The 144,179-nt window shown below is 32.2% G+C and overlaps 2 protein-coding genes across 3 annotated transcripts; one reads left to right on the top strand and one right to left on the bottom strand.

The window, feature by feature from the left end:
• Positions 1-244: 244 nt before the first annotated feature.
• LOC143042589 (uncharacterized) lies at positions 245-23,350 on the top strand. Of its 2 annotated transcripts, none has more exons than XM_076214987.1 (3): positions 245-360; positions 6,742-6,843; positions 19,377-23,350. In XM_076214987.1, the coding sequence occupies exons 2-3, from the start codon at positions 6,769-6,771 to the stop codon at positions 23,004-23,006; spliced, it is 3,705 nt and encodes a 1,234-aa protein (XP_076071102.1). In that variant the 5' UTR covers positions 245-360; positions 6,742-6,768; the 3' UTR covers positions 23,007-23,350. The 2 variants fall into 2 exon arrangements, with proteins under 2 accessions (XP_076071102.1, XP_076071103.1); XM_076214988.1 differs by lacking the exon at positions 245-360 and adding an exon at positions 1,963-1,985.
• A 15,303-nt stretch (positions 23,351-38,653) lies between these two features.
• LOC143042591 (cyclic nucleotide-gated channel alpha-3-like) lies at positions 38,654-104,836 on the bottom strand. Its single transcript, XM_076214989.1, has 5 exons — positions 104,402-104,836; positions 79,467-79,703; positions 51,021-51,166; positions 46,066-46,277; positions 38,654-40,585 (listed from the first exon to the last, which is right to left on the bottom strand). The coding sequence occupies exons 2-5, from the start codon at positions 79,677-79,679 to the stop codon at positions 39,201-39,203; spliced, it is 1,956 nt and encodes a 651-aa protein (XP_076071104.1). The 5' UTR covers positions 79,680-79,703; positions 104,402-104,836; the 3' UTR covers positions 38,654-39,200.
• Between the last annotated feature and the right edge of the window lie 39,343 nt (positions 104,837-144,179).

Here is a 144,179-nt window from a genome sequence, read left to right on the forward strand (position 1 = left end):
TTTCTGTGTTGTCCGACATTGCGTTAGTTTTCGCGGGACCTCATACATTCAAGATTTGAATTCGGTTCCTTACCTGGAAGAAGAAGAAGAAGAAGATAAGTGTTACACAGACCCTTATACTACAAATAAAAAAATCACCATTTTCAACCAAATAAGCTAATAAAACGGCAAGCTTTTTAGAAAAGCTATTTCTTGTTAAATTGCTATATAAAATTCGCGGATAATCAAGTCTTTTCCGTCCCGAATCAAAAACTAATGTGTCTCCGGAAACTTCCTTTGTGTTGTTTTGATTGATTTTGGTTTCATAAACGCCCAATTTTAAAGCTCCCAAACCACACTAACACTGTATCAGAAACTTTGGTAAGTCAAATATTCGTTTACAGTCTAAATTTAGAGCTGTATTGCACAATTCAATCTAGTACGAATAATTATCACTATCCTTGTTGGGACGCCTTCCTACATACGTAGCAAGGCGTCCCAGAAAAAAAAGGAATAAAAATAGCCTTGCAAGACGTCATAATCATAATTGGACAAATTTCAATTGGATATAAAAATTGCACTGGTGAATCCAGAACTCTTTATAACAGTTATAAGGGGATCCATAGACCGAATCCTTCAGTCCCTATAAATTATGCATATATTTCCTTATTTATCATCTGATCATGTTCATATTTGCTTTTTATTGCTTTTGCCTTTTACTTTTGTTGCAATATAGAGACAGAAAGCAGTGTCCATTTAAAACAGGAGATTCCAGTGATATTGTTTACCTTAAATTAGTGGAGAATAAAGGCTTTTTCCCCTGGAGAAGAATCCCAATTTGAAAATAAAATGGCTTAAATCTATTCCCAAAAAGACAACTTTTTTCCCAAACAGTGCAGTCTCAGTAGTAATTGTGCATGAATACAAACTGAAAACACTCATTTAAACAATTTTCTTGCCTAAAATGACTATATATGTACACATTTGAGGGTCTATTTATGTATCACCACTCACAAAATGGAGTCTTATTATTTTAAAGCAGGTTTTGACTCTTGAAAATGGGTCTGTAAATTAAAGTTTCAGTCAAATTCATTGTTTATTTTAAATTTCCCAATTTGATGAAAATGACGCATATTTTCCCAATAAAAAAGGGTAGAGGTAGTTTTGAAAAAAGCCAACAATATCACTGGATTCATGTACATAGAACATAGTGACACAGGTGCGGATCCAGCCATTTTTAAAAGGGGGTTCCTAATCCAGAGTAAAGGGGGGTTCCAGCTATATGCTCGCATTCAAATGCATTGATCGGCCAAAAAAAAGGGGGGTTCCAACCCCCGGAACCCCCCCCCCATCCTGGATCCGCCAATGTGACACTGAGAGGGAAAAATGGTGAGATTTGAAAGAGAACTGCTTGTTCCCTTGCGGCGCTACAATGTTCGGTTTCTACTATAATACAAAGGGTCATATGTATCTTATGTTTTTATCTTGTTCTATTTGTACCTGGGAATACAATAAAAGTATCAGTTAATATTCAAAGATATTTAATTTAATGATATCTAGTTGCACAATCATATTAGTCCTCTTGTCAGAAAAAAACTGAAATCTAAAAGCAATAATAAAAAAATATTTTTTTCATATCAAAGAGGAAAAGAAAGTTGTTATATCAACTAAAATTTAAACGTGGATGCTAAAGGGTTATTAACGTGCAAAGTTTTTGGCCTATTTATTTCACCTGTTTTCCTGTTTTAACGTTTTATTTCCCGTTTTTCTGGTGTTTAGTTCAATGTTCGTGCTTCATATCTTCCCTTATTCACTTGCCATGTTTCGTGGCAGTACTCTTTATTTCTCATGCTTGTCCTAAATTTGATTCGAAGGTAAACTAGGCTTAAATTCAAATTCGGCCCAAATATTGTATATGTATGGTATTCAATAAACATGATAAAGTTCATGAATCAGTATGAATGATATTTGTTTTTAATTCAGATGCAACTAACAGACGCTGAAAGGTGAAGGCAGGGTCTTTATTTCTATTAATAAGACTGCATGAACCGAATACGGCTGAGTAAAAATTTCTAGTACTTTTTTCATTCAACATGTTCAAATTTATGATTTTATTTCTCATGCTTTGTTTTTTCCAGATTTTTATTTTCCGTGCAATGTTTTTTCTATTTTTATTTCACGTATTTCCTTTTTCAGGAACCCCCTTTACCACCCTCTAAAAATGTTCTTTCTTATCATGTTTATGAAATTCAGTGTTTCTCATTAAAAATTATAAATTTAGCATAGTTAAGCTTGGACATCATGGACATAGTATAATAGTCCCAGAGATGAGCAATTTTAATTTATAAATTGAAACAATGCATATACATGGAAATATATACATTAATCAAGTAGATCTAACCAAAAGTATGTTAATGCCAGTGTTCTCCTGCCAGGCCGTTTAGCCGTTTTAGCGTCGCGGTGCCACGACAATATATTTTTTCCCTGTGATGCTATAATAATATCCGCGACGCAATAATTATTTTGAGAATGCTATTTTTTTGTTTCTATATCACATATATATCCATGTCTTAAATTTTGAACTTCCATCTAATTACCGCTTATGATCATAAAAATTGTATCACCTTTAATTGTAATCATTCAAGTCCGACAAAAGAGGCAATTAAGAGTGATTAAATAGGTGTTAATTGCCCTTTGGGCATGTTGGGTGATAACTGTTTGGATACAATTACCCCAAGCTGACACTTGTGACATGACTAATACCGCGTGGTCTGCAATCCCAAATTTCAACATTGAAAAAATGAAATAGAAAATCATTAAATTATTTTCGAAAACTACGTTTTGCATCACGGAAGTCAAAGATACAAATGATTTTTCTTTAAAAAAGAGGTTTGGTTGTTTATTTTTACAACTTTCAAAAAAAATACTTTCTTTCTTTTCCAAAACTACTTGTTATTAATCGAGAGCGAAAATTTTGATTGACCTAAATAAATTTTAATACTTCTGTAGAAAATTCCTGGACAGATGCACAGTAGACAGGAAAAATAATACCAAAAGAGAAAACTACTCATTAACAGACTATTTGTTGGATAACTTTGTTGAAAATATATATCATTTTGATATAAAGAAATAACTAATACCGGACATGTCGGAAGTGATAAAAAATTGTTTTTATGAAATAACATGCAACCAACTTTAAAATCAATGCATGTTTTTGATTTGTCCACTAGTACTCTTTAGTATCCAAGTTGCGCCAATTTTATTAATTATAATTTGAAATATTCAGTTTGAGTTATTTCCCATTGAATAGAAAATTAATAAGTATATACATGTGTGTTTCATTTCAACACATTTTTTGTATATATAAATAGCATTGGCAGATCCAGGGGGGGGGGGGTTCCGGGGGTTGGAAACCCCCTTTTTTTTGGCCGATCAATGCATTTGAATGGGAGCATACAGCTGGAACCCCCCTTTACTCTAGGTTGGGAACCTCCCCCCCTTTTAAAATGGCTGGATCCGCCCCTGAATAGGGTTCTTTCAAATGCTGAATCTAACCTAATAATTTTATTTAATTAGATAATAATCTATTTTTATTAAAGGATATCTACATGTATTTCATTATATAACATTGTGTACAGTGTAGATAAAGTTGTTGGCATTGATAGATAAGTTGCAGATCTATATTAGTTTGTGACAAATGTCAGAATAAAAATTTTTGGGAACTATTAATTATACCCCCACTTTAAAAAAGTGGGGATATACTGTGAAATTTCTGTCTGTACGTCTGTCCATCAGTCCGTTTGTCCTTCCGTCCCATTAATATTTTTCATCCGACGCATTTTCTCAGGAACTACAATACAAGTCAGCTATACTGTGTGATGTGTTTTCAGATTCATCACTCAACAGCTTCCTGTTTACCGAACTCTTGTATCATTTTACACATGATAGCCAAGTCGAAAATTTTCGTCACATTTTTCTCAGGAACTACAATACATGGATTTCTGAAACTTGGTTTCAGGCTTTATATAAGTCAGCTATACCTAGTGATGCGTTTTCAGGTTCATCACTCAACATCTTCCTGTTTTCTGAAAACTTGTTTCATTTTACACATGATAGCCAAGTCGAAGTTTCACTTGTTATATATATTTGATTATAGTTTGGAAATAGATGATAACAGCATATCTTATTTGAGAGAACTTTTATTTATTTAGTGGTTAAATCATCATGATCGTAGCTAATTTTAAAGAACTATTTTGCTGATTTCTTATATTTTTTCTGGTTCATTGAAATAAGTTTGAGTTATTTCCCTTTAAACCAAAAACGGATTATTTAATCAGTTTTTCATCAAAACTTGAATTCTTTGGGTTCCTAAGTGCATGAAGTGTTAATGAGAAGATTTGGAGGACAGTATAGATAAATTATGAAATTGATTGTTCGTTATAAGACATACTGAAGATAATTACAGATAATTTTTATAGATTTTTAATAGATATTGTATTGATGATAAACATGATAAATGACATTTTGAACTATTTTTTCCTTTTTGGGGATTTTTTTAAAAATTAATGTAGAATCATAATAATCTGATGTAGGGTTATTAAAATGCTGAATCTAAACCTGTATCTATTTCGTTGTTAATTAGATAATATATATACCACATTGAGGTCAGTCAGGGGTACTTCTTGTACACGTTATTTTTATTTACTTGAAGAAGTAAAATAAAATATACACATATAAGTAAATAAATAATGTTTAAATAATCTCCCCTTAATTTTCTCAAAAATTTACTTGTATAAGTAAATTTTTCTTACAATCCCACAAAAGTCCTCAAGCTTTAATGATTTTTCCCAGGTTTGCTCAATTTTTTTTTAGAGTTCAATGTTTCATCTCATTAATTTAACAAAGAAACTGATTTGGCAAAGATCTTAAGTATTTGTGCAAGGCCTTCAAAAATTGATCCTTGGGGGCTTGTAAATGAGCAGTGTTCTGAAGATAACAGACAAATGGGATTTTCATTGTCCATGAAATTACTCTTCAATGAATAGCATGATTAGTAACAACATCTGCAAAGGGCAGATAATTTGATATCATAAGAATTCACTAAAAGAAGATAGGATGACTTTTTTACTTCTACAAGTAAAAAAATCTGAATGTCTAAGGGACATAACTCAGGCAATATTTTTTTACCTATACAAGTAAATAAAATTCGCTTGTATAAGTATCCTACAAATTTACTTATAAATATAAGTAAATTAATATTACTTCTTCAAGTAATTAAAATTAACTTGTACAATTAGTACCCCTGACTGGAGGTCCAAAGGGTGTTAAATTAAAAGTTTGTTCAATTATAAAAAAAAAATGAATTCTTGGGGTTCTTTGATCATTTGATATGCTGATTCTAACAATGTTTTAGTGGATAAATTATATCTTGTTTTATTGTTTATGATTAGAAACATTCAGGATGAGTTATTTCATTCACTATGAACATGATGAATAGAATTTAATTAAGATTTAAGTATATATTTCATTAGATTACATTCAATGACATTGTGTAAATAAAGTTGTTGACATTGATAGATAAATTGCAGATCTACATGTATATTATTAGTTTGAAATAAAAAATATTGGGAACTATTAATCCATTATAATATGGAAATACATGATATAGATCATGTAGACATGGTAGATATAAGATCATATTTATTTAGTGGTTAAATCATATCTAATTTTAGAGAACTATTTTGCTGTTTTTTTTCTGGTTCATGGAAATAAGTTTGAGTTATTTCACTTTGAACAGATATATATGGTTTAATTAATAAATATTTCATCAAAAATTAAATTCCTGGGGTTCTTTGATATGCTGATTCTAACAATGTACTTAAAGTTTGTTTATTGGACCAGTGGTCAATTTAAAATTTTTCAGTTCTTTGACCACAATCATTTTGTGTCACGAACCTAAGCTGTATCAAGTATTCAATTACAATCCAAATTCAGAGCTGCTTTAAACTGCTTTAAATGTGTGTCTATACTTGTTTTTATATGACCGCAATTTTTGGGGTTCATATAATGCTAATGATGTCCTCGTCTGAAGACACATTTGGTTTCCGGACAATAACTATAGTTTAAGTGAATAGATCTCTATGAAACTTTTGAAGAAGGTTCAATATCACAAAGAAAGATTGGGATTGATTTTGGGGATGATGATGGTCCCAACCCTTTAGCTATCAGGGGTCCACAAGGGATACAAAAACAAACATTTTTCAAGTTTCAAGATAATAACTTGTTTATCATGTTTATAAGTATTTAAATTGCTCTGAAATTGTACAACCATGTTTAATACCTCAACATGCTCAAGTAGCATGTTGGGATTCATTTTGGAGGTTTTGGTGCCAACAGTTTATGAATTAATGGTCAAAAACAAACATTTAATATGTAGTTTCCAGACAATATATGTAACTTACGTGTAAGTGTCAGGATCTCTCTTGACATTGTACCACAAGGTTCCATATCACAAAGGCATGAAAGGGAAGGCTGGGATTCAGTCTGGGGGTAATTGCCCCAAACATACAGGAATTATTATTAATTAAGTTTAATGTGGTAGGAACAGTCTTAAATAAAACTTTTTTCTGATTTCATCAAAAAATAATTTAACATAACTACTGTATAATGTACATAATGTACAATGTATTTGTTCACACGGTCATGACTGTTTTGTATATAACATATATAACTTTGAATAAGATTTTTTATTTTTTTTGTTAGGTATGCAACATTGATGCGTGAAACAGAATGCCTAGACTGAAGAGGAAATCATGGAGTCAAAAAAATTTGGAAAAAAAACTACAGATGAGACGTCGAAGTCAAGTATGTATTTATTCACAAATTGTCTTTTAAAAACCAAATGGTGAAAACGAGACTAGTCATTTAAGTTTTACCGGCTATTTCTTCCTTACATGTATGTCTCCAACGTCTTAAAGTTGGTTTCAGTTCTCCCACTTAAGTTTGCCTCAACCAAATGTTATGAAACTTATACATAATGCTTATTACCACACAATACATCAGATTACCTTTTGGTGGATGTATGCATATGGGCAGGAATTTGCTAATATTTAACCTTAGTGTGACATAGTAAGACAAACAAAAAGTGTTTTAAGACCACAGTCCTGTTTTCAACTTTATTTGGCCTTTTTTATTTTTTTTATTCATACGTGTGAGCGAAAAGTCATAACAAATTAAAAAAAAAGTTACAAATTGAACTCCTCATGTTTCTATAATGAACATTAGTCAATACATGTGTGTCAGTGTTGACTGGTGATTAAACAGGGATAAATAAACAAGATTTTGAAATCACTTTCTTCTACCATGTCCACACTGCTGTATAATGGTCAAATGGGAGATCACTAGTATGTCTACATACACAGTGATTATCACCTGTTTTTGTCACAGCAAGACACTACTATCTGACTGACTGACAGAGCTGTCACCACATGACTCACTAACAGGGACCTTATCTGACTGGCTAACACAGACATCATAATCTGGTTGGCTATCACAGACATCATAATCTGACTGGCTCACACAGAAATCATAATGTGACTGGCTGACAGGGATATCACAAGCTGACTGACTGATATGGACATCACCAACTGACTGACTGATATGAACTTCACCATATGCCAGGCTGACTAGGACATCACATCTGTTGGCTGACAGGGACATGACCCTCTGACTGGCTTACAAAAAAAAATCACAAACTGACTGACTTATAGAAACATCTTAACTGATTGACTGATATGTACATCACCATCTGCCTGTCTTGCAGGGACATCACCATCAGACTGGCTGACAAGGATACGACCCTCTGACTGGCTGACCGGGACATCACCAACTGACTGACAATGATGGCAACGCGGTTAAAATATCAAGTTGTGATTGGTTTAACGCTGTAGGGGGTTAGTTAATTTCATAGGGGGTTCATAACGCGTTAATAGTGATGTCATCTATTAATGTTGTTGTGTTTCATTTTTTATTTTTCAACATAACTTAGCAGAAAAAGTTCAGCATGCGATAAATTCATTATACCATTACTTTCTGACCCCCAACATACCATAGAGGGTCTCACCCCCTATGAATTTTACTAACCCTCTATGGATTCGTAGGTGGTCAGTAGCAAACCATATTGCTTATGTAATAGGAACAGTTTAACTGATTGACTGATATGTACATCACCAACTGACTGGCTGACAAGGACATCAACATGTATTGGCTTAACGGGACATTACCATTTGATTGGCTAACCGGAACATCACCATCTGACTGGCTGACAGGGACATCACGCTTTGCCTGTCCTACAGGGACATCACCATCTGCCTAGCTGACACGGACATCACCATCTGCCTATCTGACAGGGACATCATCCTCTTTCTGGCTGACAGGGACATCACCCTTTGCCTGCCTGAGAGGGACATCACCCTCTGACTGGCTTACAAAAAACATTGCAAACTGACTGACTTATAGGAACATCTTAACTGATTGACTGATATGTACATCACTATCTGCCTGGCTTGCACAGCCATCACCATCAGACTGGTTGAAAGGGACATCACACTCTGCCTGGCTGACCAGGACATCACCCTCTGCCTGGCTGACCAGGACATCACCCTCTGCCTGGCTGACCAGGACATCACCCTCTGCCTGGCTGACCAGGACATCACCCTCTACCTGACTGAGAGGGACATCACCATCTATTGGCTGAACGGGAGATTACCCTCTGACTGGCTGACCGGGACATCGCTATTTAACTGTCTGACATGCATATGGAAATCACCATCTGACTGTCTGACAGGGACATCACCATTTGACTAACTGACAGGGACATCACCATCTATTGGATGAACGGGACATTACCATCTGACTGGCTGACCGGGACATCACCATCTGACTGTCTGACAGGGACATCACCATATGACTGTTTGTCAGGAACATCACCATCTGACTCATTTGTGACTGGCTGACAGGGACATCACACTCTGACTGGATGACAGTGACATCACCCTCTACCTGGCTGACAGGGTCATCACCCTCTGCTTTGCTGACAGGGACATCATCTAACATCACCATCTGACAGGGACATAACCCTCTGCCTGCCTGAAAGGAACATCACCATCTGACCTGCTGACAGGGACATCTCCATCTGACTGTTAGGCAGTGACATCACCATCTGACTGGCTTACAGGGACATCACCATCTGTCTAGCTGACAAGGACAACACCATCTGACTGACTGACTAGGACATCACCAATTGCTTATCTGACAGGGACATCACCATCTGACTGGCTGACAAGGACATCACCCTCTGTCTGGCTTTTAGGGACACCATTCTCTGTCAGGCCGAGAGGGACATCACAATCTGACTTACTTACAGGGACATGACGCTCTGACTGACTTACAAAAAAATATCACAAACTGACTGACTTGTAGGAACATCTTAACTGATTGACTGTTTTAATGTACATCACCATCTGCCTGGCTTGCACGGACATCACCATCAGACTGGCTGACAGGGACATGACCCTCTGACTGGCTGACCGAGACATCACTAACTGACTGACTATTATCACACCGCGGTTAAAATATCACGTTGTGATTGGTTTAACTCTGTCATATGTTTACCCCTATGAGACCGTAGCAGAGATGGGTCCGATTACTTTCAATGTAATTGATTAAATTACAATTACTTTGTCATTTGAACGATTAAATTAAATTAATGATTACATCATTTCTGAAAGTATCTGATTAAATTAATGATTACATTGGCAAAGTAATCATGATTACATCTGATTACAATGAATTCAAAAACAAAACATTTTGAATGATGTGAATGAATAAACGTTAACTAAAATTTCACTACATATATATACATTACACTTTATCACCAATGCTCTCTGAATTATTAACCGGATTTTTGTGACAAAAATGTCGGTTATTGATTTGGGGATTTACGGCGGGCGGGCGGGAATCAAATGTTGTCCGTGCATTAACTCATGAACCGTTCAACCAAAGCTTTTAAAATTTTAATATGTTGTTACTGACAACTAAATGAAGGTCAAGTTCATTAATGGCGATTTTGACTTTTACCGTTCAGGAGTTATGGTTCTTGAAAGATTGAAAAATGGAGTTTCCAGTCGTGTCTGTGCATTTACGCATGAACTGTTCTACCTAAGCTTCCCAAATTTTAATATGTTGTTACTGATGACAAAATGGAGGTCAAGTTCAATAATGACGATTTTGACTTTTACCGTTCAGGAGTTATGGTTCTTGAAAGATTGAAAAATGGTGTTTCCAGTCGTGTCCGTGCATTTTCTCATGAACCATTCAACCAAAGCTTTTGAAATTTTTATATGTTGTTACTGATGGCAAATTAGAGGTCAATTTTAATAATGACGATTTCGACTTTTACAGTTCAGGAGTTATGGTTCTTGAAAGATTGTGAAATGGCGTTTCCATTCATGTTGTTGCATTTACTCATGAACCATTCAATCTAAGCTTTTCAAATTTTAAGATGTTAATGCTGATGACAAAATGGAGGTCAAATTTGATATTGACGATTTTCACTTTCACCATTCATCAGTAATGGTTCTTGTGATATTGCCAGAACACAAATAAATATTAATAAATCCGGTTTGCTGTCGTTGTGACAGCCTCTTGTTTTGAATTAAATTCAATATAACTAAAATTTCACTACATATATATACATTACACTTTATCACCATGATCTCTGAATTATTTTGAATTAAATTTAATAAAGATATATCATAATCAAGAGTTTTTTGTTTGTCTTCTGACCTCTTTCATAATTTATATGTATTCCAAGTTGCAGTTTATGGAGGTTTAAATATGGATGAAATAAAGTTACCAGTTAAAACTAGGTTAAATTTTAACAGAAATGTTTAATCAAATTGTAAAAAATATGTAAGTACTAAAAATCATTGCGTTTTACATGTCCAGTTCAAATACATTTTAAAGAATTTTAAACAACATATTAGTCCAACTTTTAATTTAGTTTGTGCTAATTAGATAAATTTTCACGTCTGATTCGAATTTATTCATTCACATCATTTCGCCATTGTACTTTTTTTCGCTTTCGATCTTTTATATCTGGGCGTCACTGGTGAGTCTTGTGTGGACGAGGCGCGTTTTTGGCGTATTAAATTTTAAACCTGATGCTTTTTGTTATTCATTAATCATGTGTTTCTTTGTCTAATACGTTTTTCTATTTATTTGTATTGTAGTCCTGTAATATTATGTTGTCATTTCTATGTTATATTTAACATTGCCATTAAAGTGCGAGGTTTGGCATGCCACAAAACCAGGTTCAACCCACCATTTTTTCCTTTAAAAATGTCCTGTACCAAGTCAGGAATATGGCCATTGTTATATTATAGTTCGTTTCTGTGTGTGTTACAGTTTAACGTTGCGTCGTTTTTTTTCTCTTATTTTTGAGTGTAAATTGACATTGCGATAAGACGTGTCACGGTACTTGTCTATCCCAAATTCATGTATTTGGTTTTGATGTTATATTTGTTATTTTCGTGGGATTTTGTCTGATGCTTGGTCCGTTTCTGTGTGTGTTAGTTACATTGTAGTGTTGTGTCGTTGTTCTCCTTTTATATTTATGCGTTTCCGTCAGTTTTAGTTAGTTACCCCGATTTTGTTTTTTGTCCAGGGATTTATGAGTTTGAACAGCGGTATACTACTGTTGCCTTTATTCATCTTGTATCATATATATTTCCCTACAGCTATACTCAATTGGTAATTGCAATAAAAACAAACCTTAATTAGTCTCCTACCTGTCAATTCAAAGTTAGCAAAAATCACAAAAATTAACAAAAGATTATAATTCAGGGTTAAAGAAAAGTATTACTTGAATATATAACAGCTATTATTAAATAATAATATGAAGATCATTATAAAACGATGAATATATATGCATGTACAATATCTTTTACCAAGATAAAAGGTATATAATTGAATTATATGTCTCTGCTTAGGCTAATGATGACTTTTCAATACTGTAACAGTTTATTTTTTACTGAAGTAGACATACTTAAAGTAACCAAACCATTTTAGTATGTTAAAAATTTATCAAATTTTTTATATGAATAACAAAGAGGTTCATTTAATGACCAAAAACACAATTTTAGAATTTTTTCATTGTAATCAGAATGTAATCAAAAAGCAATCATGATTACAGGGTATTTTGAAGAGTAATTGATTAAATTAAATTACATGTAATCAGATTTTTGGCTGATTAATGATTACACTGATTACTTGAAGAATTGTAATCAATTACAGCTGATTAACGATTACAATTACAATTACCCCAAGTCTGGACCGTAGGGGGTTAGTAAATTCCATAGGGGATTCATGACGCGTTAATAGTGACGTGATCTATTAATGTTTTTCAGTGTTGTGTTTCATTGTTTATTTTTCAACATAACGTAGCAGAAAAAGCGTGTGATCAATTCGTTACGGTTAATTACTGACCTCCAAAGGACAAAAGAGGGTGAATAAAATCCATAGGGGATTCGACCTCTGACCTCACCCACTTTGAATTTTACTAACCCTATATAGATCCATAGGGGGTCAGTAGAAAACCATATGACTTATAATAGGAACATCTTAACTGATTGACTGATATGTACATCACCAACTAACTGGCTGACAAGGACATCATCATCTATTGGCTGAAAGGGACATCACCATCTAACTGGCTGACAAGGACATCACCATCTGACTGTCTGACAGGGACATCACAATCTGACTGCCTGGCAGGGACATCACCATCTGTCTGGCTGACAAGGACATCACCATCTGACTGGCTGTCAGGGACATCACCATCTGCCTGGCTGACTAGGACATCACCAACTGTCTGGCTGACAAGGACATCACCCTCTACCTGGCTGAGAGGGACATCACCAGCTAACTGGCTGACAGGGACATCACCATCTGATTGGCTGACTGGGACATTACCATCTGTCTGACTGACAAGGACATCACCCTCTGCCTGGCTGAGAGGCACATCACAATCTGTCTGGCTGACAGGGACATCACCTCTGCCTGTTTTGCAGGGACATTACCACTTGACTGGCTGGCAGGGATATCACAATTTGTCTGGCTGACAAGGACATCACCATCTGACTGGCTGACAGGGACATCACCATCTGCCTAGCTGACAGGGACATCACCATATATCTGGTTGACAGGGACATAACCATCTGTCTGGCTGACAAGGACATCACCATCTGACTGACTGGCAGGGACATCACTATCTGACTGGCTGACAGGGACAACACCATCTGACTAGCTGGCAGGGACATCACCATCTGATTGGTAGACAGTGACATTACCGTCTGCCTGGCTGACAGTGACATTACCCTCTGCCTGGCTGACAGGGACATCACCATATGTTAGCTGACAGGAACATCACCTGATAACAACATAGAAAACTGAAGAATAAGCAACACGAACCCCACCAAATACTCGGGGTGATTTCAGGTGCTCCGGAAGGATAACAGATCATGTTCTACACGTGACACCCGTCGTGTTGCTCATTTTATAACAAATCCGGTAAATAGTATAATTAGGGTCCCGCCAAAGGCGGTCCCCTATAGTGATCAGTCTGTCCGTCCGTCCATCCGTCCGTCCGTCCGTCCGTAACACTTTGTGTCCGCTCCATATCTAGAGAACCATTATGATTTCATACTTTATACTTTACATGTTTATTAACCACCACCAGAGGGCGTGTCATGATGTATGTACAACTTCCTAGGTCAAAGGTCAAGGTAAAAAAACTTTGGTTTCAGTTGACAACCCTGTGTCCTGTGGTGAAGATCGTGTCCGCTCTATATCTTGAGAACCGTTATGATTTCAAAGTTTATACTTGACATGTATATGAACCAACACCAGAGGGTGTGTCATAATTTATGAACGACTGCCTAGGGCAAAGTTCAAGGTCAAAAACTTTGGTTTCAGTTGACAACCCCATGTCCTATGGTAAAGATTGTGTCCGCTCTATATCTTGAGAACCGTTATCATTTCAAAGTTTATACTTGACATGTATATAAACCAACACCAAAGGGTGTGTCATAATTTATGTGCAACTTCCTAGGTCAAAGGTCAAGGTCAAAAACTTTGGTTTCAGTTGACAACCCCATGTCCTATGGTAAAGATCGTGTCCGCTCTATATCTTGAGAACCTTTATCATTTCAAAGTTTATACTTGACATGTTTATAAACCAACACCAAAGGGTGTGTCATAATTTATTTACAACTTCATAGGTCAAAGGTCAAGGTCAAAAACTTTGATTTCAGTTGACAAACCCATGTCCTATGGTAAAGATACAATTTTTTAATGCACATTATTCACAGCGGGGCTCACAGAGATGGCTCCCATCTCAATGATATCTAGTTTGGAAGGTCACATTTATGAAAGGGAAGGTGATTGTGTTTACGACGTAAGAAATATATCCGATGTCATCTGTGAAACGGTTATTCCATAACGGTCAACCAACTCGTGATGGCGTCCGTAAAATGTACGAAGGGATGAACTTTTGGTTTTATAGCTTGTTGGTGAGCAGCAACCCTCGATCAAGAAAATCAGGATAGGAAATACAAGCACGACAATATCGTATCATTTGGGAGATATATACCCCGTATGCAGGTGCTGCTGGAATGGTACTACTTAGAAATTGAAAGTTCACAATTGGAAAGCTGAATTCATCTCTTTTGTCGTTAAGTGTTGTTTTCAACCGACCCTCATTATCAATTTCTAGATGTAAGTCAAGATATGAGACCGACTTAACTGTATCTGGTGTATGCTTTATCTCTAGTTCGATGGGATAGATGCGTTCAACCTAATCACCACGTTTTAAATTATTTAATGAGGGAACATCATCTATATAGCGGAATGTAAAGTTAAAGGATATTGTTAACTTCTTATCTTTCATCCTAAGAAGTTCCTGTATGAAATGTCGACGGTCCTCCGAACGTAACAAATATGTTTTCCATCAAGATATCAAGCATCTTGATAATGTCAGTTTCAGAGAATTTTTTGTTTGAATCAGAGTGATCCTTTACAAAGTAGGATTTATCCCTCCCTTAGACACGATACTTGTATCTACGTTGGCGTTTCTTTTTTATGAACCAAAGCAATACCAACTCTTTAAATTTGTCTTTTAGTTTGGAATGTGGAATACTTGTGTAAAGCGTAGAAAAGTCAAATGTGTTAATACTATTTCCAGATGAAAGAGTGTTAGATTGTATGTACTATAAAAGATCTTTGGATTTTTTTTGTATCCACAACTGATTCACGCCACCTCTAGAATAGGCAGTTTCACATTAACTATGATTATTACTATGAAGCCCGGCTTTGATTGCTGATAAAATATATGTTAATAATTTAGAAAGAGGTTTCGTGGAGCACTTGGAAGACCCAGCAATATACCATTGTTTGTAAGGACACTTATGTAGTTAAGGTATTCAATACAATAATGAAAGATTCAGTTCTTCATCTTTGGTTAAAAAAACAAAGGAACAAAGAACAGACCTATGGTTTTCCAGGATTTCCGTTTTGGTAAATGTCGTGAGGGTATATGTTGAGTTTCCAAGTGAATTGTCAATACCACGCCTGGTAAACCATCTAATCTCAACCAAATGGTTGAGACGGAAAAAAGTATTCTGGCACTTCCTGTTGAGCTTTTCTGGTTCAAATTATCCAAAATAAACATAGGGTAGGTCGACTTTTCGTCAATTTACTGAAAATTAATGCGTTTTTTTGTAAAATAGGAGAATGTCATGCCATAGATAATTGAATTAGGGTTTCTCTCGTGTATAACATGGACCAATCTGATTTAAAATGACATCGGAATGACTTTTCTCAAGCAGGTAAATGTGGCCAGTGCAGTCAGCTATTGACAAAATGACAGCGATATCTTTGATAAACTCATACATATCAGTGAATTAGTATTTTTCTAAAACCTTATAAACATAAAATTACAGTTTGTTCTTTTTCTTTACTTATATAATTGCATTAAGCGAAATATGATATAAAGTATGTAATGTTGAGATTTTCTGGTATCGGTTGAGATATTCTGGAACAATGTTGAGATCTTCTGGTGAATGAAACTTTCAACTATAGCTTAGTATCAATTACATATACAACCGTCAAAACGTTCCAACTGTCATTTAAATCTTGTCTGTAGTTATGACAGCAGCTTCTGAAGAGACCTTTGGTTGTAATAGAGTCTAAATAATAAACAACTGTGTGTTTTTTTAAAGTATTAAAGTTCTAGCGCTGGAGATCAATAGTCTAGCGTTTGAGATGCAGTTTTGCACAGAAGCTATAAAGTCAATAATGGTGTAATTGACATCTCCAAAGGCTAGAATTTATTCCTAAATTGCGTATCTTGACATCTCAATAGCTAGCTTTTAGATATCTACATCGCTACACTTACATTTGCAGTGCTGGTGTTAATATCAACATACAACTGTATCACTTTATCTACAGAACTTGGTTTTAAAAATCGTTATCACGGGACAATTTGCATCCCCTGCGCTATATTTACATAATCAGTGCTTAACTGTGAATCTTCAACACTCGACCTTTATTCTGACAGCCTCATATCGTGGTATGTGGTTCCTTGTTTATAAAGAATACATAGACGTGCCACAGGAATGGGTCTCTTTTTCATTGTCAAATTATATATCAACGGGTAGCAATTTCACCAAAGTAAATGTCAGTGGGTCAGTTATTTTCTATAACGTCTTTTCTATGTTTATAATCAATATGAACAGGAGTAAAACTGCAAAGATTGTAGTATTGGTGTTTGAATGAGTCATTAACGCCCATTGTCTGACTACATGCATATGCAAGACGAGTACATGAAAATGTTGCACGAATATAAACCCTCCTATGTACTAGATTGACACGCCGTGTGTGCTTTTGAAATGAAATTGATATACACGTCCACTTGTATTTGTGTACTTCTGGTCAGTTGCATTTTTCAACTGTTTTTTTTTTATTCGTTCTTATGTTGTACTGTTATATTCCAATGTCCCAGGTTAGGGGAGGGTTGAGATTCCGCTATAACATGTTTAACCCCGCCACATTATGTATGTATGTGCCTGTCCTATGTTAAGACCATGTATTTCAGTGGTTGTCGTTTGTTTATGTGTTACATATTTGTTTTATTTCCTTTGTTTTTTAAAAATAAGGCCGTAAGTTTTCTCGCTACAATTTTTTTACATTGTCATTTTAGGGCTTTTTATAGCTGACTATGCAGTATGGGATTTGCCGTACGGTGACCTATAGTTGTTAATTTCTGTGTCATTTTGTTCGCTTGTGGAGAGTTGTCTCATTGGCAATCATACCACATCTTCTTTTATATCTATATTTATAGTATACACAAGGTATTGTCCCGCAGTTAATATTTGTCCCTTTTTAACACATTATTCTAAATCTAAGTCTAGATGTGTTTACTTCTCACTTCAGCTGTGATCACACCGTACCGGATAGCACGAACGGACGCCTAACGGATAAAAGAAAAGAGTTTCCGTTGACAAAATTGATATCCGTTGGGAGTCCGTTGATAAAGATACGTTGTACGGATTAAAAACGGAAACGGGACGGACACATACTGTAAAAAATGGACGCCTACCGGATGTACAACGGACACTTCATCCGTTGAACGTCCCTTAATTCAAAGTTTTGAACATGCTCAAAATTTTCCACCGGACAGAAGGGACATTGATGGATAAAACGTATGCTGAACGGACATAAAACGAAAACTAAGGGATGTCTAACGGACATGAACGGATTGAAAAAAGTTATCCGTTTGGCGTCCGTTTGCGCTATCCAATAAGGTGTGACTGGTGCTTAAAACTCCGGTCACACCTCACCAGATAGCGCGAACGGACGCCGAACCGATAACTTCTTTTTTTTGAATTCGTTCATGTCCGTAAGCCGCATGTTGTTATCCGTTAGACGTCGGTCGATATCTGTTTCATTTCGATCAGTGTCGGACTGTCCGCTTTATCAGTCGACGTCCGTTCTGTCCGATGGAAAAAAATGAGCATGTTCAAAACTTTGAACGGACGTTCAACGGATGAAAGGTCCGGTAAGCGTCCGTTTTTTACAATACTCGTCCGTTATGTGTCCGTTTTGTATCCGTTATTTGTCTTATACTAAGGTATATAGGATTTTGAATTACCAATAAGGATATATATAAAATCGATGTCAATTAATAAACATAACTTGCAGCAATTTTTACCCCCCCCCCTCCCCCCCCTCGTAATAGAGAAGAAAATTGTCATTTTATTTGTTTCTATTAACAAATTTTTGTTACTATAGTAAACAATTCAGTAAGCATTTATCGCCTTCTCTAACAAAGAGGTTCAATGCTTTGTTCTATTTCAACCGGGTTTCCGCCTGATACTGCGATCTACACGATTGCACTACGATCGTCAAAAGCATTTTTTTTTAGAGATCGTGGTGCGATCTTGGCCTAGTGTGACAGGGTCCGGGGTATAATATTAATGTTGCTGAATATTACCAAAGGAAGTGCCAGAATACTTTTTACCGTCTCAACATTTGGTTGAGATTCGATGGTTTACCAGGTGTGAATACCTAATTCGTTTATCGTTTGAAAGAGAGGCAAACGATACATAAGTCCCTTAAACTGACAATGCCATGGCTAAAAAGGGAAAACAGACCAACAGACAAACAATTACCGTACAGTATACATATTACATAGAAAGCTGAAGACTTACCCCACAAAAAAAAAACTGCTCCTGCTCCAAATGTGCTTACTGTTATTTTTGAGGATTATGTAATTATATTAAATTTGTTTGTTTTGTTTATTAGAATATCCATGAGAAACCAAACTAAATCATAATCAAATTCAAGATTTCTATTATGATAGGGGCCTCAGTGGCTGAGTCTTCTAAGTAGTCGAACAACTATATCACTAGCTAATCGACACTGAGATCTGAATTCGAATTTTACACTTGAAAGGTGCTCTCCCCTGAAATCTAAATTGACTAGAATCGTTAGTTTTCTTAAGGAGAGTCTTGGGTGCTCTCCTGTACCCTCCAGCTTCCTCAGTTTCCAATAAAAACTGACCTCCATTAAATACAAGTAGCATAATATATAGTGTTACAAGTGATGTTTAACACCAATCCATCTGTCATTTGTCTATTCTGAAATTTGACTGTGCTTTAACTTGACTAGACAATATGATCATTCTAAATGTTTTGAGTAATAGGATATTATAGTATATTTTCATAGATAAAATATATAAAGATATGACTGTGAACATGTGATGTCTTTTTATTTTTTAGGCAAATTTAGCATTACTGTCAAAACAGACCACTGAAATAGAAACCCAAACTCAAATATGTGACAGAAATGAAATGGTAACATCTCATACTAATAACCTGCCAACACCGATTCATAGCAATGATAACAGTCAAAGTGAATACCAGCCATCACTGATTTATTGCAACGATAACAGTCAACGTGAATACCAGCCAACACTAATTTATAGTAATGATAATAGTCAAAGTGAATATAAGCCAACACCGGTTCATAGCAATGCTTACAGCCCCAGTGAAAATAAGCCAACACTGATTGAAAGCAATCATAACAGTGAAAGTGAATACCAGCCAACACTGATTCATAGCAATGATAACAGTCAAAGTGAATACCAGCCAACACTGATTTATAGCAGTGATAACAGTCAAAGTGAATATGAGCCAAAGCCGATTCATAGCAATGATAACAGTCAGAGTGAATACAAGCCAACACCAATTCATAGCAATGATAACAGTCAAAGTGAATACACGCCAACACTGATCCTTAGCAATGATAACAGTCAAAGTGAATACAAGCCAACACTGATTCTTAGCAATGATAACAGTCAAAGTGAATACCAGCGAACACTGATTCATAGCAATGATAACAGTCAAAGTGAATACCAGCCAACGCCGATTCATAGCAATAATAACAGTCAAAATGAATACCAGCCAACACTGATTCATAGCAGTGATAACAGTCAAAGTGAATACCAGCCAACACTGATTCTTAGCAATGATAACAGTCAAAGTGAATCCTCACAAACACCTATATATTTAGAAGAACCTTTAATCTGTGGCATATGTTGTAAAGAGTTTAATCAAATGAGACTATTACGGGTACATATGAGAACACACAATGAAGAACAACCTTATAAATATAATATTCGTTCTAAAGGTTTTAAGGGAAAGAAAGAATTCCAGTTACATATGAAAACACACACTGAAGAACAACCCTATAAATGTGATATGTGTTCCAAAGCTTATGGTCGTAGAAGCTCCTTAACTAGACATAAGCTCATACATCATAGTCATCTACAGAGCCAAATAGCCAAAAGTGACGAAAAAATTGCACACACTAAAAAACAACCTTATAAATGTGATATTTGTTCCAAAGCTTATGGTCGTAGAAGCTCCTTAACTAGACATAAGCTCATACATCATAGTCATCTACAGAGCCAAATAGCCAAAAGTGACGAAAAAATTGCACACACTGAAGAACAACCTTATAAATGTGATATTTGTTCCAAAGCTTATGGTCGTAGAAGCCCTTTAACTAGACATAAGCACATACATCATGGTCATCTACAGAGCAAAATAGCAAAAAGTGACGAAAAAATTGCAACATTAAAAGACAAATTAAGGGAATTTTTCAGAAAAAATACAGGAAAAAAACCTGATGCAACTGGTGAAGTTAACACGATGGTTAATGTCAGACATGTTTTTAAAAATGGCCAGGACTCCACAGGAACTAAAACTGCAAATGAACAAAATATAGCTGTTGTGAATGATAAAAGCTTTAGTCAAGTTAAACAGTCATTAGTATACGTACATAAGAGGAAAGAGACTTCAGATAACTTACCTTTTAGATGTATGATATGTGGTAAAGGGTTTAAGGGAGAGATAAGGTTACAAGTGCATATGAGGATACACACTGGAGAAACACCTTATAAATGTGATATTTGTTCTAAAGGGTTTACCCAAAGGTGCACCTTAGCTAACCATAAGAAAATACATACTGTTCATTGTAAGGTATGCGATTTTGCCAATTGTCAGTGTCATTTACAGAAATACTCAACGAAAGGTGAATTTGATGCAAGAACCGAAACCTGTAACATATGTTGTAAAGAGTTTAAGGGTAAAAAAGTATTCTTGATACATATGAGAACACACACAGGAGAACAACCTTATAAATGTGATATTTGTTCTAAAGGGTTTATTGGAGAGACAAAATTACAGTTACATATGAGAACACACACAGGAGAAAAACCTTATAAATGTGATATTTGTTCTAAAGCTTTTGGTCGTAGAACTTCCTTAACTAGACATAAGAACATACATCATGGTCATCGAGCATGTCGTCAGACCCAAATACTAAAAAGTAATAAAAGAATTAGTGCAGCATCAAAAAACAAATTACGGGAATATTTCAGAAAAAATAACGGAAAAAAACTTGATAAATGTGGTGAATTTATGAATATCAGAAATGTTTTTGACAATGATCAGGATCTTACAGGAACTAAAATAGCAAATGAAGAAAACATATGTGTTGTGAATGATAAAAGCTTTAGTCAAAATAAACAGTCATTACTACATAAGAGGAAAAAATCTTATGATAACTTACCTGTTAAAATATGTAAGATATGTTCTAAAGGGTTTATTGGAGAGATAAGATTACAAATACATATGAGAACACATACTGGAGATACACCTTATAAATGTGATATTTGTTCTAAAGGGTTTATACAAAGGTGCACCTTAGCTAACCATAAGAAAATACATGATATTCATTGTAAAGTATGCGATTTTGCAAATTGTCAATGTCATTTACAGAAATTCTCACCGAAAGATGAATTTGCTGCATCAAAAAACATTCTAAGAAAGTTTTTAACAAAACAAACAGAGATTAACCCTGATAAACATGGTGTAAATAACACAATTGCTAATGTCAGTAATCATCTAAGCAATGAGCAGGAACCCACAAGAACTGGAACTGAAAATGAACAATTTATATGTGGTGTATGTGGTGAAATCTTTAGTGGTGATATACCATTAGTACTACACATGAGAAAACACGCGTGTGAAGTAACTAACACCATGGTCACTGACAAACATGATATTAGCATTGATCATGATCACACAATAACAATTACTGATCAAGATAACCATGATCAAACACTATTAAATACTGATCAAGATAATCATGATCCCACAATATTAAATACTGATCAAGAGCTCATAATATATAATAATGATCACCATGATCACACAATATTAAATACTGATCAAGATAACACAATATTGAATACTGATCCAGAGTTCACAATATCATATAATGATCAAGATCACCATGATCACACAATATTAGATACTGATCAAGATGACACAATATTGAATACTGATCAAGAGTTCACAATATCATATAATGATCAAGATCACACAATATTAGATACTGATCAAGAGTTCATAATATCATATAATGATCAAGATCACCATGATCACACAATATTAAATACTGATCAAGATAACACAATATTGAATACTGATCAAGAGTTCACAATATCATATAATGATCAAGATCACACAATATTAAATACTGATCAAGAGTTCATAATATCATATAATGGTCAAGATCACCATAATCACACAATATTAGATACTGATCAAGATCACACAATATTGAATACTGATCAAGAGTTCACAATATCATATAATGATCAAGATCACACAATATTAAATACTGATCAAGAGTTCACAAAATCAAAGAATGATCAACATCACCATGATCACACGATATCAAATATTAAAATTGAACAATTTGTATGTGGTGTTTGTGGTAAAAGCTTTAGTGAAGAGAATAAATTAAGACTACACACTACAATTACACACACATCATAATTATCTGTGATCACGTGATGCACCTGTTAGACCATGTAATGAACCTATTAGATCATGTGATAAACCTTTTAAATCATGTGATGAACCTTTTAGACCATGTGATGAACCTTTTAAATCATGTGATGAAACTTTAAGATGTAATATATGATGTAAATAAAAGGTTAAATGGGAAGTACAACTTACAGCTACGACAATTCCAGAATTTAACTTGACAAAAATGACAGATTACTAATCAAATGTACAATTTAACTGGTATTTATTTGAAATACACTAAAATAATTAAAGCATTTTTTTTTACCTTTCGAAATTGTAAATTTATCAATTAAAAAATCTTGCATTTACAATAGTATTTTTCTCTATGATCTCACCTGCAATAAAAGTCAAATTATGCCAGACAAAGATATTACACAAAAACTAAAACTCAAGCAAACAATTTATATACGGTGTTTGTTGTAAAATCTTTAGTGACGATAAATAGTTACCACGTGACATGCGACAACATACGTGTTAGTTAATCATTTTTCAAGTGATTTTTATAGTTCCTTCTTATGTTGTAATGTTACACCACTTTCCCAGGTTAGGGAGGGTTGGGATACCGCTAACTTGTTTAACCCCGCCACATTTTGTATGTATGTGCCTGTCCTAGGAGCCTGTAATTCAGTGGTTGTCGTTTGTTGATGGGTTACATGTTTGTTTTTCGTTCATTTTTTGTGCATAAATTAGGCCGTTCGTTTTCGCGGTTGAATTGTTTTACATTTGTCATTTTGGGGTCTTTTATATGCCACTATGCGGTATGGGCTTTGCTTATTGTTGAAGGCCGTACAGTGACCTATAAATGTTAATTTCTGTGTCATTTTGTTTCTTGGTGAGAGTTGTCTCATTGGCAATCATACCACATCTCTTTTTTGTGCCACACTTACGATAATAAAAGGGCATTATGTTTTCTGGTCTGTACGTCCGTCTGTCACGCTCCAGGCTAAAGTTTTTGGTCAAGGTAGTTTTTAATGAAGTTGAAATCAAATCAACTTGAAGCATAGTAAATATGTTACCTAGGTTATGATCTTTCTTATTTTAATGTCAAATTAGAGTTTTTATCCCAATTTCACGGTCTACTGAACATAGAAAGGATAGTTCGTTTGGGGCACCCGTGTACTATGGACAAATTCTTGTTTTGTATTGTTAGAATTTTTTCAAATGTGACATATGTTTCAAGATACAACTTGCATGACAAATGAGAATACATACTGGAGAAAAACTTGGAACATGTGACATACGTTTTAAAAAGTTTAATGAAAGGGGATGCTTCCATACAGATACATAGGAGTACCTACTTTATGAGACTTGTGCCTTGATGTATTTTTGAGAACAAACACTGGTGATAAAACCCATAAACGTGATAGAAGAGTTTAGCTATTGTGAGAGCTTCAATGGGCATATGAGAACACAAACTGGTGATTAAACCCATAAATGTCATAAAGAGTTTAGCTATTGTGAGAGCTTCAATGGGCATATGAGAACACATACTGGTGATTAAACCCATAAATGTCATAAAGAGTTTAGCTATTGTGAGAGCTTCAATGGGCATATGAGAACACATACTGGTGATTAAACCCATAAATGTCATAAAGAGTTTTGCTATTGTGAGAGCTTCAATGGGCATATGAGAACACATACTGGTGATAAACCCATAAACGTGATGTACGTAATAACGAGTTAAGATTATTTGAATATTTGAAATAATTTAACAAGGTACTAAATTAGTATAACTCATAACTGTTTTGTCCGATTTTAATAATTAAAATAGAAATTAAAAACAAAAATGTTAATTTTGTTGCCTTAGGAAGAACAAATACTACATGTATTTTCTCAATTACATTTTGACACTCATATCCGGATTATATACTGGATAAAATATGTTTAAAGGGTAAAAATATAAAAAAAAATGCTCAATGAAGTAAAGACATTATTAGTCTGAAATATAACCCGCGACTATACTACCTTGTCTTAACGTATTGACGTTGCAATAATGACGAAGAATATAATAATCTCATTCAGCGTATTGTTTTTATGATATTTCATGATGAGAGAATTAATTGTTTGACAAAAATGTGAAGCATTTACAACCATGATTTGAAGGATTAGTACGATAAGGACCTTATTTGACACACAACATTAAACGATGTACTACGGCTTCATAGCGTTTGTGGTAAAATTTGTTGATTATAATATGCAAGGCTATTCTGAAAGAATTAATCTACAAAGCGAGAACACTTTCCACTTTCATCAGCTAAGAGACAGGTAGCTTTTTTCGAAAAGCTATTAATTGTTGTTACAAAGTTCTAGCTTGTCTGAGTACTACCTGCGACGTGAGTACTTATATTAAATTCCAGCAGTAGACTGGTAAACAATTATTTATTTCCTATAAACTATTCTTTTACAGGTATTCACAATGAAACTACTTAAAATTACTCTTAAAAACTACTTAAGATATTTAATGTATCTATAATTTGCAACGACAAAAAAGAAAAATACATATGGATTTGACCGAAAGTAAAATCTTAAATATTTCCCACCTTCAGTACATATATTTCAGGTATATGAATATTTATACTAGATACCTAACGATCTTTACAATATGTGCAATTCAAAATAATGTTCACACAGTCAATAATATTTTCTGTTGCAGGTTATCACAAATTATAAATTATATCCATATGCATAATTGATTTCTGTCTTCAGTTGAATTGGTAAGTTCTAGGTTTTTAAAATGATTAAATGTCAGTTGTTCCACTTATTACAATTTACAAAAAGAGCGAGTGGGGATTTGCTTTAACAAATCAATCATGAATCAATCATCTTTAAATATGACTCTTTACTAGATTATGATCAGTACACGTCTCCTACATGGTAATGCATAGGAACAATAACTAATTTTTTCTTCTTTTTTATTAACTTTTTTTATAATATATAATATAACTATGATAACTCCACAACTCACGAATTAGTTGATTCACAATAATTACATTATATCCGCTTCTAAATAAACATGTGAACACTAGATCAAAAATCCAACATATAATATTGTTCCATTTGTTTATTAACTGGTTCGTCATATTTCTTGCCGATATATCTATCCCATTCTAATGCAACAACGTTTGTAACGTTCATTTTGATTGGATAACGTCACTTTCTTACATGGCATCCTATGGGACGTACGCGCAAGCGCAGGCGGCATATGACAGATTTTAAATATATGTTTTAACGTTTTCTGTCAGTTTCATTAGAATGGAGATAACAATATTGTATTTTAAGCTCCGACGGCATCAATTGGGGATTTGATGGTTACAAATACCCGTTTACTGTCTCCGCTAACCGTCGCCAGTAAGCTTAATTTGCGACAATCAAATCCCCAATTGATGCCGTCGGAGCTTAAAATACAACAAGTTATCTCCTACGTGTATCGCTATTTTACAAAATTTTCATTTTATCTTACAGACTAATAATTTCCTTTCCCAGCACAATAGAGTAAAGTGCTATAAAAACTTATCGATAGAAACTAAGAGCGCACGCGCCGTTGTCAATGAAATTAACAATGATGTCGTAGGTAAAATAGCGATAAGTTAACCGGAAGATACCAAGTCCTCGTAAATAAAATTTTGTTTTCACGTCATACAAGTAATACATGTTGGTCTTGACATATATATTGCAGTTACTGACTTTTTTATTGTCTTGGTCACCAGTTATAGTGTTAATTGTATTTGTCTTTGTTTATTTCTAACCTTACCGTTTAGTCCATCTTTTTTGGTAATATCCTTTTTTCTAGGCTTGATATTCATACTTCCCGTCATTGTTGTATTGCGATATTTTCAATTTTTGTATTGCAAATGTGCTTTGTGTATAGAGAGTTTCTATATGCTATTCTTTGTTGCTGTTGATATTATATTTTTTATAGAGATTTAGATTATAACGCAATGTTGACTACTGAACCTCAAATTTTGACGTTTTTGCCTATCATGCATGTTTGGTATGCTCACACATCATTGTCTACGTTAAAAAATGCTTATGCCAAGTCAGGAATATGACACTTTCGTTTGATGTGTTTTTAAACTTTTGATTTCGCCATTTATATGATTTAATAATTTTAAAGGAATTTTTGTTTTGAATTTTCCAAGGAGTTCTATACTTTTCTTATTTTACTTTATGCTATTTCATCTACTACAGCTAATTAATTATGTTGTATTTACAATTTTGTGGAGTTTCACCTAAGGTTTTAGTGACCCAAATGGATATCATTCATGAAAATAAGATGTAATCACTTACCATCCTGAAAGGTGTTCTCTACTCCACGAATCGGATTGTGCAATGTATTAAACCTTGGTTTCTGGCTTGCTGTTTTGAATTCAAAGCCCTGATATCATTTTCATTGGTCTGAACTTGGTGCAATATGTTATTTGTGGTGTTCATGATTTTGCTCGTATCCTGAATTTGAGTGATAATTTTTAAATGGGACAATACGTCTAATCTGTTTTCTAGCTGGTTAGTTACATATTTAGACAATGCTAATTCCTTTTGAATTGTAGTGTAATCCTTTTTAAGATGATCAAAATCCTGCTTCAAGTTGAAGTATTTATTTTCAACTTTTGTAAGTTCTTTTTTCAAGATGTCAGTCACATTTAAAATAAAGTGGTCAAACTAGTTAGTTAATTCTGTGTGCATTTGCGTAACGGATTCCTCAAGACGTTGACAAAGCTGTCTTTCTTCAACCAGAATATTAAGAACATGAGAATACTGTTGTAATAGTGTTGTATAATGATTTTCGGATAAACCATTTGATGGCGTTGCTGTTGTGCCAACCAGTAAGAAAGACCCACAAAACCGAATATAAATCAAAATAAGCAAACATGTTGGTCCACCCATATTGTGAAAGATAAAAGATTTTATGTCAACGTAATGTTATAGATACAACATTGTCTTAAGGATGTACACCTCTGAGGAGCCAAAAATTTCTAGAATTAAACTTTTTTCTAAACCTGATTTTGTGTATTTGGTTTTGATGTTATATTTGTTATTCTCGTGGGATTTTATCTGTTGCTTGGTCCGTTTCTGTGTGTGTTACATTGTAGTGTTGTGTCGTTGTTCTCCCCTTATATTTAATGCGTTTCCCTCAGTTTTAGTTTGTTACCCCGATTTTGTTTTTTGTCCATGGATTTATGAGTTTGAACATCGGTATACTACTATTGCCTTTATTTGGGGTTTATATGACTGTAAAACAATAATTGTTGAAGAAAAATTCATATGGTGGTGCAATTTTGTTTTTGCTATGGCCTTTTAAAAGTACCCAATTTTGATGATTTTCCTATTTTTCACCAATTTTAACCTATTTTGGGGCTATTTTCATGAAAAAAATCACAATTCCGCAATTAAACTTTTTGTCATACTTTCAATAAAGATGAAGGGGACCAATCCGAATAAATTTGAATTAAAAAAAACTATAGGTAGGTGTTATCATAATTTGGTGCTTTTTTGTGTCAAAGTTACCATGTTGTCAATTTTGTCATTTTGTGATTTTTCTCAGTTTTAATTACAAATTGCATTTTTTTTCAACTTCTTTGTTATAAATGATTGAAAAAATACATATCTAAAATATTAAAAAAGAAAAAAGGAATGTGGGATGTACATGTTTCTTGTAAAATCATTTTTTGTATCTCTCACCCATTTTTCTCAAGATTTTGGCTAAAAAGACTTACTTGATAGGTAATGAAATTTAAAAATTTAAATACTCAAAAACTACTCATTGGAAATACCCAAGTTTTTCACAGAGTTAAGTTTGATTATGCTCTATATCAAATTCATTGCTTTTTTCCACTTGTGACCCATGTTTTGGAAATAATTACAGAACGAGATTTCAATGAGACTAAATGAGACAGAAACGTCAGAAGAATGCATCCTTAATTCTAGTGCAGTGTTATAAATGTTTGTTTGAAAAAGCCGATAGCATGGTTTTGATAGATAACTTATTTGCTGTGTGTTGAAACGTTAATCATTTTTAGTATTTACAAAAATATCAATTAGGATGTTAATTCTTCATGAATAATAGTCCCATTTACTAAACAATGTAGACAATCTTTCGGCGTGTGATAAAATCCCAGACATTTGATTAAGTCTACATTGCATGATATGAAGCAATTTGTACACCTTTATTCACAAATACACGATTTAGGAAAACATTAGATGTATTTGTATGAGCTCTTGAAACCGAGAGAAAATCGTGGCTGGTCAAGCTCAAGAAACAGATAGAAATTCGTGGCTGGCTAAGCTCTAGAAACAGAGTGATAATCGTGACTGGCCAAGCTCTAGAAACAGAGAGAGAATCGTGGCAGGCCAAGCTCTAGAAACAAACAGAAAATCATGTCTTGCCAAGCTCTAGGAAAAGAGAGAAAATCGTGGTTTGTCAAGCTCTAGAAAAAAAGAGAGAAAATCGTGTCTTGCCAAGCTTTAGAAAAAGAGACAAAATGTTGGCTTGCCAGACTTCTGAAATAGAGAGAAATGTGAGGTTCTCCAAGTTCTATAAATAGAGAGAAACTTCCATTTTTTCGTAGCGAGTAAAACGAATGGTTCAGAGTATAGATTTCCTGTGAGTTAAATAATGCACCAACATCTACATAAAATTTTATAAATATATATCCTATGATTTTGTAAGGGAAAAGTATATAATGGCAAGTTGATAAAGCGACGAGTGAGAAAGCTATTTGTACAATTTTGTATATTTTTTGGTGTGTTTATTGTTTAGGTGTAACGACGATTATAAAGGTATACTTTTTTTATTAATTGTTGTTGATTCCACATTCCTCAAACTGTGTTTTTCTCCTGATCAAAAAGACATCAACTTTGGTTGAATATTTAAAAGTCATCATCGCTATACGTTTTAGTAAAATTATAGAAAATATAACGTTTTGGTAAACATGTTAAAGGCATTTACTTGTTTCTGAGTGTATAATTATTCTATTACAATTATTGTCATGCATTGTATCTGAAAGAGTAAAACAGATTAAACATGGTACAGAAATGAAAATCTGAAATAAATCTTTAAAAACACATTATATGGGTCTGAAACTTTTTACCGCATACGATAATAGAAAATAATGAGTTACTGGACAACATATTTCCATATCAAAAGTATAAGAGAGCAGCCATTCCTGCTCAATACTTACTTCCTTATTGATAAACAATGTAATCAATAGAAACAAGCTTATGAAGTGTTTTCATGATTTTTTTTAGTATGGCTTTGAACCTTCCTGGTGATGGTGAATTGAAAAAAAAAGCGCGTCGAAAGCATGAAATGTATAGTGTTGTTTTCATTTTTGTTATAACGGTGCATACATTATGGAACAGATGTTAACACATGCTCGAATGTAGTATTTTTAAGGGGATTCTCCTTTGGTTTCATGCCTTTGATGATAGCGCTTTTTAAACATATATCTAAGCAACAATCTAAAGACAGAGAATCCCTTTAGACACGATGAGACATGATATTAATTTTCATTTCATTTCAAAATAATGTTTAATGTGAAAATATTATAAAATATTTACATTTTGAATTTTGTTTATTCATTTGAGAAAGACGCTGCTTTGATAATAGTTATCAAAGGTACCAGGATTATAATTTAGTACGCCAGACGCGCGTTTCGTCTACATAAGACTCATCAGTGACGCTCATATCAAAATATTTATAAAACCAAACAAGTACAAAGTTGAAGAGCATTGAGGATCTAAAATTCAAAAAAGTTGTGCCAAATACGGCTAAGGTAATCTATTCCTGGGATAAGAAAATCCTTAGTTTTTCGAAAATTTCAAAGTTTTGTAAACAGGAAATTTATAAAAATGACCACATTATTGATATAAACGATACATTAAAATGTAATAAAATTTTCGATACTTCCTTAACAATTTTCATTCATTGTTCGAACACTGTTATGTATATCTATGAAAGTTACCCTAATTTAGCAGTCATGGTATAAGAACCGTAACTCAATACTAAATGGAATGTAACAGCTACTGTCTCTTTCAAATATGTTTTCTTTGCGATACCATACAACATGACTAAAATACATGCCTGAGGATATATCTGTTATAATTCTATCTTTATAGAGGACTGCTAAATAATTCACTAGTTATTCAAAATTTGTTTGTCTGCATGACAAAACAAATATTTGATTGTAATTTTGCTTTTAACATGCCTTTTTGAACTACGAGTGGTTTTACATATGAAATTCGGCTCTTGTTAATGTGTGTTTGCGCTTATTACCGATAGCTAGGCTGATTGTCTTTTACTTTCAAAATGATTGCTTTGATTTTTTTAAATACCTGTATGTTGTTTTATTTCACTTCTGTTTCATATCATTGAACTGACATATTGTTGAATCACACTACGTCCAAAATTATGAATCTGCAATCCAGTGGTTGTCGTTAGAAGTTTTTTTGTCATTAATGTTGACGCTGACTGATCATGTAGTACAAATCGATTTTGAACTGTTTCACAGTTAATATTCCGGGACATGTTATGCTTACCATGCGGTATGCGTTTAGTTCATAATCAAGTATGGTGACCTATAAACATTATTTTTTCACATCTTTACCATTAGTTGTAGGATTGACCATTATCACTTCTCTCTTTATTGATCTTGTCATCGCTTAGTACCGGTCAGCTAATGTGCCTTTTCACTTTTAAAAATGATTGCTATAATTATTCTAATATTTTATTCTAATTCTAAAAATCATATTGAACTGAAATATGTATGACTGTGATATAAGCATAAACTAGGAGTGCTTAGATGTTATTCGCAAACTGTTATTAGTCCAACATATTTGTGTAGGTGGATTCTAAGGTTTCAATGTTGAATTTGTATTCTTGTCTAATAGACCTTCGTTTTCATTTGGCATTCGTAATTTGCTCCTCTGCCCCCAGTCGAACCATATTACAAGATAAAACTATTTTATTAAATATTAATGTGACTGTGTCGACTTGACCATACATGTAATACCAATACTTTAAGATATTTCTAAGGTAGTATGACAACTTTCTCCCAGAAGTACTTCAAGTAGAGACTAACAGACTTTTAAAAAAAATGTCTACAACCCAACAGAGAAAAAGACCGAGGAAGTTACTTTTTTCCAAAAGACACCATCACTCCATAGAAATAAACTCATCATAGATACCAGGATTAAAAATTTTACGCGCGTCTCGTCTACAAAAGACTCATCAGTGACGCTCGAATCAAACATTTTGATGAAGTATCACAAATACAAACATGTTAACGGAAGACACATTTGAAAAAAGACAAAGACAAACGCCGTGTTTATCAACACAACATGTGCTCTCGAACAAACCATGTTAAACCTGGATTGGAACACTTACCGTGTTATACACACGAAAATCATCTCATACGGATTTTTTTTTCATAATAAAAGGTGTTTGAATGTTGTCCTCAATTTCTATGATGTCTTTTGTATACTGCTATTTGTTTTGATCGTTAAACCATGCATTGACATTTTCAATTTGTTTTTGACAATGAGTTTAAATATCTGTCGGGTGCCTTCTGTCTCTTGTTTTGATATAATATATAGAGCCGCTTCGCCTAGTCCAAGCATTTTCGTTTAAATTCTAAACAAGATCATTGTTATTACTTTTTGTAGAATCTTTCAGCCGTTTGTTGCAATATAATGGCAACTTTAAGGGGGTAGACCTTGGTTCAGGGAGATAACTCTTTAAATCAGTTATGCGTTTGTAAAAATCAAGTTTCGTCAATGAATTTTAAGCATTTAACTGAAACAGATTAGAAATAATCTATGTATCCAAGAAGCTTAGAACATATTTATGAAAATGGCTGACACAAACGTACTGATGATTTTAAGAGTTATTTCCCTTAACCTAGGTCTACCTCCTTAAAAACCTGATTAAGTGCAGGGTTATTTTTGTTTAAGAAAAGTAGGTTATAGTGGTTCTGTATCATGTGTATATCTTACAACAAATATGTATTTTATAGCATATCATATATGTCATAAGCAAAAATAAACATTGATGTGAAACAATTTTATTATCATATATTTACAATTTAACAAAACAATAGTAATAACAATATCATACAGTGTTGTTTTTTATGAATATACAAACTAACACATAATTATGAGTCTTTAATACAAAGATGGTCACGTGTCAATCACGTGGTTATATCTACTAGAAGCTTGTAACTCTAAAGTAGCTGAGTTTTGAAATAAATGTATATAGTTTGGGAGACTATGGTTGAATTTTGATTTGGTACATATTTGTTCTGTCCCTGTCCTTTCTTAAATCTCTTTAAAGAAGATAATTTTCTAAACTTGTTTTTTCTAGCAATTTAATTATGTTATAGTCTTGGTGATGGTTATTTTTTTCAACTTTCAATTTATTTTATTAATATTAGAGTAACAAGCTTCGGAGATAGTCACATGATTTTTACTAAGTTTACATTCATTTTTATTATGTACTATTTGCATTTATAGTCACATGAGTTTTCATAACTATTTACACGTCTGCATCATTAATAAAAATTTGATTATCATATAATAACATTTACAATATTACATGGTTATATAATAAGTGTCTCTTGCGACTTGTTTAAAGTGTGTGTTACGACACACGTCTAAAAGTTAGATGCCAAAAATGCAATTTGTGCAGGTCCCAGTATGATCAAACTGAAGCTAGATATGTATGCATGGAAGTATCATTAACATAAATAAATACATGTGTACACAGTTGGTAAATTATGATAAAAGATATTGTAATTTCCCAAAAAATGGTTTCATGAAGCAAGTTTGTACCATCTAAAGTTTCAATGCAATAGCCGTTGTTTCAACGTTTACACGTAAAACAGAAGAGTTTTAAAGTTCTAATATAACTTACACACTTTAAAAAGCGTCTGCAAACTTCAATTGAGACAAAATGTAAAAGAAAGTGTTTTTGATTTTTTCATTCCATTGCAGTTACTCTTTACTGCTGGAATCAAAATCAAGATCCTGACATCCAACAAAATGTTTGTTACCTAAGGAAAATGGGTTTTAGTAAAATTTTATTAAGACCTCCTTTTAAATTCTTAGAATATGTCAAAGATCATGTTGAAATGACTACAAAAAAGTATAAAAAATAGTTTAACTAAAGAAATCGCATATAGATGCGAATTTAGACTGAGTGCACCCTATGGCTTATAGGTAAAATTCTGATCATATCTAGTCAAAAATATGGTCCTTTCAGTCCTTATCCTCAAATGCGTTTACTAATCGATCACGAATGTGTCCAAAGCTTGTGTTTTTGCTTAAGTCATGTCAAATTGAATACAAAAAACCTGACATTTGAATCAGAAATTATAAACAAAACAAATACTATCGTCCTAAATCGCACCAAGGTGCATCAAATCCCCCATCCAAAAAATAAAAGCACTAATATCACAGACCATATGCGTGCATAAATAATGTATATTTCTTCAATTTAAATGCATACATATATGCATATAAATCCGGCAGTAGGCTATTTGAAGAAATAAAAGCAGCTGTACACAAAATAAACAGGTTTTGTATCAGTAAATTCTATCTTCTATACAATGCAAAGGACTGTTTAGAAGTTTCTTTAGTTTATAACCTTGATAATGTGAGTTCCAATCAAAAGAAGTATTTCTGAATTTTATTTTCACTTTACGAAATATGACAGTATCTATGTCTAATGGGATTAAGATACTAGGAACATATATTATATTATAATGAGTATTTGTAACAATGTGTTTTTATGAACTTCTGTTAAAAAGAACAGATGTAATCAGCACTTCTGTGTTGGCATGAATTATCATTGATATGGTCATAAACTGTTTTCAAAACTTTTACTTTTTTAAATACTGAGGCTATTCTACACAAGGAATAGACTACCTTAGTCGTTTTTGACAAAACGTTTAGAAATATTTGGTCCTCACTGCTCTTTAACTTTCCTCCTTATTTGTTTTTTTTTAACTTTATTTTATTCGAGCGTCATTGATGAGTCTTTTGTAGACAAAATGCACGTCTGGAGCAAATACAAAATTCCAATCAATGGTATCTTTGATAAGTTTATGTTTAAATAATAAGTAAATGATTTTAGTCTCAAACGGTCATTTTGATCTAAACATCATCAAAAAAGTGTACAAAAACAAGTAGACAATCGTTCTTAGTATTTCAGCGAACCTTTAGACTTATCCACTTGGAATATTTCAGCACCGATCACACAATTTGCCTGCATTCAATTCAGCACGGTTGAGTAGCATGTCATACAATTCCGTATGTGTCTGTGTATTATGTAAATAACTATTACTGAACAGTCTGAGAATAAAATGAACACATATCATGAAACTGCAAGCGAATTGTCTTAACAGCACTGCATTTACCGCAGAAGAAACGTTTGAAAAATGGATAAAGACTGAACATAACGAAATTATTTATTATTTAAGCTTTAAACAGCTGTTCAGATCAAAAATCAGTTTACTTTTTATGTTTATAAGTATTATATTGTTTTTATTTTTACTTTTCTCAATGAACGTCAATGAAGTAGTGTACCTCATTATTTTCGCTTTAATCCATAACTTGTAAACAAACTTAACAATATATTGTCGTTATTAGAAACAATATTAACAATATCAGAACAATTTCTTTATATAATTCAAAAATACAATAATGGCCCCTGTTTCATTTTCAAAGATGAAAAGCTATCAATCAAACCATATTACTGACCGATGAAATATTATCTGTAAACTAATTTTCTATTTGTCAGTCTCAGAAAACAAGTTTTAATTTATGACCTTTTCTAAACAATTAATCTCGTTCCGAGTTTCTATTTCCGGTCCTTGCTGTTTAATCAGCAGTGAGAAATCTTATTACACAAATTTTCCATTATATACTACATGTAATACAAAAGAAAATTGTTTTATAATCGACTAAAAAATAGAACAGAAAATTCTTGACTACGCATTTTGAGTTTTGTACCACTTTGATTTCAAGAACCTCAGTATTTTTATGAAAACTTTTATAGAAATATTAGTTGGATGTTTTATCACGAATGTATTTCCCTACCATCATGCTACAAATTGTGATTTCAACGCAAAAACGTTTTAAGAGATGTAATTACTGCAACAAAGAAGAAGAGCTGAATCAGGGAAACATTACAGGATGAGTTATTTTGCATCTGAAGATTTTTTTATAACTCACAAAGAAACAAGGTGTTTTTTACAGGACGAATCGGAGAATTTTGAATTTTTAAAGCTCTACTGGAAACTTTAAGTATGACTGTAGAGAACAAAATGTTAATATAAGCTGTGTCTATTACATAATTTGAAATTTTAAGTAGGATACAAATATATCAAGAAGATTACATTTGTAGGTATGATATCCAAATGAGACTACTCTTCCCCAATTACCAAATGACATTTGATAAGAAATTGCAAGATCAGAAAATTTTACTATAAAGACAAGCCCTAAGGTATAAACAGATGATCAAGACCTCAAATTAAAAGCTTGACGTCATGCGCACTTGTGTTCAATTGAAGTTGCGTCATAAATTATCTCTACAGACTTTAAAAACGTGACAACTAATAAGTTGCGATAGCACTTTACAGTATTTATCTAAAAATCATTTTCTGAAAACTGATATTTCTGAGAAATAAATGCATTATTTGTTCAATGACATAAAAAAGAAATATTGAATTCTAAATGGAATCATTCTACAGCTATTTTTATGTCGTTCGTCATAAATATTTCACAGCGGTTTAAACGTTACAGTATGTAAAGAGATTCTATATTTTGTGAGCATTTTGGTTTCTATTACTGTAGATATTTCTGAATAGACATACATGTATATAATATTTTCTTACTTATTCTAACAAACTCGTGTACTTACATTCTAAGAAACGTGTAAATTATTCATTATAAATGAAAAGGGTGTACTTGAAAAAAAATTACATCTGGATTCACCAACAAACATGTAAAAGTATTCTTCACATAGTATTAAACGACACTGACATGTAGATATATGACGTAGGCTTTATAGATATTTAGATATAATGACTCTTTTAGTTCCATGTTTGACTCATAATCAAATCAATCTTTTTTCATCGTTGGAAAACTACGCATATTACTAAAACTGTCAAAATTCATCAACCATTTCCGCTACAATATAACATAAAATTCAATAAATGTTGTCATGTTTTATCTTTCAGGATTTGTTTATTAATTGGTAATTTCCCGCTTGCTTTCCATTTGACCGAAAACATTTCTCTTCAGACTTAACTATAAACCAAACAAAATATGGAACTGAAAATATTTTTGCTAAGGTATAGATTCAAGCATCTTTTGGGAGTGTGGGGTAAGAGGAGAGGTTTTGTTTTGCTTTTAACACATTTTTGTTCCCATGAATATAAATTTGGTATTGTTCAATGATATAATGGAATAACATTTTCCTTTAAAACTCAGCGTTCAGTGCTTTTTTTTCTTTTTTTTAAATATAGAATAATATTCCTCTTCTCTTCTCTGAAAATTCTCATTTGCTTAAATACATGTACTGTTTCGCTTCTCACATAGAATCATAATTATTCAAGCAATTCAGAATCAATAATTTAGTAACACCCCTTAATTGAATTAGAATTAAAGATTAAGATGACCAAGATCTCTTCTATATGAATTATCATGTTAGTTTGAACAGATATATTCTTTTCTTATTAGGCTTTTGATATTAAAATGTTACATGTTTCCTGCAATAAAACAGTGAAACTAACATTTTCACTAGAAAATGCTTTTCATTTGGGAACTTTAATAAGATATATTAAGCAACATTCTGTCATTGTCTCAAATAAACGTTTACAAAAATAGACATACTAATCTTTATAATAAGTAAGTGACATGGATTATTGAAATAAATTTAATGGTGTGAGATGTAGGATTAAGATTATATCTGACTATCCTATTGCAAGGTCATATGGGAGAAACTAAAATAGTTGTGACGTCACTCAATCCACAAACTTTAGCAGTATCACGTGTCTGTGAGGTTACAAAAGTATTTTTTGAAAACAGCAAACAGGTTCAAACGGTTATAAAGGGTAATATTGTCATTCACAATGGTTTAAATTGGTCTCAGGTAGTTAATTCATGGTAATGTTTTCATATTTTTTACATCATATTTTCTAAATTATTATACATAAACAGCTTGGTTAATGGTTTCCATAGCATGTGTAACATATAATAGATATACAGTTTAAAAAGCTAAAAATAAAACTTACTAAACGAATCATAACTTAACTTATATTATTCATTAGATACATAAATGTCATTTGCTATGAAGAATTATTCATTCATTTAAAATTTCTTAATTTTCCGTTTAAGGTACTTGCGTTTCATCCCTTTTTAACCTTAAATATTGTTCTATTCACACTTTACAAGTTATTTTAATCTTTACTTTTTTTTTTAAATGTACTACATTTTGTTTAATATACCATGCAGCTGAGCAATAGCAAAATAGTATGATTATAAAGCATTTTATGAAAGCATCATTACTCATCTGTACATGGATCACATAAAAAACGCATAACATAAAACCAATGTAATGTAATAATTTAATGCAATGTTATGTCATATAATGTAACACCAAAATGACTATAATAACAATATCACAAAAACGTTAAACCCTGATATTAACCATATCATATCCCAGAGATAAATTAAAGCCAATCATTGGTCAATTTAGTACTAGCTTGAAATATTCGGGCTTATCCTGCAATTTGATTGGTTAACTCAAGAGGGGATATGAGATCTATCTCTTGTGAATAAAAAAGAATGTTATGAATTGTAATCGATGATTGTAATCACTACTGAAGTATACCAATATTGTTATTGGGGCTTCAAATGGGATACGGGTTCATAGCTCTTGTGGAGTTCCCGAATATGAATATTTTGAAATCTACTGCACTAGGATATGAACAAAGTTTATCACGTTTTATATGGTTTAGTGACATATTAAATGTATCCTCGGTTAAAACATGACCGTTTGATCAGTTGATTGTTATTGTAAAAATTACATAGTGTCTTGCAGTCATATTATTATTTTTTACCATAGCACGCACACATATTTTAGTTTATCTACCTTTATTCCTATCAACTATCAAACGCAGAAAAGTTTGAGATAGTGTCTTCATCTTTTCGTAACACTTTCTCTATTTTTGTGATTCGTTGCTTTAGTTTTTGTTGTGTTGTATTAAAGTCGGCAAGCAGACGTGCAAAACGAGTTTGAAGTGTATCTAGACTGCCGTCAATGCGTTGTAGCTTTTGGTCCGTTGTTTCTTCTTGAGCTTCCATTTGCTGCATAAGTTCTTCGTCCAAAAGGTTGTCTTTTCTTAATATTTTCTTTCCTTTGTCTATCAATATTTGTTTTGCATCAGGATATTGGGTTAATACTTCCCAAAGATCATCTTTTGATAAACAAAATAAATCACTATACCCAATACTCCGGATATTTGCGGTTCGTCTGTTACCGTGCTTGTTCCCTGCAATATTTAAAATGCTTATTTCACCAAACACGCTACCTTCTCTTAAGGTAGCGAAAATCTGTTTCCCGTCATCGGAAACAACACCTAGTTGTCCTCTTTTGACAATGTACATTTCTTTGCCTATATCCCCTTTTCGACAAATATAATCACCAGGACTAAACACTTGCAGTTTTAATTTTAGCACTAATTCTACTAAAAGTCCTGGTTCACAGTCTTGAAATAGCGCTACCCGTTTCAACGTATCTAAATGCACATGGATTGCAATTTCCGCTTTTAGTTTGTCCGGAAGTGACATAAGCACTTCCTCTTCGTTTAATGATTTCTTATTGGTCCATAAATAGTCAAACCATTTAATGACACGTTGTTCTAATTCTTTCGTAACTTTTCGAAATTCCATGTATTGCTTAACCCCGTCCATCTTTGATTGAAACTCTGCACGCGCTGCGTTCATGTTAGTAATCATGCTACCAACATTACCAACAATTGTAGCGAATATTAAAACACCAATAAGAAAATCCACAACAACGAACAAAAATTCGATGTCTCTTTCTGGCGTCGGGGTTTCCCCGATTGTTGTCAAGGTCAAAGTTGACCAATAAAAACTATATATGTACTTTCTAGTCAATCGTGCATTTGTCGGGTTTGTAGTATTTGGATACACCCAACCATCACTTCCAAATCCTATTGCATTGCTCATAGCAAAGTATATACATGCGTTCCAATGAATGATTATCAATATGTACAAAACAAGATTCAGAATACGCACCATATTTGTAAAGCTTGTACGAGTTGCTGTGCGATCAAAAAATTCTAAAAGTCTACTGAATCTTAAAATTCTGTTAAACCGCAACTCTGGTACACTTGTACCAGTTATTAGATAGAAAAAGTCGGTAGGTACAATGCTGAGTAAATCTGTTTTGAAGTTTGTTGAACTTAAGTAATTTTTTCGAAGTTTTGTAAAATCTCTGACGAGAAGACCCTCTTCAAGATAACCTAAAATAGACCAAAAACAAAATTATTAAACCACTGTACTGGACTAGACCCTCTTCAAGATAACCTAAAATAGACCAAAATAAAATTATTAAAACACTGTACTGGACTACAAATACCATTAAAAAAGTCATCATCTTATTAAAGATATACATAATTAAATTGTAGCCTTTGTATGTTCGTTTTCAAGGTTTGTTGTTGCTGCTACGTATACCTGCTTATCAGATATTAAATGTGTAATTCATCCCGAATAAAATACAAACCCTATGTTGTCCACTCTTTGTTAGTTTTAGTTTATACATATTTAGTTAACGTGAATTGGGAAACAATTTATTGCAACTTATATTTAATCCCTTTCCACTTTGCTGGTGCGAGTTCTGTCTTGTAGCGGCATTAGTCTGCTCTTTTTCGAAATCTACAAGGGTGTCTTATACGCGCAAAAGATATGTCTCTTTCTTAAAACGGGTCAGCTATTTTTCGTTTCTTCCGACTTACCATCATCATTTCTCTAAAACATACTCGCAACTGGTGTCCAGGGAGAACCGAAAATTTAGTCTATAAAATTTTCTCAAAGGAACGGGGATCGAACCAGGAACCTTTGTGTTTGTAGTCCGAGGCGCTAACCACTACATCACGGCCCTTTGGTTACAGGGATCTCACTGTGTTAGTCTTTCTGTTCTAAAGATCTTTTACTATTATTTGTCTGTTTGTCAATTTTTTTTTAGCCTTAGCGTTGTCAGTTTATTTTCGATTTATGAGTCTGACTGACCCTCTGCTATCTTTCGCCCCTCTTTTGGAATCTTACACTCAAATTTGAAAAAATTGTGCATGCTTTCATAGGATACACACATTTCATTTGTTGACGAAATATTTATCAGGGCCATTGTTTGGGGCCAGGTGAAGGACGCCTCCGGTTGCAGAAATTTCTCGCTGCATTGAAGACCTATTGGTGACCTTCTGCTTTTGTCTGGTCGGGTTGTTGTCTCTTTGACACATTCCCCATTTCCATTCTCAATTTTATCAGAACAGAAAAACGAACGGAGTTTTGCCATAATGAGCAACATAGTACTACAATCATGACCCAAAGTTGTTACACACAAATAACAAAACTTAGTGAGTCTTGCGTGAAAGAGGCTGTTGATATGGAGCAAACGAGACTTAGTTATCTGACTACAAGTTCAAAAGGAATTGCCGAATTCTTTTCATAAAATTTCAATTCACAAACTATCCCGTAAGAGAAAAAAGGAAATTTTATTTATAATACATGTAACAGTAACCTTCAGAATAATTTAGCAATGACTTTATTTGATTGTTTGTGTTCATGCTAAATGATAAAATTGTTGACTTTTCCTTAAAAGGTCTTTATAGGAAAATATTATTTACTGTCCAAAAAAATATGTTCCAAATTGTCCACTGTTTCATTAATGTCGTTTTGTTGGAATACGTTTTGTCCAAATGTTATATGAATAGAAAAAGATTATGTGCATATTTAATAAGACAATATGGTTCAACGACTGCACGGGGTAACATACAAATAAACAGATAATTGTCTTTATAGTGTGTTAAGCCCTAGATCACCAAGGGTATACAAAACATCATGTCCAAATGCAAAAATACTACCAAAGATTAGAGTTTAATGTATTCTTAAAAAAAAAAAAAAACTAAATATAAAGATCTTATAAAAGGCAACCCCTGGTTAAATCCTGTCTTAAGTATGACATTAAGACTTGTATCTTTAGCTAGATTTTAAATTTTATACATCAGAAATTCGAGAAAAGGTTTAGTACTTATTGGATTGACGTGGTTGTTTGGTACAGTCATGTCTGTGGAGCGGTCGTAATGGTCAATATCCTTCCTTTTAGTTTTCTTCATATGTTTGAATTGAAGTATGACAGCAGAAAAGTGCCAATCCTTTTGTCAGCTTTGTATAGGAAAAGATAAATGTACCGATCCCAACCAGACTGAATAAACATAAATGTCACAGAGGACAGAAATATTATTAGTTATCTTGGTGTAATCAGGGGTGTACAGAATTTTACACCGTTGTTGAAAATTCATACACCCTGAGGCGTAGCCGAATGGGTGTATGAATTTTCAACAACGGTGTAAAATTCCGTACACCCCTGATTACACCAAGATAACGAATTTATTTCTTATGAACATTTCCTTTACTCATTTTGAAACCAGGATGTAAAATTGAAAAAAAGGTAATGAAAAATTTACAGTGTAACATTTTTTCAATGTCCATGTTGCTGCGCATTGTAAAATACTTTTTACTTAATTTTTTGAAAAAATCAGAAAAATTTGGTGTTCTTTGAGTTTTCCGGAAAAAAAACTTTTTAAAATATTTTTTAAATTTTTTTTTTTTTTTTTTTTTTGTTGAAATTCTAACATTTTATTTTGATTATTTTTTCTTTTTTTTTTTTTTTTTGATTTTTTTGATTTTTTTTTTTTATCTTGGCAAAAAAAAAATAAAAAATTCTGAAATTTTTGGCAATTTTTTTTTTTATCCCGGAGTGAACCAGGGTGGGGTGTTATTTACACCAGGGTAATTAACCAATCAGATTGCAGTATTTTTGCTGCATAAGAAATAAACAGATTTGCACGCCGTACATTTCTTTTAACATATATTTTATCTATTCAATTATGTGTAAAACTAATTCACGTCACATGCGTGAGAAAGAAAAATATAAGGCTGTATAAGAACGACAGTGAGTCTTATTTCCTTTATTTTGTGGAAAATTGTTTCATATTAAAAGCTTTTTTATCCATTGGAGAGAAGCAATAAATCTTCGGTCGTCAATAGATCTGTTGAATCTAGCAAACAATATCTAAAAGCCATTAAACCTTAAAAGATTCTGAATTATAGTTTTAAAAGGATCTCATTATCTTAAAATGTTACTTTTCGGATGTAACATCAGAAATTTATTAACTGAGCTGATAATTTATACGTAACTAACACGTGAACACGTGTCGTCTGCAAAGTGCTCATACCTGTATGACGTCAAGAGATAACGGGAGCTAGAAAAGAAAAGGGTGGCTGATTGCTTCAAATGGCTTTTTATTTAAATTTTAATGTATTCTAAGAAATAACAAGAATGAATTGACAATACGGTATCCTCATTACTGATAAATATTCGACAATTCTCATTCAACATTATATATAGGTCTATAGTTTTTTTGGTTCCACAGTAAAGGTAAACATTGTCTTCTCCTGCAGACGGCATTTTTCCTCTATCAAATACAAACATTAAACTAGATTTTGAATGCAGAAACTTATTGTCGCTAATAGGAAACCATTGTTTATCTTGCACCCGGATGCTTACTTCCGAATGACGGAGCAATCAATCAGGGTTGACATTAAGCCATTTTTTCTCGTCTCGCAGTTGACATTTGTCTCTATTAAATATACATATTTGATTATTTATTGAATACACACAAAGTTTTGTCACAATTTTCCAGCACAAATATATGTTCTCGGATGTCATTACTTCCGAATGGTGGTGTATATGCTCGTGCAATCAGTCAGGGTTGACAAAAAGACATTTTTTCTTTCTCGCAGACGACATTTTTCTCTATCAAATGTAAATATTTGACTATGTTTTGAATACCATAAAAGTTGTTACAATTAGCGTGCACAAATCTATTCTCCCGGATGTCATTACTTCAGAATGGCGGTTAATTTGCCCTCGAAATGTCATTTAGTTACTTGTCTATATTTATGACTTTGTTTGAGCAGTTAATTGACTTGTTTAGAATGATATTCGAAATAAAAGAACATTTCGGATATATTGGATTAAATAACCAAACACAAAAACAATTATCTGATTTCGTGTCAAAGACGCATTCAAAAGTTATGTCTTTTTGTAATTAAATCAAATAAATTTAACACTGATTTTATAACTGGAAATATACATGGCATTAGTACATCAAACAGCTTGTTTGACTATTCCACAACGTAATTGAAAGTATAAAACACCCATACAATTATATTGCATTTACGTTTCATTATAATACGTTATTTTGATTGGCACAGTTATCTTGCGTCATTCTAAAATTAACCTCTATTTCAAAGTGAAATCTAACATCCATGATGACACGTGCTTCCCCAATAAACTGGACAAGTAAAAAAAAAAAAAAATGATAGAAACCGTATTTCATGATCCTAGCAAAATCAGTGCAATTATATATATTAGATGCTTCTTTTAGTAATCTTATAAGGTTTTAAAAGCGTTGACCGTGCGCACATATAGCATCCGCGCTTCATACAAAAAAAAAAAAAAAATCACAAAAATACTGAACTTCGAGAAAAAGCAAAACGGAGAGTCCCTAATCAAATGGCAAAATCAAATGATAAAACACAACAAACCAATGGACAACAACTGTCATATTACTGACTTGGTACAGGCATTTTCAAATGTAGAAAACGGCGGATTGAACCTGGTTTTATAGCGCTAAACCTCTCATTTGTATGACAGTGGCGTCATATTCTATTATATTTACAACGATGCGTAAATATAGTTCGGTCCTCTCTATTTGACACCCCAATTAATTTACCAAAATAAGTATGCATACTAGTGTAGTGACTAATATAATAAGGTTCGATATGGTTTTCTATTTCTCTATTCTATCAACTTGATAGTTTGTACGTACGATTCCATTAACAATAATGAAAGTAGGAAAGTATTAAGAATATATATAGGGTTTAATTATAAGATCATTCAAGATGTCTGGACAATAAAACAGTTGTAGAGAGAAAACTGTACCGAAATAAACAAAAAGATTTGGAAACAGAAAAAAAGATTAGCTAATCTATGACGTAAGCAAATGAATTAGAAAAGGCATATTGAGTGCAAACGACCACACATCAAACTCTCCGAGACTGCACATCAAGATCAACGTAGTTATCAGATCTTTCTTCTAGGTTTCAGACTTTTAAATCTGATGGCCTCGAGCATCACTGAACAGACATTAATTATTAAGGTAATCATGTAATAAGATGTGGTATGATTGCCGCCGAGACACCATTATACTAGAGACCAAATTACATAGAAATTATAAACTATACAGGTCAACGCATGGCCTTCAACAATAAGACAAACCAATAATACCAAGCTATAAAACGTTCAAACATGACAATTAAATTAAATTCGAAACAATTCAAACGAGAATAATAAGATCTTGATCAATGTAGAAAAAATATAAATACAAAACGAATATGATAAAAAAACAACAAAAGGCTACCACTGAATTACATTCTCCTGAATTGGAAAGGACTCCCACATAATGTGACGGTTTAAAATGCTTGTGGGAACTTTAACTTTCCCCTAACACGAGATACTGGTGTAATTGTTCAGCTTAACATACGAACTAACTGTAAAAATCAGTTGATATTAAGCAGTGAGTATGTTATATATTAAAATTGCAAACACCTGGACACCGGCCCCTTTTAAGAATGGTAGGTTACTACATATAATAAATACCTGTTTTGAGGGAGACAATCATATCTAATATGTACAAGAAATCACTACAGTAATCCAGAGTGAACCATAAAGCTTGATACTCCTGTTGCATCTCTATAAACGTTGCTCGAGCGATGATGAAAATAATATTGTAAAGGACGGCAATAGATATAACAAATAACCAACGATAGTAGTAAGACTGCGACGGATCCACAACAAACCCTTTCCAATATCTGAAAAGAAAAACATAAAAAATATTTGTTTTTTTTTTTAGTCACGGACGTTCCGGACCTAACCGATCCGGCCCCAAGTCGATCTGGACCAAAGTCGATCCGTCCCAAGGCGATCCAGACCACATAAAAAGGGAAAATAAAATGAAATTGAATAAGATTAATTTAATTCTTTTCTTTTTTTTGTGTGTGTATACATTGTGTATGTGTGGTTTGGTAGCAGCTACTTATAATTCTGCAATTATGCATTGCACACAACTGTTGCTAACTTAGTTGCTTTAAACAAAAATAAAATCTTATTACAATATAACACTAGTGCAATTGTCCCCATCCTGCTTCAAAGAGAGAACGAGAGTGCCATACGATAGCCTTTATTTCAACAAATGTATCAATATTAAATGTACAAAATGATAAAATACATCAAGAAAGCCACACGTCTTTGATCATAAATACGTTTTATATATCAAAGCCAGGTTTCTTTAAAATCTTCTGACCTTATTTGAGTTGAGAATTCAATTTAATTAAATGTAACGCAATCCATTATTTTCTGTTTCAATATTGAAATTGAAAAACAATGTTTGCCGTTCAGCTCAAATGATGGAGCAAGCTATTAATGATATTATTTATCACACTTATGGAAATTTCCTGCCTTCCTCATGATAAACGATATTCATTAAAGCTCGGTGGAATTAAAATGGATTTATTTTAAAAAAAAGTTCGCGTCAAAGTATGGGACCATATAACCTTGATTAAATCAGTTACTTATATTTTATTCAAATCTAGACAAGTACTATATTGAGAAAAACCAACAGGAAATCGTTTTGGGGGGTTCCTCTTGTACATACGGGTAATTTTGTTTTTCAAGGTTCCGCCATAACTTGCAATGACGTGTGGACTTTGTTCTATTTCATGACCCCTTTGTGACCTAAAGTCGGGTTTCGGAGTGTGCATGTACTGATTGTACGCAATGAATTAATACACCATGTCGAATTAAAAGAAAATATCTTAGTTAATATATCTGCATCTGGACTTTTCTTGTTATCGGCAGTAAAATGGTCTGACAAATGTATATTTTTTCTCAATGCCTTAAGCTATCGCCGAAACAAATCTATGTATAAGAACTCACCAGTTCTATACGGACCTTTTTCGTTTTTTTCATTGTGGATACTTTTAATAAGTTCATAAATCTTTCAAAGTCGGAAAAGCTTTCTTAGTTCCATTCATTCAGAAGTAACAGTTGTCCCTTATATATTTCGTTGTAGCATTTTTTCCTACATCCACCATTTTGTACCTTTGAAAATGTCTGTCAGAAATATGACAGCTGTTTCCATTATAAGTATGATGTGATTGAGCTTTTGATTTTGCCGTTTGATAAGGACTTTTCGTTTTAAATTTTCCTTGGGGTTCGGTATGTTTTCTATTCTACTTTTATCTTTATGTATACTTGTTTTTGAGTTGTTATATATATCATTCGGAAAAGTTTTGCTTTCATTCATTGATTCCGTCTCTAATGCCATCGTTGTTTCTTTTTGTTCCATGTGAAGATGGCTTCTTGGTATAAAAGACATTCATCAAAGAACTCGAGATGGGAAAACGATATTTTACAGGTTTCATCTACAGGAGATTTCCATTGATACTTTCTTAGAAGGTATAATTAGACACGTGATGAGGTCACCTTGAAATTACATATATCACATGGTAATGCCATGGCAATCACATGATCTTAATGTTTGTCGTGTGTCAGTGAATTGAAAATGCTTGATAAAAAAATCATTTTTTTCCAATCACTGGTAGATATTCATTAAAATATTGAAGAACGCTACCTGACGATTTCAAATTCATAATATTAAATCTTGTGATCGTTTTTACAATAATTAGAATCAGCCAATATCTAGATGCAACAGTCGATCCCAAATTATCAAATACATTTGTTTCGTATCGAACTGGTGAGTTCTTACAGTACAATTTGTTTGGGCGATAGCTTAAGGCATTGAGAAAAAATATACATTTGTCAGACCATTTTACTGCCGATAACAAGAAAAGTCCAGATGCAGATATATTAATTAAGATATTTTCTTTTCCCCAGATTACTACGACGGCAGAATGATAACTCATTCTTGATCAAGATAAAGAAATGGATTATTATGAAATAGAAATGTCTACCAGTATTTATTTTGATGCATTTTTCGTTGAGGAAAAGCATTCATATATATAAACATATCCCATAATTCATTGCGAGATTGACGGAGAAATTGACAAATGTTAGTGTACAGACTTCCAATTAATTTCAGTCAGACATATACGAATTGTTTATTTTTTTATTATTGATTTGTGTTTCCGTGCAAGGACAGTTTCTATTAAGTGGATACTGTCCGTTCGGAAAAAATAACTCACTTGATTTAGTTACCGAATTACAATTCTGTTAAATGGACAATCGACATTGAGCATGTAAGTTTCCTAAAATTAATCAGAGACTGTAAACAACATTCTCTGATGACGTTGAAAAATGAAGGACAAAATAAATTGTGTCTATATTGGCATAAAAAACGTCATTAAAATAAGCTAATCAAATATAGAAAAACACCGATATGCTGCAATAAGATAGTAATTCGAAGAGTTTCAATCATTTCGTATAACTAGCTACTCGATGGTTACTTGTTTGTTTCTTTCTAAATTAGCAATATGATCCAACTCTTTCCTAAGGAAAATCTACATGTATACTCAGAAAATACAGTTAAGCGGTCTTTTTTAATTTTTATTTTATGTGTGCAAGGATATTTAAACCAGATTTTGATTTAAAAAAAAAAATAAAACACAGAAGAAATGCGTGATTTTCAAAGAAAGTAAACACGACTGTCGTCCTGAATATGATTAACATGTATTTATTTATTGTTGTCCAGTGGCAAATATTTCATGCATTTGCGATTTGTTACTAGACGTCAAATGTAAGGCAACAAAACTACGGGGCGCCGAATGGGACTCTTGTGGTTTTGTCAGTACAAAATTCAATTCTGTGTCATGACAAAATCATTTGTGTCTTACAAAACTATGTGATACAGACTTGTTTTATGAGAACTTCAATTTTGTGATGACTTTTTGTCATCACAAAATTCATTTTTTTAGTCAATTTTGTCAAAAAGGAATGCAAATATAAATTCATTTGCAAAATTGACTTTTGTTACCCGATATGGAAATTAAAACACAAAAGTCAATTGTGTGAGACAAAATTCAATTTTGTTAGACAAAATTGACTTTGGTGAGACAAACTTGAATTTTGTGAATTGACTTTTGTGAGACAAAATTGACAAAATTGAGTTTTGTGTCACAAACTTCAATTTTGTCTCACAAAAGTCAATTTTGTCTCACAAAAGTCAATTTTGTGACGACAAAATTTTTAGACTTACTTTTGTGACGACAAAATTGACTTACTTTTGTGACGACAAAATTGACTTACTTTTGTGACGACAAAATTTTTAGACTTACTTTTGTGACGACAAAATTGACTTACTTTTGTGACGACAAAATTTTTAGACTTACTTTTGTGACGACAAAATTGACTTACTTTTGTGACGACAAAATTTTTAGACTTACTTTTGTGACGACAAAATTGACTTACTTTTGTGACGACAAAATTGACTTTTGTGACGACTTTTGTGAGACAAAAGTCGATATTGTATGCAAATTAGTTCACAGAATCCAAACTAAAGTAATTTGCCTACAAAATTGACTTTTTCGCCCAATTTTCAAATTAGGTAACAAAAGTAAAGTCTGTGTTACAAAAATGAATTTTGTCATGACAAAAGTATCTGTTGTCCACTGAAAGATAATTTTGTATGAAAAAATTTTAAATTTGTAGTATGCTACAAATTTTGTTAAACTGAACTCATTTTTGTTGAACAAAACTCACTTTTGTCCGTACAAAATTAAATTTCGAGTACAAAACCACAAGAGTCCCATTCGGCGCCCCGTAACAACGTCCTGAATTAAAATCCTACAACGTACTAGGAAGTTGCAATTTATCGAAGAAATAAAAAAAAAACGTGTGGTTAATTGCCTATTTGTTGGCTCTTACTGGACAAGTTAAGATTTTGCCGTGGTGACCTTTGTCTATATTTATAGTCAGCAATAATCTACTAGACTTTTATAGGAACGTTGTAATTGTTACATGACTGTAATGGCTAAGTATTTACCATACAGTACATCCTTGTGTCTGCTATTCTGACAGTATGGTATTTATTTATTTGTTATGTGATGGCTCTGTACAACACTTGGAAGGTTTTATACATAACAACGATGTGTTTCATTGCTATTTTATAGTTTACATTTAATGTGGTTTAAAGCATGTCTGAAAAGAGCATTAATTGCCACAATAGGCATGTTGATATCAAATTATTGGTTCTTAAGATGCCTTATTTACACATTTATTATTCATTCTTCTGAAGTGTGACATAATTTATACATTCAAACAGCTTTATATAAAGACTGAACTTTTGGATGTATGAGAAGTTGAAAGCCGGTTAGTTAACTTTAGACTCACTGATATACTAGTAATCTAACTTATAATAAAAGGTAACGCAAAACGGAAGCCCGTTAAATGTTAAATTCATTTAACACCTATTGATTAAAGCACCTCCTTTTCTAATTTCACCTTTTGTGTGTGTTTATTTTGTAGGGGGGAGGGGGATGTCGTGGGGGGAAGTCGTTTTTGCTGTTGTTAAGCACCAACAATCAATTAATCATATTTACCTGATATCTGAGATTTTTCTCGTCCGCCGATCTCCTGGCGTCAGTTTTGCCTCTGTACCACCCATTGCGACTCTTTCCAAAAAGGAATCTGGTCGCTGTGGTAACGTTCGTGCCTTCCATCTTCCTGATGCCCATGCCTTTATCACCTTAAAGTTAATATTGAAAAGTTATAGATATATAAAGAAAAATGATTATACATATTTAAAGAATGTTATTGTCTTTTCTGGTTTAATCATATGCTGTTGCAGTTATGGTACGAGTAGCAAAATGCTAGCAATGGCACAGGCTGCTTTCTTTTTCAGTTTCGGACTGCCTGAAAAGAGCTCGATCTTCGCTAGACTATGTAGATATAATTATATTTAAATATAAATTACCTCAAACCGATACAAAGATGGGGAAATGTGATATGACAACTGTCCACCAAAATGACGTGGAGGTAAGCAATCATAGGTCACCGTACAACCTCCAACAATGAGCAAACCCAGTACCGTATAACCGGTCAACTTTAAATGTCTCCCCGACAATACAGAATGTGAAAAATTGCAATCAAGAAAGCCAACTACCTGGTTTTTGACACAACGAAACACATCAGTGATCAGGATTTAGTCGTTATATACTTAATTTAGTATACTTTATTGGGGGACGAGGACCTCTGGATATAAGAGTTATCAGATGTCAATGGCATGAAACAATTATTTTGTAGTGTAAAATATTCTCTCTGGTTGCAAGTGCTCTTTTATGAGTTTCATTAGATGCATATTATTTAACTATAGGACGTGTTCATTTTCAATTCTTTGATGATTCGCTCTTTTAATTCCAATATAATTTTAGTTACTTAAAAAAAAAATGACATGGTTTCGTATAATGATGCAACCGATGGATAATTAATGTCACTGTCTGAATGACATTACAAGACAAGAGACATCTTTTATTCTTTCTGACGACTATTCTAAAGCTCCTTGAATTCCCCTGACATTTTCTGTTATCTTAATAATCCAGAAAACTATTAAATAACAATATTTTACACGATTTTAAAATCCAACGTAATTATTGTAATTCATGATACAGAGAATTCTAAATTGATTTTTTCCAACTTTTAGATGATACAATAATTCCATGAACAATTTTTTATTTCTTCAAAGTAACGATTTTTTTAAAAATTAAATTGAATCTTATGTTTCGTGTCCATAATGGCATTTGATGTAATCAGGTGATTTGCTTGGATTAACTTCCTGTTTCTAAATGTCGAAACTAATGCTTTAGATGTTTAATAATAATAATAATAATAATAATAATAATAATATAATAATAAAAATAATAATAATAATAATAATAATAATAATAATAATAATAATAATAATAATAATAATTATAATAATTATAATAATTATAATATCGAGTCTTCACAGTTAAATAAAAAGACTAGCTGAAAACTGTTTCCCCTGTTTCCCCTTAAATTTTAATGAGATCTCTTCTGGTGTTGGGAGGCAGTTATGTTTCATATTCATACACACAGAAGCTATAACAAAGATATTATACTTTAATAGAACCACTCAGTCTCTGAAAACAGCATAATTAAATCCTTTATAAATAGCAAAAAAGGTGGTGGTGGTGGCGGCACTCTTTCTGTCTTAAAAACTGTATCTCTTTATTAGACAATATATTTCTAAACGAATTACAATCCATCGAACGATGTAGAACATTTAATCAAAACATCAAACACATATGACATGCTTGTCCAAACAGAAAATTCTATTGTTTGACAAGATATCACAGTCAACGTTCACAAATTGTACAATTAATCAGTTTCAAAGCTTCAATTTTGCCAAAATCAATACAATTACAATACTATCAAACAAATCTCAAGTGTAATTTCTAAGATTGATGTAAGGAAAAAATAATCGTGACACCCATATTGATTCAAGATCCTATTGGATGTGACAGCTTTATCTGAACAAATAAGACACTTTGATAAAATAACATGTTAGGTCAGTAATACCAGCTATGTTACTTGTCTTCAAGCGAGTATTCCCAATGGATAAAAATAATAATTAAATATTATATAAAGATGCAACATAAGTTACGTAGCGTTTCAAAATATCATTGAAAGTTTATTATCAGATTTCTGATAAAATTTGTTTTGATAAAACAACATCTTAGGTCAGTTAGACGAGATATTTTACTCGTCTTCAAGAGAGGATCCCCTATGGATATAAAGGAAAATTATATATTATATACATGTATGTATATATAGTGTAAAGTTTCGCAACGTTTAAAAGGATCATTGAATGTTTATTTTATTTGTCTTCAAGTGAGTATTCCCTTTGGATATAAAGGATACTTAGATATATGTACACATGTATATAGTATAAAGATGTATCAAAATTCACGATGTGTTTAAATATACCATTGAAAGTTTCAGTTAGGTCGACCGTATAGCTAGAGAGCACTTTATTGATAAGAAAGCTGAATTTGCCTTTATGTTAGCTATTTACGAACATTTAATTTGTTGCTCAGGTTGGTGCTAAAAAATTATTCGATGCCAAGAAGTAACATCAACGGTTAGAACGTAACCTAGACAATGTTCTATGATAAAATTTATATTTCAATTTCAGCCTTTGAAATTTAAAGATTATTGTCGATGTGTATTTCATTAGTCAATACCATGCAATCAATGAGACATTTTTTCAAGATTCTCTTCCATTTTTTATGCTTTTTGGGGGTTTATCTTACAACTAATATAATTGATTCTTACTTCCGTAACGTCCAGTAGCAAATATTTCATGCATACTAAGCATGAAATTGCGACATTTACACTCTGGCATAAAATGAAAATTGACATTGACACATTCAAACTAACGCCATGTTATAGATGTCATTATTGCATGATATTTATAAAACACTCCCACTCAAACACTATGAAATCTACACTCTTTCAAACAAAACAACCAAAACGCATCGTGACTTTTTGTTCTTGCTTTCTGACATATTTAAATTCCTGCAGTAAAATAAATTGCAGAACTTGTTTCCGTTGTTTTCCATGTTAATCCATCTATTAATGCAGTTGTTTTATCTAGACCTGATTAAAGTCCAACAGAGCAGAAAGAACGCGTAAAGGCAGACTTTCTTTTGAGAATATCAATAAAATGCTTTAAAAGAAGGTTTATTCTCTAAAAAATTTTACAGTGTTTATCGCATATATATGTCAATTTTTAAAGGATAATAATGGTACAGTTTCAATTCAACATTTACTAAGGCTTTCACTGTTTTACGTATAGCCAGGTACAATGTGACTTGTATACATAAGTGTTTCAATACAATTAATTGAAAATAACACACACAAGAGTCATTTTGGGAATTTGATAGTTGTAGGAAATTTATCCTGCATTTCATTGCAGTAAAACAATCTGTGTCACAGACATATACCATGGGTGTTTCAAATCACCATTGTTTATTAGATGGTGTTTTTATAGAATTCTTTGGAAATTTGAGGTAACATGGTTACTAAAGCTTGCACACAGTTAGAATACGGGTGAAAATTTGATTGGTCAACTTTTTCGATAATTTTTAACAGGATGGAACTTGACTCATGACAAGTATTTCTATATTTCAAACTAAGATAAATTGACACTTTGTATTTATAAGAGCAAATTTAACAAACTTAAGACTAATAGGGGAAATCGGTGGTGATATTATACCAAAAAATACAAAATAGTTGAGAGTAAAATAAACATTAAATAATAATACTATATCAAAACGATTCATAACGATAAATAGCGCTAATGTGGTATTTCTTATATACCCATTTTTGTTCGTGAAATGTGTTTTTTCCATTTTTTATTTTGATCAGTATCAATCTAAATTGACAAATTGATAGCGTTCCATCAATCTGTACACAATGATAATATCAACTGCAAAGAAATTTAACAAATATTGCACTGTGAAAATATTAAATATTTTTTTTTATCTTCTTCAATACGTTTCTTTGATGTTTTATATATGCATGAATACGGAAGCGTATTAGCGCCACACATTTTTTTATATTTTTCTTCCTATGTTTGCGTTGTAACGCAAACCTTTGCGATATAACGCAAACCTTTGCGTTATAATGCAAACCTTTGCGTTACAACGCAAACCTTTGCGATATAACGCAAACCTTTGCGATATAACGCAAATATCTTGATTTCAATTATTCATTAAGTTTTGTATATATGTCCGTCTGTCATTCATTTCGGATGTGATTAACTAGTAGATAAAAAAAAAAAGAAACATACATACAAGGTCAAATCATTATAATAAATATGCATAGGAATAATGGAATACTTGAAGTGCAATTATACATAAATTAAGACTGATTTGTGCATCAGAAAAGTATATAATTTAACAAGAAAATAGATATAGTTTAGTATATAGTCATATTTAAATTGAAAGATCAAAAATAATGTCATACAATTGTGAAACCTCCAGGTCAAATAGACAAAATGATCTTTCTGCTTTAAAATGAATTATTTATAAGGAAACATTTTTTTTAAATCTCAGAATATGATCAAGATTCTTTGATAGAAAGTCATTGAATATTCATTTCAATATAATGAAGTATTTTTAAGATGCTTGGGTAGCAATTTGAATAGAGAGAACATAATTTTGTTAATACAACATCTTCATTCTATACATTTATTGTCAAAGGGTAGCTTGTTTGAATCTAACCTACTTTACACAGTTCTTAAACCAGAGCTTACTTTGGAAGTATATTTATATTCGGTTATAGCTATATTAGCAGGGTTGATTTTTTTCTTAGGTATATTAACATCAATTCACTCAATTTTCTTTGTAATATATATACTAGTAGTAACATGGATATCGTTTTGGGGGGCCTTTATATATTGTTGTTCAGTGTGAGCCAATGCTCCGTGTTGAAGACCGTACTTTGGCCTATGATGGTTTACTTTTACGAATAGTGACTTAGATGGAGATTTTTCTTATTGGCACTCATACCACATCTTCTTATATTATTCTGCTCATTATTAGTCAATGATATGATATAATTTTTCAAGCATTTTACTTTGCAATGACTACAAAGGTGATAAATTTTAATATATACAGCCTCCTCCATTAATAACTACTGTTTCCTTTGAATCTTAAATAAGAAATAAGATAAAACAAATGTTTGCGTTACAACGCAAAGGGTTTGCGTTGTATCGCAAAGGTTTGCGTTGTAACGCAAAGATTTGCGTTTTAACGCAAAGGTTTGCGTTATATCGCAAAGGTTTGCGTTGTAACGCAAAGGTTTGCGTTAAACGCAAACATAGGAAGAAAAATAAAAAAGAAAGTGTGTGGCGCTAATACGCTTCCGTACATGAAACTGAAAATGGTATTTTTTTAAAGACAGTCGAGAGGTGGTCCAATCAATTTCTGATCATCGGTTGGAACACGGCTTTTAAGTTTTATACGACCATTTTATAGCTGTAACAGATTGTGGGCTACTAAACAAACATGATTTAACAGTTACATTGATTAAGGCAGTTTTGTACTGGAACACATGTACTACATCATAAACTATAATATATAAATAATATTAATATCGAAATATTGATATAGATGGTACATTTTAGCTATAGAAAAGCTTTAACGGGTAACACTTTAAATTTCTTTAAAAATGTCATTAAATGGTCTGGCTGTTTCTGTATTGGCACTGGTATAGATTCCAGTTTTGCTGTATTGGCCTCGAGACCCTTAGGGTCGAGGGCTAATACAGCTGACCGAGAATCTATACCAGTACCAATACAGAAACAGCCAGTTCATGACACTTTTAATAATGATTATAAGAAAATTAAAAACCGTAATCAATACAGGGCCAATACGGTTTTTTCCCTCTTTTTTCTGTATTGGCCCTTTTTTTCTTTAAAAAAACCCGTGATCAATACAGGGCCAATACGGTTTTTTCCCGCTTTTTTCTGTATTGGGCCTGTTTTTCTTTTAAAAAAAACCGTCATCAATACAGGGCCAATACGGTTTTTTCCCCGCTTTTTTCTGTATTGGCCTTGTTTTTTCCGTATTGGCCCTGTTCGAGGAGCAATAATAAATCTTGATTTATATTGACAGTGGAACGTTTTCAGTATTGCACATGCTGATTTATCCATATTAGGGCGGACTTGCTCATAATCTTTTATCATTTAATAAATTTTTTTTTACACCACTGGATCGATGAAATAATCATATTTTGGAATTCTTGGAATTCTTGGTTCTTAAAACTCTACCACTTCAATTTTTTTTTTTTTTTTTTTTTTTTTTTGTCTTTTAAATGTTTTGATCCGAGTTAAGCTGTAACAGTTGAGTCTTTTGCAGACTGATCGCGCGTCCTGGTTCAAAATTGATACCACTGCTGGTGGAAGTTTCCGCTCCGGCACCCCCTCACCCATTCACCAACACCCCCAAATGTATCCCCTTGCCAGTAGTCAGCACTCCTGTGTAAATATGAATTATCATTCATTTCGTCATATACATGTATATAAATGACTGTTGACAAAATTTAAATGTTCAAAATGCATATAAGATTCAATTTATATACCATATAAATAGATTAACTTATCTGTATTTGGAAAAACCTTTCGGAATTGTTGGCCCTTACTGCTCTTCTACTTCGTACTTAAGTTGGTACCTAACACTACAGGGAGATAACTCTGTAAAATCAGCTTAACGTTTTAATTACGTTGTGTAGTTAAGGGAATATTAAGCTTCTCAATGATCAAACTAGAAGTTTGTCAAACTGCTATATAACCAGTGTATTTTTTTCTGAAAAAACAGTTGGTTCGAATTATTTGAAATTTTTATATTTTTGTCAAAGGGACAGAGTATATACTTTGTCAAAATTTTATGAAATTTAAACGAGCCAAATTAATTTTAGTGAAAGTGTTGGGTTCCACCTTAAGTTGGCGTTTTATGTTATTTTTGGAATCGAGCGTCAATGATGTGTTTTTTGAAGACGAAACGCGATTTTGGCATACATATATGAAAAGTCCTCCAAATACATGTACATGTTATTTTCAATCTCTCAACCTGAAGTGAATAATTGATCAACATGCTTCCTCAATTTATATTTATCAAGTTGAATGTAAACTGAACCTTCACATTAAGAATGACATTATTTTCGTTTATCGTTCAAATATTATGCATGTTGTGCATTGATTTGCGATAAGGAAGTCAGTCTGTTTTTAACTTTTCTTTGTAGTTATTTTTATTGGACTAAACATAAACTGAAAATGTCGCAATTAAGACTTTGCATGCCAAATGATTGTCTTTAAAATCAACAGAGTGCATTTTATTTGGTCTTAAAATAACTTACAGTGCATTTTATTTGGTCTTAAAATGATTTACAGTGCATTCTATTTGGTCTAACTCTAGATGGGAAGTTCCCGAGCAGAAAAAATCAACCATAATCAGTATACATTTTCAAGGATGTTAAACTGACGACGGCTGACCTACAGGTCCTGTATAAAATGAAATAACAATAAAATACCTAGTATTCATATTCTTGTTAGTTTAAATGGCTATACCATAAATGAATCAGATTTTGATACAGATTCGTGTACATATACAATATGTACATTAATTTTAAAATACGCCAAACACATTTTCAAAAAATAGTAAATTAATAGCTGTGAGTATTCAACTTTATATTGAGACTTAATTTATCCGAATGTTGAGAATAGTTCCGACATTATTCAAACATCAACTGCATTTAATGTTCTTCAACTCTGTACTACTAAGTTAATTTGACCTTTTTAACATTTTTGATTCTAGCGTCACTGACTGATGATTCTTTCGAAGATGAAACGCGCGTCTGGCGTACACAATCTCAATTCTGGTATCTATGACGAGTTTATTTTCTAACAAGTTTTTGAGTCATGGAAGTAACGAGAAAATTAATTACTGTGCACGAGATTTCAAGAGGTTAATAAGAATCTGATATATGCAAATGCAGACACGCAATTTTGTAATTACTTTACTGTAAAGTATAAAATAACTAATATTTATGCAAATAACTTCTACTTAAGGAACCACAAAATTAAAAGTACAGAAAGGTTCAATTGTGAATAAATTGAAGTCTGAAATTTCTCGAGATAACTAAAATTTTACCACATTTTCATATTCATTTTCTACAAATTTGATCGCAGACATTGATTCTTATGATTTAATTTGAAGTCTGCGTCGCATTTGAAAACCAATAGTTTGTAACTGATAAATATTAGCACGCAATTTTCATGTTTGTCATACTTATTTGAAATGAAATTAAACGTCGTCTTTGGAAGCCAAATGAAGAATTCTAGAAGTCGTAAACATTCCGAATTTAAGAATCTGAATTTATAATACTAGTAAGAAGAGATTCCAGAATGTTATTTTCCGATATTTAAATTCGTTTCATTGGATTATATTCGTTATACATTTATAAACAACACAGTTTATATTACAAATTTTCATATACTTTACAAAGAATTTAATTCGCTACATTTAAATGCCCAATTATGTAAATGACTTGCTTCTAATACCTTAACCATCGAATTTTCTACTCTGTATAGTTTTGCGACAAAGAACAAAAACGCTGCATTATCCTAATGTGGCCTACTCTTAGGGCTATAGAACTCATATTGAAGTTTTACTAAGAAAGAAACATTAAATGCATTTTCTAACGAACAAAAACGTTGGTTCTTCGTCATACTGACAAACAACCCATCGAAACCAGATGCATACAAGAAGGTTCGGACGGGGTTTACATAATTGCTCGTAATGACCAATCAGGAAACTAAAAAAAAAACAGCACAATACACCATATCGTATCATGAGTCTTCTTATTGTGAAAACTCTTTGCTGACGTCACAATTTAATGTGCATGTTCGTTTAATACGTTTAGTTATGTGTTACGGATTTGGTTACCTCTCTGAGTTTATTCATTTGTTTATGTGTTCCTTATACCCCCTTCAAATTTCTGTACTTTCAGTATTAACGCTTTTAATCAGTTTAAAGTAAAGAACACACCGCCAATAAACCAGTAGATTTTTTAACAATTAAAATTTTTATTCAGGAATAATGCACTTTTGATCAGATTATCAGATCCTGGAAAATATTAACATAAATGTTCCAACTAATACGGGTTTTTCCATAATTGCATACGTAACACTTTCATGTTATTCATTTGTGTGAATTATGGAAACAAAATATTTGCATTAAAAGAAACACGAGAACAGAAATAGAAAAGTAATCTGTATTGAATAGAAACATTGCTGATATCAGATATGAAAGCATTTTTTTCTTTCTTCGTCATATTTTTTTGTTATTCTTGGAAAGATATTTTTGTCTTAATGTTTGCACAATTCATTTCAATTCGAAATAATGGTCTCTTCGCCAATTTTCGTCCGTGTATTTTTATCGTGGGCGAATTTCTATAGCCACTGCGGTACGGTACTGTTTCGAACTCACAATGGTAGTGTTTCGAGCCAATACCGGTAGTGTCTTGGAACTGTATAAGTTGTGTCTCGAACCCATAGCGGTAGACAGTAGTGTTTTAAACTTACTGAAGCGGTAGTATCTCGAACCAATTCCGGTAATGGTGCTAGGCTAACTTGAATGGAAATTATAAGTCGACCAATTGTTTAGACCTCTTGGATACTAATTCAATCCCTCTTTCAAATTGATGTAAACGTCACATTTCAAACATTGAATCAGAGACTGTCGGTGTCGAAGTGAACTTGACGATTGTTGCTGAAGGATTGATTGATTTTTTTTTTTTATTAAATTAGAATGGCAACTGTTTCATTCACATTAAGAACATTGCTTATATAACAACAAGTCAAATAGTTATACATGTAGGTTATCCAAAGTTCTTTTCTCTTTCTCTATATGCTTGATAGCTAAAAAAGAAGACTTATGGGAAGCAATTAAAACAAACTAAAATTGAGCCCGATAAATCAATGTAAACAGCATGGCATGGCAAAAAAGGGCGACAGTACACCAATGACATAACAACAATGTGTTGTACTGTTGTTATTGTTGGCCTTGGAGTCAAACATCCGTCTACACATTTAACTCAGTAAAGAATGGGCAACACATACCAAACCCGAACTCAGATGCTCCAATATGGAGCAAAGTTTACAACCATACAACACCTTTTTTATATATGTGTATACAGTTAATATCAATATATCTTTGACAAGAATAGAATTATGAATACAATTTCCGGACACACAAGATATTCAATTACTTAAACAAGTATCGTATGGACATAATCATCTAAATTGGAACTTGCTTGAGCATCAAACAAGTTTAAAAGAACGATAAAGATTCAACTAGCTAACGGTTTTACTTTTACGTGTGAAGAAATACTGGACCACAGTTTGTTTTACTTATTGAAAGTGTAAATTAATCTTTATTGCTGATAATCCTTCCGTGTAACCGGATTGTTTACATAATCAATGATACAAAGCTAGTTTGTTTAATCAGTTTCGTAATACCTGTTTTAGTATGTTGTTCTCCAATTGCAGGTATTGAAATGAAACCGATCGTACAATTGTAATTTGTTGCCTAATAAACCATTAGAAAATTTGCACCTATTTACACGCCATTTTATCTATGATCATGTGATTCAATATTGAACTTCCGGATGATTTATCGGTTATCTATTGCTATGTTGGTGTTAATTATCGCATTAATGACACCACGAGTCATTGAACCACTATAGGGTTACCCTTTGTGTCAGGGGAGCTGTAACGTAGATATAGGATTAGCATGTTTGTCACAGGTGGAATTCCAATAGAATTGTTTAACAATGATTGGCGACAGCTGGTAGCGAATCAATTTGTAGATTACATTGTTTGTTATTTGTTTAATATTTCCCTTTTTAATGCTATTTAAGATGTGAATAACAAATATCTTTACGTTGCTATTTTCATTGTCGTAAATGCAGATACATTTCGATTACGACATAATGTGGTGAAATGAAAAAAATAAATATATAAAAAAAGTTAACTTTGTACTCTAAATGATACAAATCTTGTTTCACTGTAATCAATAGAAATAAACACGATTTCGTTTGATTTTGATTTTGTGTTTGTAAAACACATAAGAAACTAAAGTAAAAGTAATGGCAGAAGAAACCAAAGTGAGACAGAAGAAACAAAAGTCAAATTTTAAGAAACCCAAGTGAAACACACCAGATACCAAAGTGTAACATAGTATAAAACCAAAGTGAAATAAAAAAGTAACAAAAGTAAAACACATGTGATACCAAAGTGAAACACGTGAGAAACCGAATTGAAACACATTAGAAATCCAAGTGAAACACACAAAAAACCAAAGTGAAACACATGACAAATCAAACGGAAACACATACGATCAAAGTGAAACACACAAGAAACCAAAGTGAAACCAATAAGAAACCAAAGTGAAATACATACATGTAAGTGACCAAAGTGAAATACACGAGAAATCAAAGTGAAACACATACGATACCAAAGTAAAACACAAAAGAAACAAAAGTGAAACACATAAAAAATCAATTAAGGTGAAACACACAAGACATAAAAGGGAAACGCATTAGAAACCAAAGTGAAACACATTAGAAACCAAAGTGAAACACAACAGAAACTAAAGTAAAACACGAGAAACCAAAGTGATACAGATAAGAAACCAAAGTGAAGCACAAATGATATCAAAGTAAAACACATACATGAAAGAAACCAAAGTGAAACACATACGAAACCAAAGTAAGGGAAACACATAAGAAATCAAAGTGAAACACATACGATACTACAGTAAAACACACAAGAAACCAAAGTGAAACACATAATAAACCATAGTGAAACACATGAGAAATCAAAGTGAAACACAAACGATATCAAATTGAAACACCAACGATATCAAATTGAAACACATGAGAAATCAAAGTGAAACACATAAGAAACGAAAGTGTAACACATAAGAAATTAAAGTGAAACACATAAGAAACTAAACTGAAACCCATAAGATACTGCAGTGAATTTCATTCACGTTTTGGAGTTGCATGTTGGCAAATCATGTTCAAAGATGGTATGCATTGGCCTGTTCTGACATCATATTAATATTTGTCCCTGTACTTTAAACTCAAATTTAACCACCGGTTATGACTTAATGTGCATTTTCAAATTATGCTAATGTTAACTTTTCTTATGTAAGCGCACCACGACTGTTGATCGGTGTAATGTAATGATAGATGACACAATTTACCATAGGCAATCGGATTGTTTGATTAATCGTTACAAAGTTGGTAAATATATTTCAAGGATATTCAGGACGAAAACTAACTAACCAATACATCAAAAATAGATACTACATTAGGGTGGAGAATGACAAATGTGTAATGTCGCTTCAAAGGAGGACATGCTAGATATGGACATAAATTGATCACTGTGTGTACCATCAACGAACAATAATTATTAATCAGCTGTTGTAAGGGTCATTATACGTGAAGAGATATTAGTGCACTCCATACAAGCGGTATCATATTGATTTTCCTCGTACAACCGGAAGTACAATCGTATCCATACACTCCGCGCAACCTTCTGGACACGTGACCATATTTCTATATCCCAAGCAAACCTATAAGCATATCAGAAAATTCAGCAGCAACCTATGGGAACGGGTAACCCACATTGATGATTTTTCATGATTTCGATTAAAACAGAACCATGCTGCCAATGAATGGAATGGATAAACATGATTGTAATGAAGTAAAGTACAACTAGAAAAGTGCAAGAAGTTTGCGTTCTTACTAGGTTTTTTGTATTATAAATTAAAGTTGTGCAATAACTGCCGGATTTTCTAACTCGTGACTTTTTCTTGAAATCTAATAAGCCTTATTCCGGGAACCAATCCGGTTCAACTCGTTATTTCGAATATTTGTTCTGATCTTTGATGAACTGTTTTTTATCTATTTACTTCAAAAATCGATTTAGAGTTTGACATTATAAACTATGTCTTTTATTATTATTAATTGAGCTTTTGGATAGCTGTGTCATTAATGTGTTCTTCTGATGTATTTAAAGGACGCGGAAGTAAAACGACTTTGTGAAATTCAATATAGTTTGAAATAAATATCATAACGGCATTTAAGATTTACGGCCTGTTAGCTTTTAAAATGCGGAAAACAGACAAAGAAATCCCTTTGGAATAACAAGTTACAGTTTTGATGAAGTTTCAATACTTAATATTTATTAGATAGAATCACAAAGAATTTTTCAATATGTTGCATTTTTTTACGCACTGACTCTTTGAAACAAGTAATTGAATTCTAACAAATTTTAAGAATGAATTGCGCCAGAAAACTCAGAAAAAAATCTCTTTTATTGGAAAATAACATTGTAATCTTCGCAATTTCGTAACAAGTTTTGACATTTATTGGTTGCCTGGGACAAGTTATTCTCAGTCGAAATTGTTCTTTGAAAACGGTCTTTATAAATGAGATAATATAAACATAATGAAATTTGACAGATATAGAAACCAAAAATAAAAAAAAAAAAAAAACATGACAATACTGATAAATGTCACTAAACTCAATTGAACATGCAGATTTTACATCGTTAAAACGCATTGGAGGACTTAAATAAAATTACGGATATATACAATTTCAGATTTTGCTTTTTTCGAATAAATCGTTTCATATCTGTATCTGTCGCCTCTTTTTTTATTAATGAATTCATTTTGTTCTTAGAAGTTGAAAATTGAAGAAAAAATGTGTTGAGAATTATTATATAAGGATTAAACAAATGCGTTCATAAACTTTACAAGAAATTATTCGGACTTTTATTCAATTAGTGAGTAAATCGATCGAGTTCATACATGAATAAACTCTAAACAAAAATGTTTGTAATCCCATACCCGTAGCCAGGGGGGGTTCGGGGGGTTCGGACGAACCCCCCCTTGAAAACAAATAAGCACTGTTAAAGTCAATGTTCTGTTCAAATTGTGACTGTTAAAGTCGAGTTTGTGAGTCCAACGAACCCCCCCCTTGGAAATTCCTGGCTACGGGCCTGAATCCGATACTAACCTACATAAAACATATAATACATTATAATTAAAAAATCAAGGCTTTCGACTGAATTGCGATTAAGAAGTATTTCTTGTTAAAACCCTTAAAACTGAATAACCATGCGGACATTTTTTTCCAATTGACGGATTTTCTTCCTACAAACAACATAATTGAATAACACTAATTGCAATTACATCTTAAATCGTTGTAAAGGTATGCTGACATATTGATCTAACGAGTAAGCAGCAAATTGTAATTGACGGATACGTTACACACAAATGAGTTTCGTTGTAATGACACAATTAAATAGAATAACAGAGGCTCTGGATAGTCAAGGTCCTTCGTTTCTATTTTCTTTAAAGTGTTTTTCATATGTCTGTGTTTTTTTTAAATCAAATTTGAGCACCCATTATTTTTTTTATGTATCTCAATTCTTTATTTTTGGACTAATTTTTCTGCAGTATTAGTACGTTAGTTTCTTTTCTATAAACCCCACCCGGGCCCTAATATTAGGGTGAAATACTAATCAAGAATCGTAATTCAAACAATATGATTTTGATTTAAGAAGATTAAGAAAAAAACCACTTAATTAACGTAAACTTATTTTCTAACGATTTTCAATGAAGGTAGATATAAATTACAACTCGGTTTCGGGCTAGAAACGATACGTTTTGTTAAGGAAACATTTTTAATGTCTTTAAGCAAACTCATAAAGAATGTCACTTTAAACATTGTTAAGAACTGACAAATGTCCACCAGAGGGAAGTCTTAATATGAAAGGAAGTTAAATTATTGAAGGTCTTCATTTTTTCAATTACAAGCAGAGTGCACTGTAAATGTAAAAGCTAAAAACACATTGTATGAGTTGTCATTTGATATCTTACAGACTTTTGATTGTCTATAGTATGTAAAATGTGTAACTTACACTCAGGATTATAACTTGAAATAATCTGGTCCTTGGTTTTTTAGTTTATAAAAGAACAAATCATTATACTTATTAATAATCTAGTAATCAACTTTGGTTTCTTATTCATATTTTACATATATTGATTGCTAACTAAAGACTATAATTTTAAATTACTGTTCAAAGCAAACTTCGATTTTTATAAATGCAATTTACTGTCGATATGTCTGCAGATGGAATGCAGATAGGCAAAATTACTAGAATACGACGAATTTAAAAATTCCATTGAAATGTCAATATTGATTATTTTTTTCTTATCTATTTTGGACATTATTCTCTATATTGACGAGTGTCAATACATTTAAAGGCACACACAATTCTTACGGTAGCAAAAAAAAGGGGGTATTTGACACTAGAGGAACGCCACCCCATCCTTCATATATATAGAGCTTGATTTCGTGTGGAGTAGTCAAATACGGACAATCAAACTCGTTCAATCTTCATCTTGCAAATGAATAGAACATTCTATTGTTAATTTTAATTTCTTGTCTGATTATGAATTTGCAATGGTATTTGTAATCGCACAGTAGAATTTTATCACAAATATTAAAATCTTATCTCAAGTATGAATTTTCATGGCGAAAGGTTCAATATCAGTCTTAATTAAATGGGAAAAAAATCGTAGTGTGATGCACATTTCCTAATAATAGTGTTTGACTCTTTTAATTAAGGAATGACTGCAATATTTTTTCTGTCTATGAAGAAATAACATAAAAAATTTGGAGCACACTGAATAACGCGCGTAGCGGGTTATTTAACAGTGTGCACCAAATTTTTTATGTTATTTCGAATAGACAGAAAAAAATATTACAGCCATTTCTTATAATTTAATTCTATATTCCATTTTAAACCGTAGAAAACCATGAAAAAACGTTGATGACGTCACGGTCACATGACTTACTTATGTCTATGGGCTGATAACATAATAACGTCATCCAATAAGAAGATGCGTTACATCCAAAATTAAATAATTTGATTTTAAAACTATTAGTTCGGTAAAAATATAAAACTTCAAATCATAGTTAGTCCTGATACAATGCAGTACGGTTGAAATTATATGGTTCTGAATCACTAGTTTGAAGTATAAATGAACTTATTTTGTAAAACGGGAGCAAATATCTTATAATATCGTAGTAACACTTTACAAAACTATGGTTTAAATATTCACCCCTATCTGCTCAGGATTTATAGTAGCAATAAAACACAAAATTGTTGGATATCACTTTATTTCAGATGAAAGGAAATAAGGGAAGGTTCAATGATTCATTGTATACTCTAGATAAATTTAGAATGCCTACACTTGGGGAAACTAAATCAAGACTAAAAGTGATAAACCAACAATTGAATTATCTGATAAGGATATTTGTTTCTATATTTAGATCGCACTTGGTGCCCGTTTCGATAAAAAAATACATCTGACAACATTATAAAATTGTGAAAGGAAATGGGGAATGTGTCAAAGCGACAACAGCCCGACCATAGAGCAGACAACAGCCGAAGGCCACCAATGGGTCTTCAATGTAGCGAGAAACTCTCGCACAAATAAGTCTACAAAAATCATGATGTAAAAGCAGTATGGATAAAGCATTGAAAGTTCATTGTCTGCTTAATGATTTCGGTGTATGAAACATGATTTATGTCGTCTCTGATTGGTTGACATGTGTTTCTGACAAACTTTTTTTTTAGATCACGTGTAGTGGCGATTTGCTGATATATTTAACCTGTCATGCATAGTATTTGCTTTCATGTCGTCATATATCTCAAAGCAGAATATTAACTTTGTTGAACTACATGTACAATGTGTAAAACGAAATTAAAATTAATGGTAATCAGGGCTTCACAAATGTTTAGACACCTGTTTATCTGTTTATCCTATTAAGATGTATTTAACTTATTATTGTCATCTGTTTCTTTTCTAATTACCATACCCCTCATCTCTTTTTCATATTTTCAAAGACTATATAATTTTTATGTCTGCAAGCGCATTTTCAAACTTTTAACTGATGTTGATTTAGTGTTATCATCTTAATTTGCTTGCATTTAATTCAAACATCCAATAACTTAATATCATACAAAACATACATTGTACAATAAGCTCGACTGAGTGGTATCCGGAATGATTCAGACCATCCTAGCAATTTGCTTACCCTACTTGAAAGATTAGACGCCATCGTCTAGAGGGCAGCGAAATATAAGCACTGCATTATTCAGTCAGTCTGGTTTGTATATTGCGGTTGTCTGAAGAGTTCCGAAATTAACACACTTTAACGTCCTTGACACTTACGAACGAAATGTATACTCTACAGTTCTTAAATCCTGACCTTTCAGATGAAATATGGATAAAACATCAATTTTATACTTAAATCCATTTATCAATGGGATTGAGAGTTTACTTGATTTGATAAGTTAAAACGATAGTTTTCATTCCGATAGCTTTTGTCTGATGCTTTTAGAAATCAGATATATATCATTTGTAATATTCATCCGACCTTTTATATTTTCGACGTTTAATCAGAGATTGGTTCAATTAATTATTAAGCAAAAATCCCTTTGAGGGTCAATATTTTAGTACAATTTCTCATTTGTACAGCTTCTTGATTAATACGGCATATAACAATATCCATTCTACCTGTTAATGAATATATCAATGATTAATGACGAGCAAGCACGTTTTTGCGCATGAATCTTCTTAATCCGAAACGAAATAGTGCTTCAGACTTTCTTTTGAAATTATGGAAATCATCCCAGTGGGAATCAATGATATAATTAATGACCAGATTGAATGTCGTTCTCCGATATATATGTAAATTAAAAAGAACAAAAAATAGCTAGATATATCTGATCTTTCTAAAGAGCTTTTAAAAGATTTTATCGTATATAATCTAAAATCAGTAGGTGCTGCGTTACAGTTGGCAAAACAAAGTTGTGTAAGCTTTGTTGAATTATTCAGATCGAATTAATTTCACTATTGGTAGATGGACTTACGTAATTAATATGACTTATTTAATCAGAAAGATAAAAAGAAAAGGAAATTGATATTATCGAAAAATGTAGAACGGCTCTAAACACTAGCTACACCACAGTTGGTTTTAAGGAGGTTCGCTACTCAGTTTCAAAATAACAAGCAAGTCACAACACTAGAATATACTGATAGGGGATTAATAAAGGAACAAAAATAAAAAAAAATTTAAAGGTCAATATGCTTGTTTGCGAGATATGAGCCATTAAAATTTTGGCGGGACAATTTTCTCCTTTGATTATTCATTGCTTTATCATTAACAAGTTCAAGTTCTCAAAAAGTGTTCTTATAATTAAACATGTAGAAGATTCATAAAAAGAAAAATGAGGGTCAATGCGTAATTTTTTTAATGCATTCAAATGGATAAAACCAGAGGATTCCGAAATCTGACAAAATTTCCAAATCATGACAAGCGATCATCCTTTAGTAAATAAAATATTCGACACTGCAAAACAAATCGTAGAAATCAGGACAACAAAGAAAACAAAAATTTAAAAGTATGTGTTGAAAACAAACTAATCATCGTGCAGGGACCCCGAATTTGCCAACAGTTTATAGTGCTTGGGAAAAATGGTGTTTAATCTGCTGTTCAGTGTTTACAGATTATTGTTTGTTTAAACGTTTTTTTCCCTTTATGATACATATCTGATCTCACTGGCTTCCAGAAATTCAGAAGTACAAAAACAGGTAAATGGGCCCTCCTATTTTATTTTCATATATATTTATTTCATAAGTTAATGAAAACTTTCATCATGGGTTCCACATGCAGTGATTTCAATTCCTTAAGCTTTCAATTGTTACTAACATAAACAAAATACAGCTTTTGATTACTTATTGGCAAAGTTACAGCTATACACAGGAACTCTTTTGTTTACAATATGTAATACGTTCTTTAATATTCTTTCTGAACGATCCCGAATTAGTGTTTTCTACATCTCATTGCCCCTTTGTTATCTTTTTTCGTTGTTTGTTTCTCTTATAAATTGAACAAGAGACACACATTACATCCTTACAATCGAATAATGTAATGAACTATCAATGGTATTTTGTACTAATGAAACGAAATACTGCAAGGATCAGATACCGTTGTTCTATCCTTTCATTGTAGACTATGCTATATTGTTGGTTAATTGACTATCTGTGTATACTGTATTTTTATGTATTTCAGATATTTAATGAATTATCAATGGCATTTTTAATCCAGTTGTACTAATGAAACGATATACTGCAAGGATCATATACCGTTGTTCTATCCTTTCATCGTAGACTATGCCATATTTTGGCTAATTTACTATCTGTGTATACTGTATTTTTTATGTATTTCAGATATGTAAGGAACTTTCGGTGGTATTTTTAATCCAGTTGTACTAATGAAACGAAATACTACAAGGATCAGATACCGTTGTTCTATCCTTTCATCGAAGACTATGCCATATCGTTGTTTAATTGACTATCTGTATATACTGTATTTTTATGTATTTCAGATATGTAATGAACTTCCGGTGGTATTTTTAATCCAGTTGTACTAATGAAACGAAATACTACAAGGATCAGATACCGTTGTTCTATCCTTTCATCGAAGACTATGCCATATTGTTGGCTAATTGACTATCTGTGTATACTGTATTTTTATGTATTTCAGATATTTAATGAACTATCAATGGCATTTTTAATCCAGTTGTACTAATGAAACGATATACTGCAATGATCAGATACCGTTGTTCTATCCTTTCATCGTAGACTATGCCATATTTTGGCTAATTTACTATCTGTGTATACTGTATTTTTATGTATTTCAGATATTTAATGAACTATCAATGGCATTTTTAATCCTGTTGTACTATTGAAACGAAATACTGCAAGGATCAATTACCGTTGTTCTATCCTTTCATCGTAGACTTTGCCATATTGTTTGCTAATTGACTATCTGAATATACTGTATTTTTTTTATGTATTTCAGATATGTAAGGAACTTTCGGTGGTATTTTTAATCCAGTTGTACTAATGAAACGAAATACTACAAGGATCAGATACCGTTGTTCTATCCTTTCATCGAAGACTATGCCATATTGTTGGCTAATTGACTATCTGTATATACTGTATTTTTATGTATTTCAATACAATTAATTGATTTCTGGGGGAAATCTGAGAAAATTAATCGAGAGGATGACAGAACTTTGATATTACTTGAATTATCATCTTTGAGAGAAATCCTACTAATGGCCAGGTGTCACGTATCAAATGGATAAAAATAAGTCATTACTTATAATAACATAATGCACTAAAGGACCAAATATATCATATATTGCCATGGAAATGTATTGTATCGTGATATCGATTGTATTAAATAAATACATTGTAGAAATATTTCACCAACTACATGTAATAACGAAAAAGAAAGCGGGAGAGAAAGAGAGAGAGAGTGAGATTTTTTGCATTACTTCGTATTATCTACAACTTCAGGTGTGTGCATGACTGTGTGTGCGTGTATTGTTATTACATGTAATAGAACACACTCATTTTTGTAATCTATCATACGATTGGTTGTTCTTGTGCATGTTTAAAACCGGAAGTCTTATCTATGACTAAAAGTCAGTTTGATAACGGAAACAATATCCGGACACCTATTTTGTCGTTTTTCTCCCAAAATAACTCAATCTGAATAATCATAAGAATGGATGACAAATGCGACTATGCATGTTACCTAAAGAACACAGAGGCATGATGATTAATTTATTGTGGAAGGAAGAGAAGCGACACACAAAATGAGGTCTTCTCGTTTAATAGTATAGATACGTCTGTTTTGTTTTCTTCGTACACGGTTTCTCGTTTGGGTATTGGTCTATGGACGTCATTTTTTTGCCCTCTCTAATAATCAGTTGGTCTGACATACCTGCCAACTGTCACACTATTTGCGGGGGATTTCACCCATTTAGGCTCCCAAACGGCAATTTTGAAAGAGCAATTTTTGTCCATAATTTAAAACAAAACAATCAATTTTACTATGGGTATAGCATTGTCAAAGTATGAAGAAGCTTATAAACAACATTAAACTAAGTTTGAAGGCCCCTTTAAAGGTTTTGTAGGACTATGACAGCCACCTTGCACGTAATACCTCGATGGGCATTTTAAATGTTGGGAGGTATGCTGAGAGATTCTGGAATTTTAACTGTTTAAGTACTGAGTAAAAACGATTGTCAATAAGTGGATCCTAAAATGGGCTTCGAGAGTTAAAACAATTGTTTAACCTACGTTTTATAATAAATTGACGAAAACTGTTTTGGACCATTTTTCCAAGAACCCAATTGTTAGACTCCGCTCTGAGCCCCTTTTGATACATATCTGATTCTCATATTTTGGTTTTTTTATTTTTCGTTAATTTGTAAACAAAGTAAGGTGTTTTTCTTTTTTCTTATGTACTTCTTCGTTCAATACTCTTCATAAGTTTGCTTAACTTCTATTTTTTTAAGTAAATAAATATTATAAAGGCCTATAAAGTAATTGAAATGCCATTTTTGTAATACCATGTCTATTTATAATATGTATAGAGGAATCGAAGGAAATATATATATTTACATATTCAAAAATAGATTTAAATACTCATGAAAATCTTTTAATATCTCGTTATGGGTTCGAACGTAGACATTAGTTTTTACAAATATTCTTGGTATATTTTATTTGGCTTTTTCAACCCAATTAATTCAGTACACAGTTCTATTTAAAAAGAAAATGCCATAATTATGTTGACCAAGGAATGTAAATTAATTATACTGTTCCCGTCATGCATTAAAATCAATGCTACGGTAGGGGCCATATTGTTAAATTCACATCCGGTCGGAAATGCAACATTATCCCCGATGTGGCACAATCTCTTGTTTCTTAAAGAATTCTTACAACAACTATTTGAGCGTCTAAAGTCGAAGCAACATTTCCGACTTTACCAAATTTATAAGTAAAAGTTAAAATGTCTAGGGAATCGTCGCAGCTGAACCATTTTGCAGAACCAAACTATTGGATATGCATGAAATAATTGCTAGACGATTGTGACGTTCAGTGGCAAGTATCATCCATATCCTATAAAATAAGCATGAACTATTTGCCACTGGACGTCAAGCTAACAACAATCTCTTGATTGGTGCATATTTATATGTGATACAGGTAAGATGTTTAACAAGCAATGATGAAATACAACCAATCATAATCAAGCAATAATTGGACATGACAACTATAAAATCATCGATCATCGTAACAAAGAGCAGAAGGCAAACGTTCACGTGATTTGATCAAACCAATTTCACTTTACGATCACATGGACAAACAACTTGATATTAATATAACCAAATAAAGTCAACAAAGAATAACTGGATTAGTGTTATCATTGCAATTATCATAAAAACGTATTCAAGCAAATTTGTAATTAAAACCACATACAGCAAACACTCGTGACCGGACAAAACAAGACGGTTGTGAAGGGGCCTTCTCAAGATATACTTTCTAACAGAATGAGCAATTAATTTTCAAAGTTTCTGCACAACTCCTTGTGGATGCTAGCCCTCCCAGTGCGTTTAATGAAATTATCGAGAGATAGATTAAAACACAAAGAGATAAAATAATACAAACATGTATATATAATTAGTTTCACGATGACAGTAAATTATTGAATACAGTGAAAAATTTTAAAAAAGGCAAATATTTGAAAGAGATTTTCTACAATTCCTTCAATACTTCTGATTTCCTTGATCATTTCAAAAATGAAATTATTTTTCTTGTGTCATTTTTGTTTCAATTTATTTAGTTCGCTGTCTCTGTTTTTGTGTACGTTTGTATTTCTACGTATATAATATGTAGATTTTTTTTAGGGAAGCGGGTATTTGGATGCTTAGAGAAGACGTAGGTAAGAATAGGGATAGAGATGTTGACTAGAATGCAACATATTATATAAATTGTTTAATGTTTGTTTTCATATTGACTTAGAGGGTCTAAGATACAATTGTCCGCGATAATTTATGTGACTTATAATTTAGTATAAAAAACGAGTGACATTCTAATATATAAATCAATAATTCATTAGTCTTTTTTCATTTTATTACATTAGTCTTTATATTATTAAGTTTTGTAATTTCAAAGATTTAAATAATTCCCATCAATCTTGTAAATGTTGGAAGAATATTTTGTTTCCGCCTCTTACAGCATTTACTTCTTAATTTTGATATTCTAGTTAATACATAAAATTGAGAATGGAAATGGGGAATGTGTCAAAGAGAATAACCCGACCATAGAACAGACAACAGCAGAAGGTCACCAACAGGTCTTCAGTGCAAGTAATTCCCGTACCCGGAGGCGTCCTTCAGCTTGCCCTCTAAACAATTATATATATATTATACTATATTCACTTTTTGCATACAAAAAAAAATCCATTCGAAGAAAAAGCATTCTGAGACTTTCCCTTTACTCCCAATGATTGTATCGACTTTCAATAAACTCCGTCACTGAAACAATTACAACAAGTCGAGTACACCGCAGGGACATGCTAACCGGAGTATTAGTAATGTCATGTTTGAACAATGCGAAAATAATATCTCCCTGCGTACTACTTATAAGATTGATGTCCGTTTGTAAATAGACCATTTATTGAAACATCAAATGTTTACTGCGTTCGTTAATGGCAACACAAATCAAAGCTCATTCTCATGACAGCGAAGATTTAAATATACACATGGGAAACATTGCTATAAAAGTTGTTGACGTTTTGTGTTTTACGTAACCTGGCATTTTGGTATCTAAGCTTTTTTTTCATTTACTCTTCCTTTTTTTATGACGAATATTAACAAAAAGAACATGACTTGTTGTTAAATTATTATTCCGATCGTTGTCGTCGGACCGTTTCCTACACACATGTACAGACGTACGAAATTGAATGACAAAGCGAGTTTTAAATAGGACAAACAATGATACAATTCTAAAGCCACTCATATGACAAAATTGCATGAGAAATTTGAATTTTCACAATTCGTATACTCAATGATTTGTTGTGAAACATTTTACCAATTTAAGTGTTTAACAAGAAAAAATCTGTTTAACCATTCAATTTATCACAATAAAAAATGGAACTGTTTAAAAATAAATCACAATCAGTTTAGATTCAAAGTATATTGAATTTCATATTGATTTTGTTTTTTTTAAATGATTTTAAACTTTTATTAAGATAATCGCGATCAAATTATCAGCTGTGTGCAGCGTAGTTGTTTAAGAATATATATCCTAGAGTAATTGATAAGCAACGTACAAGGCCTAGACTTCCATGTAACATACTTCATAATAAGCCTCGTTCTGACTTCTTCATAATTAACACAGTTTGACAAAATTGTGTCAAAATTGTAGTGCATTCAACTTTTGAAATGATGCAAAGTTATTTCTTATTAACTATTAAAAAAATGAAATGTCGGCAAAATTTATTAAATGTTGGCATTGTATTTGAATATAAATATAATTATTTTTTTGCCTCTTACTGGTAACAATTTCCCTTTTCTAAAGATTCGATTAAGTATCCTTACACATCTTGGAAGAGAGATAATTAAAAGCGGGGGGAAAAAATCATACATTTATGCATTTTCTTAGAGCCAAATATTTCCGGATTATGATTCATGTCTTCACCGATATTTTATTCACTTTATTAGAAATTCACCGAACCTTGATGATCTTTCAAGTGCATTTAGTTTTGGGCCGATACAATTTAGCTGTAAACAGATGTAACCTGAATAAGTTTTCTTCTTTTTAATGTTATAGCCTATATGTTTGGTCAGGAATAAACTATCAAAAAAAATAACCCCAGAAAAAGTTCAAATCAGACGGAGTATGTTCAGATTAAGGTTTACCTTTTCACCCTATTTTTGATAAAACGTATAACTATATGAACAAATATAGTAATTTGTCCATAAAAGATAATTATCATTGTTCTATAATGGTATATTCAGAAGAACTTTTAGTTATTACTTTTTATTAGACCATGTATGACTTGTATTTTTTTCCTTTAAAAATGTCCTGTACCAAGTCAGGAATATGTCCATTGTTATATTATTGTTCGTTTCTGTGTGTGTTACATTTTAACGTTGCATCGTTTGTTTTCTCTTATTTTTGAGTGTAAATTCACATTGCGATAAGACGTGTCACGGTACTTGTCTATCAAAAATTCATGTATTTGGTTTTGATGTTATATTTGTTATTCTCGTGGGATTTTGTCTGATGCTTGGTCCGTTTCTGTGTGTGTTACATTTTAGTGTTGTGTCGTTGTTCTCCTCTTATATCATATGCGTTTCCCTCGGTTTTAGTTTGTTACCCCGATTTTGTTTTTTGTCCATGGATTTATGAGTTTTGAACAGCGGTATACTACTGTTGCCTTTATTTGTATAATTTGCATAACAGTCTTTTAAGAATCAAAGATTTTTATTTTAAGAATCATATCGGACAATCCTGCTTCGACGAAATCTTGTAAATATTTTCAGCATATTGTCCTTGAATTTTTAGATAATAGAACTAACTTTCTTTCAAAGGTCAATAACAACATCCCGCAAGCAAATTGAAACAATATTTGAACAAAAACTGTTCTCTAATAAAGCATATGTGTTTGCGAAGTTTGCCCTGTGGGATAGGTTAAGAGAGTTTAATAGTTATAAAGTCTTTGTAAATGTTTCTGCTGCTTTTCCCAGCGTTCATTATTAAGGTTTTAGCGCATATTGCTTTGTTTGTGGATAATAGAATAGGTTAATATTAAATTAGTTTCTGACTTTTGTTTAAACACTTGAGGATTTCCATACCAAATAAAATTCCTTAAGCAAATGAAAATGTGTTATGCAGGATTATAGTGAAGTGTATTCTTGGAAATATTTATCTATAATTTACTACTTGCTTGCAAGTGACCTCGAAAGAGAAAATCCCAGCTTAGCATAGAACTGGTTTCACTTTACAAAACATTATCTATTCAATAGGATCTGACCTGGTTAATAAATGCAATTGCTTTAATGTTATTAAAGTTATATCTATCAAAGAACAACCCAATAACCAAAACCAAAAAAAAAAAAACATCTTTCAAGATTTAAACCATAAATTCCAGAAACCAAACAGACTACATGCAGTGAATTATAAAAAGGATCTTGATTGGGTTGACAGAATAGAAAAAAAAAACAACAAGACCTGCAGAACGAAGGCTAAACATTGAAGGCTATGATGAATAGAAGAAGAAAAAAAGGCTAATAAATTTAAAAAAAAGGATAATAATGGTGTGCTGAAATATTGAAAAATGGAGAATAATGGACGAAAAAACTAAGAACAGAAAACAATACTTCAAAATTATATATATATAAAAAGAGAACAATGACCTAAAACGTAATGAATTCAGGAATGGAGTACACCACTACCCCCATTCCAGAACCTCAAATATGAGGCACTATAGACTTTCAACAATGAGCAAAACCCACACTGTAGAAATAGGTATAAAAGTCATGGCAAGATAAACTGTGAAACAATTCAAAATGAGTATTTCTTTTTTCGACAATCTAATACCAAGACATAACTTCAAAATACGACGATTGACAATAAGTTATATCATAACTGTACACTATAACCCCAAACTCCGTACAGTGATCGTGTCTGTTCCGGAACTATTTCCCTTTATTCCATCAGTGTAGAGTAGTATGCGGATCGGAGCTGGAACTGCCGGGGAGTTTGTGCTATAATAGGACATCAAACCGACGTTCCTGACTATAAAATTTGACATAAACAAATATAATGACACAGTAAAGAAAAGAAAAAATGACGTCAGTATGTCAAGTGTCGCGAAATCTCTAGTCCTGCGTCGCGAAATCGATAGTCAAATCGCGAAATCTATAGTCAAGTGTCGCAAAATCTCGTGGTCAAGTGTTATAAAATAAAAAGCAAATTGGAATGTTGTGTGAGAAATGAATTGTGTGATGGTTTGTTAATTTTCCGAATTTTATTTCTTTTCCAAAAAGACAATTTAATGCCAACATTTGGTACTTGTACACAAATGTATGTAACACTGTTGATGTATATTATATTTTGCCGACATTTCAATGAAGATTTCATGCACCAAGTCAATGTTGTTGGAATATCTACCATTAAAATAATACAAGTTTGTAATTCTCTGTATGAAGTCAACCATCATTTGACAAGATTTTATGTGCAGCAGATCTTAAGTGAACAGGTAAATTAGCATAAGTCAAATTAGCATAAAGTGAACAGCTAAATTAGCATAAAGTCAACTTTCTTCTATATACAAAGGTAATCCGTTAACATATTCTTATAATTGCATGGTAGACTTCAACAAAGAATCGAAAGCTTTGTATTTTAGTGCACTAGGTTTTAATATTATTAACTGCTTAAGGAGGGTCGGCATAGGGTTTACAGAAAAAGGTACAAATAATCAAAAGCCAAATACTACAAAAATATTGGACAAAAAATAAAGATTACAGTAAAATATGCCTTCAATATAAAGGAAAGAGAATAAAAGGGTTTTGAAACATAATAAAGAGAAAACAATGGTCAATAATACATAAAGATTACAAAAAGAGACCCCAATAATCAAAGAAAACAGAAATGAAGGACCCCAAAGCAACCCCTCTATACGTACAATGTCACGGTTGCATTGTATTTCATGTTTTCTTATATTTCAGCAGTCGTATTTAATTCACATGTTTTTTTTTTTAGCAAACGGAAGTCAAAAAGGACACGTGACTACACTAGTACAACACTTTATTATACCATTTAATACATGAATGATCTTAAGGACACGAAACCAAGTGCACTTCAGAATTCATGGATTTAATACGCACAAATATAAACCCAAATGCCTCTTTATATGACGCGTACATCTAAATAAACAAAGTCAGATTGGCTTGTAACTTAAATACAGTTCTGAATACCAATATGACTATATGTTGTTCTTTAAACATTCATTGCTCGTGCACTATGCAGTTTACATTCAATTTACATAAAACAAATGAAATAAACTATAAGTTGTATACAAAGCCAACATTTGTAACAATTTGAAACCATGTGCCACATACGTAAAGGCATTATGCGACTTCTGGTGCGGAGAGAATTACGGTTCAGGTAAGGCCACAAACCATATATTATAAACCAAACGGAAAAATTAATCATTTAACTAGTGTCTGAGGTATTCAGTTTATAAACAACTATCATTTGGGAAATCCTTCATAAATAGGGACAGTTGGTAGATCTTCAATTTATATATTTAATGCTCATGACTAATAAACTGTAACCCTGTTTAAATTAACCGGACAGACTCGCACTTGAAAGCCCGTATAAAGTTTGTAAATCAAAGTATGTGCTGTTCGATGTAGTTAGAGCAACACAACACAAACGACTTACCTGAAGGGTCTGAACAAATCTCCCTAAAGCCGTAGGTCTCTCGTCTGGCGTTTGAGGATCAATCCGAATGATTTCCGAACATGCGTCATCTTCTGTTCGTATTGATAACTGAGGACTTATACCTCCGTTTTCTATCACATCTAAATCCGTTTCTACTACTGCCTTTGGTATCTGAATTGTCAGGTTTTCATTCGGTTTACTCGATGATGTCATTCTAAATATTCACAAAATACATATCTGAAAAAAATGGAAGGTAAGCTTAAAAATGTTATAAATAACATCTGTTAATATCATATGCATGAGTATAGTTGATCGTGTTATATATTGACCTATTGCACAGTTTGTTTGAAATGAAATCCCTTATGTTACTTAAAAAATGTACAAAAAGTACGCAACTATGACTTCGAGGTCAACGTTGTATATTGATTGATTGATAGTTATAAGTTTTAAATCCATTACAAAATGAAATGCATATTCTGGATGAAACAAATCAAAAACAGGAGTTATGCAAAGTTGGTTGACCGGAAGTAAGTAACTAGAAAATGCCAGTTGAATGATCAAGTAGGGGAGCTTACTTGTAATCGAATAAAGAATTTTCAGTGGTATTATAAGCGCATATACATGTATCATATATTTTATCCAGGGAATTTGGTTACATGCAAACTAACAGCATAACATGAGAACATGACATGCTTCTTTATCAGAGATTAGACAATAACATATTTTAGCAAACAATAAAATACCCTTTATCTACTGTAACACTTCAGACAAAATCCTTGCATTAATATTAATCCACTTAAAAGTATTGTAGTTAAAGTTCAAAATAAATGGTGGATGTGTCAACTTGTATTTCTCTTAATGCACAATACAAATGTTCAGGGCAAATTCTATTTTCGTGATTGAATGTATTTTCGATTTTGGTTTCAGGCAGTATATCCTTTTCAATGAATAATATATTAGGTGTTTTAGTCAACAAAACTTTATCAAAGTGGATTTTATTTGCACTTCTATTTCTATATTCTCCTGACAAAAATAGTTCTGAGGTTTTTCAAATTCCGCCTGTCAAAGTAAACATTTGACCTGTTCACACCATGAAACTTTTTATTGACACAATATCAGACAATTTAGTTCCAGAAATATTTGAATATATTGATTGATATTTGCCATATATCTTTTTTTATTGTATACTCGCAGACATAACCCCGCGTACGTTTATCTATGGTCCATAGACACAGTTTAACGACTGGTTTACAGTATCCTATTAACGTATTAAGCAATAAAAGCATTTGAAATTGAAACATATCAGAACAAATCAGTTACTAAACAAATAATTGCCAACACACATGACTTATAATGTTAGTTCCACGACTTTTACAATATTACGTAATAAAATAAAAAGTTTCATTTTCATATTTAATTGCCATTTTCAATATAATGTTATTTCAGCCTACAAGTTGTTTTAAAATTGACAGATACAAAAGAGGTGAATTGCAAATGTCAAGAAATACATTTTTTAACTTTTCACTTCCATTTGATATTCTGTCGAAACATGTTTATTAACAACTGTCCTTAAAAACCTCTTTAATCTTTTAAAAGTACATGCAATTTCTATATTAGAAAAGGTCTATTGATCGTGTCAAATACCGATTATGGTATTGACAACAGTATAATATTGAGTTTTGTAAAACAACTTATACTATGTGAAGCAATATACACAGCTACTTTTGCATAGGTACTATTTCTGTACTAAAACAAATACAGTACTGGAAATTTACTTTTAATATTTAGTACTATTTCTTTACTTTAAAACAATTGTAATATTTAGGTACTTGTATTTTACAGTACTTGATTTGTACTAAATATTTTGGTCCAGAAAAAATACAATATTCCATGTTTGAAAATCATTACTTTAAGAGATTTGAAATAGAAAAACTTTCAAAATGCTGAAAATATAACAGTAGTAACCAAAAATCTGTAGTACCTAAGTTTCAAGTACAAATAAAGTACTTTACAGGTACCTAAATATTACAATAATTTAATAGTAACAAAATAGTACTGTAGATTAAAAGTAGATTTCCAGTACTACAATTTGTTAGTACAGAAATAGTACCTATGCAAAAGTAGCTGTGTATATATTGTTAAAAATGTGATAACAAAACTACCGAACTTCAAGTAACATTCAAAAAGAGTAAGTCCATGAAATCTGACATAACCAACCGCTTGACTCAACCAACTAACAGAACAGCTGAAAATGTAATAACAAAGGTCCAAGGAAACCCGAATGCCGATATGGCTAACAAAAGTATCAACGAACGTAACAAACTCTTAAGGAAAACCAAATGACGATATGACTGAAAAAAGTATTAACAAACGTACCAAATCCCAAGGAAAACTTAATGACAATATGACTGAAAAAAGTATTAACAAACGTACCAAGCCCAAAGGAAAATCAAATGACGATATGACTGAAAAAAGTATTAACAAACGTACCAAACTTAAAGGAAAACCAAATGACGGTATGGCTGAAAAAAGTATTAACAAACTACCAAACCCCAAGGAAAACTAAATGATGGTATGACTGAAAAAAGTATTAACAAACGTACCAAATCCCAAGGAAAACTTAATGGCGATATGACTGAAAAAAGTATTAACAAACGTACTAAATTCCAAGGAAAACCAAATGATGGTATGACTGAAAAAAGTATTAACAAACGTACCAAATCCCAAGGAAAACTTAATGACGATATGACTGAAAAAAGTATTAACAAACGTACCAAATCCCAAGGAAAACTTAATGACGATATGACTGAAAAAAGTATTAACAAACGTACCAAATCCCAAGGAAAACTTAATGACGATATGATTGAAAAAGTATTAACAAACGTACCAAATCCCAAGGAAAACTAAATGACGGTTTGACTGAAAAAAGTATTAACAAACGTACCAAACCCCAAGGAAAACTTAATGACGATATGACTGAAAAAAAAAGTATTAACAAACGTACCAAACTTCAAGAAAAACCAAATGACGATATGACTGAAAAAAAGTATTAACAAACGTACCAAACTTCAAGAAAAACCAAATGACGATATGACTGAAAAAAAGTATTAACAAACGTACCAAACTTCAAGAAAAACCAAATGACGATATGACTGAAAAAAAAAGTATTAACAAACATACCACACTTTAAGGAAAACCAAATGACGATATGACTGAAAAAAGTATTAACAAACGTTCCAAACTTAAAGGAAAACCAAATGACAGTATGACTGAAAAAAGTATTAACAAACGTACCAAACTCCAAGAAAAACCAAATGATGGTATGACTGAAAAAAGAATTATCAAACGTACCAAATTTAAAGGAAAACCAAATGACGGTATGACTGAAAAAAGAATTAACAAACGTACCAAATTTAAAGGAAAACCAAATGACGATATGACTGAAAAAAGTATTAACAAACATACCAAACTTAAAGGAAAACCAAATGACGATATGACTGAAAAAAGTATTAACAAACGTTCCAAACTTAAAGGAAAACCAAATGACAGTATGACTGAAAAAAGTATTAACAAACGTACCAAACCCCAAGGAAAATCAAATGACGATATGACTGAAAAAAGTATTAACAAACGTTCCAAACTTAAAGGAAAACCAAATGACAGTATGACTGAAAAAAGTATTAACAAACGTACCAAACCCCAAGGAAAACCAAATGACGATATGACTGAAAAAAGTATTAACAAACGTTCCAAACTTAAAGGAAAACCAAATGACAGTATGACTGAAAAAAGTATTAACAAACGTACCAAACCCCAAGGAAAATCAAATGACGATATGACTGAAAAAAGTATTAACAAACATACCAAACTTAAAGGAAAACCAAATGACAGTATGACTGAAAAAAGTATTAACAAACGTACCAAACCCCAAGGAAAATCAAATGACGATATGACTGAAAAAAGTATTAACAAACGTACCAATCTCCAAGGAAAACCAAATGACGATATGACTGAAGTATAAACAAACGTACCAAACACCAAGGAAAAACAAATGACGATATGACTGAAAAAAGTATTAACAAACTTACCAAACTTCAAGGAAAACCAAATGACGATATGACTGAAAAAAGTATTAACAAACGTACCAATCTCCAAGGAAAACCAAATGACGATATGACTGAAAAAAGTATTAACAAACGTACCAAACCCCAAGGAAAACCAAATGACGATATGACTGAAAAAAGTATAAACAAACTTACCAAACTTCAAGGAAAACCAAATGACGATATGACTGAAAAAAGTATTAACAAACGTACCAATCTCCAAGGAAAACCAAATGACGATATGACTGAAAAAAGTATTAACAAACGTACCAAACCCCAAGGAAAACCAAATGACGATATGACTGAAAAAACTTTAAGTATTAACAAACGTTCCGAACTCCAAGTTAAACTGAAAAAAAGTAAAGTCCATAAATAAAAATAAAAAATCCTTATCAAAATATGGAACGACTATTAGTTTTGAGAAGGGGGGGCTAAAACCCTCTAAATAAAATTATTTAACCACACAACTCTTGCATGCGCATGTAAAGAACCTCGTTATTAATGAAGTACGGTAAATTTCTCCGGACAATTTCGGTTTCCTCCAAAAAAAAAACAACAGACGGCAATAGAATAGCAAAAAAGTACTGAAAGTGGCGTTAAACACCAATAAATTAATCAATCAACTAACATTTTATTATAGTTCAACATACCTGTCAACTTGTATGATTTATGGAGGATGTCTTAAAAGAAACGAGTTGACAATACTCATGAAATTTTGCATTCTATAAACAGATTTCCCCCCAAAAAAGCCAGACATTTATGGTGGTACATAACACTACTCTTAGACTAGATGTTTTGCATATTGGTATCTCTTTCTTATTTTGCGCATACTTATATGATCACGAATTACGCAGTAGTAATAGTTAATGCAATTAAAAATCATGTTGTATTCCCTGGAGTTCAAAGGTTTTTGTTAGACACACTTGCATATACAAAACAAAACATTTTAGAACCGTTTTGTTTTGATTTAAGTCATGTATGTGGATTTTCATTGCCGACGCTGTCCTTGTAATAGCATCCGGTTCCGTTTCCGGTCTGTCTGCACTGTTTCATAAATCGTATAAAAACATATATCGTAGATATTTCAAGATTAGAATCCTGTTTCTATCTTTGTGTCAGTAAATCAAATTATTCAGACCAATAGATAATAAAATGAAACAACGGAAGTTGTATTCACTTGACTCATCGAAGCACTGAATTGAGCGATTCGTCTTCGTGCTACAGATTGGGTATAGTTTTTTAATATGGAATTGCCATCAAATATTTTGAAAACATTTTTAACAAAACAACAAAATCGGATTTATTTGTCATGAATGAATAAATAATTTGGATAAAACAGTCATTGATCTTTAGAAGAAATCCTAATATCCTGTTACAGTTATACAATTTTTAATTTGGTAACATTTAAAATTTTTATGGAGTTCGTGTTGCTTAGTCTTTAGTTTTCTATGTTGTGTCTTGTGTACTATTTATCTGTTTGTCTCTTTCTTGTTTAGCCATTTGTTTCTTTCTTTTTTAGCCATGGCTTTGTCAGTATATTTTCGATCTATGAGTTGTAAGATACTCATAATTTCCCTCTGGTCTCTTTCGCCCCTCTGTTACCTACATACGTTAGTTGGGTAAATGTCAAAATCGTGTGCTTATCTTCTAAAAAAACAAGTCACCATTGTATTAAATTATGCTATGATTAATGACCGGTTGAGAAAAAAAATTGAAACAAATTATGGCTAAGTGAATCGTGATGTTGATTCCCCTGAGCCCTTTCACAGTGACAAAACATTTTCTGATTTTTCCCGATTAAATAATATTTGACTGCCACTTTCTTTTCAGAATTTAAAACTAATAATTTAAATTTCAAATGTGTAGCAATAGTTTCTATTATGAAACATACATTCCAACCTTTTTTTACATAATTTGATATAATTTCTACATCGTCATAGAAGACACTATATGTTATAAACCCGACTACTATAAATAGAGCGGATACTTAGATATCAGTTTGATACAAATGATACCAGTAATTCAGATTTTAATCAACGTTTATGTTTCAAATTTGACACCTTCTGATATGATCGTTACAATATTGACAAAAATCAATCATCATAGAATATCTCATCAATCTTGATATTAGACAAAATTGAATGCCAACGGATACAATCAAAACAATACAATGGAATGATAAATGTTAGAAGTAGTTGTTTACTGGTGTTCAAATTTCAAAAATCGGTTAGGAAGATACAAATAAATGTAACACACAAAATTGGGGGAATCGACTTAACTCCAAAAGAAGCGAAAAACTGGGGGAATCAACGGATTAAGTGTTCTTTTTATGCATTATTTGTCATACGAGTCCAAATACAATTGTTGCAGATAACAGAGTAACAATCAAATATCATCATTCGGTGAAGAACTTATTTTGGATCCTCAATGCTCTTCAATTTGTACTTTATAACTATTTTGATATGAGCGTCACTGGTGAGTCTTATGTAAATGAAACGCGCGTCTGGCGTACTAAATGTTAATCCTAGTACCTTTGATAACTATTGTGTGTAATTACACCTTATGTAAGAATCCTGGGTTTTGATCGGTTGATAGCCAGTGTATTTTGCACCAATTTACTGTTATCAATTGAATATCGTTCAATTTGTAACACCGCAGGGGTATATGCAAAAAGGATATGCCTTTTTTTACCCTGCCTGCCGTGGTATTTGCCAAAAATACTTTATCCGACTGGACTCTTGTAACGTCACGATCATCAGTGCGTTTTTGAACGTTAACATTTGGTGTAATTAAACAGATATAGCATTTTCTTGAGGGATATTTGCAAAAAATACCAGTCTTGAGAATGAATTTCCCTCGCCTTACGGCTCGTGCAATTTAACATTCTCTCGACATGTATTTTTTCGCGAATACCCCTCCTTAACAAGGTATATCTGTTTAAAATACAATTATGACCAAATCACAAAATACAAAACTCCGAGGTAAAATTCAAAATGGTGAAAATAAAAATGTCAAACATATCAAACGAATGGATAACAACTGTCATATTCCTGATTTGGTACAGGCATTTTCTTATGTAGAGAATGGTGGATTAACCCTAGTTGTACATATCGAGCTAAACATCTTACCTTTCACAAAAACTACACCATGACCGAAAAAAAGCTACTACTGTTTATTGGTATCGTTTGCATGAATCTTATTGAAGTATATCCACTTTCTCCTTTTGCTTAAATTAATATGATTATGAATTAAGCAATAGTAATTATAAATGCATAACAAAATAATATTTGACTGTCATTTTTCAGACTTTAAAACGAATAACTCTATTATTGTGGGAAAATGTATTTTCTAAAAGTTGAAATTATAATGAAACTGAACGTTTTAACCTGTTTAAAAAATTTTATCTAATTTTATCTAATATCCTAATCTTCATCAAAAATACTTTAATCTGACCGATTACTTAGATTTCAGTAACATAATATATACATTTCTTCAGTAATCCAGATTTTAATTAACATTTATGTTTCAAAATTGACACCTTCTGATATGATCGCTACACTATTGATAAAAAGCAATAACCATAGAAAATCTTATCCATAATGATATCAGACAAAATTAAATGCCACCGGATACAATCAAAACAATACAATGAGATGAAAAATATTGGCAGTAGTATTTATATAACTGGTGTTCAAATTTCATAAATCGGTTAAGAAGATATAAATAAAGGGACTACACAGAATCTTGGGGAATCAAATTCACTCTGAAAGAAGCGAATATCATGGGTTATCAATAGGTTAATCGTTCCTGTTATGCATCATTTGTCACACTAGTTCAAATTTAATTATTGTGGATCACAGAGTTCAAATCAAATATCATCACTTGGAGAAGAACCTATTACAGTATGTGTGAATTACAATTATGGCCATATCACAAAAAAAAAAAAAACAGAGCTCCGAGATAAATTCAAAACGGAAAGTACCTTATCAAATGGCGAAATCAAAAGCTCAAAACGGATGAATAATAACTGTCATTTTCATGACTTGGTACAAGTATGTTCTTATGTTGTAATGATGGATTTACCAGGCTCAAAGACCTGGTTTTATAGCGAGCTAAACCTCTCATTTTTCACAAAGACATCCCCATGACTAAAAAAAGCTTCTTTTGTTTATTGATATCATTTGCATGATATCTTATTGAAGTATATTCCCTTTCTCATAAGGATTATGAATTACACAATAGTTATAATTGATGCATAATATATAAGTCAGCAAAAATAACAATACAAAAGTTCGAAGTCCAATGTATCCAAAAATATAATAAATAGGAAAAACATTTAAATTATCCAATGTAAAACATTTATTTGCAAAGTAAGTGCATAAGATTTAAGAATTTGACCAAATTGGTAAGTTTTATTCAACATAGAGGAAACATTTGTTTGGCGGAAAATGATAAAGTTTGGAATTATCTTGAAACTGTACTTTTCGACCTGTTTCACCAAATTGTATCACCAAAGATACGCTTACTCAACGGTTACTTAGATATTAGTTATATGATGTATACTTTTCAGTAATCCAGATTTTTACTGACATTTGGGTTTCAAAATTGACTCCACCTGATATGACTTACAATACTAACGAAAAGCAATCATAACAGAAAATCATCTCAATCTTGATAACAAACTAAAATCTATGAATCAAATCAATAAAATGGAAAATGGAAATGGGTGAATAAAACAACATCCTGCACAAAGAACATAAGACAGTCAAAGGTCACTACTAGGTCTCCAACACATCAAGTAAACACCAAATCTGGAGGCGGGCTTCAGTTGGTCCCTGAAACCAAGTGTGCTAATTCAGTTAAAATGGACCTTATACTAAGCTCCTAAGACATATAAATCAACTAAAATTAAAAATCATGCACGACTTTGGACAGGCGCAAAATTGCGGCGAGTTTAAACATGTTTAGTGAGATCTCAACGTTTTACCTACACCTCCAGCAAAAGTGTAGAAAAAATAACTGGGTCATTCCACAAATAATTAATTATAATAAACCTTTCCTGCTATCCTAACACCATCCAGTGCTTGGTTGTTAAGGGTATTAATCAAACACCATCAGCCACATGAGAACAAGTATTTAATATGCTTGAGGTCAAAGATATCACCATGCCATAAAGAAGCACACAGCATTACACAAAAAAACTAATAAGCAATGAACTAACAAATTAATGCAATCAAATTACCGAGACATTAGAAAAAAATCGGGGGGAGATATTGACAATGAAAATTCGAAATTGTTTTCGAATATTTTTATTTTGACTTTCTTGACCTTCGAACTGTATAATGAACTTTCAACCGTGCATTTATATTGTATTGATAGTTTCTCCGAAGCTAACAATTCTTTGCCTTTAATGAATCTCGTTACAAATGATGTATTGATGTAGTAATCCTTTTAAGTTATAAATCCCAAGAGATAAGTAATTGCTATAAACACGTTGTAAATAATATTTCTTTCATAACATGCATTTAAGCCGCAAACATCACCAATGAATTTGTATCCAAGGTTAAATTATGGAACAACTGATTCTATCACAAAATAACTATAGTCTATTAGTCTTAATATCTGTGGATTTAAGTGAATGTATTGCATTTTAAATACATTTGTTATATGCCATTAAACATGCATAAATATTCATATTGGTATTGTTTTACAAATCTTCTTCGAAATAAAAGGAGATCATAAAACTGCCCCAAAGTCATTATTAAGTTTTTTAGCGCTAGTGAACCAGCATAGTCATTTATTTAAGCTTCAGGTTAACAATTTCAATAATAGCAAAATGTCGTCATGGACAAAAACGGAAATGATTTTGTTTATAATAAAATGCAAGATTTGCTGGAAAGATCTATAAGGATAACTTTATATCTTTTTAGAACTTCTACTGGCTGCTAATACATAATTTGTACACACCGTGACGTAGTTTTGTTATAGCATCCAGAAATATATGTGATGAAGGATGATGACTGTTAGCCTCTGCCACTACATTCGTCAGATACCATGATATAGGGTTGTTGCATGGATATTTGGGAATATTGTCCCGAGTAGAACTTTATATTGCACGAGCATGCAATGACCCTTTTATTGTATAGCAGTATAATATTTGAAGTAAAACATTGATTTAAACTTAGATTTTGACGTTGATGACCTCATGAATTTGAAGATTTATTGCACTAGTGCAATATTGAAATTTATTGTACGCTAAATTTTGCTTACTTTCTGTGGGAAATATTATATTGCTATACAATAATAAGATATATTTACCCGAGTGCTAAGACAAAATTAGCAATACTGTTATTCCACTATGACACACTTTTAATGTCAAATGATTTCCTTGTTATATAACTGTTTAATACATGAATTTAAATAACCGCTTCTTTTTTCAATTTCATATATCAGGAGAAGATCATAAATGATCTTTTTATAAACATTCATGATCATGAATTTAATTTGCTTTCTTCAAGTCCTGCATGGCGTTAGTGAACTGTCGTAGGATTAATATTTCTGTTTTTCAATTTTTGTTTATGGTATTTATGTCTAAGTTTTAAATGGTTATGAATATAATTTGCTAGTTTTGAATTTGGCGCACGTCATTAACTAATCGTAGCATGCTTAATTTTTTTTTAATCTTCATAATCATAATAAAATTCATGATTTAAAGTCTTATAAAATGTTTACGAATTTAATTTGCAACTTATGAGTCCTATGTATGGCGTTAATCAGTTGTTGCAGGTTATTCTGTTTTAAGTTTGGTTATCATGATAATTAAAACATACTGCTTCAAATGACATTTGAAAGGTGTGCATAGAACCGTCATCTTTGTGTTTTTATTTCTCATTTACAAGTTATTATTAACTTAAACATCGTAATACTAAATTACGTAAACCAACGTGCTTTCAATTGTAGAAATAAAGATTGCAGCTTCTTAATCTTTTAATATCGTTCTTAAACATGTACATACGATTGATCAAAGTCTGTGTTGTCTCATGTGTTTATTGAATATTTTGTGATTTTATTATTTAATGTTTATTGTAGATTTTAAATAGTTTGATAGCACATTAACACAATCAATAAGAAAATGTAATCTTCACACTGAACAATTAATGATACAATTTATTTAATACCAAGTATCACCCAGTGCAACATCAAGGTAATACTAGTCTAGGCAAATGACTAAGCACGGTGATAGTAACTGATTTTTCATCAAATTTGAATTCATAATCTTGTTCATATCATATATTTACTTATATTGTGATCAACTTGAAAAAGTTTATATACCTGATACATTACATTATTACGTTTTAGTTATCTTTACAAAAAAAAGAAGATCATAAAAATTGCTCCAGTGCCATTATTAAGTTTATTAACACCAGGGATCCAGTATAGTCATTTAGGCACATGGCTAAGCATGATGAAAATAAATGATTTTTCATCAAAATAAAAAATTAAAGTTCATATCATATATCTTGACTTAATATAGTGAACAACTTTATATAATTCATTTTTTGTCGAAATTGTATATATATTATTATATATATCTGAAACATTATTATGATCAAGCGTTTTATTCAGGGTCATCAGTCATGATAACCTATTATCTATTGGGATTTAATATGTATAAATAGGAGATTAATCGACTGTTCTGATTTAACCTGCATCACTATTGATCGAACCAAAAGTTTATGTATCGATGTACACATAACGAATTTTACACAGTTTAAAATTAAATTCAACGAGTGTCTTCAAAACCATAGTGTGAGTACAGAATGCAATAAATATCAACTGAGAAAATATCCAAGATAAAGATGGTCCATCACGTCGGCTAAATGCTGAACTATGCTTCATTTTTTATAATCAACGCACTTTACGAACAGAAATACATGAATGGGCTATGGAATCTTTTTAAAGAACCACCATGCATCCATGGTGTTTCCTTCACTTCTATAAATTGACCAAGAGGCGGACATCAGTGATTAAGTTTGGCGGGGGGGGTTTTACAATTTTGGTAACTTGCATTAACCTTGGACATAAAATTATTAGAGATTGTTCCTTTTATAATAAATAAACTCGTGATTTTTGATCGGTAAATACGAGACATATGTTGTCAAATATCCAATGGTATAGCAATTCATTTTCACTGAATAAATCAATATTTGTCAACATCTGGTAGACTAGGGACTTGATTAGTCAAATTAATCATCTAGGAAAATTCATTACTCTGTTGTTTGTCTAAGAATTAACGTGAATTATAATGACCGCCCACTGAGATATTTGTAAGTCTTTAGTGATTACTATTGGGTATTAACTTCAGTAGCTGTGTTTAAATTTACAAACAAAACCATAAAAAATGGAAGGATTGTCGGTTGATATTTTACTGTTGTTTCCTTGCATGGTATGGGTGAGGCAATGAGGTCATGAATGGAACAACTGTAAAATTAGTATAGTGTAAATCAAATGTTAAGCCTCGGTCACACCTTACCGGATAGCTCGAACGGACGCCTAACGGATAACTTTTTTTCAATCCGTTAGACGTCCGTCCATATCCGTTGCATGTCCGTTAAGCGTCCGTTTTATCCGTTGCATGTCCGTTAAGCGTCCGTTTTATCCGTCGACGTCCGTTCTGTCCGGTGGAAAATTTTGAGCATGTTCAAAACTTTGAACGGACGTCTAACGGATAAAATGTCCGTTGAACGTCCGTTAGACGTCCGTTAGGCGTCCGTTTTGTACGGTACTCGTCCGTTTCGTTTCCGTTTTGTATCCGTTACGTGTCCGTTATACATCCGTTGGAGGTCTGGCAGATAAATTTACCAACGGACTTCTAACGGACGTCTAACGGATAAAACGGATGAGAAACGGACTTCTAACGGACGTATAACGGACATAACGGATGATGAACGGATCTGAAACGGATAAAATTGATGCCAATTGAAAATTTGTCGTCAGAAATGCCAAAAATATTTCTTAAGGTTCATGAATTCTTATTATTCATAATCGATCTTAGAGTAAGGGCACATCTTCACAATCAATCAGCTGTTAAACTTATTCAGGTCAGACACTACCCTTTAGCGGCATTTTGAAGAACAAACAAAAACCAGTTACACAGAACTTTGACAAATAGATTTGCTTTCATTATATTGCATGTTTTTTCAGTTTTGTTTGGTAGGATTTGCATGATTTTTTATGTGATAGTCGGTTAAAAAGTTCATCAGAGCTCATGTTTTGTCTGTAATTATGTATATATATGCCGACTCGAAATAAAATCAACTTACTTAATTACTTAACTAGAACATTTTCAATATTAATGCGATTGACATGTATTATTATTGTCGCCTTTAATTTTTTCGTATATCTTGTTTATCCGTTTTATCCGGTACGCTTCCGTTAGGTGTCCGTTTTATGCGGTACTCGTCCGTTGGATGTACGTTCGACATCCGTTCTGTCCGTTACGTCTCCGTTTCTCGTCCGTTGCATATCCGTTGCATGTCCGTTATGCATTCGTTAGGCGTCCGTTTTAGTTGGTCAGTACATCAACGGACGCCCAACGGATAACAATTTTGTCAACGGACAACTTTTATTTTCATCCGTTAGGCGTCCGTTCGTCTTATCCGGTAAGGTGTGACCGAGGCTTAAATATAAACATACGTTATTTTGTGACCTGAAAAAGTCAAGTTGAACAATAATTAGATATTTAAACATTGACAGGTAAAAGGCAAGCGCAGTGCCATTATGGTGTGTAAGCGAAAAAAAATCAGAACGCTGATGTAAGACGATCCTCTGATTGGGTGGGAAGAACAATGTGAAACTTTTATTGATTGGTTACTGAGATCAGCTTGACCAAATTTTTCTTTCAATGCCACTGATTATAGATATTTTTATATTTTCGACTTCGAGTTTTATTACAAAGTTAACCGGTTGCCGTTTGTCATTGAAAATGGAATATTATACTAGGGCTTTTCTACCTCAGGAATAGATTACCTTAGCTGTATTTGGCAAAACTTTTAGGAAATTGTGGTCCTCAATGCTCCTTAACTTCGTACTTTATTTGGCCTTTTTAACATTTGTTTAATTCGAGCGTCAGTGATGAGTCTTTTGTAGACGAAAGGGTCGTCTGGCATATATATAAAATTTCAATCCTAGTATGTTTGATGAATTTATTATGAATAATTGTTCATAACACAAAAAGTAAACGATAAAAAAGGCAACCAGAGGTCAACATGTGATGTATTGCACGTCACCATATTGTATCTGATTGTATTTAATGACCTCTCTTGCCTACCACATTGTATTATATATGTATTCATCTGAATGTTTATGGCATGAGAAAGGCATATTTAGATTCAGTCAGGAATTGCAATAACAAAAGCACCGAACTCCAAATTGAATGTAAATACAAATAGTTGGGGTCGAAAAAATTGACGATCGACAATCAAAAGGTTTCCTTTTCTTCCCCCTTTTATGTATCCAATGACTTTTGTTAATTTGACCTAACATCCGTTTGACAGAAAGCATAGCTAAAAGTTTTGAAATTATGTTGTACAATACCAGTGTTAAAGTACTGCTGTTTGTTTGTATACTTCAGAGAGATATGATCGATAATATAGTCAATATAAGCACTGAAACGTTAAAACTATACATTGTGACTGAAATTTTCAATTTATCCCTGTTGTTTTTATTATATGGAATTTTCTAGGAAAAGTAGCTCACAAGGATTTGATTGATTTATAACGGTTCTATTTATAAGATGCAATTGAAAGGCGTTATTAGTTCAAGTGCACCCGGGGAAGTTTTTTAGCTAGCAATCTTGAAAATGATTTAATATATGAGCTTATATACATATGAAAGTATAAATCATAAGAGTTGTTGGTACAGCAACTCAACAATTATTTTAGTATAACCAAACAATGTAAGATGTAAGGATGAGGAATGTTCAAAAAAGAAAATATAGAATGATATTAACCTTAATACAAATAAAAACAACATTACAAATTGTATGCGTTCGAAGCGTATTGATGGTCATAAGTTACGTTCGTCGTCGTTGAAATTCGAATGTTGGAAAGTCAAAGATATATATACATACCGCGATTGTCGTTTGTGAAATGGGGTTCATAATCCCTGCGAATTATGTATTGTCGTAGTGGACGATGTACAGATTTACACATTATGACTGCAAAACAGTGTGATAAAAGAATGGTGCACAATTGTTTGCTTGATTGGTTGAATATTGATTGGACATTTATAAATATCCATTGACAAAATGAAACAATTATATTCTTCAAGTTATACAAAGGGATACTACCTTCTCAATTTATTTTTTACAGGAAACACACTTTTGAAATACTTTGTTTGATCGTTTCAGGTACGAACTATTAATAAACGGTTCCTGAGGGATATATTTTCATTTTCAGATTAAACGAATGAATTATCAAATATTTCACGAAAGTATTAAATATTAATAACAATAATTAGTTGATAATTTGAAATTAGAAGTCAATTGCGACCAAATGATCACTTTGAGTATTGACATTTGAATTCAATGCATAAAGCACGAATTATTTTCTATATATAGAAATATCAGGAACATTAAATGTTAAACCATTGTATAATACTAATGGAGTGATAAATCACATTGTGTCCTCGAATACTTATTTTTACAGTATCAATCTCCTCTATTACATTCTGAGCTATGCATTATTTACTATTGGCTATTCTGTTTTAGTCTTTTACACGGTGGTTGACCGTTATGGCATATCTGTTTCACAGATGACGACGGATATATTGCAATTGACGTATTCACAATCTCATCATCTTTTTCTCGAATTTGACTTAACGAGCACCGGGAATCATGTTGTGTTTTGTATAGTACATGTATTTGTCTTTAATCGTTTTTTGTTCAAGTATCCGATTTCATCAGGTAAAGTTTACCTTCGATGAATTTTGATTATCATTTTATGCCCTTTTTTTATCAGAGAGGTCTCAAAGGGTTTACGTAGTTATACATCTTATAATCAGATTTCATATGAGCGTTCCAGTTAAAAGTCACAGAAAAGCGCTTCGTATGCTAAAACAAATGTGTGTTCCATTCTGGTAATAAATCGATATCACTGTTGGTGGACTAAGAGGGTTCTTTTCAAGTCTGTAGTCGTAACTCAGACATGATTTATAATACAATGTTGCAATTGAATTTAAACAGCATTCATTTGATAAATCGATAAGCTATGTTAAAAGAATTAAGGTTTCGAACTCCCTCAGGCAAAGTTGGCCTTAGGTGGATTTGGACATTCTGATCACATGGTTCGTAATGTAATAAGGTAGTTACATATCCTTGACTTTCATTGTGTTTTTGGTATGAGTGTTCTTGATAAAGTTTAGACTAGAAAATCACTTTGGACGCAAGCAACTTTTATAGTTTGTTTTTTATTTTAGTTTTAACTAAATCATAAAGAACTAAAGACGTCAATGAAACACAGCTTATGGTAATTTTGCCGATACTACACGTATCACCTGCACTACAAATAAATATGTTCAATTCTGATGACATTAAGATATTGACGAAAGTTCATAATATAGTACAGTATAATACCTTTCAACCTGTGACGTCATTGGGTCCATTATTCGATATAATCCATTTGGTTGTGAGTTATGCTTTTCAAAAATGAATGTCTATGTTTTATGCAGATGTAAAATTCAATATTTATCAAAGTAAAAGTTTTATCATATTTAATAAAACGCATTGAAGTACAGTACATTAAATGAATTTGCTCGCTGAAAATAATTCAACTGATTTGTTTATATAAACGTAAATATTATTTAAAATTTAGTCTAAAGAACTCTTTGATTTTGATTGATAAAATTAAAAACCATTTTATAAAATTATAGTATATTATTTCATTGCTTTTAGTTAATGCATCTACGGAAGAATATCCTTTGTCGCTGTTCAGTTTGTAAACAAGATTAAATCGAACCACTAGTACTAAGTAGATTTTATTTCATCTTTTTTTGTTATTGATTTCAAATGAATTACAGATAAGGAAGAGAAAAAGTCTCAATAGAAAAAAAATGTAATTCTATATTTTCCATCCAGAGACATTTTCAAAAAATAATATGTCTAAGCATATTAAACCTCGCTCAGGTTTCACATGTTCAGGTCTCAGAGGTGAAAAACCAAATTGGCATATGTTGAAAAATTCACATCACAATGAAAATGTGTTCTAAGTTTGTGTGACCAGAAAACTACCTTGAACCCTGCAAAAACCAAAACTTAAACTTGAAACGGGACAAAAGAAAACGAACTGACGAACAAATGAATGGACGGACGTACAGACATAGTCCCATCTATCAAAAAACCAAAATTCCGAATGAAGTTGGCACATGTTTTCGTTTGATAATCTTAATAAATTGAGAATGGAAATGGGGAATGTGCCAAAGAGACAACAACCCGACCATAGAGCAGACTTACATATTAAAGCCTTTTGCATGATTCTAATTTTTTGCACATATTTTGGATACTATAATGAAAAAAAGCTTAGTTTCTTTTCGTCCATTGGTAGAATTCATATATTTTGTGAATTACATTTGATTAGCTATTGATTGCATGTGTAATTAGGTTTAATCGTCTTCTTTGTTCGTGATAAATTTTGTTGGAGTCGGAGTTACACAGCAGGGAACCAGAGTACATGTATAAATCAATCAATCTTACGCGACTAACTAAAACAACATCTGTTTTTTAAGCACATGTCACATTCTGAACATGCAAAACAACAGGAGCATATATCGATTCTTAATCAAAACTTATTTAGTACATACATATATATCTTGATTATTCAATTCACACACTCGATGTTCATTCATATCTGAAATAAACATGACAATTGGAAATAGATGTAATAAGTTTTTAGGCGCCGACTATTCGTTTGTTGTGGCGGAAAGATGAGCTTTCTATCGACAGAAAATGTTTCCAACTTATATATGCAAAAAGTCAATAATACACAAGAACAAAAAATTATTTTCGAAAGAGACAATTTTTTCATTTTCTTTCGGCACCATTTTTTTTAAAAGATAACAATTAATCGATTTATAGAATTAATCCGCCCTATAAAAAAGAACCCAACCCAACTTCAAAATAAGTTATGGTCGGTGCATTAAGCGTTTGGAACGATAGTAACGTGTTCAGACACTAGCATCATATTGCTAAAATTTGCATGGAATTTCAATTCAATTTATATTGCACGATTTGCAATTTGTAGTTGTGACAGATCTTATAAAAAAGAACCTTATTTGAGATTTTTTTTTTCTTTACTTTCGCAACGTTGACGTAAATTATTGCTGTATTATTGTATTAAAATCAATTGTCAAGCTTTTAATAAAATTGTAACGACAAATTCTTGCCGACTTATTAACTTATTTAAAGTGAAAAGATGTGATAACAACTCGCAGAATTGATAAAACCATCCATAGATTTGTCAATATTGAGTTTGAATTGGATTTATCTGACAGTTTTTGAATTACATCTAGATGATATTTCTTGCACTTGAGAATATATCTACTTAAAAATAAAAAAATATTTTTTCTTTTTTCTTTTATTTTGCCTTTCAAGTGCACTTGTGGGAACCAATTTCAATTTGCAGTTTTGTTTGTACATTTGTTACAAGGCAAAGGTCTCATTGTAACACTGTGATGAAGAATGGTAAAAACAGAGCGAAAGTATGGTCTGAATTGTTTTACATTGTCATTTCGGGACCTTTTATAGCTGACTATGCGGTATGGGCGTTGATCATTGTTGAAGGCCGTACGGTGGCCTGTAGCTGTTAATTTGTGTGTCATTTTGGTTCTTGTTGACAGTTGTCTCATTTGCAATCATACCACATCTTCTTTTTTTTTGTTTAAAGTTAACACAACAGTAATCTTAGCAATTCATTTTCAATTCTATTTTCCAATGGTCAAAGGCTAATCCATGAAACTAAAATATAAAGACGATGGACTGAATGTTCACAATGCCTTACATCTTTAAGTCATAATAAAATATGTGCCCCTTTCGGTAGCAGATCTGTTAGTGTTGCCTAGGATAGCAGGCGACAAATTCCGTTACAAACTACATCGAACTTTGTCTCATATTTATCTGATTCTCTATATTTTATTGATGTGTTACCGTGTTTGCTCTACCTCTAATGTGTTAAATGGTAAAATCTAAGGCATACAATATAAAAAAGAAGATGTGGTATGATTGCCAATGATACAACTATCCACAAAAGACCAAAATGACACAGACATTAACAACTATAGGTCACCTTCAACAGTGAGCAAAACACATATCGCACAGTGAGCTATAAAAGGCCCCGATAAGATAATGTAAAACAATTCAAACGAGAAAACTAACGGTCGCCTTCTTTTGTGGATTGGGCGACCTTGCGACCCGACTTTACAGTTGAAAGGAGCTATGTCTTAACTCTGCCAAAACAGAGTTTCTAATGAAATGATGAATTTGTTTAAGTGATCTTTTGACCTAAGAAGTCACAGTTCACCCTACTGGATTCACTATTTTCAGAACAGTGTTTTAAGAAAATTAATAAAGTGTTCAGAATCGCCTCACAGTAGTAATGCATTGGTAAAAAATAAACAATATGTTTCTTTCTAGTAAAGAACTGAATTATCCCCTAGCTATAGCATTAACGTGCATTTTATAGATCAGTAAAACCAAATCAAAAGATTAAAGAAAGTTTGTAAAGGTTAACAATTTAAAAAAAAACTTAGCACAAAAAAGCCAATTCACTTCCAAGGACAAGGAAGTATTAATGTTGCAACATATAGATTTGTAAACATGACTGGAAGAAGAAAGTTTTAATCTTTAAAGCATGCAAAAAATATGACAAACAAATGAAGTAAAGGTATTCAAAGTAACTGATGTGTATGCGGTATGAATACGGACCAGACCCGGATACAAAAGATAACATAGGGGCAAAGCCGTCTACTTAAAATGATATCGAACCACCTGAGAAATTAATCTACCATGAAAATATATCGATACTTTGACTGGATAGAAATTATCCTAATCCCTAGGGCAGCCAAACATTAAAATTCCATCACATTCTTACATTCAATAAAAACATCAATGATTATCAAATTGTAATCTTCCTTTTATTCCACAAAAACTTCAATAATATTGTTTGAGTATTTCCGTCTTGCAAGATGATATATTAATATGTAAGCAAATCTTTAAAATTCTTGAAGAAAATAACGGGTTTATTTCTGACCAAATTTACGCTACAATATGTCACAATATCAAAACCAAATGCACATATTTTTGTACGTACACACGTACGTCCTAATTTCCTCATATATAGTTTGAGACAAATAAAAAGTTCTCTTTTACAGTGTTAACACAGTGCACATAAAATACAACCACAGGAATGAGAAATAATCTTAATTTAACGCCTCACTCCAAATTGACAACATTTCCAATTCGTCTAAAACGATAGCACCGAGTCAAAGATTGACAATATTCCGCTTGTTTGAGGCCGATATAAAGGGACAGGCGTTTGAATTTAAATCATCTCATTATAAAAACCGCCTATCTAACTAATAATATAAAATATACAGATAAAAACGACATGTCCTTGGATTTTATATGTAAGCTCGGGAACATGCACCACATATCACCCCTTTTCGTTACCTGTTGTATATGAAGCAGTAGAAAGTTCTTTTCCTGTCGTACAAAAAACCATAGATATACTAGCTATGATAAAACAAAAGGACATTATTTTCCTTAACATATCTCAACTCTAATAGCATGGGAACGAACCTAACTATAGGACTTCATTTTTCTTCACAAATTTCAACTCTATTAGCCTTGGAACGAACTTAATTTGGACCTCTGAAACGGCCATTTTACGCCACTGCTCTTCGGAGACAAAACGGCTAGACAATACTGAGTACTAAGAAAACTGTTGAAACGTCCTTCAACTATCGACACCCGATATTTGTCTATTGTTAGTTCAGATCATTTCTATAATGGTAAAACGAACTGTTCGTTAGGATAAAAAGATCCTGTAATGTAATCAAAGCTATATGCATAATCATTACAAACATAAAGTAACTATTATATTAACAGAGTTGGACATATTGTGAATCGAACTCACATCACCCAGAAACTCTCGCGTGACTATGGAACTTTAATAATAGTCTAGGTCTGACTTCCGGAGAAAGAATAAAACAGAGTTCCTGCTTGCTTTAGCAAAGTTCAAATATTGTCATTGCAGGTCATGACTATATCGATATACATATAGAACGACAATAGATAGCGAACAATATTAATAATAAACTAAATGCACTTTTGTCATTAAACTAATTGATTTTATTCAATATTGTTGCATTTAGATTATACAAATGTTTAATCAATTTTGTCTATGGCGATGTTGATAATAAATAAAAGGAGATGTGGAGTAGACGCGCCAAAGAGACAGAAACTCAACGCCACAACCCAAGAGACACATTGAGGGCAAACACACAGTGTATGATAATTGACAATTGTTTATACAATATTTCAAGCTATATATCTCGTCTTCAGGCCTTTCAATGATGCCGTAAAAGTGACTGTTCCGCTATGCTCCATTATTTTCAATAACGACCAAATCCAAAAACTGAGACCACGTTATCCAATTGTTACGAAATGTCAAACAATTGGCTGTGAGAAGAAACACGAGTAGTCTTAACATAGTAAATGGTATATATGAACGACAACCGATAGGGACACAATTAAAAATATTTTGGTTTGCCCAAACCCTACCCAAAGGTTGAGACAGTGGGTAGGTAGGTAGGCATTTTCTTCTTTTTTTTTCAAAAAGAGAAATTGAAGTATCGGGTGTTTATTAGTCTTCATGCCTATCTGATTAAAAAAAACTTCTTCAAATCAGGACAATAAAAGAATTTGAGTAGGCAGCTTTTTTCTGGGTAGGTAGCGTTTGGGCAAACAAACCTATTCTTTTTTATGGCCTAGAATAGAAGGGATGAAATTATTGAGAAATGGGAAGATAAAAATTGCAAAGTTGAAATCCTCACTTTTGTCATAGATTCGAGTTTGAAGTCATCAATCGGTGTCAATATCGAGTAAACGACCAATACACTTCGGGAAGTATAATTAATCTCAAGGTCAGTTGGATGATATGTGAAATGTAAACAATCATTGAAATGTTACTTAGTAAAAGTTTGTATATGTTGTTTATCTTATTGTCATTGAAAACGACAAACGTTTCGCTGAAGTTTTTCGTCCAGTTGGTTGTATTGATAATTGTTTACAAGCTATACATGTATGTACACCGCGTGTAAAGATATCTTTGAAAATTTATAATCTAAACTCAAATTTTTGTTGATGAAGACGTGAAGCTCTGTCGTTGTATCAAAGACAACCTTGTAGAATCACACTTGATTGCGTGCGTTTGACTTTTGCCATATTTCAACGGTTCTCTTAAACACTGTGTGCATTAACTATCCCACTTGTACATGTATACTAATAAAAAAACAGCTTCTCTTGGTTGTGCTAATATAACAACAAGCAATTCGTCAATACAATTTTGATATAAAAAAAAAGTCTTGACGAATAAAGCTACCAAACAATAGTCAAGAAGATTCTACACATGCATACTTGTCCAAAATAGGAAAATAATTTATTTTAGGTTCTTCTTTCTGATGAAATTTCGTATGCATGCTTTACATTGGTCTCTTTATTCGTGTTTTGAAATAAAGTAATCTGATACATTTACGATTAAACGATTTACACCTTATTCAATCTCTGAAAGATTAAGCACAAAAAGGTTACATTTTTTTATATTGAAAAAAAATCCACACAATTTCCACATAATTATTCATCAATTGCAGATGAATTGTTTGCGACATCTGGTAAATAATTTTGCTAGAGTCGTCTTTTTTTGACTTTGAGATTAATAACATAGCAAAAAGTTCTGTGCTATTGTGTTGGGTATAGATATACCAAGGCGGATGATTCATTCAGGAGAGGGTTTTACGACCTTTATATCCTTATGAGTGAAATGTATCTTTTTTAGCACAAGATCGTTAAAAAAATTTCGCCTCACAAATTTTATTCGCTTTCCGAATTTTTGATCCCACTTTTAAAAAATCCTAGATCAGCCCCTGGAGATTTGCTACATATTTAGACACCAAATTTCTTCATTTCATCACATGTCATCAGACTGACGATTAATTAAATATGCGAAAAGATAACTAACAATCAGTTCGATCTATCGATCAATCAATCGATAACTTTATTTAATCGATCAAAATCTCAATCCATCAGATAGTCGGGCAGTCTAGTCTGATGCAATCAAATGTTTCGGACAGAGAAAATCTAATGCCTTTCATAATAACCAATATTCCATTACTTTTGATCTTTTTACTAAAGGTAATTAAGAGATCATGGTATGATAATGGCTCAAGAAATCCAAGACGACATTTATTCAAAAGTAAATGATATGGCATGCCTCGAATATAGATTAAAAGTATATATTTAAAATCTACAGAAGCAAACCTGTCGTGGCGGAACATAAGAAAGAAGTTCCCATCAAATCAAATTTCAAACCCTGCTGATTTTCTGAATAGTTTGTTTACGTTACCATTTTAAGAAGATAACGTACTGTCATAAATAAAAGACCTGTTGTATGTGCATTCGACAATTTTATGTACGCAATGTCAATTTCAACAATACGAGTAATTAAAATCATTACGCTCTAATACCTTAAACATACTTAATATCATGATTTAAGGCGAAGGCATAAAATCATGAATGACTATTTTATGACTATAAGCTTAATTTCTTTCGTTTACTTTTTATTTTCTCTACTTTAACCGCATAATCCTTTAATTTAAATACAAAGTGATGGTCTATAGCGTTTAAAACACATTCAAAAATAATATAAATGGGGACATACTATTTTAAGTATTCGTAAATTTAATCCCTTAAAAATGCAATGAACTGTCCATGATAACTTTTATGAAATTAGATACTAGTATGGGTTTTACACTCTACGTTAGGGACGACATCAAAAGATTTATGTAAGATAAAAAAAAATTAATTCAAATAGTTTGGGGTGGAGGGGTTGAACGGCTGCAAGATTTGGTTATCCGACATTGATTTTTACATATATCCATATGGATAAATCAATTTTTCCCAAATTAAGTTAAGGGGGGGGGGGGGTCAGTGAAAAAAAACTATGTGAATTAAGTTTGTTATTCTTCATTGAACTTTTGATGTCGTCCCTTAAATGTTCATTCTTAATAAATATAAGTTATTTTATATAATTTTAATTATCATATCGGTTGTGTTAGTTGGTTTATCAAAAAGAAACGGGTTCTCGTTTTCAAAATACGATCTCCTAACTTTGTTCGTGAAAGATTTCTATAAAAAAAAGTCAGCGAATGCATACGTGTAATCTCATTTTTTTTAAACCTCAACCTGTTGGTATATTTCGTTTTCTATATATAAAAAAACACACGGGTACGGCGTTGACAAGTACAGTCACACACCAATATCATTTAACAGATTTTCTTTTTCTTTAAAACTGTTAGTATATTAATTCAAAGCAATATATTAGATTCAGACTTTGCTATTTTTCAGTATACCGTAATGAAAATGTCATTGTTTTATATAATTCAAATAAATTCAGATTGTATTTCAATCAGCATATTTTACGTTTGATATGATTTTTCACAATGCTAAAATATAAAAATATAGATCATAACTTGTAAGAAATGAAATACAAAAGAACTACTCACCTAATAAAGAAAATCACAAACTATTTCAATGATATTTTACATCCTCTTAAATTGATTTTTCACTATTCCTTTTCTGTCTTTTTCCGTTTACTTTATATATATGTATATATATATTTCGTAATTCTCCCCAAAACAAGACAATTCTTTATATCAGCTTGAGTTGTAATTAATTAAATTTTCTAGAAATAAAGCCCTTTTAATTCCATATTACACATTAACATCACACGGGACTTGACACCATTCAAGTGTAAAATGATTTTTTTCTAAGGTTTATTAATTTTTTTCCTCTTGAATACCTGTTGTGTATATATAAAATCTGATCTAACGGACTAAACGCAAAACCACGTGATTTCGGATAAATCATTATGGTTGTCATCTGAATATATTGTTGATTTCATAGTATCCATAGCAACCTGATGGAAATGAAGAAAACACTCCGATAGAAAAATGGAAATTCCGTGTCATTTGTATTTACACACTGTATTGTCTATTTCACATAGGATGAGCTTGGTTTTAAATCAAATATCAGACAGTAATGTATCATAAATTAAGCATAAAATTACCAATAATTCATAAATATATTTGTATATAAATTTATACTCTTAAGATAGACGTATCGATCACAAGGTGGTAATTTAAAATCGTTTTAAAAATCTGATAAATAAACGAAGTTACATTTCATATTGTAATTTTCAACTAGAAATCGACAACCGTATAATTTCAGAAATCTACATCAGATTTTTTTCTCTTTATTACAATAGTTCAAAATACAATACTAGGTGTGAATATAAGAAACGGCTGTTGATATAATAAGTTTCACTATAAGAATCGATACAATGAATAGGTAGTTATTATAACTTAGATTGAAAAAAAAAATGTTGTTTGTTTTGTCAGGACGTGGTTAAGTGTTTCACACGTCTCACAATCTAACTGAGTTTATTGTACTCAAAGATTACAATTTCATAGTGCTGTGACTTGTTCTAGATGCTGACTCTGACAATGTTAAACAAATAGTTGACATTTATCGCTGTTCTATATCTTAAAAAATTAACTGAGATATTTTTTTTTTTTTTGGTAAATTGTATTTGGGTTATTAAAAGTACTTTTGAAAAGTATTGAACAGGGTTTTTTTTTTTGTTGTTGTATAGGCGAATTATGGGAGGGGGAGGGTGCCCGCGCTCCTTTTTGGAGGATAATATGTGTTGATTATATAGCTAATCAAACTTTTCATCTACCAACTGGTTATTTTTTTAAATGTCGTAGCCAGTCTCCTTAATGACAAACAAAAAAATAAATAAGATAACGTAGAGTTCCTTTCCGATACGCTGTTATACTGTTTACAAAAGTTTTGAATTTTTGAAATACTAAGGCTTTTCTACCTCAGGAATAGACTGCCTTAGCTGTATTTAGCAAAACTTTTAGGAATTTGGTCCTAAATGGTCCTCAACTTCGTACTTTATTTGGCCTTCTTAACGTTTTTAACATTTCACCAGTCTGAATGAGTACAATGATTGTTGTGTTCCTTTGTTTGATGGAGTTGTATTACTGAAACATAATGCGGCGAATTCTCTCATCATCGACCGTTTAATAGAGAAGGAGTTATTTCCCTTACAAAGCCGCCAAACGATCGCCAAGTTGTTCTGAACATTGAATTGGTTTATATGCAATAAATACTTCATTCCTCACTTCGACAGAGTAAGGATCTTTTACCTGACTTGCATATGCAAAATTTGGTCAATCAACCAGTGCATCCTCAAATTGGCGGCCAAGGACGATACCTCTGAAATCAAATTGCGTCGTCACTCATATCAATAACTTTTATAACATGTCATAGTTACACTATATTGTATAACAATGATATAATTGGAATATTTCTCTATGAACATACAGTATGTTTAATCCCGTCATGATAGCCTACAGTCAACAGTATACAAATAAAGACGTATTGCTTCACATTGAGACGCATAACCATTTTAAAATTCTAATACCATAAGGGATTGCCAAAGAACAGTCAAAACAGACGAAAGTCAACTTCGCCTCAGAGTGTGATAGATAGCGCTGCACTCTTAGTTTGTATGTACTATAATACAAAGTGTATATATATACATGTATCTGACAATAATTGATCAAATCATATAATGAAACATTGAGGAGGGTCTAGATAAGGATCCTTCATTTTTACATTCTTTAATTATTGAGGCTATTTTTCTCTAGTCTTTTTACTTTGGCTCATTTTTCGCTGTTCCTTATATTTAAGAACCGTCTTAGTTTCTAATCTTATTTTTTTTGGTCCATTTTCTTATGTCTTTACACATTATTCCTCTTCTGCAAATCCCCATCCACACCCTCAAGGAGATAGTACATGTCGTAGCAATATTTACTGTTCAAATGATAACCAAAAGAAGACTACTTGTGCTACGTGCTAATTGCCTCCCTAATTTCCTTATGTGATAAAATTTTATCTACACCTCATTATAGAAGAATAAAATGGAATACACAGCTATAAATAGAATAAATATACTATTGAAAGTCTATTATCAAATTAATGATCAAAATAAGTAGATTTTACGCTGAGTAATTTCTTTTGGCCATTATTCCGTTACCATGTGTACAAGCATTACACGTGAAGTTGAATTTCCCAATTGAAGAATATCAATATATAAGGTGAAACAACACAAATATGGGTCAAACTGTATCCCTGTCTATACAACCCTTTTAAAGAAAAGTATGCAAGACGTTAATTATTTTTCTTTGAAATACTTTTTTTTTGCAAGGATGACTGTCATAAGTAATAATCTTTTTGTCAGAATATACTTGTAATATGTTTATCGCGAGTAAGTTCTAATTGAAAACAGAAGCAGGGTTTTGATTGATATGCTAGGTTTCTGACCAATACATTCGGTATAAAAACAATGTAAATAGTTTGTGAAGTCTGCATTATCGTAACGGTATTCCTTTTTACCTAAAATTCAAATACCTCGGGGACGAGTAGTCTAAGAATTCGTCTGTTTTATCACTTATATAAAAGCAAAGGAAATGGGGTATCCATAATCCAGTATACAAAATCAGCTCATACACATACACAAAACACACAAAGTGCAAAGGAACAACGCTTTTATTGCTGTTCAGGAATCCGACACGTCACAGACCTGTGCGCACGCGTCAGTTTCCAATCTTAATTTACCAGGATTGTCAGTGTCCCTGCTAAAAGTCTTCGTTTCTTCTCGGGCACTCCGGTGTTTTTCCATCAGTAAAAATCTGTCAGCCAAGAGACATGTATTGTCGAAATGTGCATCTGGTGCAAGAAAATTGGTATCGTTAATTTTATTATAGCCTATAGTGCTGGAAGTTGGTTTATCACCAACAATCAATCAATCGATCTTGAAAAGCTCGGCTGCACTGGCATCTTTATATATATTTTTTTCTGACATCTATTTATATATTTTCAAAAATCAAAGTTATTCTGATATTGTTAGCACCACATGTATAAAGTGTTCTTTATTGTATAATGCTTCTCTGTTGAATTAGCTTATCCAGTTGTTGGATCGACATTGATTTATGTTGGCATGATTTCACATAAAGATTCTAGATTATAAGTCATACATTTTTAAATATTATAAAATATCAAAGCGGTGGAATACTTAATTGATATCCAAGCTGCTGACATCTTTCATAAATAACTCGAATATATATTGCCTTTGAGCTTCGTGTACCTCTATATGGTAATATGTATATTTATAACATTTCATAGTAGCTAGATTCAGAAAAAGAAGTTCGGTTTAAAATTAATCAGTAATTTTATGGACATCGCTCCGTACGTATTAAACTTTTAGAATTATTTCAATCTCCATCTGTTTTTTATCATTCATCAATAGTATAAATAACACAGCGGGACAAATTGTGGTAATACTTAGACATCAACTCATTTAACCAATAATTGAACACAATCTGTCGCCTCACAGTCAATAATGCTAATATCACCTTATAACATGGCTATGACTTGTTTGTTTGACAGTTTACCCACTTAATTGAGATGTAAATGTCAAAAGTACCATTGGTCGGAAGCAAATTATTTCCGGCTCTATTTCTCAATTTAATCAAATAAGTGTGATTACCGGTAACATTAGATGAACGCGAGACAAAGCGCAAATGTTTTAAGTGACACCCTAAAGTGCTGATTTTAGGAATATTATCGCAACATACCATCGCTTCAATTTTAATCATTCAAGGGATCAAATTTAGTTGGACTTATTGATTTTATCATTTTGATTTGAACGAGTAAGTCAACCAAACAATCTATATTGCGTATGATTAAGTAAATGTATTTCGGATTACTGATTATATAATAGTCAATGACAGCATGCACAACAAATATCATGATGCAGTTTATATTCGGATCTCATTACAATACAATCATTTTCTCATCAGCAAGCTAAATATTTAAGTAACATAATTAAGCTTTTAGTACAGATAATTTTGCATAATGAATGATATTGTTTCATATCTGCCATTACGCTTTATATGTTAGGCGACTTGTTGCTGCATTCAAACATAAGCGTGGGTCTTAATGTTTGTTCGGAAATAAATTCGGTAAATATCAACATTTTATTTCAATGGACATTATTAGCTAACACATGTTACAATCGGAGTGGTCAAACGTGTAGTTTTTATCCAAATCATTGCTTAAAATTTGCGCTTGTCAATGAAGTATCCAATTATAGTATGCTTTTTCTCAATACTTCGTACTTTATTCCGCCTTTTCAAATATTTGGATCCGATCGTAACTAACGAACTTTTTTTTAGACGCAACGCGCATCTGGCGTTCTAAACTTTAATCCTGGTTTCTATGATGAGTTTATTTATATGTAAAGACTGAGCATTCGGTTTGTAAGAACCCGCTTGATTCTCGTCTTTATTAATATAAATGATAACATTAACGGTACGTATTTGTCTGAACAAGATGATTATTTCGACAAATAATAAAAGTTGGTGACGCTTGTCTATTGATAAGATACTAGGTTTTATACGTTATAATTTACTTCAATTTGTTGTTCATTTTTCTAACTACATTTTTTTTTTTGTAATTCCATTCAATATGAATTATGTATGAATAACAGAACTAAACCATTACAAACACGAAATAAACCATGGCAACTACTTAACCAAACCATGACAATGAATTTTCGTAATCTAATATATTTAAATGTTTGCAAAAGTTACGATCTTTATTTTTAGAATATCAAAAACTACATGCACGTTATAACACATATATTGAGTTGATGCACGTAGAAAAAGAATATTAATCGAACTTGCGTTGACAAGCGCTAACTTATATGCGTCATATTAGTACCTATATTTTATACAACATATGCAATTACATATTACAAATACACACAATTGGTATAGATATTGCAATGTATACCAGTTAAATAATATACAATAACTTAAGAATACTTCCATGTTTAGATGTTGGCATTGTTCGTATTCATGAAATACTGAACTAAATCATTTCCCACTGCGCGAAATCATGACAAAATCATTACACGCTTCTCGGTATGACTGCGTTACCAACTATGAGTGTAACAGACGGAAAAAATAACCAATTATCCACACACACACAAACAAAACAATCAAAAAATGGATTTACAAATTGAAAAAAAAAATTATATAAACATACTTAATATGACACAAACTGAAAGTACAACAGTAATTGAACCAATTTTATAATCATGATAATGCAGTCAAATCAGTATTCAATCCACGGAAACGTTGGTCTGTTTTCGTACTGGTAAATATAGAGACAATAGACATATTAGGCTAACCCAAGGGAATAAGCTATCTGGAATTGTCAAGAATTTGATGATGTATATAATTAAGTTAAGGTGGCCATGTTATATATATTGTGTATTGGAGGATGAAATATATTAAAGCTATATGCAGATGTAAATTTAATTAATTTACTGGATACTTTTTAATCAATAGCGTGGGATGTAGAAAAATCATATTCAGTTAAAGGTTATACATAATGAACGCTAACAAATGAATGAACACTAAAGAATGATCGAACGCTTACACGTGGATGAACACTAATGCATAATTGAATAGTAACGTATACATGCACTTAAAAAAACCATGAACACTTAAGCATGCTGCATGAATATTAACGCATGCAGGAGCATTTATGCACATATGAACACTAAAGCATGCTGCATGAATATCAACGCATGCAGTAGCATTAATGCACATATGAACACTAAGCATGATTGTATTTACATTAACGAATGTACATGTAGGAACACTGAGCATGGTTAAATATTAACTCATACAGTTATACTAGGCATACCTATACTTTTTTATACAGATTATACAGTTGTTTTTTCCGTTTGAATGGTTTTACACTAGTCATTTGGGGTTCTTTATAGCTTGCTGTTTGGTGTGAGCTAAGCTCCGCGTTGAAGACCGTACTTTGACCTATTATGGTACGTTTACTTTTACAAATTGTGACATGGATGGAGAATTGTCAAATTGGCATTCATACTACATCTTATATCTATTATAGATAAAAAAAAAATGCACTCATAGTAAAAAGTATTCCTTATCATTGAAAAACTTGGTGTTGATGACAGATCTCATAATCTGTTTTATTCACATTTTTGCAAACCTCATTGAGATGAACATTTTGACATATTGTGTAAATAAAATTTACTTTTTGCCTATTGTGGAATCCAGAATATTGTTAGCCTCTAGATGTCTGTTATTGTGAGTTGGCATTTCATTTGTACAACTACGCAAACCTCAGATTCCATTTTATTATTAAGGAGTCGATGTTAATCACAACGACAACATATTACATACTTCGATAATTAAGAAAGAAAGTAAAAGAAGTGTTCATAAAACCGATGTGGACCTCATAGAAACATCATATTACTACAGTGAACAATATTTAAAAAAAAACTAGCATTTTTAAACATTGCTTTGTTTAAACGCCGTGTGTGTTTTTGAGAGGGTGTTCCGATGCTTATGGCATTTCTATGCCTACCTCTTATCGAAAGCGTATAATAATGTCATCTATAATGAATCGTTATTATTGGTTTGTTTGTAGTGTGACGTCAGACGATTGTAATCTTGAACCTAACCCGAATAGGCCAGATCACTACATAAACGCACCTATAAATGACACTGGCCGTAAGATGACGCTGTATTATTTGAGTTATTGTCTATCAGTTTGTGATTCAATTTCGATTGTGTATGTCTGATGCCAGACATATCCTTAGTGATGTTATTGGTGTTATACAAACACTTGAAAAAAGTCATTTTCAGTTTGTACTGAACTTTATTGTCAGGTTTTTCTTGTTTTATATTTCTTTTTCCTTCTTATTCTTATTCTTAAATAAGTTGGGTATATTTCTTTATTTATAATATATGAATTTGTTTGTTTTGTTTTCTTTGTCTTGCTTTGTTTCGTCTTGTTTCTGTGTCTTGTTTGTTTGTCTTTGGATGTATTTATGAAAGAAGTTACTGACAGTACTTTTCCAATTTAAACGTTAACGTTAGTACAGATATTCTTCACAGATAGATACAATGGGCGCTTGATTTTATTTTTCATTTTGATTCAGAACTAAGTTATCTGTGCTATAGGATTACACGCCCCAAGCTTTTTATTGGGGGATTGGTTGGTTTTCGATACAGATATGTGTTTTAACTTTAAAATCAAGCAATTTCTAATTGCATGTAAACAGAATAAAAATTACTTAAACATTTTTTCCATTGTTTTAACCAATCGAAATCGAAATCAATTATTGATATTACAACAATTACAGCATAAGTATATTTCTGTCATCAAAATCGAAATATTCATCACAAAATTTTCCCTTTCCCTTTGAAGGCATATTAAAACATTGTATCAATATTTGAAAATGAATACTGTGAACATCCTTGTATTTCCGAAGTAATGTTATTTTTTAATTCCCCAGTAGTCAGAACATTACCCCAATTCTTTTTTTTTCTCTGTATGAAATATAAATCGCCTCCTCATAAATCATTACATCATTCATTTCAGAGTATATTTACATTAATCTGTTTCATTTTGACGTTAAGACAAATGATCATTGAATCAATTTTGTTCTGATATTACAAGATAATATTTTTTTTTCAAGCAAAGACTGAAATGCGAAACTAGATACTTCATCAATATAATCGTTAAATATATTTACAGTGTTGTATTTTAATTTATTTTTAATGTTTTTCTGTTTTCCTTCTTTATAGGGAAAACGGTGGTATGTGTCTCACAACAGACAACGATACAAATTGATATGAATTTGCTAGTTTTGAAATATAAATAAGGACAAGTAAGCTATATTGTACTGTATTCTTGTCATGTAAATTGAATGTTGTCATTTTGGTGTTATATGTAACATTGCCACAAAAGCGCGAGGTTTGGCTAGCCACAAAAAGTTATCAAAGGTACCAGGATTACAATTTAGTACGCCAGACGCGCGTTTCGTCTACATAAGACTCATCAGTGATGCTCATATCAAAATATTTATAAAGCCAAACAAGTACAAAGTTGAAGAGCATTGAGGATCAAAAATTCCAAAAAGTTGTGCCAAAGTTGTGTGAAGCAAAACCAGGTTTCTTAAATGTCCTGTACCAAGTCCAAGGAAAATGGCAGTTGTTATCTTATAGTTCGTTTCTCTGTGTGTTGCATTGTTGTTTGTTTTTTGTTGCACTTCAAGGTTTCTGTTGTTAACTTGTTTTCCTCTAATAGGTGATGTGTTTTCTTCGGTTTTAATTTGTAACCCGGCTTTTTTTTCCCCCAATCGATTTATGACTTTCGAACAGCGGTATACTTCTGTTGCCTTTATTTATATGTTTAATAGTAAGTGGTACTTTATCAATTTTTTTTTAAAGAAAGTCATATTGTAGCATGACCATCACCCTTTTGAAATTGTTTATCAAAACAATAATAAACCTCGTTTTGATTAAATCTTTGAAAAACCCGAATCCTTTACGACAAATTTTCAAAACAACATAAACTATTTTCATGTGTTTCAAATTGCTAATAATTATCAATATACTACAACTATTTAAAGAACATATATCACACTCATACATCGATCTTATCACAGCGCTCCAAAATTGGCTTCCGTCACATGAGTAGGATGCTCAAAAAAGGCAGCATAAAGACTGAAAATTTAAATACTTCTATGTTCCTTTAAATCAACTTCTAAAATGTAAAATATCTGATAAGTTTCACGTTCAACAAGGAAACGTGCATGTTAATGATTGTGAAAAAAAACCGGAAAAACATAAAAATTGGAGCGCAAGAAAACAAACTGTGACGAGTTCTCAATCAAAACATTAAAGTAAACATCTAGGCTTGCCTAAACTATTGAAAGTTATTTTCTATCAGATTAAAGGGGCACTAGCTACGAGATATATAAAAAATCTAAAGTTTGATTTTTTTCTGTTCAATCAATAATAAAAGTGAAAAAGTGAAATATCAATTTGCTTTTTGCAGCCAAAAAGGTTCAATTTTGTCAAATTACGCTAAGAAACATTGATAATTAGTTATTTACTTGCAAGTGAATGAGTCGACCTCTTTAAATCCGTATTCATGTGAACTTCAATTTAACCCCTAGCTAGAGATTGACAACGCATGCATTGTACGTGTACTGGTTATTTAAAGAAAAAGAATGTCAGCAATGAAAGTGAAACTACGGTAAATCATTTGATTACTAATTCGATGCACATAAAACCATTCTTATACGGTTAAAACAATGAGAAACATCTACTTTTAATCTATAAAATAAAATCAAACAGACCTATAAAAATCCAATTACACGTGTTGGTTTAATCTCTTCATATCTTTATTTATGTTTACATCGCTTATATGGACCTCTGAGGTCAAATCGATAGTTAATTAGATGGCTTCTGGACTAAAATACACACGAAACGAACCTATATATCATCTACCTCATGCTCTGTAAACTGTTTATTTTAGACTTTTGATAGTTTGGGTAAATGTTTTACATTGTTATAAATCAAATATGAAAATTTGAGTCAAATCGGTGACCATGAATTTGACAGCTAGTGCCCTTTAATGGTTGCCTAAATGCAGCTGTAACGAACATGTTGATGAACGCAAAAATATAATATCAATATAATGAAAGTTTATGCGACTGTCGTTTATGTGAATACAAGTGAGAGGTTAAGTTCGGTTTAATCCAGGTTTAATCCACCATTCGAAAATAATATGACTTTTTGTTTGATGTGTTTGAGCTTTTGCTATTGCAATTTGATACAGGACTTTTCGTTTTTAATTTGCCTTGGTGTTTGCTAAATTTGTTATTTTACTTAATATCCAATACCATTGAAAAATTCTTCAAAACCCGGAAGTGATATCGGTTGTTCGAGTCGGTTAAGTATACTGTTGTAACTAATAGTATGAACAAAAAAGCTATCTGATTCTGATTCAATGTCATTTACACTGATGACGATATTGGAAGGGAATACAATTAAAGCCGTATGAATGAAGTTGTCTCAAGTGTCTAACACGTTTTAATAACAACACGAGTTTTTCTAACAGAATCAGTATCTGTTATTTCATTGGCTCGGTTAACTTAATAAGTGTATGTTATGTTTTTGAAGTGAATCGATTGAAAAAACAATAAAGATGAAACCTTAATGTTCCTTTTGGTTTAGTTCCATAAATAATTATGACGTCACATTAACGACATGTTAACTAATGTTTGTAGTGCATATGCAATTATGAAATGAAAGTGAAGACTCATTGACTTCTATACTGGAATATATTTATATATAGTGATATGTGTTGAGCAATATGAGGAGTGAAACAATAAACCAAGGGAGACGGATTTAAGAGGGGGCAAGGGGTTTAACTGTTATGCTGTTATGGGGCATTTTAATTCTTTGTTATCTGTTATTCTGAAAATATATTTACTGTTAGCTGTTATTGACTTATTCTTTGTTAGCTGTTATAGAACTATTATCTATTTAGTTATCTGTTATTGTGAGAATGTATTTGCTGTTAACTGTTATTGAAAACTGGAATGTTAGTATTTTGACAGCCAATCTTCCGTAGAATTTGAAGATAATTGAAAATTGTGATTTGAATGGATGATAGTCTCGTTGGCACGCTTACCACATCTTCTTACAGTGTATATCTATTGGGGTCTTTCTACTGGTAATATCGGGTGGCCCTATGCAGAAGAATTTCAGTAACATACATCACATAAACATATTAAAATCAATTGGACCCAGGACCATTCCAGTATATATTATTATTATACTTTGTATTAAATTCCATTGTCTGTGAACATGTAGCATTTTGTACAAATTATAATTCACTTATTACTTGTACAATAATTATAGTATGGATTTTGTTATAAAAAAGCATTGGTACACCCTATACATGCTGTAGATTATTTTTATTCAATGACCACATAATAATCTTTATGATGTACTGTTACACCACTGTCCCTGATTAGGGGAGGATTGGACACCAACTAGCATGCTAACATTGACGCAATCACATTCTGTATGTGCCTATTTCCAAGTCAGGAGCTTGGATTCAGTGGTTATGTTTGTTACTGTGTTACTAAGTTTCTCGTTCACTATTTTGTGGATAAATTAGGCAGTTAGTTTCCTCCTTTGAATTATTTTACATTACTAAGTGGTATGGGTTTGAATTATGGCTTTTGAAATTATACAACATCTTTTGCTTTTAGCATTTATATTATAAGTGCTACTCCCTCTCTTTTCATTTACATGAAAGAGAACCCTGACCACCATATTTTTAAAAGTTTTTTAACTGCTTCACATGGCGAAAATTGAAGTTCTGAAACCATTGATGCAAATAAAGATGTGTCTTCAGTTTAATTTTTCGATAAATACCCTTTTTAAAATCCTACAGCTTCTCCCATGCTGTACCCAAATTTTCCATATTCTATAATTTCACATAAGAGGCATGATTGGTGTTTCACTTGGTGTCATCCAAATTTTCACTAGGTCCAAATTCTATTATACTATCAGAATTGTCACTTGAGGCAATTTCTATTATCAGAAGAACCATAACTGGCATACGTGTTTCAGTTACATGTCCTGTCTCAACTGATCTGGGTATTTTTGTATTTTATAAGTAAGTTTTATCAGGAGGTCATTAAATAAAAAAAATATATTGTGCATCATTTTTTTTATTACTTGTAAAGTATATATATATTGCTTTTCAGAAGAAAAAAATCTAAAAATCAAATTGATAATAAATTGTCACTGGCTGCACTATTTTCAAAAATTAAATAAAAAAACCTAAATCATTAACAATTGATCCCTCAAATGCCCTAGATTAAAAATATTCCTATATCAAAAACAGAAATTAGTAATTTCGTTCAGAAAAATTCAACAATCATACTATAACTTATTTAAAATTTTCTAGGTCCATACCACAAGTTATATACTAAGATCTACGAGTCATCTACTGGATTGGTCCTGGGCAGATTTATTTTCATATTTCATTTACTGTTATCTGTTATTATCCCTTTTCAATTCCTTGTTATCTGTTTTCCACCAAATCAATTCACTGTTTTGCTGTTATGGGGACCCTCCTTGCCCCCCCCCCCCCTCATTTAAGTCCTTCTTGTTTTCGGATCCCTGTATTTCTATTGCTTTATTGTAATTTGTGCACTTGGAAAAATAAAATATTAATATTTGTATTATCAAGTTAACGGGTTTCAATCGACTAACACCATGAATGAAAGTTGGAAGGCATTTGACAATGCAATCTGAACATTTAAGCACTCTTAATCTACTTAGGAGGGAGCATTCGATTCTAGGGGAGAATATTAATTTCCCTGTCATCAATACAGTAAATACTCATTTATGAGAAACATGCATAAATGGTTTTAATTCATATGTACATTGCTGTACGTTTTCTTTTGAATTTAATTTCATACATTTAAACAAGTGCCATTTCAAAATTGCAAAAAACATTCGACGATATTTGTTGGGTTTGTTTTTGCCTTGAAAGGGACAATAAAAGTAGTGGAAGTAGTAAACCGATGTTTCAAACTGTCTGCCGATTTATTTCTATTTCAACTAGTTATTGAATGATACACAATTTATTGGCACAGTGTTGAAACGTGAAATTTTGTGTTATTACCCGAATATACATGTATCTTTCAAAAGTAAAACAAAATATCTTGACAAGTCAGTTATGCAGGTTGTGCAGGTATCACCATCTAAATTTAAATTGTGTAAACAGTAAAAAAAGTAAGGTAAGTATACATCACATTATTCAAATTTAGAGTCGAACAGTCTTCGTTCGTACTCCTACAATCCAGAATCTTAGCGGAGAAGCAGTGAATATCAAAGTATAAAGGTATTAGGTAAGAACCGACCGTGGACTGAAGTCACGACCTCCTACACTCTAAGTAAGAATCTGAACTACAAGAACAGATGAAGTTTTAGGTTTTTCAAAGAAAATGGAAATATTTTTATGTATCTATTTATGAATATTTTTAGAAACGAAAATGTAATAAAATGAATATAAGGTTTATATTTTGTGAATTGAAAACTAATACAATTTTTATGTTTTATTTCTAAAGAACTAATAAAACATTGATTAATAAAGGCAACAGTAGTATACCGCTGTTCAAAACTCATAAATCCATTGACAAAAAACAAAATCGGGGTAACAAACTAAAACTGAGATATAAACTTATCTTAAATATAAGAGGAGAACAACGACACAACATTAAAATGTAACACACACAACACACCGAAACGGACTAAGCATTAGACAAAATCCTATGAGAATAACAAATATAACATTAAAACCAAATACATGAATTTGGGATAGATAAGTACCGTTACACGTCTCATAGTAATGTGAATTCACACTCAAAAATAAGAGAAAACAAACGACACAACGGAAACATAACGTTAAAATGTAACACACACAGAAACGAACTATAATATAACAATGGCCATATTCCTGACTTGGTACAGGACATTTTTAAAGGAAAAAATGGTGGGTTGAACCTGGTTTTGTGGCATGCCAAACCTCCCTGTTTTATGGCCATGTGAAATATAACATGAAATGACAACACAACATTACAGGGCTACAATAAAAATAAATAGGAGAACACAATTGACAAAGAAACACACGAATAATAGCTAACATAAGGCAACAAGTTTAAAATTTTAATACGCCAGAAGTGGAATTTGTCCACACAAGACTTACTAGTGACGCACAGATACAAAAGTTTGAAAGCCGAAACAAGTACAAGTAAAAGATTTCCCTTTTCCGAAAATATATTCTTGTTCAAAAGGAATACTTGTAGTGTAAATGTCCCAGTGTCTCCAAAGTATTTTATTCCAATTCCCAAGGAGCCAAAACAATAACCTCCTTCCTCGACGATTTTTTTCTACAAATGAAAGATAAATCGTCTCCTCATATATCATTGCATCATTCATTTTACAGTTTATTTACGTTTATCTGTCTCATTTTGACGTTGAGACAAATGATCGTTGAATCAATTTTTGTTAAATAATATTTCAAGTCAATATTGAAAAAAGAAAATTGATTTGTTTAGATTCCAATCGCTTAACATTTTTAAAGCGTTGATTTTTTTAATATTCTATTAACTATTATACAAATAAAAAGATGTGGTATATTTGCAAATAAGACAACTATCCACCAACCAAAGTTCAGATTAATTGAATATAAACATGTGTAGGCAACCCTACGGCTTTCAACAGTGAGAAAAAAATACAGTTATAGTCAGCTTTAAAAGAGCCCGTCATGTAAAATATGTAACAATTCAATTGAGAAAACTAACGGTTAGTTTGTTACAAAATACTGTACGAAAGACAATAAAAAACATATAAACTGTCCATTTGTTGCTTCCTTATAGAAAATGGTGGTATTCATTTTCATAATAGACGACAATCCCCACAAAATCTGCATTTGCTACTCTTTGTGATATATATTAAGACAAGAACCTCATGAGTGATAATAAGTAGAACTTTATCATTCTGTTTTAAAACAGGAAGCATGACTATTTCCCTTTAACGGAAATAATGACAATCGTCTGACAATTTAATAAAACTGACCAATCCAAAGCCTTTACGACTTTTCAACACAATATTAAATAGTTCTATGTTCTTTAAAAAATGTTGATATACTCCTATTATCTAATAGTTATCAAAGATACCAGGCATATAATTAAAGTAGACTGAATACCCTTGTGTTACCAGGGAAAGGACCAGCCTACCATTCAAAGAATTCGATATACTCATATATCGATCATATCCCAGAGCTCCAAAATTTACTTTAGTCACAAAAGTAGGGTGCGCAAAAGGGGAAGGTGCAACAAAGAAAATTAAAAAATGTAGTTCTTCTATTTCCCTTTAAACCAACTTTCAAAATGTACGTGTCACTTTCAACAAGAAAATGATTTTATAAAAACGCAAATATATGAGACAGTAATAAAATAATTATGTTTAAAAGACTCCCTTAAGGGTATACGATACACTTACAGGGGAGGTAATGATGTTGCCGACGTGAAATGGTATTTCCGCGACATCAAACTGTGACATACATGTATCGGGAAAAGATACATGTTTTTTTACTGATTTTTATCATTCATGGAATGACATTTGGTTTGATTACGTACATGTATGAAGATTATTTGTACCAATTTTCAAGGAAGTGTCAATAATGCCATTTTTTAAAATTGATAGACATACAGCAAAAACATTACGTTTTTTTTCTACATTCATGAATATTTGATAAATATGAGTTATTTGTAAAAACCAAATTCATAAATTTACCGAACATTTTTATAAAACAGAAATTACAGATAATTTAACAAAAAACAGCGTACACTGTATGTTTATCTTGTAAAATAAAAAAGTTATGTACTTCTTTCGAAAGGAAAAATATGTCCACAAATCAGAATTTTGTGCAAATATCTGAAATTTTGACTTCATTTTACTCAAAAAGTAGAACATAAAGGTATATACTTTATTACATATATGATTTCATCAGGTAAAAAATAGCTTATATGCAAATTTTCATCAAATTTTAATATGGGATCAAAACTGTACAGTTTGCCCTTAACCAATAAATTTAAGTAAACCACCAACCATGCCTATATGTTAGAAAGTAATTTTTTCTAACAGTCTCTAGGTTGTTAATATGCCGATGGAATAAGCATGTTTATGAACCAAAGAGAGGCAATAGCTTTATCAAGCAACCTCATTGAAAAATCTTTCCAAAGCAGGAAATAATTTTATTGCACGTGTTCACACTGATGACGATATATATTGGGAGAAAATTCAATAAATCCATGTGAAAATAGTGGTCTCAAGTATTTTACTAACAACACAAGGCTTTTCATGCAGAATCAGTTTCTGGGGCTTCCTTTGCTCAGTTAACTCAATAAGTGTATGTTATATTTTTCAAGTGAATCTATTAGAAAAAAAAACACAATAAGAGTTAAACCTTAATGTTCGATTTAAGTTGGTACTAAAAATACTCATAACGTCAAACAATGACAAGTTAACTATTTTTTGCAGAATATGCACCGTTAGGAAATAAAAAGTAAGACGTCACACAAACATATATAATACTTAAAGTACAAACCTTTGAAGCAGGGCTCTCATTTTTATCATATCTTAAAAGAAATGGTTTTATCATGTGGTCATTAAACACGATGATAATATATAAAAGTGAAAATTGGAATTCCCATATTTCAATGAAAATAAAACAAAATACACCATGGCAAAAAGAATAAAAAACTGAAATTACAAACAAACAACAGTCCTTCAAACACTACATAGAACTCATCATACTGGGCAATAAAGGAAACAGTAGTATACCGCTGTTCGCAATTCATTAATTGATTGAAAAAAAATCTGGGTTACACATTAAAACTTAGAGAAACACATTAAATATAAGACACAACAGAAACACAATGAAGTTGAAATCATCCCTTCGAAAATTTTACGGACGCCATCACGAGTTGGTTGACCGTTATGGAATAACCGATTCACAGATGACATCGGATATGTTCCTTATGTCATAACTACAATACCCTTTCCCTTTTTACGAATGTGACCTACCGAATTAGACTATTTATCGGATTTGTAATAACATAAGCAACACGACGGGTGTCGCATGTGGGGCAGGATCTGCTTACCCTTCCGGAGCACCTAAGATCAGGGTTGGTAATGTATTACCCGCCCGGAAAAAACCAGGTGGGAAAACCCGGATTTTTCCGGGCTTGGCAATACTCCCTGAAATGGGTATTACTGGGCAATGCTGGGCAATATGATTTTTTTAAGCTTATTTTTACACAAAAGAGCAAAGACTTGTGGTAGTTTCATAGTGTTATAGCTAAACGTATACATTTTATTCAGATAACATTGAGCGGCATTGCTAGAAGATTGAAAATTCAATTTCATTCTCTTCTCCACTAATTCTATGTAGGCAGAATACAAGATTTGCACATTTTAGGGTACCTAATTAATGTCCTAGAATTGTTTCAATAATTCAAACATTAAATTCAAAAGAAATGCATTCATATTGCTAAATAAACACCCTACAGGGTCATGTCATTAACACTAATCTTATAGAAACGAAAAGGCTGATTATTATTATATAAGCATATCTGTTTTAATCTGAATAATTACTACTAATTAGTGATGAACATAGATTTTATTTAAAAGGATTTTTTCTTACATGCAATTGTTAGTTCTTAATATTAGTTATATATATTTGAAATAAATAAATTATTTGGCTTTACATGAATGTTTACTGTTTGACAATCTAGACAGAAGGGTGATTTAATATATAATTATTGAGAAAGACTTTTTGCTATTTATATTTGTCTAATTAATGCGTCTTCTTGTACACTTGTCTCAGAGTTGCTAGAATAAAGCATTCTCAAATGTATACACTTGTATTAAAAGTCTCTTAAACAAGTATGAAACTTATTTAGAAATCAAAATGTGTTTATAAATATCTTAAATGAATGCATTTGTGTTTAATCACTGAATCCTCTTCAAAATTCAGGCCAGAATTTCATATAACCCAGTATTGCCCATTATTACACTGTAAAACCCAGTAAAACCCGGGTTTTCCCAGTATTTCCCACTGGGCTGGGCAATACTCATTGGGTTTTTGCCAACCCTGCCTGAGATCACCCCAACTTGTTGGTGGGGTTCGTGTTGCTAAGTCTTTAGTTTTCTGGTTCTGTCTTCTGTACTATTATATGTCTGTTCGTCTGTTTAGTTTTAGCCATGCATGATCAGTTTATGTTTGATTCTTTCGTCTCTCTTCTACACTTCTCTTTTTTTGGGGAACTCAGATGTTTTGATGGGTTAAGACATAATTCCTATCATATAGAGATTAACCGAAGAATGGTCAATTTAAACTCACCCACAATTCAATTTATTACTAACAGACGGAGGATATCAAACCATTATTGTCAAGACGATAAAATTTAAAAAAAATACAATCCATGAACAAGATAAACGAAGACAGTGTCTGCGTGTACCGAAATACGGGGACGAGTAGGCTAAATGCCATACGTGTCGTAGTTCTCCTCTTATATTAAGTGTGTTCCTGTAGTTTGTAACCCGGATTTGTTTTTTTTTCTCAAACGATTAATGAATTTCGAACAGCGGTATACTACTGTTTCACGTATTGCTCCATAAACGAAAAGCAATGAAACAGGGGGACGAACATAAAACCAATCAACGTTAAATAGAAAACACAAAACATAAAGGCTTGAGTCAAGAGGAACTGGAGTTAATTGATATCAGGTGCTTCGAAAGGTAAATCGTGTCCTGCTTCACTCTGGATAACTGTGGTCGAATTATACTCACTAGACACAGGCGGTAATGAAACAATTTCCGTCTGGTTATAATTCAATATGACCTTTAAACAGATTCGTAACATATGTTTGCAACCAATCATAAACACGTCGGCGGGACAACAATAAGCTAGATGTTTGTTATGAACAGAAAAAAAACCCAGGTTGTATATACCAATAATTACATGTGTCCCCCTAAAATGATCACTCTCAGAGAGGTCATTTAATTAGCACAAGGTTTCCATTATGTGAGGAGTAATTGTTCACAAAAAACGTGTAACAAACATGGGATATTTTTGAAAACTTGCCTACCTTACATATTAAAACAAATACAAGTGTGCCCGCTTCTCACAAAAAATGTTGATTTATTAGTTATATTTCGTATGAGAAGAATAATATAACGAGGATTCACCATGTCGATGAACTTAATATCATGTCTTACATTGACTTGAAATTCGTTAATTAAAGGATTATTTGATTTGTCTCTGAGATAGATCACGATGACATTGATGAATAAATGAATGACAACTGCTGTAAGAAAATTTTCGTAGTGGTAAACATATAAAATTTAAAACTTCCCACATAACAGTAAAGATATTTTAAACTATCTGCTATGTAAATTGTTTCAGTAGTGAGCAAAAAACGCATGATCAGTTTTAACGGCGATGACACTTCCACTCCAAATAAAACATATGATTAAGAGGGAAAGAGAGGGAGAGAAAAATTAACTTCAAGCAGCAATGATAACCAAATATCAAAACTAAAGTCACGAAATTGAGAATTGGAATTTGTCAAAGAGACAGCAACCCGACCATAGAAAGGTCACCAAAAGGTATTCAATGCAGTGAGAAATTCCCGCACCTGGAGGCGCCCTTCAGCTGGCCACTAAACAAATATATCATGTATATTTACCAGCCCAGTGACAATGAACGCCATACTTAACTTAAAATATATTACAAGACTAGCAACGGCCAGGGGCTCCTGACTTGGGACAGGCGCAAAAATGCGGCGGGTTAAACATGTTAATGAGATCTCAACCCTTCCCCTATACCTCTAGCCAATGTAGAAAATTAAATGCATAACAATACGCACATTAAACTTCAGTTCAAGAGAAGTCTGAGTCTGATGTCAGAAGATGTAACAAAAGAAAATAAACAAAATGGTATTCTAATATATAATCTAATAATATTCTAAAGTTATATCCTAGACAAAAAGAAACGAAGATGATAACTGACAGCACAGAAACTTATTTTTTTCGTAAAAAAAAGCATTTGACAGTGTGAATTCGTTAGATATGTGTTAGTATGTTATCGTTTAGGGCATCTTAGGTGTCAATTTTCTGTTAAACTGGCCCTATTCAACAATGCGACATTGTTAAGTGGCAGTCTAAATTCCAGGTTTTGGTAAAAACAAACCAACCTAAAAGAACCTGTGGTATTAAATGCTAATGTTGGAGAGGTTGATCTTCGAATAGATGCACGTCTGCGTGGCGGTTTCACCTTGAAAGGTCTTGAAATTTTATATCTGCGCCAGATTCGCGTTTCATCTACAAAAAAAAAAATGATCTCCACTAAAATACTCTTATAAAAAATGTGAAAAAAAAACAAATGAAGTACGAAGTTGAAGAGAGATTGAGGATCCTAAATTCCTCTAAGTGATAGTCTTTAACTTTGCTGTGAAATTAGTATTTAACCAAGTGTGTTGTTGATCTTTATAGATATTGCTTATTAGTGTTGTTTGGAATGATTTCTATCTCATTGACATATGGTATATCAAACATTTTCTTTTATTAAGTGTTTAGAAATGTATCTTTTGTTATTAAATGGAAATGTGGGAAATCTTACCAGAGAACACGACATCATCTATGAAAGTTGGACTTTTATTTTGTTATCCCTTAAATATTTGAAATCTTAAACCTGAAATATTTCGTGACATCTAATATCGTGTTTTCTATTATTTCTCAATGATATGATATAATTAAACAATTTCATTTAACTGGCACTCTTTGAAATATGAATTCCGCAGAGAATAAAAGTCTGAGTCAATTCCGCCTCCACACAAAAGATCTTGTTGCCTAGTTGTCATTGTGTTTAGATCTAATCAACTTTCTTTTGATTTCATTGTAATCTTTATTAAAATATTATCGAAGTTCTATGAATAAAATTACGAATTATTTATCGCCGTTGAGGCATTTAGCGATTACAGTTTCATATCACTACTAATTAAAGTAACAATTGTATTTATTAATAGTAACACCAAGTTTATGACTAATTTCACGTTTGAAATTAAAGAAAATGTTAATGTGGATGAATAATGTCCCTCTATCGAACGATGAAAAATAAGGTTACTGTTTGGTCCTACATGTAGTGAAAGAAAGCAAAAACATTCTACAAGACTGCATTTTTGTATATCTTCAAATATTGATCACCATATTTACAATTGCCGATAGATTACTTTAGCTATATTTGGCACAACTTTTTGGAATTTTGGGTCCTCATTTCTCTTCAATTTTTGTACATGTTTGGCTTCATAACTATTTTGGTCTGAGCGTCACTGGTGATTCTGATGTAGACGAAACACGTCTTGCGTATCAATTATAATCCTGGTACCTTTGATAACTATTTGAAGTATTATGATGATATTCTATATCCATTGCTTTCGAATAGCTTTTTAGCCCTTGTCATGTTCAATGGCGCACAATTAAAATAGCATGTGCTACATGTATATACACTCGGGGAATTTTTATAATCGAAGAAAATCTTATTAACAATTAAAAAAAACATACTTTTGTGGACATTGAGCCCATTAGTGTGTAATCAGTGTTTATGTCCAATGACTTGGGTAATTACAATCTTTTCTTAAGTTTCTGTTTATATGCCCTAATAAACAAATAATTAAGAAACTTAGCTTCCAGCGCCCTTAGATGGCTATTTTTGGTCATAATAGAAGATACCCGCGAAATCGCGGTACAATTAGGTAATGGTTGTTACAAAGATATTTTATATTACTCTGACAGAACGTGCGTCGACTGAGCATGCCCGAAAACGTATTATTGGGTTGGGTGTCGTTCGCTGAACATTCATTGACAAACATTTTATCAATTATCAAGATGAGAACAAATTTACACTAATTCTACATAATTGATATATTCTTCAAAGTTGTCAACCGGAATGTGGAACAGAACATTTGAATCATGTTATGATTGTGTTTTTTCTCATACGCCTTTGAAATTTGATATTCTCTCTTTTGTATTTTCTATCCATTTTTTTAAGGGAAATGTACAGAATAATTGACAGGCGGTAAATTCCCACTAATCTCAAGTGGGACCAGGAAGAAATGTACAAATGAACATGTAAGTTTCATGTCAGTTAACTCAGATGAAATATATGCTATATTTTCCATATTGACGTAATACAATTACTTTTGGATCAAATAGCTTATTTACACTACTGTTGTGCTGTTAGCCTTTGAGAATTCAACGTTAAAACTGCATGTCTATCTTCCATTACATCAAGATTTATTTCCAGAGACAGAGGCAAGCATTCCGCTAATTGAAAAATTTGAAATTGACATTATTTGCTGCAGCATCTTTAGAGATTCTATTATATAATCGATGTCGGTGAGATCCCTATTTCGTTTACCGGAATTACAATCAATTATCTCGGATACAACTCAGCAATGAAAGAATTACAGTTCTATTTGTTTTGATATCTATTACAAGACAAATATATGATGATTTGAACTGCTGGCTTATTTCCTTGTATTGGAAGATAAAACAAAACGAGATTGTCTGTCTTTAAGCTTATTTGGCACATATTTCGTATCTAGGGATTTTTATTTCGATTAAGCTGAGTCTTAATGTTTAGCCTTATGGTTCTGTCCAAATTGAATAATGTTAGTTGAGCAAATAAGCTAAAAACGAGGTATTCAAAAAATTCATTCGTTAACTAAATTCATGTCTTCAAACTTAGACCAGCCCAGTAGTCAGCACTTCGGTTTTGCCATGAATATAAATTATATGGTAATTTTTAGAAATTTACTTTTACAAAAGTATAAATTATTCTAAGTACTAAGTTCTAAGTTCTTGTTCCAAGCATAGATAACCTTAGTCGTCGTATTTGCACAATTTTTTGGAGTTTGGAACGCACGACTTGCATATTAAATTTTAAGCCAGGTACCTTTGACAAAGTATTAACCCTAGGGCAATACACCTGCATGCACTAACATTTAAACTTTTTTCATGTTGTTTCTGGTTTCCAACGAAACTTAGGTTAACGAAAACAGAAGCAAATTAAAGAACGTTCATAATGTATATAAGTATTTTTCGCCTTTAATTACACACTTACATATGTTAATATACAATCAGTTATTTCTGAACGTCAGCTACTTTTAAGCTTTGATTTACCAATATCTTGGCCCTCAACATAACTGAAGATACCAGTCTTGTATTACAACTCCAATTTCCGGTGCATGACTTGTAAGCTTTGAATTTGCCAATATCTTGGCCCGAACATCACTGAAGGTACAAGTCTTGTATTACAACTCCAGTTTCCGATGCATGACTTTTAAGCTTTGAATTTGCCAATATCTTGGCCCCGAACATCACTGAAGGTACCAGTCTTGTATTACAACTCCAGTTTCCGGTGCATGACTTTTAAGCTTTGAATTTGCCAATATCTTGGCCCCAAACATCACTGAAGGTACCATTCTTGTATTATTGTTCAAAATATGGGAAAATAAAGGTTGGCAGGTAGGTGAAACTTACATAAATGAAAAGATAAATGAAAAATGAACAGATTGATGCCCGATTTATATAATTCCAAGGCCGTCAGTCGGCACCACAAGCGACGAAGCAGCGCATCTATTTTGGGTGGGCAAATATCCACTTTTTGATATGGGACTAGCTCTGACGTCCCACGACCCCAGCTTGTCTGGCAAAACAGCCGTTGGAGGTCAGAGTAATCTCGAACTATCAAACAGCATGTCTTGACATCAGTGATAATTAATAGTATCCACACATATATGTACACCAACACGTACTATACATTGTACACAGGCGATCATTGTATACATCGCTGATCGATCATGGTTGAAAAACATTTAATTGTCAATGAGTTATCTTTCCTGTTCTCTTTCGGTATTGATATTTCACATTCATACAAAGACGAGACATGGCTCGTAATATATGCTACAAATATCTGTTATTCCAATTTGACAGTATATATCTATTTGCTTCATGTCTTTAAATGCAAAACAGTAAAATGTTACTGTTTTCTTCTATTCAATGACCTCGCCAGTAAAATTAGCTCGAGGGAATGCGCTGCTATGACAAAGTCTGATGGAAAACCATCTACTTTGGAATAAACAATTTGTACGACATATTGTCTGAGAGATACCTATTCACCGAAGGATTATAGAATAGATTGCCACGGCCATTAATATGAACTTTCTATCTGTCAAGGGACATCGAAGAAACCATAGTCATGAAAACATTTAATGGATATGTTAACTCACGACATCAGCAGACGACCATCGTTATCGTTCGGGTCATACTTCCCTTTCTCTACAATTTTGTCCTCCATTTCTACCCGGGAATAATGTAGAAGTACGTGTTGAGTCACTACATCCCAAAAAAAGTGTTCCAAAAACATCGATTTATTTCATTGTTGTATACTTTATTGTTATAAAATTTATTACATATTGTGTATTTGTTTAATAAAATTGACAATTCTGTGAATATCTTAAATCATTTTGTAAATAATGAATTAAGCGCAACCACTGAATTACAGGCTCCTGACTTGGGACAGGCACATACACAAATAATGTGGCGGGGTTAAACATGTTAGCGGGATCCCAACCCTCCCCTAACCTGGGACAGTTACATTATTCTAGTGTTGTTTCTCGTTGAACATTCGTGTTCTGTTGATTTCTAGCAGACATATTAGCATAACTTGGAACGGTGACAAGACATGTCAGTGTTGTTTCTTTTGTACGTGTCTTTTTTCCGGGGTTTTCCCCCAATTAATATAAAGCTCTGTCACATCTCAGTCATTATTTTATTGTGTATATCTTTCCTAGCTATATGCTACTTCTTGTTTGTCATTAGTGTTCTGTTGGTTTTCATCTCTACCGACCACGAAACCTATTGAATTAAACAAACTCCTAAAGTCTTGCCTTATTAATAGAAGCAAGAAGGGTCACAACAATGTAAGTATGTACAACTGGAGATTTGGGATACATGTCGATAAAAGAGCAACCCATTGAAGCATATAATTGAATGACACAGGATTGTTAAAACCTCTTTGTCGTTAAGGTAACACGATACCGAATGGCATATCTCCTGATTTCCAAATTTTTTGGCATACGTGTACTTTGAATCGAGTTACATCGGAATATGTAATAAAAAATGGGGGTCACCATTTTTGTTTTTTTGTAAATTTCATAGGAAAACGTCAATTTTGGCGACAAATTTACTTAGCTATATAGGGGAAATGCCTTTTTTTCGGCTTACTTTTTTAAATTTTCGAATGGATGGCTATTTTCTTATATACGGAGAAAAACAAAAAACTAACATAATATCCAGGATTGCATAGTGAATCCATACACGTATAGAAACTCATATGTCACCATCCTTGTTTTTGAAATAAATGGCTTCAAAGTTGATCGATAGGCCTAGAATTTGACCAAAAACGTGTGACGTTATGGTGTACGGAATATAACGTTATTCCTTCTCAGAGAAATGGAGAAAAAAAATATGTGTCGGGATCTGAATGAGTATATTTTATTTTCATTTCCCCTGTCGACGGTCGTAAAGTTCCTAGTAATGCAATATAAAATTCTACTGAATCAGATATAATTTTATTTCGTCCTGCACATGGAATTTCACTAAAATGAATTAATATTAATATCGTCCAATTTTCACATCAAACGAGCATATCATGACTTGAAACTTGCGTGAACAGGTTCCGTGTGAATCTTATGATAATAGTTCATGCATAAATCACCGGAATTTTGTACACGTTAAATTCACGTAAATATTTGAAATAATATTATTTAAATAATATCTTTGTTCTAAAATTTGATTAAAACCATAAAAATACCATCAGATTCGTTAAGTTTACGTGAAAATTAAATGAAACATTTCACGTGAGATTCATCCGAATTACTGATTTTTAACTCCGTCATATTAGACAATGGTGGTATCATCACTGCATTCCGTGATGCAGAAATATAGTATTTTAAAAAATTTGATTCATTTAACAGTTTTTAAATTGCTCGGTTTGATGGTTGTTTAACGTTCAGTGGCAAATAGTTCGAAATTTAAAAGTTCCAGCTTGAAATTCAACCTGTATTAGATGTAAGCCGGAGTCTGTACTCTGTGTGCCTTTGTATTTTATCAAAATGCCTAATCCAGCAACCTGTCATCAAACAAAAAAGAAAATCCAGACGATATGCGCACCATAATATGAGTAGTAACACCAGGTACATAGTTTTAAAGCTGAAGCAAAACGACTGCAGTTCTTAATAATTAGCCAAATTAACCCTATATATAAGAAGTGCGGGATTAACGGTCGAACGGACAAATGTTAAACAATATGATGATACGTGCTCTATAAGTAATTTGGTGACAATGCATATTTTTGAATATGCAGTTCATATAATGGATTATGGTAATTTGGAGATCTGAAATGTAGTAGCAATGTAAGGAGGCTAGCATTTCCCTCATTTCGTCTTTGGTGGAAAGTTGATTAATTGGAAATTTTACCGCATCCTCTTATATTTCATTATAGTTTGAATTTTCTAGAGAAGAGCAAAAGTTTTAAGACTTAAACTAATATTTACCAAGAGACTGAAATGTTACTGTGACAATTATACTACACATACTAAAAAATTTCCAACGTTTACTAAAACTACAAATAAGAAGTGTAAAGATACTATTCCAATTAGCATTATAGTCACGATTTTCTTGATGTCTTCAAGGTGTTGATGTCGTTTGATTAATGCCCAGCTATCTTATAAATTGCATATCATATATCTCCATTTATCATTCTATCAGCCAACTTTTGTACAAATAACATGTACATGTACAAATTTTTTTTTTATTTGTACTTGTACTTTTACAAATAAAGTCTCATGTTACCCCACTTCCATAATGAGCAAGCGGTAACGGAGATATTAAGTTTTGCGTAACTGTTCAATTTTGGTCTTCCTCGCGGTCTGCGTTTAAACTTTGTTGAATTTTTTGAAAAAATTAGAGGCAATGATTTAAATTTTAACAACTAAAGTTACAAGTGACGGGAGTAAATTTTAGGATTAATTGCTTTGATTATTGGTTGGTTAACGTCCAGTGGGAAATATTTCATGCATGTTCAGAACGAGAACAAGTTAACAATAAATACAATAGGTAGGTTTTGCAATAGAGGCAAGGGCATCCGCGATGATGGTCGGGAAAATTTTAACTGACGCTATTTATGTATATATGTTCTAAACACTAATTTTAAGAAAGAAACTTTCCGGGCCTTTTCCGACACCTAGTATGCCTGCAATATGGCGCTCAGAGCCCTAAAAGGTAACTTTGTTAATTTTCTTTCAGTCGTTTTGTCTCCCAACTTGTACATGTACATTATTTCCAACTCAAAACTAAAAAAACACCGAATACCCATGCAAGCGTTAATTAACCCGAATATAAAATCTAAATGATTTCAACGGATCTAGCTTTTTTACAGTCTCTTGCCGTTTGAATAATAAAAAGTCAGTCGTTTGCATGTAAATTTCGAGAAAAAAATTACAACGGAATCAGGGAACACGGAACCGGTCTGACTACAGCCAGTCCTAACTATCAACTTGCGTTTGTAGACGCAAGTGGATACTCGGGGCTGGCTTTATTCAGACTGTAACGGAACCTGAAATTTGTTATTTTATTTCTGCCGAATCAAGTGCCCATGTATTTCTCAGCCTTCGTTAACTTTCTAATGCTTCATTCCGATGTTGCTGTCCGTCCTGAGTAGACCTGGTTTATACGATTACAAAGCTGGCACTGTATAGTGAAATATTTCCAAAACTATATGGAATTTACTCTGTACAGACCAATGAATTTCAGAGACTATTTACACATGGAACACAGGAAAAGTTATTCGGCTAAATAACCACTTTTTTACATTCCATACAAACAAACTATTTTCTGTATGATTTTCAACGTCTGCTTGTATTGTGCTTTTCCCCCTAATTATATCCGTATTCTCATCCAAATAAATTTTCATTTTGTCCGAGCGGTATTTTTTGATGACCATTTTAAAACGTATTAATAGTTGTAGAATTCCCCGTTTTTTCACACATAATCCTAAGTTTCTATAAATTAGATTTCTACTTTCAAAACAAAATTTCATGGGGATACGGCGTGAATCATGAATAAGTGCTTATTGCAAAAATAAACCAAGGTTTACTTTTATAAATTGTTATTTGGATGGAGAGTTGTCTCCTTGGCACTCACACAACATCTTCATATATCTATACCAAGAATAAAAATTAAAAAAAAGACAAAACTGTGTCTGTTATGCATAAGAAAATATATAGATAAAGCGTGCAGATGCTTAAATATCAAAGAAACAGAATATTTAAAAAGTAAAGTAATACTTTTTAAAGATTAACGATGAGCAGAATGATTGTCGGAAAACGATAAAACAATCTATGTCAAATAACCGTATTGCATCAAAACTCTCGGCACTCTGCATCTAGGGAAAGTTATCGTTAAAAATGTCACACAAAACCCGCTGCATTGGCTTATATGTGTGAACGTTATTCGATAACGTCAGGAACGATAACTCGTGGCGTAACGTCATTCGGTATCGTGTTACCTTAAACTGGAATATATGTCAAATGACTTTATTGTTTTTATTACAAACGAAATAAAGAAGATTTAGAGACTAAACAATAAAATATAAAATTTAATTGCAAAGTTTTGTGTGGAAATGACATGCAAATGGAATTTAGAAAATAATAAATACAACAAAAAAAAAAACTAAAATAAGCCATCAATTCTCATATTATTTTTCTAGTAGGCGGTAAAATGGGCTTTCGTGTGTTTTTAAAAACAAATACAAGTTCGTTTATTGTATCATAATCAATTTTTTACAAAAATAAACAGAATTGATATGAAAAGTGATATGAAACAGCTATCAACAAAAGTTATATGGACAAGGATGTTAACAATAGCCTTAAAAATTAGAAAAACGTGTTATAGACACTCAATTATTCCGACAGCCAATTATCTTTACGGGCTGTCAACCCAATAGTCCGACAACCCATTGCTCCGACAGCCCAAATTGAATACTCTCACAATCCACAAGTCCGACACTTATCAAGTCAAGTATCAGGGTATCGGGGTAAAAGAAAAGTCTATCTGTATTATTACGTTTAGATATGTAATAACATATTTTAAGAAATAACTCCGTATATATAACAAACTTGGCTAAGGTAGTTCGAATACTTTCTATATACTTAATTCGAAATCTGTATATGTATAGAATATAACAGAGAAGAATATTTCATTTTCCAAATTAAAGGATCTTTGAAGAGCATATAATAAATCAAGAACAACCATTGATGGTGCGAGCTACTGATGATACCTCTCCTAAATATTTCGATAGACAGGAAGTTTTTGAGTTGTGAATCTGCAAAAAGCATCACACAGTATTATAATTGACTAATATAAACCTTGAAAACAAATTTCAGAAATCATTGTATTGTAGTTCCTGAGAAAAATGTGACGAAAATTATCAACTTGCCTGTCATGTAATGAGTAATGAATTTGAAAACGCATCACACGATATACCCGACTTCAATAAACTTTTTAGAAATCCTTGTAATGCAGTTCGTTAAAAAGATGCAACGTATATATTTATGGGACGGACGGACGAATTGACGGTTGGACGGTTGGAGGTAAACAGTATACCCCACTTTTTCGAATCGGCGGTCTTATGATTGGTTCAACTTTTAGACATGACAATACTAATAGGATATAATTATATATATAGCACTATTAGCCTCAGTCACAATCGGAGCCAAGACAAAATAGAAAAAAAAAACCTAACACATTGATATCAAATAACAGTCAGTATCAAGACATGTACTTACATTATTCAAAAGAACTAACAATATGATCATCATTTTTTCTCCATAATAATAAAGTTTTCTTGTGTTAACATCGAAAATTATCCTTTTTATCTATCTTTTTTTAAAAAGTTCTGAAATGTGCTAGAAATATGGTGAAAGAGTTCCTCCCTCAAATGATTATGAAGTGAGCATTCGTGTGAAAAATGACACTCATCCTGAACTTTATCAACTGTACAATACGATTTTTTGAGTATCTAGCATTTTCAATTCTTAATGTAATGGAAGAGCACCGATTCTGAATTAACCTATCAACTACCTTTCTTATCATCAATGATATCTAAATATTTTTCTTTTTGAAAACAATCTTTAAATGAAAAATAAGTGTCCAGTTTCCCACAAAACACATAATGTACTATGTTTTTACAATAAGACAATTTGACAAAGACACAAGCGAGACAAGCGGGACAAGCGGGACAAGAATGTGACACATTGTCTTAAATTTTTTACTAGTTTGTTATTGGCTTTTATACTGTACTCGTTCTATTTGAGCAGCCAAAATGCGTTGACTGTATATTTCGATGACATATACAGCCACTGACCCAATATCACTTTTCCTTATGAATATTTAGATAGATTATCATATTGCCGAAATATTCATGTCCGTCATATTTGTTTTTTGTAATAAGTTTTGTTGTAAAACATCAGTCCTGCATCTCCACCAACCATTATAAATGAGGCATATTTTTCTAGATTTTAAAATAAGCTCAGGATATTAAATCGGTATCCCTACAAATATATTTAGTGTCATCTCTCAGACTATGTCTGTTCGATCGCTATTGGAAGTGCTGCGTACTGTCTCCGTATTTTGTGGATTTACATTCCCGAACATGATACCGTATTCATAATTAGAATTGCGCATCTTTTCTGGGCAAATATTTCGTTCTATTTGTCTTCTAAATTTTTAGGATCTGGGTATGTATTTGTCTTCTTATTTTTAAAGATCTGGGTATGTATTTGTCTCTTTGTTTTTCTCATTTTGACTGACGTTACATTAGTCCATTATATCTGCGACAAAATTAATTTAAATAAAACTCATATGAGTGATACAAGGAGAGAGAGTGTTGCGTCCAAAGAGGGGGAGAGGGGTAGTGTTATCCAACTCCGATATATTTATTTAGGTAGTTCATAGATGGGAAATCCCACTCCCCTTGATGCGCGAAAAGTGGGAACCGAAAAAAGCTAGATTAAGACACACATGCAAAAATAGCGAACTAGAACAGCACAGACTGATAGTGGACACACAAACAACGAAATATAAAGATAAATAAAGTACCAAGACACGTAAAAGGAAAGAGGGACGAGGGAAAGGACTGAGCAGTTGCTATAAGCATGTGTATCAACTCCAATATACTGAGACAAATATCCCGCATTGAGAGAATAATTGGAATCAAAACGGACAACCAAAAATATCATTGAGAACGGAGTTGGTCTTTTTAGAGAAAATTTACCCATGAACTTAAGAAAAACGCATCGTCGGAATAATGGGCTGTCGGAGTAATGGGTCGTCGGAATAATGGGCTGTCGGAGTAATGGGTTGTCGGAATAGTGGGCTGTCGGAGTAATGGGCGGTCGGAATAATGGGTTGTCGGAATAGTGGGCTGTCGGAGTAATGGGCGGTCGGAATAATGGTGTCGGACTTAATAGGATGTCACCTACTAGGTTCGTATAGTAAGCTATGATAATGGACACCAGGAATACAAAATTTTAAATAGATAGATAGTTTATTCTCATAAAACCAATCAAGTACAAAGGTAAAAACAGAGAAGTTAAAAAATAGTATACATAAAAATAAAAAATGCATTAAAAATGCATAAAATTCAAAATTTCAGATGAGATAACATATAAAAGAATATATATATAGACTTATATAGTCAAAAGTAAAAGCTAAAATTGTATAAAGAAATACTTTCTATAAGTATGTTAAATAAATTATGGTTGTTAAGAAGGAGTGATTTTACTATTAATACATCTTATAAAATTGCAGAGGTTTCTTAGTGTCTTTGTTTTTTTTTTGATTTAAACAGTTTGTTGAATGTAAAAATGTTATGTCTTGGTATTAGTCCATATGGAATAAATCTTCATCTTTCATCTTGTAAAGCCGGGCAAACAAAAATATAGTGGTATTCGTCTCCGATAAACAATTCATATGAACAAATCTGATATAAACTTATAATGGTTTACTTTTTTAAATTGTTATTTGGATGGAGAGTTGTCTCATTGGCACTCACACCACATCTTCCTATATCTATTATAACATAAAACAAACAAGTAATAGGACTGACAGCAACCAAACATGCATGATTATTCCATTATATTTTAGATTTGGAGCAAAACTATCTTTAGTCTATAGTTATTTCGTATTTCACAATAAACAATTTGTTTAACAATGATCGTGTAGCTGATTGGCTTCTAAAAAAATGATTTATAAAAGTTATGTTCTCCTGTTAATCAAATGAATTACCTTTGGACATTCAGGAAATTTCTCTCTTTCGAGAAGACAGTCTTAACTTCTCTCTTATTCTTAAATGGATGTATACAAATATTCTTCTATAAGCAAATTAGAATATCGAACTTGATTAATAAAAACCTCCAATTACGTTGTGATTTTAACTGCTTCGTATACTGAACAAAATGATTTATGAAAGTTACCACTTGCGGATCATGCGGATCAATCCGGTAATTGACGTGTCATGTATATTTCACTGTCATGTGATATCTAGACTGGAAAACAAAGCAGTCAATCAAATGTATGCTTCGTTGGAACCTATTTTTTATATAGATTGTCATAAGATTGATTTATTCAATTTATTTTGGACGAAATATGTAAATACTGGATTAAGTCAATACGGAAGCAAGATTAGAACATGTCCATACATTCCTGTACAGTAAATAACGTTGGAATATTCCATTTTCAATTTACGAGTTTTTTTTCACCGTTGTTGCATGTCTACTCTTTACTTTTACTCCTAAATGCCAAGAACTTCAAGTCTTTGGTTTTACCCGCCCGAGGATCGAATGCATGACCCTCTGCACTCAATAACAGAACGCTACCGCAAAACAATCAAGGTAGTTACCATAAGACACAATAGACAAAGTCGTGTTCGACATTCAAAATGGCCAAGTGTCTATCTTGAAGGTATAGATCTTTCTAAGTATGTGGACAGTGTGACATAAAAACATAAAGAAAGAAAACAAACATCTACCACCAATTCTCAATTCCCATTGACAAATACAACACTTAGTAAAGAATATGAAACAAGAAAATAGGTTCCCGATTATAAGGGCTGACAAATGCATTAAATTTCGTCAGCAGCGTTTTTCTTTCTTTTCGGGATTTAAGCCCCATTTGAATCTCTGAGTTCCATAAAACGAGTATGTAAGATACTGTTTGCTTCGCATTTTTTCGTTTGGAACTTTAAAAATATATATTTTACTATTCAGTTTATTCCAATCGACACATATGACATATGAATAATTGCAGGTCTCCGTAAAGTCTTCAACAGTGATCAAATCTCGTACTGTATAGTAAGCTATAATTGATGGTCCTCTGATTACAACATAGGAAACATTTAAAAGTGAGAACCAAAAGTCTGATATCATATTTAAAAAGTATAACCAAAATACCTACATGTAACTCCATAGCAAATTCAACAAATACTGACAAAGTAGAGCTGTAGACTTTACAAACCAACGGTACAAAGAATACAACTGTCATATTCCTGACTTGATCAACAACTGTCATATTCCTGACTTGATCAACAACTGTCATATTCCAGACTTTATCAACAACTGTCATATTCCTGACTTTATCAACAACTGTCATATTCCTGACTTGATCAACTACTGTCATATTCTTGACTTGATCAACAACTTTCATATTGCTGACTTGATCAACAACTGTCATATTCCTTACTTGATCAACAACTGTCATATTCCTGACTAGATCAACAACTGTCATATTCCAGACTTGAACAACAACTGTCATATTCCAGACTTGATCAACAACTGTCATATTCCTGACTTGATCAACAACTGTCATATTCCAGACTTGACCAACAACTGTCATATTCCAGACTTGATCAACAACTGTCAAATTCCTGACTTGATCAACAACTGTCATATTCCAGACTTTATCAACAACTGTCATATTCCTGACTTGATCAACAACTGTCATAATTCTGACTTGATCAACTACTGTCATATTCTTGACTTGATCAACAACTTTCATATTGCTGACTTGATCAACAACTGTCATATTTCTGACTTGATCGACAACTGTCATATTTCAGACTTGATCAACAACTGTCATATTCCTGACTTGATCAACAACTGTGCAAGAACCTCATGGGTAGTCCAGCTCGTAAATTAAACTCATTGGTACAGCCTGTGGCATTAAAAGATAATAAAAAGATGAAATAATATATATATTGAGATAAACTCATACATATGCGGAGTTACATAATGTTAATGGATCGATTTAAATGTGGGCATCGATTACGAACAAACTTATAAACCCCCACAACAATGTATAAGGTTTAGTGCATGTTTTTTAACACCTTTATCTTAAAATGATAGGACTAAGTTGCATGTAGCCAAAACCATGATAGTTCATAAATACAAAGAATTCATGCAGTAAATATTTTTCGCGGATCAATTCATTATCCAATCTTTAAATCATCTGGAGATTTTCTGGATAAGTCTATACGGAACAAAAGTGAAATCAGACGGTCAATTATAAGTTGAAAGATCTTCAAAAAGATCCCTGTAGATTTCTAAACAAGATTTTACGATTTATCAATACCAAGTTTAGTAATTATTTATACTTGAGTTTTTCTTTTATCAGGTCGTAACTTTTCCCTTTACAGAAGAAAACCATTTGTTCAGAGGAAGAATAATTAATCACAGTACTTCTCTAAACATAAAAATAAAAGGCAACCTTACAAAATAACTAATTTAGCTTTCATTTTGCTTAAACGTTCGTCACAGTGGACTATGTTTCCAATATATTTCTCATACCAGGAGCAGGGAGCGATATGTTATTGTAAACATTTTTCATCTTTCTAATGCATACATTGATCCCATTCAGACGGTTAATCAATAAAATATAATACAAACTCCTTAAGCCATTCTTATCTCTGAATTGAGAACAATTTTTCATCAAATTTACTAAGAAATGGGATTTTGTTATTAAAATGACAGGGCTATATTTTGTCTATGCCATATCGGTTTAAGTATAAAATCTTACAGAAAATCCATTCATGAGAAATATGACTCTCATGAAAACTACCGTCACTTAATTTTGTTGCAAAGCCATGATAGACTAGTGGTTTTTCTACTTTACTTAAAATATCAAATTAGCAAAGACGAATTAGTGAGCTTTCGATCATCAGCATACATATACAATGTATCATAATATTGTGATGAGGTTTGATTGCCATTAAAACAAATATTCATAATTGACTAAACGATGAGAGTGTAAACAACTATAGGTCATTGTAGGGTCTTGAACGATGAGCTTAACCAAATAACATATACATACCAAGTTATAAAAGGAGCTGGCATGTTAAATAAAAGAATAAATATGATTAAAAAGGAATAAAAAAGAAACAAATATGACAGACAATAACCGACGAAAACCACTGATTAACAGGCTCTTCCCTTGGTAAAGTGATATGCAAACATAGTGGGCGATCAACCCTTAACTAACATGTGGTGTAACAGCATAATATTTGATAAACTTTCAAAAGTAAGATGTGGCAATGTTGACTAAAACAAATTGGCATGAAACGCATAAACCAGAACACACTCAAGTGAACTCGTAATTAATAAAAGCCACCGCAGGCAAAGTAAAACCACAAGGGCTAACCATATGCTCCGCAGGTCGCAGCTTTATACGACCGCAGAGGTCGAACCCTGAACAGTTGGGGCACGTATGAACACAACATTTAAGCTTGATACAGCTCTGAATTTAGATTGTGATTAAATAGTTGACACAACACAGGTTTTTGACACAGAATGAATGTGGTCTAAGAACTTAAACTTAAAAACTTAAAATTTCTAAATTGGACATTTACCTACTATGGTCCAACATCCAAAATCTAAGTACATGGTTAGATTCAGCATATTGAAGAACCCCATATATTCAATTTTTGTTGAAATCAAACAAAGTTTAATTTTTGACCCTTTGGACCTTAATGTAGACCAATTTGAAAACGGAACAATACTGTGCAATTGAATATTTCTTGCTATTGTGCAAAACTGTGCAATTGAAAATTTCTTGCTATTACGCAATATTGTGCAATTAGATATTTCTTGCTATTGCTCAATACTGTGCAATTGAATATTTCTTGCTATTGCACAATACTGTGCAATTGAAGATTTCTTGCTATTGCGCAATATTGTGCAATTAGATATTTCTTGCTATTGCGCAATACTGTGCAATTGAAGATTTCTTGCAATTGCACAACACCGTGCAATTGAAGATTTCTTGCTATTGCGCAATACTGTGCAATTGAAAATTTCTTGCTATTGCACAATACTGTGCAATGAAGATTTCTTGCTATTGCACAATACTTAATATAATAATTTTGGACCCCGATTTGGACCAACTTGAAAACTGGGTCCATAATCAAAAATCTAAGTACATGTTTAGGTTCAGCATATCAAAGAACCCCAAGAATTCAATTTTTGTTAAAATCAAGATAAGTTTAATTTTGGACCCTTTGGACCATAATGTAGACCAATTTGAAAACAGGACCAAAAGTTAAGAATCTGAATACACGGTTAGATTTGGCATATCAAAGAACCCCAATAATTCATTTTTTGATGAAATCAAACAAAGTTTAATTTTGGACCTTTTTGGCCCCTAAATCGACCAAAACTCCCAAAATCAATCCCAACCTTCCTTTTGTGGTCATAAACCTTGTGTCAAAATTTCATAGATTTCTATTAACTTATACTAAAGTTATTGTGCAAAAACAAGAAAAATGCTTATTTGGGACCTGTTTTTGGCCCCTAATTCCTAAACTGTTGGGACTAAAACTCCCAAAATCGATCCCAACCTATCTTTTGTGGTCATAGACCTCGTGTTAAAATTTCATTGATTTCTGTTTACTTATACTAAAGTAATTGTGCGAAAACCAAGAAAAATGCTTATTTGGGCCCTTTTTGGCCCCCAATTCCTAAACTGTTGGGACCAAAACACAAAAAATTAATCCCAACCTTCCTTTTATGGTCATAAACCATGTGTTTAAATTTCATAGATTTTTATTTACTTTTACTAAAGTTAGAGTGCTAAAACCAAATGTCTTCGGACGACGACGACGACGACGACGACGACGACGACGCCAACGTGATACCAATATACGACCAAAAAATTTTCAATTTTTGCGGTCGTATAAAAACTAGGATAATAGAATATTTAGGGCTAAAAGCTAGACTTTCTTTCCCACAACAAAAGATGAGAGGACTTTGCCTTGATTTGACTCTCTGGTCTAATGAGATATTGTTGCGTAAATTTTATAAGTATTCTATAGTAATATATAGAGTTATCTCCCTTTTGTAAACTAAAGGCTTCCGTATTTTCTTTTCAGTTCCGACAGATATTCCAAAAAAGCTGTTATAAATTCAGTATATTTCATAATAGGTACATATAACATTCCAAAACTGCAATAACATGTTTTAAGCCTTACCAGTACCAATCCGCCATGCTTTTATATGTAATTGAATCTATGAAAATTGGTAACATTTCTACATAAATCTATGATCCAATATACATAGTCTAAACATACACCTTCAAACAGTATTTATTGACACAGACAATTTTTCAATTGGAAAATTCAATTTTAGTTCACCCTCGAAACATTCTAAAGGTTAAAACACGTAACTTCTCTAAAAACAAACAACACACAAAGCACCTAGAATTTAGCTCACACAATTTATCATGAGTTCTTGAACGAAGTTTAACACTTAACCTTATATTGATTATTTTGATATTATTGAGAACACTTGTTTTAAGTATAAATGGTGTCATAACGATATTGTTGTTCGGAACGATAATTCTGTAATTTTGCAGTTTCTGTTCAGTTTACATATGTATAAGATATTATAATCGGTCATTGGACTGAATTTACAGCACAAAATCAACCCCAGGGAACAAAAATCCTTGTTTTTTTTTTTTTTTTTTTATTTGCTGTATGTTTGTTTGACGTCAAGACGCAACACAAATGGAAGTTTTTAACGACCTTGACTGGCTATACAGTCCTTGCACGGTCGGCTTATACTCGAGACTGCAATACAGTCTCTCCTTAATGTGTACTAAGCGTATAGATATTTTAAGGCACCGGTAATTCATTTTGTGTGGGAAAGGACGGGGCATGGATTGTTTTCTTCTGTATACCCAGCTTTTTTTTTTTACTTGAATAAAAAAAAACCCTATGCATTCAATATAATAGAAAAACACGATTTATTTTAACTGTGTTCTTTAATTTATGACAACAAACTATTTATTCACTTCTATTGATCAACAAATTATGTGTTCGTAGATCGTAGAACAACTGGTTATTTCAAAGAGCACATCATAGACATTTTAAAGAGTGTGCAAAGACAGAATGCACAAACCCAATAAAATGTTCTCTCAGCATCTTTTGCCCTTTAGTTTTAGGGCAAAATACCATGACTGCTTACGGTCTCATCAAATTATAATCAACATTTCATATAGAAGTCGATTTTGTATGTCCGTCACATTTTAACTTCGGTGGCGTGTTGAGGAAAACTTTCTTTGAAACAAATAATCAAGACTTTTAATAAATTGTTTCTTAAATATCCTTTACGACTCTCATTATTACGCATCACCTAACAACAACTAGTATCAGAGTTCTTAGACCTATTACACTCTTAATAGATTTATTGGAATCTTATTTGCCAAGCGTGATTTTAACCATAGTTAAGAAGTTAATATCTAAATACTATAGTAATAGAACATTGATTTAACAGCAAGGTAACTAATTCTATGGTCATTACGACAAAATACAAAACATGCCAGGTTAAGGATGTTCGCTACTCTGTTAAAAAATAACAAGCTTTTTAAAAGACTGTTATGGATTGATAGTATATAACTAAAGAAACTAAAAAAGATGAAAAAAATGGAGGGTCCGTGTGCTCGTTTTCGAAATATAAGCCATTGAAAATTAGGCGGGAAATAAATCTCTTTAGATTTTTCATATATTTCACATTGGCACCTTATCTGTTTCAAATACTATGAAAAAATAACAAGAATTTTATAAAATTTTGAAATATGGTTTTTCAAGCTTTATGTAATAAAATTATGAAAAGAAAAGTAGGGGTTAGTGGGCAATTTTTTTTAATGACAATACATGGATAAAACCAGAGGATTCTGAAAATCTGGCAAAAAATCAAAAAATGGAAGAGTAAACTTCCTTAAAGTCAAATAACGTCACGTCATTGGTGATTTTCCATTAATTTGGTCGTTTTTAAACCAATTACGTTTGATATAAATGTAAGAAGATATAATAAGAATGTTAATTGGACAACTATTCATCAGAGTTCAAATGAAGCAGTATTAAGCAATTTTAGGTCGCACGCCTTCAGCATAAGCTTTCTGAAAACCATACATAATTAAATGCTTCATTTTAACACTAAAACATGAAATAACATACGTCTTTGTATACTACACACTGCTACTAAAA

Source organism: Mytilus galloprovincialis, chromosome 8 (assembly GCF_965363235.1).
Source record: "Mytilus galloprovincialis chromosome 8, xbMytGall1.hap1.1, whole genome shotgun sequence".
NCBI lineage: Eukaryota > Metazoa > Mollusca > Bivalvia > Mytilida > Mytilidae > Mytilus > Mytilus galloprovincialis.

Bases quoted from the DNA above. Each gene is read 5' to 3' on its own strand.
- LOC143042591 (XM_076214989.1), bottom strand. From the start codon at position 79,679: ATGACATCATCGAGTAAACCGAATGAAAACCTGACAATTCAGATACCA. The intron at 51,167-79,466 runs GTAAGTCGTTTG...ATTAACTTTAAG, and splicing joins GATTTGTTCAGACCCTTCAG to GTGATAAAGGCATGGGCATC. The intron at 46,278-51,020 runs GTAAATATGATT...TTTTCTTTTCAG, and splicing joins AGAAAAATCTCAGATATCAG to ATATTGGAAAGGGTTTGTTG.
- LOC143042589 (XM_076214987.1), top strand. From the start codon at position 6,769: ATGCCTAGACTGAAGAGGAAATCATGGAGTCAAAAAAATTTGGAAAAA. The intron at 6,844-19,376 runs GTATGTATTTAT...TTTATTTTTTAG, and splicing joins AGATGAGACGTCGAAGTCAA to GCAAATTTAGCATTACTGTC.